This window comes from Heteronotia binoei, chromosome 8, assembly GCF_032191835.1.
Source record: "Heteronotia binoei isolate CCM8104 ecotype False Entrance Well chromosome 8, APGP_CSIRO_Hbin_v1, whole genome shotgun sequence".
Classification (NCBI taxonomy): domain Eukaryota; kingdom Metazoa; phylum Chordata; class Lepidosauria; order Squamata; family Gekkonidae; genus Heteronotia; species Heteronotia binoei.
Window position 1 is genome coordinate 119,934,699 of NC_083230.1, and position 144,179 is coordinate 120,078,877.

The window sequence follows — 144,179 nt, forward strand, 5'->3', positions numbered from 1 at the left end:
GCACCGAGGGTGCGGCGACGTCCCCCCTAGATGGGAGCACCCATGGCAAGTATTTACTGCTCGTTACTGCTTGATGGCCTCTACTGGCCCTTGATGGCCCTTTCAACCCACATCCCCTGACCCGGCACCTCAACAAGGCCAGGCGGCAGGCATCGCCCTCGTGCCGGGCGGGCTGATTGCCCTAAACCTGGCCAGCTCTATCATGGGAGCCATCAAGATACCTCAAATACGCAGCCAGGAGTCTAGGTACCCTGTAGCCACCCAACCCAGCCAAGGGAAAGATCAGGCAAGCTCCCAATCCACCTCCAGGTGAAATGAAAAGCTAGGTCAACCTCAAGCCGGCTACCTGAACACCCTGCCTCAGTCAGGGATCGAACTCAGAGCATGCTAGGTCAACCTCAAGCCGGCTACCTGAACACCCTGCCTCAGTCAGGGATCGAACTCAGAGCATGCTAGGTCAACCTCAAGCCGGCTACCTGAACACCCTGCCTCAGTCAGGGATCGAACTCAGAGCATGCTAGGTCAACCTCAAGCCGGCTACCTGAACACCCTGCCTCAGTCAGGGATCGAACTCAGAGCATGAGCAGAGCAAAGGACTGCAGTACCGGAGCGCTAACACTCTGCGTCGAATAACTCTACTACTCCCAAACCATTAGCTGGTGCAGCGCAGGCGCCAGCTACTGCCCCTAATCCCTGCCGCACCACAAAGATGCTACAACAAGTTAAATGAGCCACACCGCCATCAACCCCAAAGGATGGGTGGGGGGGGTGGGTGGATAAGCCAAGGCCGGGTCCTAATCAGGCACCATAAATGAGGGGGGGAGACCCCCCAAGGGCTCAGGTTGAAACCTAAACCCCACCCCAGGGGTGATTAACATGTGAAAAGCACTGCCACAGAAGGCGGCAGTGGCCGCAAGCATAGCCAGCTGCAAGCCAGCTTCAAGAGGGGATTGGACAAATATAGGAATATATGTGGCTGTCAGCCACAGTGTATTGTTCTAACAGCCAACCTCCCCAGATCAGGGAGAAATTGATAAATACTTAATGCCATGTTCTTTTACTATAATTCCATGATATCACAAATTGTGGAGACTGTTGAACCTCATCTCTAACTCCAAAACAGCTGAATCTCCAACATTTGACTATAATTTAATTATCATAGCTTGGTTTACAAATGAATGGACGAACTACCTCTACTGCAAAATTGCCTCGTTGCAGATTATAACAGAATACAGAATAATCTGAAAGGCGCACAGGGGGTGAGATGAGCTCCTGCTCCCTCCATGTTACAGGTTCTCTTGGCATCTTAAATAACGCATTTTATACTTCAAGATGGCAGCCACGTCCCTGCAGTGGGCATGGGGATGCCATCCGATCGCTCCGCCACCCGGGACCGCAGGGGTCCACCTAAGATGGCCGCCGCATATACTGCAGTCGATCACGGTCGCCTACCATACCAAAAGCCCTATCTGGCACAAAATGGCCCCGCCTGCACCACAGGCCAAGCTCAACCCTACGCCACGGGGTCGTCTCCCCCTTCGGCTGAAATGACCACCGCGTGCGATACATCCAGCCTCCACGACCACCTGAGTAAGGTCCTTTCAAAATGGCTGCCGAGCGCCTTACAGGCCGTGCGCAGTGGCTGCCGTGCCTTTCCGGCCTCGGTTTGCTGCCTTAACGGGGGGGGGGGGTACTTCGCAGCGTAAGAGGCGGCCAGAGCGTACCCCGATCCCCACCCCCAGCTCACCGAAAAAAAATAACCTGGGCCGAACTGGCCAGTCAAGGGGGGGGGGCGGGGAGATGCCGCCCACCCAGGAACCAGTTAAAGACCTCGTCTATCGCAGCAACCCGAAGGGGCGAAGACTGCTGCTCCCGCCCGCGCTGCCTCAGGCCGTTCCCACCTCCGTCGCCGCCCGCGCTGCCGTTCGCTCTTCCCGCCAGCGCTGCCGTTCCCGGCGAAAAGTGGCCTGGGCGAAACGAGCCTGTTGGTGGTGGTGGTGGGGGGGGAGAAATGCCACCCACCCAGCAACCCCACCGACGCCGCACTAACATCCAGTCCCGAAGGGACGAAGAACTAACGCCCTCGCAGGCGCTACCACCGGCCGCCAAGCGCGTCAGCCGCCGCCAGCGCCGCCGTTCCCTCCTTGAATCCCGGACACCGGCCGCTTGCGCTGCCCACGCCTCGACGACGATCCGCGACGCTCCCCAGGCTCCTGAAGGCCAAACAGCGTCGCTCCGCGCACGAGGCTCTCCGTCAGAGAGCCCAAAGACAGCCACACTCAGTCCGGGCGGGGCCAGGGTTTATATAGCCCTGGCGCCACGCCCCGCTCAAGCCCCGGATGGGCTGGGGCTGTCGGAAGCTGCTCTCATTCTTCCGCGAGGGCAAAAACGGCCCCCAGCCTGAACGCCGGCGATGCCGGCTTGGCTGGGAAGGGCCGAGCCGAGTCTTATGATTCGGAGATAAGACTCTCTCCTGTTGACGTCATGCTGGAAACTCTCCTGACTTGATTTCTTCGTGTAACTATATGATTCCATCTGGACATTGGACTCTGCTTGAAGGTAATATCTGGAAGTCTAAGCTGCACTAAGTTAATGAGTTATAATTTACAATGTCTTTATTTTCTATGGCTCACTTTCCATTGTTATGCTTATTCTTTCAAATAAATTTTCTTATAAGTTTATCTTTTGTTGTTTGCTTTTGAAGTCACAGCAACCTTGCCAAAGCTTACCCATTAGCCTTGGGAGTGCCTACTACCATTTCTTAAAAACTCACTTTGGGAACCCCTTGCTGCAGGAAAGTGGCTTGGTTTTCCCTAGTGTGTCTCAATTAGGCAGAAGTTTGATTGGGGGGCCTCTGTGCTAAAGATTTACCCGGTTTGGTGGCAGCCTAACCTCCTGGTGTTTCTAGGGTGAAATGCCAGTTTCTGTTTCTATTTGAGCTATCAGTTAACAGCTCTGCTGGCAAAACTCAGCCTGAAGGTTGGCAGACTCTGTTACAGGGGGCATCAATTCACCTCTGATGTCTGGAAGCACTTCCAGCTGATGCAGAATACCCATTACGCACAGTGCCAGTTGTGTAGGGCCCAGATCAGTTATGGGAGGGATGGACCCTTTCCCATCTCTTCACTGTCGAGATGCAGAACCACCTGAAGAAGCACAACATGGGAGAGCTTCTTCAGGAGGAGAGACATGCTGCCGCTGGGGTGCCCGAGCGGCCACCATCAGTCACAGCAAGGAGGGGAGTGCTCCTGTGACCACCTCCAGAACTCTCCCGGAAAGCTCTGTGGTAAGGAAGATGCAACCAGGCATCTCTAATGAAGTTGCTTGGTGGAGGTAGCACCAGTGGGCCAAGGATGAGGAAGAGGTGTTCTAGTGCAGCGATCAATCGCTACTTAGCCGAGCCGATCACTGAATGGCATCCCTTTCCCGAGGTTGAGAGTCCTGCCTTGTGGGGCCTGCTCCAGTTTTTGGTGCCCTGTTACAAAATTCCTAGCCTCATCCACGATGAGCAGGACCGTAGTACCAAACCTTTACAGGGCACTGAAGACCGTGGTGAGGGAGGCATTTGTCCTGTGCTGCAAGGGAAATTGTTCGCTTCACCTCAGATATTTGGATCCCAAGCAGTTCGCACGAAGGGCATCTGTCCCTGATTGTGCACTGGTGGCAACAGTGAGGTGGGCAGGGGTGGTGATGATGGTAGGCAGGGTCAGGGCTGCTGGGCTGGCTATCGCAAGGCCTTGCTGTGTGCCAAGCTGTTCAACATGCCACACACGGCGGGCAACATCCGTGCCATCATCCAGACGAGCGTAGAGTCTTGGGTAGGCAGTGGGGTCACCAAAGGCTTCATGGTGACAGATGGTGGCACAAACATGATAGCGATGACTGAGTGTGTGGGTATAATCCACACTTCCTGCGTAGCCCACCTGATCCACAATGCGTTGAGGGGCGCCTTGGATCAGTCATCTGCCAGAAGAATAATCGAAGAAGGACTGGTCGACTTCCTGTACATCAGGACTCATTTCAGAAATTTGGATATTTGCTGTCTATGTTTTTCTCATTGTTAATGATATTATAACATAGTTTATTGGTCACCATGAGCTTTGGGGTTGTGTTTTTTACTATTGCACTCAGTTACAGACATGTGTTAGGAAATGTGATGTTTTGTTTCTGAATTTTGGCACGGAAACACTTCTTTTGATCTTTGGGCATGCAGAGACTGCAAAAGCAGATGATGTTGATGTTGACCTTGTGGCCTGGCTAAAACTACTGTGACCCTGCCACCTGGCCCGACAACTGCAGTGACAAGTTGCGACAGCTCATTGTACAACATGGACCATGGCAGGTTGTATCATTCCTTCCTTCCTTCCAGCCTGCCTGCCTGCTCTCAAACATCTGATGTTCATGTCTCGTGGCTTTCAGACATCTGATATTTATACTATGGACATATGAAGCTGCCTTCTACTGAATCAGACCCTGGGTCCATCAAAGTCAGTATTGTCTACTCAGACTGGCAGCAGCTCTCCAGGGTCTCAAGCTGAGGTTTTTCACGCCTACTTGCCTGGACCCTTCTAAGTTGGAGATGCTGGGGATTGAACCTGGGACCTTCTGCTTACCAAACAGATGCTCTACCACTGAGCCACCATCCCTCCCCCGACTGGCACTGGCTCTCCAGGGTCTTAAGCTGAGATTTTTCATACCTACTTGCCTGGACCCTTTTTAGTTGGAGATGTCGGGGATTGAACCTGGGACCTTCTGCTTACCAAGCAGATGCTCTACCACTGAGCCACTGTCCGTCCGTCCCTCCCCTACTATGTGGCCCTTATGTTAAGCAATTTTGGCCACCCCTGCTCTACTTTCATGCAGGGCTTTTTTTGAGCAGGAACATACAGAAACACAGTTCCAGCTGGCTTGGTAACAGGGTTGTGTGGCCTAATATGCAAGTAAGTTCCTGCTGAGCTTTTTCGACAAAAAAAAGGCCATGCGTGAAACAATGGTGATGTCAGGGGGTGTGACCTAATATGCAATTGAGTTCCTGCTGGGCTTTTTCCACAAAAAAAGCCCTGCTTTCATGACAACGAAGTCTGAGATTAGAACTGAAGATCATTGGATGTCTCGCGCTTGCAGTTTAAGTTGGATGGCGTCAAAACAGTGCCATCTTCCCCCCGTCACTTCTGCCAGAAACCAGCCATTCACAAAATAATAGAAACATAGTAGTAGAAATTTTATTTGTTAAAACATTGCCTGCACTCCTTGCCTCAAATGTTAATTACACAGCAATACATTTTAAACAAGGTTTTACTATTTTTGAAGTGCATTTTCTATAAGTTACATTTCCTGAGACATGCATAGTATTTCAGACTTCTGCAAATCAAGCACAGATTGTATATTGTATTATACAACATCAGCGGTGAATATGTCAGTGTTCAGATTATCTGTGTAATTTGATTAACATGCCACAAAATTAAATTAATTGTCCAAGTACAAATTAAATGTTTTAACCAAGAATGCAAACAATTTACTACTATGACTCCAAAACATATTCTAGAAATGTCCAAAGCTTTGCTTAGTTCAAGGCTTACAAACAGCTATAGATCAGAGACCCACAAGATTAAACCCACACATATATACAAGGAAGGATTTTTAGGAATGCTGTCACTTCCAGTCAACTCGTCACTTCATTCCTTGTTTAAAATTGCTGGAGTTTACACAGGATTTTTCAGGGGCTTGTGGGACAAAGTGGACTCCACAGGTATTTATAAAAGCTCCCAGCAAAAATCAGTAGCTTAGAGTTAGAAGAGAATCTTGTGTCTGCACCCAATATAGAGCTCATTGAATTTCACAGTAAGTTTCAGGTAGCTTAAAGGAAGTCTCGGTGGGTTCCAAAACTCTAGTTCAAAAATTGCAGAAAGTTGCTTCAAGAGTTCCCACATGGTTTGATAATTACAGGTGCATTTATTTGCCCGTTTCACATAAACAACAGTAAGCCATATCCAGCCACGGCTTTAGTAAAAACATTCATTTAAAACGGGTCCCTCCAACTCTTTGGCCATGGACCGGTCCTGGTCCGCGGCCTGTTAGCAACTGAGCCATGAGTTGTATGATTATTTCGTTATATATTACAATGTAGTAGTAGTAGCAGTAATAAGGCATTGGATTATGTCCTGTTCTCCACTGCGACTCTCAAGCAGATCACAATCTTCTTTGTCTGCCTCCCCCAACAACAGACACCCTGTGAGGTGGGTGGGGCTGAGAGAGCTCTCCCCAGAAGCTGCCTTGTCAAGGACAACTCTTGGGAGTGCTATGGCTGACCTAATGTCATTCCAGCAGCTGCAAGTGGAGGAGTGGGAAATCAAACCCGGTTCTTCCAGAAAAGAGTCTGCACGCTTAACCACCACACCAAAATAAAGCGCACAATTGTATCATCAAAAACCATTGTGTGCACCCCCCCACACAAGTCCGTGGAAAAATCGCCTTCCACAAAATCGCTCCCTGGTGCCAAAAAGGTTGGGGACCGCTGATTTAAAATACTTGTATTTCATGGTCTCAGAGAAGGATGCTGACAGTTATTTCATTAAAACAGTAACATAGAGAAGATCTTTGTGTGCAGTTGTTAATTTTTGAAGGGGCTCTCAATAGTCTTATCTATGCTGAGGTTAATAGGGCTATCGATTCAAAAGTCATACTGGCAACCAATTCAGCCCAGAATGCCGCTGTTGACAGTGATTACATTTCTGCATTTCAAAATGCTTTCTAGAAAGCATGAAGGTTTCTAATAATATTCTAATTCTGTTTAGTTTCTAGGAATTTAGTCCCAAGCATCAAAGAGAGCCAAGTTTGGTGCAGTGGTTAAGTGCGCAGACTCTTATCTGGGAGAACCAGGTTTGATTCCCCACTCCTCCACTTGCACCTGCTGGAATGGCCTTGAGTCAGCCATGATTCTCACAAGAGTTGTCCTTGACAAGGCAGCTTCTGGGGAGAGCTCTCTCAGCCCCACCCACCTCACAGGGTGTCTGTTGTGGGGGAGGAAGATAAAGGAGATTGTGAGCTGTTCTGAGATTCGGAGTGGAGGGCGGGATATAAATCCAGTATCTTCTTCAAAATAATACTAAGTTATATTGAGATCGCTAATGTTACTGCCTTTCAGGAATTTCTTAGATTAAGTATTTTCTTTCAATGGAGAATGTTTTATAGCCAATACTTTTCTGACTCATTTTTCTCTGAAACTGCATAAAGTAATCTCATTTAGAAGAATATATTGCAATTTTTCAGCCAGATCTGCATTCTTATTAGAAAATCCACAAGAAGAAAATTCCCACCAAACTGTGTAAAAAACCTAAAGCCACAGGTGGTTCTTTTACAGAAAGGAATTAAACTGTGGAAAGACACAACAGAACAGATTTCTTTACAAATATCCAAGGCTAAGGTTTTTAAACATCATATAATCCACCAGTGCCTTAAGCGCTTTTATAAATTCATATATTAACATTAATTCTGTGAAAATAAACTGTCGGTGTTAAAAGCCATTGCCTGGGTTTTATGGCATTTAAAATTTCCTACAAACACATTAAAAGAATATCAATATAAGTATGCTATTAAATAAGACAATAAAGTAGGAAACTCAAATTAAGTTCCATGAACGTTTTTTGAAAAAGGCAGATTCAGTTCACTTTTTGCTGTCAAATGGATGCTTAACATTAAAATATACATGTCACAGCTACTGAATTATGTATGCTATTTCCCATAATGTTAACAATAGCAGGTATCGGCCAGTTTTCCAATGGCAGCTTCTTTGTATGTTGGAGTAAATATCAGATTTCTAACAGCAATGGATGCCCCCCCCCACCCACCATATGAAAATATTCACACAGTGCTAGGGTGTAGTGTTCTGCAAACCCAGGAAAAAAGAAAAACTTGATTGGCAGAAATAAAAATTAAGGAAAAACAAAGAAGGGAAAGAAACTTAACCCAAAAAGTGAAGTAAGAAACCTGAAAGGTTAATATGCAATTAAAGGGCCAAACATTAAAAAAAAACTGTAAAAAAAAATCATAAACCAACATACATGCTAAAACCATGCTAAAACATAAAGCTAAAACCATTTAGGGGCACATCATTAGCGTCTATCCTTTGTACAGTCATAAAACCACAATGGGAACCCACTCAACTTGACCTGACGTGTTTCGACCTAGACTGGTCTTCTTCAGAGGTCAGAAAAGGTAAGTACACATATCGGCTCATAATACAGAGTACAACAGAACAATGCTGGACCACAAGAAAATTTAATGAAGCGACAAAGGCTTCAAGATATTCTTGAGGCCTCTTATTCTACAGTCTTATGTCCTAACTTTAATTTATCTACAAAGCTATTTTTACATGGGGGAATTCCTCCAATCGAACTCTCTGATAAGAAAAGACAAATGAGTCACCTTGGCTATTATTTGTTTTTTAACTATATAGCAGAAAGGAATTTGCAAAACATACCACATTTTCTATTGAAATCATACTGTACAAACTAAGACATTTTAGACACCTTTTGACATTTCAAGTTTTAGAAATCTGATCAAAATAAAACCCAGAATAATAAAGCACTTCTTCAAAAATGATTTAAGCAGCATCAGCATATTTTAACAAATGTTTCACAAAAAAAGAGGCAGTCTTGTCTCCTGCACTATTTAACACTCTTCTCATGAAATCGGCAAAAGAACTTCTTTGTGAAGAGAAAGAATTAATATTATACACAACAGAATTCTATACAAGTTTCATTATCACACACAAAAATGTTATTCCTCTATTATTTCCCAGATTACAGTGGTTATGTCTGTACATACGTTTAAAACCTTTAACATAACTGCAGAAGAGGCCTCCAGCTTTTCTTTCATTTATCAACAGTGCTATGTACATTACAAAAAAAGTCTGTTTGCACAACGTAACTGTGCAGAAAGCTCTTTCTGATAAAGTAAATTACAATAATCTTTCATGTAATACAGACATTTACAACTTTTTTTATCACATAACTGACTGAAACGACTGCCGAGACACCTAGTTCTGACAGAAAAAGGAAGCATGGTTTTGTCAGTAACACATCTATTCATAAAACCAGCATCCCCTGGGTTAAACTGTTAAGATCAAGCACACCACAATATTCTTGTAATATAATATATATTTCTTAGCTCATAGAAAAAAAGTATCAATTTTAAAATAGTGGTGGGTGAGATTAAAGCTCTTAATTTATTAGAACCTTGTACAAGGAAAGACTTACTATGGAAGAAAAAGACAGACTAAGTATTTTATTAAAATAACATAAACTAGGCTCTTGGAACAGCTGCCTTTAAACCGATCAGAAATCTGCAAAGTGATCTAATCAGGGCATAAATCCCCAAAGAACATTAACTGGCTTTATATCAAGGGTTTTCATTCCATGAGGCAGTAAGGCCTTGAGAGTTACTCTTTAAACCTGTGCTTATATAACTTTTGATTGGGTTACCGATATTAACCATAGGGCCCATGGGCTAGATTTTCTGAGAGAAGTTATTGGCGTTTGTTATTCCACCACACAGAAAGACAGTACACTTTGTTCCTACAAACACCGCATGTAGTCATACATACATATGAGGGAAGTCTCAGATTAACACTCCATATTATTTATGTACTGTGTTACACCAGCTCCTAACCTTTATATGATGAATGGGAACTGCAATTACAAACTTATAAATATGTTATAAAACCTTGCGTTGTTATTTTTAATGACCTGCAATATGAAATATTAAATATGCATATATAGAAAGCATTAAATCGACAAGAGATAAATAAAATGTCTAAACAGCAGTGGTGAAGAGGCTTTACGGAATGACTATTTAGAAACCTTTAAATATTTATAAATGAATAGAGATCCTCAAAGTATCCATTACTTTAATTATTGCATTTAAGGGCATACATCATCCTTGAACAAACGGAATTTACTAAAACAATAAAATTAACAAAGTTAATTCAGGCGCTGAGTAGAAAAATACAGGCCGAGTTCCATCCTACTGTGCTATTATTTACCCTTGATTCTTTTGTTACGCCAATAGTGAGTTCTCAAAACCAATTTAAATAGTAATTAATGATAAAATTATGATTTAGCTTGCCTCATATTTTTGTTTTCCGCAACAAATACAGAAAATTAGTATCGCTATCTGGAAAATATTACCCAGGTTAATTCACTCCAATAACTTGTCGGCCACTGTTGCAATATACCAAGTTGCAATTTGCACAACTTACCTAGGGCGTGGCCAAGGCAATCGGATGACCTAACACCAAGCAACTAACCTGGGCCCAGCAGCAGCCTCCGCACAACTTGTATAACTTGGCCACTCCCAGCAGTGACCACCACGCCTTATCAAAGAAACCTGGTATAACATGAACTTTATAATTTAGCCAGAGTTTTCCTAGGGAGAGGCTGCCGGAGGTGGAGGAAGAGGGTGGTATTGTAATCAGGCCTGACACTAGGGGCTCTGGCGCTACTAGGCCGAGGCCTGTTCCCCCCTCCCCCGTCTCTTGCTGCGCATGCGAGCGCTCAGCCCGGCCCTCCCCTAATTCAAAGGGAACCCACCGGCTCCCTTTGAAGCAGGGGCGGGCCAGTAGCCTGAGCGCGGGAAGCATCTTTGGGTGTGGGGAGGCGGAAGGCAGCAGACGCAGGGAGAGGGGACGCCTCATGGTGCTCCTAGGCCAAGTAGAGCCTGAGGCGGTTGCCTACTTGGCCTACTCCCACGCGCTGGCCCTGATTGTGCTCATAGTTTCAAACTAGGATCTGGGAAAGTCAAATTAAAACCCTCCGTCTGCCCTGGAAGCTTGCTTGTCAGTCACTCTCTCTCAGCCTAATCTACCTTCCAGGGTTATTGTAAGAGTAAAAGGAGGGAAGGGGAGAGTGATGTGAGCTGTTTTGGGTCCCTGTTGGGGAGAAAGGTGAATAAATAATACAGCCAGAGATGGGGGGCAGATAAAAGAAAGCACGATTGGTGAGCGGCAAATCAATAACAAAGCAAGAAAAGGGCAGAGATACAGGGACTGCCAGGAGGAGAGAAAGAGGACATTAAATGGGAAGATATGTGGGAAAACGAAGTGAGCCCTGCAGGTTCTTATGGATTCCCTGCTTGTATAATGTCTATTTTTTAATAGTTACATTGGTTTCTTATTTGTTTCTGGTCTCACTTCAAGGGATGGAGTTAATTTGTAAAGCTGCTTGGAGTTTAGTGATGAAGTGGGATAACATTTTTAAATAATAAAACTGGCCAATGGCTCTGGTAATCTTACAAGTATTTTTTAAAGCCTCAAAATAGTCACCTTCTGCAGAATGACTAAATATAGAGGGGCTCTGTAAAGGAAATAAGAACATGAGAGAAGCCATGTTGGATCAGAATGTAATTACATTTACATTTTCAGTGCAGGTGGACAGTGTGGATTGTATTTTATAAGCTCTGCAAACATTTTTAGTGACTGATAAATGAAGGGATTTACAGAACCTATGGGGTGGTAAATATGCAGAATTAAAGACATGAACTAAAGGATGAAGGAATACAAGGGAATGGTATTCAAGTTTCCCAGCTTACATCATGGAAATATCCATATAGTCCCAAGGGAGTCAAATCAGTTCAAGCATATGGCCACAACATAAGATGAAAGCCTCAAAATTAAAACAGCATAACCTTCACCATCCCCTCCACCCCGCCAAAATTTTCTTTCAACCTATGTAGTACACGTCTCAAAACTTCAAAAGCTAGCACGCATAATACACACCACACACACATCAGAACCAGTTTGGTGTAGTGGTTCAGTGTGCAGACTCTTATATGGGAGAACCCGGTTTAATTCCCCACTCCTCCACTTCAAGCCACTGGAATGGCCTTGGGTCAGCCATAGCTCTCTTATCTGAGAGAACCGGGTTTGATTCCCCACTCCTCCACTTGCAGCTGCTGGAATGGCCTTGGGTCTGCTGTAGCCCTGGCAGGAGTTGTCCTTGAAAGGGCAGCTGCTGTGAGAACCCTCTCAGCCCCACCCACCTCACGGGGTGTCTGCTGTGGGGGGAGGATATAGGAGATTGTAAGCCGTGGGGGGAGATATAGGAGATTGTAAGCCGCTCTGAGTCTGATTCAGAGAGCAGGGCGGGGTATAAATCTGCAGTCTTCTTCTTAAGGATCTGCTGTATTAAGATTTGGACAAATGCCAGTGGAGCACAGAAGAGAGGCACTTTTATTTGCATACCTCATAAGGCACTCACTGTGAGCTGTGACCACAATGTCTTGCTACCTATTACTGAGGAAGGATTCAAAGCACAGAAACGCTGGTGGTACAGCCCTCTTTCAGGGTTTTGCCATTTCAAAACTGACCTGATGGACACCATGTTTGAATGGAAAACTATATAAAAGTCTTCTCTATGAGAAAAATGAACATGCTAGGAAGAAGTCTTAAGAACATCACATGAAGAATGATTTTGTTTCCAATTAACTGGGTTTTAAAAAAAAGCTATTTTAGCATAAACCAATCTGATTGAAAACTTTTGACATAAAACAGAACATACACTGAAGAAATGCAATGAACGAATAAGAACTGAACATGAAGAACCTTCCATATAAGTCACTGCCAACACACTCTGAGCCCCTGTGAGAGACTGTACTTTGAGCACGCACAGTGCTATCAGCATTTCTTTGACTTTGCTTCTGTCTCGTGCACATGCATATTCTACTCCCAGTATTTAGCATTTTCTTTTCAGATGGGAATGAACAGGAAGGAAGGACGCTTCTACCTTATTTTTTTAAAAACCTCTGCAGTTCTCTCATGACTGGCAATTCACATTGTTACAAAATAATATTTTTTTCTAAAAGAAAAAGTGAAATCTTATTAAGCATTCTTTTAAAAAATGCAAAGCAATTTTTCTTTTGTGAAGGTTATTTTTATCCTTAAGAGATATTACTCTTTCCCGTTTTGTGATAACTTCGTACAGTCCCAGGGCTAGGGTGGCCACTGCCAGATCGTCCCGCCCACCCGGGAAAGTCCCGCCCCTGCCCCCAAATTCCCGCCTCACGGGTTGGCTAACCCGGGACCAATCAAATCCCGGGTTCGCCAAAATCCCGCTCAGGCGGAGATCCTAGGCTTGCGGGGGAGAAGGCGGCCGGGCGCACCCTCGGAGCCAGGCGGGGATGGCTGGGCGGCTGCCGGCGAGAAGGCCGGCTGATCAAAGGGGGGGGGAGGCGGTGGCTTGACGTCACTGGAAGTGACGTCACTTCCTGTTTGCGGCGGCACGTGCTTCGCGTGCACACACACACATTCATTCCCCCCTCAAGGTGTCCCTGGCTGGCCTGCACATATTATGGCCACCCGGGCCAGGGCTCCATTCGTGCTCACAATAATATTGCTTATTATAACAAGCTGGGTGAGAGGTGAACAATTTATCAGAATACTAAACATTTCTTACTTAATTCATAGCAAAGTATTAACAGCTATGACTAACAATTTCACGTCACTCATCTTTTCTACCGTAAGATAAAGCAAATTATAAAGAAAAAATCTTTCAGCTTCTAGGAAAAATACAAAATATATGTACTTTGGGCAGAAAAGACTGGCCTTGTACAGTTTCCAGGCATTTCAATTATGTTTGAACAGGAAGTCTTAAGAGAGTCTGCAGTTTACCAAACACTGTTTCATGCACAACATATACATTGATCTTTAAGAAATGATGGCTGTAGACAGTTGATCACAGTTGTTCCAAGGCCCCTGACCTAAAGCACTGAAAGACTCATATATGCACAATAATCGGTTTTCATTTGTTTCCAGCTCACATACCGCACTAGGAGTGGCTGTTCTGGAAGTCTGCTTACTTTTTTGAAGAAGCTTCTTGGGGGATGCAGTTTTCTTGTTTTTTCCCCCTCAGAAATGGGGAAATTCTGAACCCCTGTTGCTTTCAGACCTACACAGTTGTTTGGGGGAAAGTCCAAGTTCCACATCGCTCTCCTTGAATTAACAATAAAATATTCTAGACAGGGAACTCGTACTAATCCGGAGTATTAATATAGCATTCAGCGCTTCAAATTTATTCTCAAGATGCTGTGTAAGAATCCAAGGAGCTAATATTGCTTGGCATTGTCACCTTTACTCCTTAAAAGCAAAACAGTTCTTTAATGAAGATACAGAATAGTGGACAAGTAAAAACTTTCATAACGTATGCGACACAGTGCGAAGTGTTCCTTAGGGAAGTGACTCAATTAAGAAAACAAACACAGTAGTATTTCACGTAAGCCACTGTTCTCTTTCCTGGCTGTATTTTTCAGACCACTTGCGAGTAAGCTCCAGATAAATATTTGGTTTATGTGGTTGATAGTCTAGATAAACGGTCTTTCCAGTCTTCTTTGGGACGGCTTTTTCAATCTGAGTCCCTTCGTGCCATTCGTTAAAAGAGGTGATGGAAATTATTTCAGGTCGTACTAGAAGTGCGGCACTGAATGCGGTCTCATAGTATTTCCCATTCACACGGTTCCGGGTGTTGTGATTGTTCCATGGCCGGATGCTGGTATCGATATAACCTGGGCCCACACTTGGAATAAACACTAGATTGTTCTTATCGCAAAAGGTTTTCAGACTGGGCCAGTTATGATGGCTTGAGCCGTAAGAGAAGCCATTTGTTGCAAAGTAGGTATAAATTCCATCAAAGCCGCTTCTGAGGATTTCGTGCTTATGTTTTTCTTCTACGAGAAGGGCAATGAATAAGCTATCATATGGTGTATTGCGTATACTCTGGGATCCTGATACCGTGAGCACGTTTGCCCACATTTCAGGGATGGTGATATAAGAATCATAAACATAAAACATAGGATAGGTTCTACCTGTACTAACTTTATGTCTATAAAAACCTGGATGATCTCCGTATCTATAAAACAAACAGACAAAAAAAAATCATAGTAAGCAATAGTTTTATGATGTCTCGAAAACCAAAAACCCCGAACTGATATACAATTGTCCTTGACAATGGAGGCCCAGAGAGCAGCCACTGCCAAATCTGCCTTTCTCCATCTTAGGCAGGTGAGGCAGATGGTTCCCTTCCTCAAGCACTGTGACATGGCAAACTGTGATCCATGCAATGGTCACCTCAAGTCTGGGCTACTGTAATGCCCTCTACATGGGGCTGCCCCCGTCTCAAACCCGGAAACTGCAGCTAGTGCAGAACGCAGCGGCTAGGCTGTTATTGGGGCTCCCCAAGTCGGAGCTCATACAGCAGAGCTGCGGGAACTGCACTGGCTGCCAATAGTATACCGGATTCGCTACAAGGTGCTACCGTAGTTATCGCCTTTAAAGCCCTATATGGCCGAGGACCTGTTTACCTTCGGGACCGTCTCTCCCCACAAGTTCCCCAGAGGGTACGTAGATCTGGGACGCAAAATCTTTTAGTGATCCCCAAGCCGATAGAGGCAAGATTAAAGTCCCACTAGAGAGCCTTCTCGATTGCTGCCCCCTACTGGTGGCATCAGTTGCTGGAAGAAGTTAGGGCCTTGCGGGACCTCGCCCTGTTCCTCCCTGTAAGACAATATTCCAGCTGGCCTTTAATTGATCTGGAAGGACTGAAATGGTAGTAGGGGAATGACATCTAATATACTGAACGCCATCTGCAATGAAACAACGTTAACTGATACTAGCGCCAGACTGTTTTAACGGTTTTATTTTTAACTTATAAGTAATGTGAATTGTTTTGATTTTACTGGTTATGAGCCACCTTGAGCCTCCTCCAGCGGGGAGGGCGGGATATAAATCCAATACCCCTAAACCTAACTTCAATAGTTTTTTCTGCATATGCGAATATTCAACATCCCAAGTTACATTCAACTCAAACCACGATTTCATCTCTTGCGTCAGATAATTAGCAGACTTCTCAAATCTCTTAAGACAAAACCGAAGCAAATCCATGAGGCTGTATCAATAGGAAATGTAGCTATTTGAGAGTTTCAAGCTTAACTGATAATGGCATAATGACCATCAGGCGTGTTGAAATCTTTCTTCAGAAACTGCTTACTTGTCTATGATGTACTTGACGTTGTTGTACATGCTGCGGTCGTCTCTGTCTTTGTAAGGCTCGATATGGAATGTGACCTGCAAAGTAAAAAAAATTGGACAGGTGGTTTTAAAAAAGTACATTACCAACTTAGTGGCACACAAGCTGAGGTCAGTACAACCTATTTTCTTCTCTTTGGATTAACAAAAATAAGCAAGGAATGCAACAGCACTAAATAACCAAGCGTGAGTTTACAGCTACTGGGAAGGGGGTGTTACTGTATAGTAACCTTGGGGATTTCTTCCAGAGTAAAACCAACACAGCCAGAGATTGCTTTAGACCTCTTTGTGTGGTTTTTTTTTTTTTTGGCTTGAGCCAGCTACTGCTGCCATCCGGGGATTATGCTGCTGGAGTCCCTTCCGGACCGCCTAGTGCGTGACAAGGATATTGCTCGCTGTTCAGCCAGGGACAAAATCCTCTCCAGAGTTTTGAACTGGGTGCGAAGGGGATGGCCCACGGGCCGGGTGGGCTCGAAGTTTGCAGCATTCGCGTCCCGTCGGGACGAAATGTCGGTGCATAAAGGCTGCTCGTTGTGCGGGAGTAGGGTGGTGGTGACCCTGCCCCTGCGGCGGAGTCCTCACCGCACTGCACGACGCCCACCCGGAAATCGTGCGGATGAAGGCCTTAGCCCACAGCTATGTCTGGTGTCCCGGGGTCAACGCCACCATTGAGTCTTGGGTTGCAGAGGGAATCCACGCACAACCCTTGGCTTCATCTGCACCTGGACTTCGCGGGGCCCTTCCAGGGACAGATATTTTTCCTCATAGTGGACTCCCACTCCAAGTGACTCGAGATAGTCCCTGCGGCATCCACCTCCTCCCAGGCCGCCACTGCTGTCCTCTGCAGTGTTTTCGCCACCCACGAGTTGCCGGACATCCTCGTCTCAGACAATGGGATGGCATTCACATTAGGGGAACTCCAGAAAGGATGGTGCGGTCCACCAAAGAGTCATTTCGCCGCATCATCTAAGGGGATTGGGAGGCCCGCCTCGCAGAGTACCTGCTGACCCAGCATACTATCCCCAGCACAGCCACTGGCTGCAGTCTGGCCGAACTCCTCATGGGCCGGCAACTCCTAGACCACATGCACCCAGATCGAGCCCAGACCTGCAAGAGGTGCCTGAAGCAGTCTGTGCCCCCAAGGGGTTTGATACGGGGAATTTTGTGTATGCAAGGGACTTTGGGACTGGTCCAGCATGGATTCCGGCCCCAGTCTCCAGGGTGTTAGGGTCGGTCACATATGAGGTTGTAACTGAGGGCGGGTTCACGATGTGGCATCACATCGACCAGTTGTGGTCATGGGAAGTGGCTGGGGACGAGATTGAGGGCTACGACACCCCACAGGACCTGCCTGCCACCTCAGCCCCTACAGCCGCCGAACCGGCAGCCACAGCAGAGGATCCGACCCCCAGCCTTCCGTCAGAGCTAGACGTCTGTGGGCTCTAAATCATCAGCTGGAATAATCCCCCCATCACCGGCCTCTCCGGCCACCTGAAACTACTGCTGCTGCACCGCTGGCCCGCTCTGGCGCCCAGGCGGTCGACGCGGGAGCACCGCAGGCCTGCTTACTTGAAGGACTATGTGTTGAGGCTTGCGAACTAGGGAGGAGGGATGTTATGTATGTGGACTCAAGTGAGAACTGAATTGGGTGTTCCTGCCTGGCTCATTGGAGCCTTATGAACATTTATATATGAACATATGAAGCTGCCTTATACTGAATCAGACCCTTGGTCCATCAAAGTCAGTATTGTCTACTCAGACTGGCAGCGGCTCTCCAGGGTCTCAGGCTAAGGTTTTTCTCACCTATTTGCCTGGACCCTTTTAGTTGGAGATGCCGGGGATTGAACCTGGGACCTTCTGCTTACCAAGCAGATGCTCTACCCCTGAGCCGCCGTCCCTCCCCTACAGAGCTTGGGGACTGAGGAACAAAGGGCAGGAGGATCCAAATCCCTGCTGCCCTTGCCCTCCTCCAATCACGGGTCCTCACTGGTTTGAATGGTCCAATAGTGTGCTTGCACTGGAACCCTGATGTGTATATATAGTTGACCCTGTTGGCCCCATTGCAGTCTTGGAGTGTAGGCTACCTTATGCTGTTCTTAATCAAGAGCTGATAATCACTTCCACCTTGCTCTTCCATGCACTGAACCCACTATATTATGTACACTAAAATCTACGTATCATCATTAAACTGCAAAACAAATACTGTTTATAGCCTGCCCCCAGTCTAAGTTCAGATACCATACCTTTAGCTTGTACTTGTGTGCAATATCCAAAATAGTAAGCACCAAGCCATCATTAGGTTCTCCATTCTCATCGTTCATACCAGGTGGATACCAAGAAAGAGCCAATACTCCTAATGGACAAAACACATATTTAATCAATAATAAGCTAATAATTAAGTGCCTACCCTCAGCAAAAAAGCCATTTCTGTTCTCGTACTGCAAAAGTGTTCATTGGTCCTTACATAATGTATTGGGCTAGCTTTATTGGCTTTTGGAAACGAGTCTGCAAACTGATGCATCAGGGGTGTCAAACATGCAGACCATGGGCTCGAACAGGCCTCCCGAGGCCTCCCATCACGCCTGCGAGCAAGTCTGCTTCCTTCTCCCTCTCTCTTGCTTCTTTCTGTGCCATAGCTTGCTTTGTGTCTCAATCGCACAGGAGCTGCAGAGCAAAGCCTCTATTTTCTCCACTGGCTGAGGCTCTTCTCTTGGGTGTGGGGGGAGACAGCTTGCTTTGATACTGACCACAATATTGCAAGACTGCTAATACTTTAAGCAAGTTTTGTCTTCGTTTTGAGAGCCAGTTTGGTGTAGCGGTTAAGTGTGCGGACTCTTTTCTGGGAGAATCAGGTTTGATTCCCCGCTCCTCCACTTGCACCTGCTGGAATGGCCTTGGGTTAGCCATAGCTTTCGTAGGAGTTGTCCTTGAAAGGGCAGCTGCTGTGAGAGCCCTCTCAGCCCCACCCACCTCACAGAGTGTCTGTTGTGGGGGGAGAAGATATAGGAGATTGTGAGTCGCTCTGAGACTCTGAGTGGAGGGCGGGATATACATCCAATATAATCTTATTTTTTAAATCTTTACTTGTGTTCGTGTCCTTTATAAAGTTTGTATCTCCACTACCTGGCATTACATTTTATGATACACATGGCCCAGCCTGCAAAGGTCTTAGTTATGTCAGATCCAGCCTCATGAATTACTTTTGACACCCTTGCTTCTACACCATTGATTAATGTATTGCTTGCTTCAGGACACGTCTCATTCTCATAGGTGACCTTTTTGGCCCAGGCATCACAATGTCGTATTTAGCTAGTTACCAGAGGAGAAGAATCTTGCAAGTCCCTTGGACTGCAAGAAGATCAAATCAGCCAGTCCTAAGGGGAATCAACCCAGACTGTTCCCTGGAAGGTCAGATGCTGAAGCTGAAACTCAAATACTTTGGCCACCCAATGAGAAAGGAGCACTCCCTGGAGAAGACTCTTGAGAGTCCCTTGGACTGCAAGAAGATCAAATCAGCCAGTCCTATGGGAAATCAACCCAGACTGTTCCCTGGAAGGTCAGATGCTGAAGCTGAAGCTCAAATCCTTTGGCCACTCAATGAGAAGGGAGCACTCGCTGGAGAAGACCCTGATGCTGGGAAAGACAGAAGGCCAAAGAAGAAGGGGATGGCAAAAGAGGAGATGGCTGGACAGTGTTACTGAAGGAACTAACATGAATTTGAGCAGACTTCGGAGGATGGTGGAAGACAGGAGGGTCTGGCGTGACATGGTTCATGGGGTCTCGGACTTGACTGTGTGACTGAACAACAACAGAGCTGGGAATAAATAAACCAATCATCCCTTAATTCTAATTATCTCTTAATTTTAATGCACAATTAGGGATATGACAGTTCTGGCAAGTAAATTCTAACAATATGAAAATTCAGTCCTTCACCTCCCCCGGATCCCCCACCATCTCCTTCACCTCCCCCGGATCCCCCACCATCTCCTTCACCTCCCCTGGATCTTCACCATCTCTTCAAGTGTTCTAACCTTAGCCTCAACTACCTTCCTTTCCGCATCCACCTCACTCCACTGACACCAATACCACAAAACTCTTGTCCCTGGGCACTAGGAAATGTCTGAAATCTAATAAATTAATGTTATCCTAGTTATAAAACAAAAATGCCGGTTTACCAACAGAAGCTGAGCTTATCTGCTTCATGTGAGATTCTATGACTGAAGGGTCTTTGGAGCTATAAGGCCCAAGTTCTGGATAGAAGCTTGATCCAATGTCTTCTGGAGGGCTGTGTCTTCCTTTTGGATAACCGCTTGCAATTTTGGGATCCCAGTGCGTCAGCAATGGATGATTCCAGTGAATATATTTCCCATCAAACTGTGGATTTCCAAACCAACTATAGTAAAACACGTGGAAATCATAATTAGGAGAAGGAAGGTTCTGTTCCAGTTTTCCTATTGGAACCACAGGAGTTTTCAAATTCATTGTTAAACCGTGCAAATTTTTGGTGTGTGCGATGCTATGTTCTTTGGCTCCGTTCTGCACACTGGACTTTTTTTTAACGTGTGTGGTTTGTTGTTGAAAGTCTGGTAAGAGGCCAAGACCAAACGGATCTCCAAATCCAGCACTTTCAGGTCTCAGAGTCTTTAAAGCCATCATTATGGAGCAAATAAATAAAATAAAAAGCAACAAAACGATGCACGTTCTCCTGCGAAATCTTGCCATGATGTCATGGTAGTTCAAGGCACGCGTAGGAGGCTTCTAGCTGCAGATGACCGGGGGGGGGGGGGGAGAAAGAACTTGTCAGATTTTTAAAATCTCACACACACACAATTAAAAATATGAGAAAATAAAAGCTCATCATTCCACTTGTAACATCCTTGCAATTTCTTGTATATTTTGGTAGCCTTTCAAATCACTTGGGGTTTTTGGCCACTGTGTGACACAGAGTGTTGAACTGGAAGGGCCATTGGCCTGATCCAAAATAGCTTCTCTTATGTTCTTATGGCCCTGCTGGTGGACATCTTGAGGGCACCTGTGTTTTGACCACTGAGTGACACAGAGTGTTGGACTGCATGGGCCATTGGCCTGATCCAAAATGGCTTCTCTTATGTTCTTATGGCCCTGCTGGTGGACATCTTGAGGGCACCTGTATTTTGGCCACTGTGTGACACAGAGTGTTGGACTGGATGGGTCATTGGCCTGATCAGGCCAATGGCCCATGCAGTCCAACACTCTGTGTCACATAAGAACATAAGAAAAGCCATGTTGGATCAGGCTAATGGCCCATCCAGTCCAACACTCTGTGTCACATAAGAACATAAGAGAAGCCATGTTGGATCAGGCCAATGACCCATCCAGTCCAACACTTCGTATCACATAAGAATATAAGAGAAGCCATGTTGGATCAGGCCAATGGCCCATCCAATCCAACACTCTGTGTCACATAAGAACTTAAGAGAAGCCATGTTGGATCAGGCCAATGACCCATCCAGTCCAATACTCTGTGTCACATAAGAACATAAGAGAAGCCATGTTGGATCAGGCCAATAGCCCATCCAGTCCAACACTCTGTGTCACATAAGAACATGAGAAGCCATGTTGGATCAGGCTAATGACCCATCCAGTCCAACACTCTGTGTCACACAGTGGCCAAAAAAACCAAGAGCCATCAGGAGGTCCATCAGTGGGGCCAAGATACTAGAAGCCCTCCCACTGTGCCCCCTCAAGCTCCAAGAATACAGAGCATCACTGCCTTAGACAGAGAGTTCCAACAATACGCTGTGGCTAATAGCCACTAATGGTCCTCTGCTCCATGTGGCTCTTGAGCCACAGTTTGGCCACCCTTGGACTAAGATACCGGAATGACAGTTTTTGTGCATGTCCAGACAATAATTTTACATTTCATTTTGACCAGTTTCACAATAGCCATGTTTATCATTTGGACAACTACAATATGCTAAGAGGCTTACGGGCAACCTAAAAATAATAATGATAAAACCCTGATTGTGGCATAAGCTTCTGGACTACAGCCCACTTGTTAATTCAAAGCTCCACCATGACTTCTAAGTCAATGGCCAGGAAAAAGCAAGGCCACTAAAACAGGGGTGTCAAACATGCAGCCCGAGGGCCGAATAAGCCCCCCCCCCAAGCAACTGACTCTTGTCTGCTTCCTTCTCCCTCTCTCTTGCTTCCTTCTTAGCTTTCTTTACCATGGCTTCCTCAATCTCACAGGAGCTACAGAGCAAAACCTCTGTTTTCTCCATTGGCTGAGGCTCCTCCCCCTCCTGGTCCCCTGGAGAAAGAAGGAAAAAGCCAGAGCTTCCTTGGCCCAGTTCTCTGGATCCCATGGGAGAAATACAAAGAAAGTAACTTTAAGACCAACAAGTGCTAATGTTTTAAGCATGTTTAATATTTTTTTTTAAAAAAATCTTTAGTCGTGTTTGCATCCCTTAAAAAGTTTATATCCCTGATACCTAATATTAAATAGGTACACACACGGCTGGGCCCGTTATGGTGCAGCCCGGCCCAACAAGGCCTCATTTACGTCAGATCCGACCCTCATAACAAATGAGTTTGACACCCCTGCGCTAAAACAATGTGCTTTACTAATAATATCTCTTTTTTTAAAAAGTGAAAAGTTTCTTCTCCTTTGCTTACTTTGACATTCCTTTATGTGTCAAACTGTTAAAGTCACCCATGTTCAACAGGAGAAGTTTGTGCTAGGGTTTTTGGAACCCCAGATGGTATGAGGTTTATCTGCAAAGGACCCTGATGGCGTTAAGAAGATTTAACATCAATGTACAGGAAATAAAAGGACCATCAGAGACTTTTGCACACAAAAACAATGTTTCTCTAACTTATTAACTTATAAGACAGCAAACGTAGCCATCTTAGGAGTGTTAAAAAGGGCTTGCTGGACAGATTACCCATCCGGGGGGCACTGAATGCATGCAGTTACAAATTAACTCTGTAACAACAATAAATTTATTACTGTTATTATTACTATTTGCTTATTATATTCTGCCCAGTCCAGAGAGCCAGTTTGGTGTAGTGGTTAAGTGTGCAGACTCTTATCTGGGAGAACCGGGTTTGATTCCCCACTCCTCCACTTGCACCTGCTGGCATGGCCTTGGGTTAGCCATAGCTCTTGTAGGAGTTGTCCTTGAAAGGGCAGCTGCTGTGAGAGCCCTCTCAGCCCCACCCACCTCACAGGGTGTCTGTTGTGGGGGAGGAAGATAAAGGAGAGTGTGAGCCGCTCTGAGACTCTGAGATTTGGAGTGGAGGGCGGGATATAAATCCAATATCATCTTCTCCCATAGGGGCTCAGAGCAGAGTACAACATAAATAATAAAATCACCATAAAATCACAACAGCATGACAATAAAAACCAATTACAATATTCAGTACAACAGGATGATCCAGCAGGGCAGTATAATAAGATGGTGTAGCAGGACAGTACAGCCAATCACCGCAGTAGGATAGTACAGTAGGGGAGGCCAACCAATCTAATGGATAGATGCCCGCTGCCTCACCTGAAAACCTGGCGGAACAGCTCTGTTTTACTGGCCCTACGAAAGGCAAACAAGTCAGGTAAGGCCCGGATCTCCATAGGGAGCTGATTCCACCAGGTTGGGGGCCAGGACCAAGAAGGATCTGGCCCTGGTAGAGGCAAAACGGACATCTCTTGGGCCGGGGACAGTCAGCCTACCTTGGGAGGCTGAACGAAGCGACCTCCAGGGCATATACAGGAAGAGACGGCCCCCTGCAGGTATCCTGGTCCCAGGCAACGTGAGGCTTTAAAAGTCAAGACTTAACACCTTGAAACAGATCCAGCACTCCATAGGCAGCCAGTGCAGGCCGCGGAGCACCGGCCATATGCTCACCCGTACAAATGACAAAACTAGCAACATGACCAAAGTTCACCAAGGCTGCTGACATTATGCCTGACTTAGCACCTAATAAACACAGTAAAGTTCAAGCCACCTTCCAGGAAACTTCCGTGGTGCAGGTGTTCGAGTGACAAACTAGAACCCAGGCTGAAACCTCCACGTAACAAAAAAAAGGAACAGGTTTTTCAATACAAGTATGAAACCAAGAAAGGGGGCCAAAGTAGATACAAAATCTGTTTGGTGCATGCCTCAGATTCAGTGGGAGTTCACAGGAGCGCAGCTTTTTGAGAGTTCCACCTCCTTGTGCATTGAATACTATGTGCAGCTGCATAACAATCCCTGGATGAACTCCACTACCTGTTTTTCTACAAAACGACCGCTGATTTGGTGAATACCTTACTCAGAAGACATTAAAACACCCATGGTCTATGCTCACTCAAACATGAAGCTTACAGGCTGACCAGATGTCTTCTCTTAGCCTAACCCAGGGGTGGCCAAACTTGCTTAACGTAAGAGCCACATCAATGTCAGATGTTTGAGAGCTGCAAGACAAGAACATCAGAGGTTTGAGAGCCACAAGACAAGAGGGAGGGAGGGAATTAGGAAGAGAAATGGATGTGGGAGGGAGAGGTGGAAAGAAAGCAACTTTTAACTTGAAATGCATTCTCCAAGCCACCACCTGGTTTAGCTTGGAGAAGCGATTTAAAGAGAGAAATGCCTTCTCCAAGCCAGCTGACAGGCAGTGGTTTCAAGAGCATAAGAACGTAAGAGAAGCCATGTTGGATCAGGCCAATGGCCCATCCAGTCCAACACTCTGTGTCACACAGTGGCCAAAAAATTTTATATAATATACACACACACACACTGTGGCTAATAGCCACTGATGGACCTCTGCTCCATATTTTTATCTAAACCCCTCTTGAAGGTGGCTATGCTTGTGGCCGCCACCACCTCCTGTGGCAGTGAATTCCACATGTTAATCACCCTTTGGGTGAAGAAGTACTTCCTTTTATCCGTTTTAACCTGTCTGCTCAGCAATTTCATCGAATGCCCACGAGTTCTCGTATTGTGAGAAAGGGAGAAAAGTACTTCTTTCTCTACTTTCTCCATCCCATGCATTATCTTGTAAACCTCTATCATGTCACTCCGCTGTCGACGTTTCTCCAAGCTAAAGAGTCCCAAGCGTTTCAATCTTTCTTCATAGGGAGAAGAAACATAGGGAGAAGAGCAACACAAAATGTGTGTTGCTAACCACAATTTAGCCATCCCTGGCCTAACCTATGCCATGGGATGGGGCAAAGTGTGGGAGGCGGTGCTTAAACCCCAAGTTCCCTGGAGAATGTGGGAGGAAAACACAACCTATGGCTTAGATGTTAGGGTTGCCAGGTCTGACTCAAGAAATATCTGGGGACTTTGGGGGTGAAGTCTTTGGGGGTAGAGCCAGGAGCAAGGTTGTGACAAACAGGATTGAACTTAAAATGTACTGGGTTCAAAGCATGAGGACGCCCAAGAGATAGTGAATCCAGCTCTTTATTCACTGATTCAGCATAGTGAGATAGGAATAGAACTGTCTGGCGGGACCAATAGCCCTGCTTATATGCATGCAAACCTCCACACCCAAAAACCCATTACCATTGTTGGAATAATTAAGGCCAAAGGTCTGGCTCATTCAGAAAAGCCCCAAATGTATATATATATTACACATATTATTGATATATGTTAGAACTTTTGCTTTATATTGCTAATAGGGAGTTTGGCTCTGATCTGGGAAAAAGTGTAGTTGCCTGGACAACTGCAAAGGTGAAAAGTTTATGCAAGGGAGAGTTTGCTAGGGTGGGAAGCGTTATCTATCTAGCTGGGCAGAAGAGGCCCTAGCAAATTAAGCAAAATGAGGTAATGTGCTCAGTACCTGTCTGTGCTTTCATGTAAGGAAGGGAGGGGGAAATGTTTTCTTTTGCGCTCGGGAGTCAGAATGTGAGTCCTTTTGGCCGGTTTTTGGCCTCAGGAAGAGAAAGGAGGGGGGGTTGTTTTTTTTCTTTGCGTTGGTAATGTTTTAAAAACCAGCAGCTTATGTTAACAAGACGGAGAGAGAGAAAAGGACTCAGCTGAGCCTGAAATCTTTCTCCCCATTTGCAAATGCTGCTTCTTCTTCTTTTTCTTACAACTAAATCTTTGGACTTCTGAGCAAATGTCTCTGACTGGTGATTGTTAAGAGGTCGAGGGCCCCCTGGCCTCCAAAACCGGTTAACAATTTCTGGTGTCAGAAGTGGGATGTAAAAGAAGCCCTATTGGGCCGGGCCCCTGAGTCTGTTGGAATTGGGGTGAGCATGCTGCCTCTGCAATCCCAGAAGGGCGCCCTGGCCATTTTTTTTGGCTGTCTGGCATTGCTGGTTGTAGTATGGCACCCCTTTTCCAAGAACCCACCACTAGAGACGCTCAGTCCAAGGTTGAAGACGGCCCCAGGACATCCTGATACACTGAGTGAGTATTTTTGGAACAGCAACTCTGTTAGATATTGCTTGGGAGGAGATAAGTGTGTTAAAGACTGGATGGTGTGTGTGTGAGAGTCCTTTTGGTAATGGGATGGTAAAATAAGACGTCTAAGGTAAAGAGGAATGAGGATTGGGGTTTTGAGTCCCCTGAAAATAAGACGTCTAAGGATAAAGGAAATGGGAATTCGGTTGGGGACGCCCAGACTTTGGAGAGGCCAGAGTCAGGAATTCCTCGAGATAGTCCATCGGAAAGACTACTCTCCAATTGGGGTTTGAGGCCCCTGAGTGAATGGTTTGATTATGAATTATTGTATGGCTGTATTTTGATATTGGGCCACTTAAGGTGGCCACAAAATAGGGTTCCTGTAAAACAACACAGGCATATGAGATTCATCGTTTATATTTGGAACAGGAGCCTAGCCCCAGGGTGGGAAAGGAAGCTCCGTACATTTTGCTGTGAATAGCCTTCATTAGACGGCTATTGCTCCCCAGCCTCCTTAAGGTGGCCTGGGAGAAACCTGAACAAAAACAATCAGAAAATGTCTTCATTTGACCCTTTAGAAAATATATAAACCCATCTGCTCCCGTGCAAGGAGAGGAGGGAAAGGAAAAAAAGGAGGGGGAGAAGGACGAAGTGGCTGTGGCTGCCCACCCCCCTCTCCTGTAGGCGAGATAGTGGCCACCTTAGGTGGGAAAGCAGAGTCGTCTCCCCTCTTACAAAGAGGCGGAGATTGAAAAGAGTTGAAAATTATTTTTTCTACACAAGGAGAGAGAGAGCCCCGGTGTCATGGGTGCTGGGGACCCTGTAGAGGAAGTTGAGCCTGCAGCAGAAACTGTGCCCCTGCCACCTGCACCAGTGCCCCTGCCTCCTGCTGGAGAAGATCCCAGCCCCCCTGCCTCGCCCTCTCAGGTGGCGCGTGTGCGTGACCGCCTCCGTCAGGACCTCAGGGATCGGAGGAGGGCGGCACGCTCACAAGCAAGACGTTCCCTGAGCCCTGAGTTTTGAGAGGATTCTGGCCCTTCTAAGAGCAAGGATGCTTGAGTTGCAACAGGATCCTGGCTGCCTCTCTGAGCCAGCAATTAGCCCAAATGGGCAACAGCCAGCAGAGGGCTATATAGCTGTAGGCTTTGGGAGGAGGCTTTGTGGAAGCAACTAGTCATCTACCTGATGTCCTAGCATCCACTTCGGCTTTTGACTTTGGAGCTCCTGACCTTGGCTTGACTTCTGGACCCCCTGACTACGGCTTCTGAACCTCTGACCTACGATACCTGGACAACGATTTGGCTTTGGCACCTTGGACACTCTTGCTCACCGGTTACAGACCTTGGACTGCCCCTGGACTTCGCCTGGCCTGGCCCCAGCTCGTGACACCCGGCGAATTATTAAAGCCAGAGAAAAAGAAAAATTAAAGAATGCCCCCCCCTTAGGTAAGTGTCTATGGGAGACCAATTGGGGTAAGGTCCCACTAACCAGCTCAGATTACCTGGCAGGGATCACATACATAAAAGCAAAAGGAAATTTGGAGGAAAGAAAATGGGGCAAGAACAGCAGCGAGCTGCGCTGTTCCAGATGCAATACCGGCTGACTAAGATTTACAAACACCCACAGAAAAGGGGGAAGGTGCAGTTGAATGTCTGGAGGGGAAAGGAATGCAGCCACACTCAAATTACAGTTTAATGCCATAGCCTATCCAGACATTCAAAAGAAGCTGCAAAGATTTGAAGGGCCTTTGGTTAAAATCTCGTAGAGGAACTGGCATGGAGAGAAGTGAGCAGGAGAAAGGAACAGGATTTGGAATAAAGAAAGACTTGTAAGTTTTCACAAGGCTTTTGGGAAATCACAGGGGTGTGCAGTATTGAAGTTCCACCTTCTGGAACAGAGAAACCCAGAAAGAAATTGCAGACTGGATTAATGGTAGAGGCACGGAAAAATTATTGCAAGGAAATGAAGACAGTTATGGTGCAGATTTAGGAAGGAGAGGAGATTTAAAACGCAATGGATTGGACTGCCCTGCAAGATGCAGTGCAATACAGGAGAGAATGGCAGGGGTATGGAAGCCGCCCTTAGTCTGCCCTTGCGGGGAGGGCAGGATACAAATAAAAGTTTGTGGAGAGGACAGCCCTCTTACAGCTTGCAGTTTGTAAATGATGGGTGTGAGGGTGCTATTCTGGGAGAATGCATCCAGGAATGCAAGTGTTATAGGCATAAAAATCTGACTGGAAATAGATTTTAAAAGGCTGCAAGAAACATTACTTTACAATATTTAATTTATGATATAGAGGTAATTTTTCACTGACATTAGTGGTTGCTTAAAAGGATTAGGCAAATTTTGGAGAGGAAAAATTATGGCTTGGTTTCAGAGCAGAATTTCAGTTGCACTAGGTCTCTGTGTCATTATATTGATTACATTGGCTTCCACTGTGTAATATTAGAAAGGGTGAACTTTAAATAAATTGGGGATGCTTAGTAAATTAGATTACTATTCTAAGAAGGATAATTTTTTTTGTTTGTTTGGTTTAGTTAATAGGTAGATTTCTACTGTATTAGAAGCATCTGTTTGTCCAGTCCTGGAGAGCAGATGCCCGGGTAAACCAACTCTTTTGCCATTCTGAAATACAAGAGGACTGTATTAAAAGTCCTCTTAATACATTCTAACCCTATTAGAATGAAATAATGGTATTAAAAACTAGAGCTGACACTCTCAGTGTCTGAAAAAGGTGTTGATATGAGGAAGTTTAAATATGTGTCAGAATTTGGTATGAAGGGCTTTTGAATGTAGTCATGAGACAGGGGTCACAAAACCCAGGTTTGCAGAGACAGGAGAGCAGAGAAGAGGGGGTGAATCGTGAAGAGGGAGCAAGGACGGGGGTTGAAACAGAAGAATTGGTGAGGCAGGCAAGGTGTTATGAGGATTAGGAATGGGGGGTTCAGGGCTGTCTGGTAGTTAGTCCCCCCTTAGCCGAGCCTTTGTTAACTTTAAGGATGGGTGAGTTAGGTATAGATGTGGAATTTTTGGTGGATTCAGGAGCAAGGAGTGAAGAATGTATACAAATGTTGTGTCAGAAGGAATGTTGGAGGCAGGGAAATTTGAAACTCTGGAAAGTTGTGTGGGAAGGCATTGTAAAATTGTGGAAATAGAAAACAGTGAGGCTTCTGTGCCTATTTTGAAACCCCTTCGAGTTCAATGCCCAGGAAGGGCAGGTGTGGAGCTACATGGGTTCCTTTGGATGCCTGATTCAGGCACCTCCCTATTGGGAAGAGATTTAATGTGTAAATTGGGCATGGTGATTGTGTTTCAAAGTAATGGCTGTGCAGTCAGGATGGCTGTGCTGAAAAAAAAGTGCATGAGGGGAAAAAAATTGACCCCAAAATTTGGGCGTGCCCGGGTAACCCAGGATTGTTACAGATCCCCTAATTTTAGAAAAGAGGGGATCACAAACTGTTTAAAAGAATTAAGGAGGTTTTGCTTTCGGCCCCAGCGTTGGGCCTCACTGATCCAGGACTACCAAATCACCTGCTTGTCACCACTGGAAAAGGGGGTGGCTAAGGGGGTGATTGCCCAGAAATGGTCTGGGAGTTACCAAGTGACTGGCTATTTCTCAAAGCATTTGGATGCAGTAGTGCTGGGATGGCCCCAGTGCCTGCAAGCTTGTGCAGCAGTGGCCCTGATCGTTAAAACTGTTAGAAAATTATATCATTGGGAAAATATTATAGTACATTCACCTCACCAGATCCGGGCCATACTGACACACGCAGCCCGAAGGTGGATGACAGATGCCAGACTATTACAAATAGAGGCAACCTTGTTGGAACAGCCTGATTTGCTGGTCACTATCACTGATCATGTGGGGCCAGCGGAAGGTCTTTCCAGCAACGTGCAAAGATAGTTTGAGGGAACCCATGATTGTATAGAGGTTACTGAATTACAAACCAAATACAGGGAAGATCTACAAGAGACCGCTATTGAAGGTGGCTGGAACCTGTATACAGATGGGTCTTCTCGGGTGATAGAGGGCAAGAGATATACTGGGTATGCTGTAGTGGAGGATGGACAGCTGGAAGTGGAATGCGGTGCACTCCCCCCCTCTACGTCTGCACAAACCACAGAATTGTACGCCCTAAAGCGGGTATTGGAAATTGCAGCAGGGCAGTCAGTAAATATCTACACAGATTCTAAATATGCCAGTGGGGTTGTACATGTGTTTGGGAAACTATGGTGTGAAAGAGGTCTGCTAACATCCCAGGGAAAGAACCTTGCCCACCATAATCTAGTTAAAGAGACCTTGCAGGCCCTGTCATTGCCTGCACAGGTTGCTGTTATACATGTACCAGGGCATCAGAAGGGGGGTTCCCCTGAAGCCCAGAGAAACAGAGCAGCAGATAAATTAGCGAAGGCGGCTGCATTGAGAAGTTGTCAGATCCCTCCAGCCCGGCTTGCAGCAATGATTCCCATGGGTATAGGGCCCTCCCCTCCATTCACTTATCAGGAAAAGGAAATGGAAATGGCAACAAAACAGGGGGCAGAGTTGAAACAAGGAGTGTTAATTCTGCCAGATGGCCGGCAATGGTTGCCAGAAGGAGTTGTCAGAGAGGTTTTAAAAGCTCTGCATGAGGGAGGACATTGGGGAACACGAATTTTGGTCCAGATCTTTCTAGAAAAATTTGTGGGACGACGGGTGTGGTCCCAGGCCAACGCTCTGGTGGCCAGATGTACTCCCTGCCAGCGGGCAAACAAAAACAACCCTGGGAAAACTGAGATGGGTGGGAGACCATTGGCAGTGTATCCCTTTGAATGTATCCAGTGTGATTTCATTGATTTGCCTCGGGTGGGAAGGGTTAAACACTGCCTGGTCCTCACTGACCAATTGACTGGGTGAGTAGAAGCTTTCCCCACAACCAGAGCAACTGTTAATATGGTGACTAAAATATTATTGGAACAGATTATCCCATGTTTTGGTCTTTTTCAAAACTTTAAATTCTGATAAGGGCTCTCACTTCTCCCAGAAGGTTCTGCACCAGGTTATGGAGGCTCTGGGACTAAAGTGGAAGCTCCACACCCCCTTGCACCCCCAGAGTTCAGGAAAGACCAAATGTATGAACCAGAGTGTGAAATGTTACCTTTAGTATTATTTGGCTTCCAGACAAGGCCTCATCAGTCTACAGGCCTGTCTCCTTTTGAGTGTCTGTATGGGATAGGAATCTGGGATGTTACATCAGACTCTAGAAATTCCAACTTGCACTTGCTAAAAGATTTGTATGTAAAAGAAAACATGTGCTGGCCCTGTCTTCTCTTCTTAAAGTCTTACAGGGAACGAGGGCTGATTCATCTTACTCCGCCACTAAAGGTCCCGGTGCACAAATATCAGCCAGGAGATTGGGTGCACATCAAACGGTGGAAGGGGGAAGCTCTTCAGCCGGACTGGGAAGGGCCTTTCCAAGTCTTTCTAACTACTGAAACGGCCGTGAAAACTGCTGAGAGAGGTTGGAAGCACCACTCTCGAACAGGGGAGGGGGCAGAACCAAAGAGCTGGAAGAGCCAGACAGTGGATGGAGAACCCCTCCAATTGCGCATAACTAATGTGGAAGCTGACCGATCCAGACAACCCAGAGTGGACCTCAGCACAACGGTTCTCGGCCGTTGCTTCTGCGTGGCCTGACAAACTTATTGCCCAAGAGTTAACTTTCTGGTGGGGGCCATTGTGTCAACATTTGGATTTCTGGCTTGTAGGCCAACCTTCTATTGAACCATTTCTTCCTAAACTTTCCGATTTTATTGCAGGATGACTTTTGGTAAAGGACCCAGTTCTGAATCAATACAGAGAAAAGTATAGATTTGCCAAGGTTGGGGCAGATCCGAGGGCCTGGAAAGAATGGACCGTTTGTGAGTGGGACGAGGAAGGAGACCCTCAGGGTTTGTTGCCACAAGGGCCAAGTACTGGGCAGTTTCAGTGGTGGACAACATTTTATTTTGATCCTGTAATTTGGGGTGAAGAATTGTGTAACACTTGTGGGTCTTCTGGTGTATGGGTGGGTGGAAGAGATCCGGAAGAATGCTGGGACCCTTTTGGGCAGCTTTCCTTTTCCCAGCCGTATTGGGTCTAGAATGTGAACATGTGGCATCAATCAATGAATGAAATAGGAGACACCCAGGAGGTTATATCAGAAATTACCACCAAAATAAGAGAGTGGGCACATTTACCAGCACAAACCTGGGCAGGTATCGTGGATACTAGTGGGTGGCTAGGGGAAATCTTTGCAAACCGGAAACGGGTTATTTTTCTTGGGAATAATCTTTTTGAGCCTTATGATATTGCCATGTATAATTCCCCTAGTATGGAACATGATTAATTCAGCAATAACGGCTGCCTCGCCACCCAACATAATGGCCATATTGCATTCTTATGAAGTGTGCCCAAGTTATGAAATTATTAACCCCCAGGAGTCTTGTGAATGAGCCAGAAAAGTTAAAATAAATAAAAGGGGGGGCTTGTTGGAATAATTAAGGCCAAAGGTCTGGCTCATTCAGAAAAGCCCCAAATGGGGGGGGGGGGGCGGAGCGTCGCGAGGCTATGGCGGACGCAGAGTAGGAGAGCTCCGACTACCTCCCTCCCCTTTCTATAAATTAAACGACGTTACAAACTCAAATGCCAACTAAATCTAAAGGAAAGACGGTGCGGCAAAAGAAGAACCAGATTTCGGCTAAAAAAGCTGTGGTCTCTGACTATTTTTCGCCTGAGAGCTCTGCCAAGGTTGGTGGCCTGATCGCGTGTTCCCCGCTTGCCTGCAATATGGCGCCCAGCCCAACTAACCCTCACCTCGCCCAGCGTAATTCTTCTGAGGATCCCGCTCTTGATGATGGTGGTCCCATCTCTCGTAGGGACCTTGATCTGCTACGCCTAGATATTCATAAATATTTTGCCGAAACCTTTGCAGAATTTATGAAGCCCTTAAAGGCTCAAGTACAAGAATTAACAGAGGACTTAGCCACTACCGCGAAAATAGCGGAGCAATCTGCGGAACTGCGGCTGTCCATCAAAAAAGAGCTTGAGGTTATAAACAGCAATGAAAACAAACTTAAAGATAGGCTTTTAATCTTAGAAAACAAATGGAGGGCTTTGAATCTAAAATTACGCGGGTTTGATGAAGGAGCTGAAGAGAAAAGCGACTTGCTGATGTTTGTAGCGGGCTCGCTCCAAGAAAAATTAGTGCTCCAAGGCAATATGGTGAATAACATAGTTAAAGTCCAACGGCTGGGGTTTAGAAAGTCGTTGCGGAACAACTATAATAGAGACATTTTGGTGCAGTTCTCTAATCCCAGAATTAAAGAAATAATTATGCAAAAGGCAAGGCAGAGCGATGACTTAATGCATAATGGCAAAAGGATTTTATTTTTATTGGATTTGGCTCCTGAGGCGCTGGAGAAAAGACGGAATTTAAAGATTATCACCAATAAGCTACATTCAAGTAACTTGAGGTTCCGGTGGAGTCCAACGTCAGAAATCCTGCTGTACAAAAATGGCGTCATGTACAGAGTTTTTGATGCGCAATCAGGGCTTGAGCTACTGGATGCCTTATCGCTCCAGATTACGCCGGAAGAGAAGGAAGAGTTATGGAAGCTGTTTCCGGTGACGAACAGCCGAGTGCCTGATGAAGACGCAGCCGCGTAATGGAGTTTCTTCTTGGTCCCACAGAGACATTTGAAGTATCTGTTCCTGGCCACCGTTCTTCTCGTTGACTTGAACTTATAATGGTTTGTTTTAGACATCGCTGCCTTTTAGATGAATATAAAACTTGAAGCTGGAAAGGAGCGTCGCGTGCCGAATAATGACTCTAGGAACGGCGTGAGCTGAGCTCCTACCCCTCGTTACATGCCTGTTGTGTAAGCCCCGGTTCTAGCACCAATGACTTTAGACAGTATCTAGCCGTTAAACTACTACTCTGCTTGTTTTTCTTTGCTGGTTAATAATGCTGCCCCTATCTCCCAGAGCTTTGGCTGAGCGCGGTAAAATTGGACCTGGCCGGGAGCTTCTTTGCTTTATACACCTAACTAACACCCTGACGTATATGAGAGTCGGAAGGAGCTTTGACGGCGGGCCACTGACTTATGGTCTGATACTGGCAGGGTTTTTTTTTTCTTTCTTTCTTTTTCTTTTTCCTGCCTCCCCCCCCCCTTTTTATTTTTTATTTTTTTTATTTTTATCTCCTTACCTCTCTTTTTTTGGCTCATTGTTTATGTTCAGTCTCTATTGCTACTGATGGCAGTTATTGTACAGCACTCAAATGGTGGTTTCTAAATCTATGAACTGTTGTGTTTTTTACGTGCTCTTCCTGTTATTTTACATACTCTAATGGCCTGGAGGCTTACCTGGAATATATTTCAAAAGTGGTTTGTGACAGATGTGTGTTTAAAAGAAAAAAAACAAAACAAAACAAAAAAAATCCCCATTTAAGGCCAATCTCTATGGCTCCCAAGGCAAAATGAGCTCTTTAACTGCTCATGGATCTCTATCTCAATCATCTTATTGTCACTGCAACTTCTAAATAATACTCTTTAAGTCATATAGGTATAGTTATTTTTTACCTTTTATTTCACTTTGTACTTAATACATTCACACGCATAAGTCTATATATACACTTACCATTGCAGCAACATCTTGAGGTAAGAGGATAATCATTGCCTACTTGATGAATATGATACAGAGTACCTCAAGTTTTGAACTTCTGTGCTACCACCTGTAGAGAATTTTTTTTAATTTGTTTTAAGATTTATGAGGCCAAACAAATAAATAAAAAATAAAAATATTGTACGAATTGGAAGGATGCGGGAACTGGAAATTTATAACAGCTCTTTAGAAGTAAGAGGTGGCATTATACATGATACCCGAGTTGAACAATGAATCTATATTTGTGTATGCGATGTACACTTACTTATTTGGGCCGTTAAAAGACCCCTATGTTACTATTGTGTAAAGACTGTTAGATACCATTATTGTAGTTAATTTTTGTTGGAGTTTGTTACTTAGTACTTCTAATGGGGAGGGAGATGGAGTTAGAATTTTAATTATTTGTTGAAGGTTATTTGCGCCCTCCTGAAAGGAGTGTAGAAGTTTCAAGACAGGGAAACTAAAAGTGCTTTCCCTGACCTCTTTGTATAAAAGAGGTTCTGAAACGTTACCCGATTTAGGGTTTTTTCTTTATATGTTAGTTTAATAACAGTTTACCTTCCTACAAAGTGTCTAGGAAAGGTAAAGGTTATTTTATTTTACTGAGTGTTGTGTGTATGTGAGTGTGAGAGTTTTCTGTCCCTTTTTCCTTACCCTTGAGGAGATCGTGGTGTTTTTACTTTAATATATATATATATACTTTTATAATTTATTTATTTTAACCTAAACCAGCGTTGAGTTAAATTGTAAACCCCCCTCTCCCCCCCCCCTTTTTTCAAAAGGGCTCGCATTTCAAACCTGCTGGCTAAAGAAAGACCTCAGATAGTCTGTCTCCAAGAGACCCATGCAAAAAAGAAAACCTCCCCCTTATTACGTTCCAGATGGTTTAACCAGACTTTCCAAGCTACAGGTACTTCCAAAGCTAGGGGAGTGGCAATCCTGATTTCCAAGACTGTATCTTTTAATATGCAAGGTATAAAAGCTGATCCTAAAGGCAGATATGTTTTTGTCAAAGGTATTCTAAACGGCACTATACTAACAATTGCATCTATTTATTCACCAAACAGTGGCCAATTGGAGTTCCTGGAGGAAACATTCTCTGACCTGATGGGGTTCAAGCAGGGTGAGCTCATCATCGGAGGTGACCTCAATTGCGTTGTTGATCCAGCACTAGACAAAGCGGGTCGTATGGGGGCCAAGCGCACCTCTCCCAAAAAATCAGGTTTACACGATCTCTTACTTTCTTTTGACTTGGTGGACGTCTGGAGGACACTAAACCAAAAAACGAGAGACTATACCTTCTTTTCTCACGTCCATAATTCTTACTCTAGAATTGATTATATTTTAATGTCCCCTAATCTTTTAAATTATGTTGACAATGCTAACATAGGCTCTAGAACAATCTCCGACCATTCTTGGGTGTCTGGAGTGTTGGCTTTTGCTGATTCAGATAATAAAGGCCCAACGTGGTCCTTAAACAAACTTCTTTTGTCTATGGAGAGTGTTTGTGAGAAAGTTAGAAAGTCAATTCAAGACTACTTTCTTCACAATGCCAACTGCGGAGTATCGCAACATCTGGTATGGGATGCATTTAAAGCGGTGATTAGAGGGAATCTAATTTCAATTGCTGCAGCATGCCATAAAAACAGATGTAAAGCTATTTCAGAGCAACAAAGCAAAATTGCTGAATTGGAAAAGAAACACATGAAATATGGGGGAAAGAAATATTTAAAAAAACTCTCACTTGAAAGAAATAAATTAGAACTGATTGAAACGTCAGACATTCAAAAGAAACTGTTGTATTTGAAACAGAGATATATTACTAAAACTTCAAAATCCCTCAAACTTTTAAAGTTTAGGCTGCATCAACAGAGAGAAACTACAACAATCCATTCTATTTGTTCATCTAAAGGAGAGATCCATGTGACTCCTAAGGAAATCACTAATGTGTTCCAGGAGTACTATTCTTCTCTTTATTCATCTTCTGTTGACAGCAACCTTGATTTTAAAACCTTTTTAAAAAATGCTAATTTTGACAGAAAATTAACTAAAGAAGATGCTGAATTTATGGACAGACCGATTTCGGAATCCGAACTCATGGAGGCACTGTCCTCTATAAAAAACAACAAGGCAACAGGAAAAGACGGGTTCCCAGTGGAATTCTATAAAAAGTTTAGTTCTGACGTTTTACAACCTCTCCTAAAAACTTGTAATCTTGCTATGAATTCTGGTGTACTTCCGGATTCATGGAGAGATTCCAAGATGATTGTGATTTACAAAGAAGGCAAAGACAAACAAGACCCCAAATCATACAGACCGATTTCAATTCTGAATCATGATTTCAAAATTTTTTCAACTATTTTGGCTCGCAGACTAAAATTATCTGCTCTTACGTTCACACTGATCAGGCAGGGTTTATCCCAGGACGTTCCATCTCAGACAACATTAGGAGAACCCTTAATCTGATTCATTTTGGAAAATCGTTTAAAATACCTTCCCTAATTCTTTCTTTGGACGCAGAGAAAGCGTTTGATATGCTAGAAATTAATTATTTAAAAGCGGTTTTAAATTACATGGAATTTGGCCCCAATTTTTTAAATTCCATTTCGGCTATTTATAAAAACCCCAAAACGCAATTAACCATCAACAATCATAGATCAGATGAAATTCATTTATCAAGGGGCACACGTCAAGGTTGTCCGCTGTCTCCAATTTTGTTTGCCATCTCGTTGGAACCTCTAGCCCATTTAATACGATCAGACAAAGATATAGAAGGAATCATGGTGAGAGGTATTTCACACAAAATTAGCCTTTTTGCGGACGACACTGTTTTTTATTTGACCAACCCTTTACAATCGCTAAGCAAATTAATGCAGACTTTAACATTATTTAAGAAGTTCTTGGGCTTTACCATCAACATGTCTAAATCGGAGATTTTTCCAATTCATCTTCCCCCAGACGTCCACCAATGTTTAGAACGTTCTTTTCCTTTTAAATGGGTTACCAAATCATGGCGTCATCTAGGTATTTATATACCTCTGGATCAATCTAAATTCTTCGAAGTAAATTATAAACAACTCTTTATGACCACTAAAACTAACTTGAACAAATGGGCTAAGCTTCAGCTTAGCTTAGTAGAGAAAATAGACCTGTTAAAAACTTTCGTTTTACCTAAATTTCTTTTTTTATTTCAAAATCTCCCTGTTCCTATCAAAAGCAACGACATGAAATCTTGGCAAAAATGCTTCTCCCTTTTTATTTGGAATAATAAGAGAACAAGGATCTCATACCAGGTTTTGTCTAAACCTACGGATAGAGGTGGTTTGGCTGCACCTATCTTAAACAGCTATTATGTGGCAGCCCAACTTCGTAATGTCTAAGGCTTTCTTCCCCCACCCTTTCCCCCTCCAGGGGACAGCATTGCCAGGAGCATAGAGACAGGCCCTATTAGGTAGTGTGCCGAGTTATTTTTTTCTTTAATATGGTTGTTTAACTAAAAAAAAAAAGAAACTGTTGTTGTGAGCAGGAGGAGGAAAACTAACTGGCCGTTTTCCCACTTAGCGTTTGCTCCCCTTATTCCATGGCGCAATTATCTCCGGATCATTTTTCTCGTTTTCCCACTAGTGACTCTTTGCGGAGTCGCCCTCCCTGAAGCGCCGGCTCAAATCGTTTTCCCACCGGCGTTTCCCAAGTGGCATCGACTGGAGTCGATGCCTTGTCAATCATTTTTTTTTTTAAACGCCACCCTAGTTGCGTAATTACGTAACAACGCAACAACGCAATAGAGAATCCCCTTTTTCGCGGGCAAACCATCACGTGACGGCTCTGTTTTAATACTGGCCGCAGCGGCGTCCTCCACACTGCCTCGTATCGTCAGAAGCATTCACAATGGAGAATCCTGATGACGAGACTATGGCGCTGCTTTATTCAGCAGTGCAGCTTCTGATTTTGTGTATCTACGCCGGGCGCCAAGTCCTCCGCAGCGGAGAAAAACTCCTCGCTCATGGACTTGGATCACCGAAACCTCTGGTCGCCTCTAGGAAGTCTGACGCCCGGCTTCGGCTGATTAGAGGTGGCAGTCGCCGCCAGCAACGTAGATGGCACTACCTTGCCGGTATCCGGTTCTCGCCCAGGTATTGGGTGTTCCCCCGTGAACTCGGCTGGTGGGAGAACTTTGTGCTTGTGTACTGGGGCGACGAGCAATGGCTGGATAACTTCCGCATGACCAGAGGGACCTTTATGGAGATTTATGCCGCTTTGAAGGACAAGCTGGAAAGGCAAACCACAAGGATGAGGTCTCCGGTCCACCCTGAGAAGCGGCTCGCGGTAGCGCTATGGTACCTCGCTACCGGAAGCGCCTATCGGGAAGTCGGTACGCAGTTCGGGATCGGCGTTACCACCGTCCATGGGATTGTGATGGAGGTCTGCGAAGCCATCGAGAAACGTTTGTTCTCAAAGGTCGTGTGCCTAGGTGACGACATCGGAACGGTGTGTATATTTTTTTTTCTTTTTTCCTTAGTTTTGCGTTATAACGTAACATCGATATATCGGACCCTGATGTGATTCTCTATTGCTAATACAGTGGAAGTTGAAATATCCCTGATCCATTGTACTCCATTTCTCTACAGATTATGGATGGTTTCGGTAAACTCGGTATGCCGCATACGGTGGCTGCTGTGGATGGATCGCATATCCCGATACGGGCGCCTGGGGGCAGATGGGAGGAGTTCTGCAACCGGAAGATGTTCTGCTCCGTGATCCTCCAAGGCACGGTTGATCACACAGGACGCTTCGTGGATGCAGAGTTTGGCCACAGCGGAAAGACCAACGATGCCTTTGTTTTCGTGAACAGCCATTTCTGCTCTGGCAATGATGCAGGGCTCTGGGTTCCGGGGAACCCCAGGGTGACTTTGGGAAATGTAACCATACCTGCGCTTGTATTGGGCGACGGAGCGTACCCCCTTAGACCGTGGCTGATGTCCCCGTACAGGACACCCGTCGGGCCCGTGCAGAAGCACTTTAACAAGAAACACGCCAGGGCCAGGAACGTGGTGGAGCGTGCTTTCGGGAGGCTTAAGGCTCGCTGGCGTGTCCTGCTAACGCGAATGAACGCACAGTACCGGAGTATTTTCTCCATCATGACCGCATCTGTGACTCTGCACAATATTTGTGAGGGAAAGGGACATGCGGTCCCGCTGGACAGTCCAGATAAGGAGATAACACTCCTCCCAGACCCAGAAGAACCAGACTTCAGGGTTATAAACAGGAGGCAGTTAGAGAGTGGGAGGATTGTGCGGGATGCTGTCGCAGAATATATTTATCAAAGGAGATGATTCTTCGGCTTTCCGTCCCCCATGCCTCTCGCTGCCGCTGCCCTTGAATGAAAGACTGCTTTTTCGGTGCTGCGAAGTTACGCTGTTTCAATCATTCTATGTATAACCGCCTTAACGTTATGCCTGCGTTTGTTTAGACTGCTTCCCGTTTTAGCGAATAAAGTTTTGAGCATTATAAACTGCACTGCGTTCATTTACTTTGGTGGTGGTTGGGGGGGGGGGTAATTTTTTGGTGCACCAGGGGTTCTGACACGTGTTTCTGGCCTGGGTCTGTTTTTGCCTTGTCAATCAGGATATGCCTTCCACATGATTGGATAAATCAAATCAGAAAGGGGAGGCTGCTATTTCGCAACATCGAAAGAGCGTTAGTTCGAAATGGCTGCCAGGGGAAGGAGAGGGACGTTCTGGCAGCGGGAGGAGGTGCTGGCTATGATAGATATTGTCGAGAGGAGCGGGCACGCTCGAGAAGTAATGTCGAGCACCCACCTCAGGAGCAGCCACATTTACGAGGCGATAGCCAGGAGGCTGCAGCGGAGGGGGTTTGACCGGACTGCCGCGCAGTGCCGGTCAAAAATCAAACGCCTCCGCTGCAGCTTCATGGCTAGCCTGCAAGCGTGGGGCGGTATCCCCAGGGCGTCAGGCAGGACGCCGTACCATGACGCCATGGTGCGTCTTTGGGAGTTGGCGGGGCGGCCCCGTTGGGAGGACCGTCATCATGATTGTGAGTAACACCACACACACCCCTCCCTTCTTTATTACTGCCTTATTACTGTAATGGGGGGGGCATGGATGATCACAGGAACCTCATTAATTGGATCCCAGCCCCCAAACCTTCCTATGCTCTGCTGAGCCTTCCTGGTGGAATGGGGGGGGCATGGATGATCACAGGAACCTCATTAATTGGATCCCAGCCCCCAAACCTTCCTATGCTCTGCTGAGCCTTCCTGGTGGAATGGGGGGGGCATGGATGATCACAGGAACCTCATTAATTGGATCCCAGCCCCCAAACCTTCCTATGCTCTGCTGAGCCTTCCTGGTGGAATGGGGGGGGGCATGGATGATCACAGGAACCTCATTAATTGGATCCCAGCCCCCAAACCTTCCTATGCTCTGCTGAGCCTTCCTGGTGGAATGGGGGGGGGGGGGCATGGATGATCACAGGAACCTCATTAATTGGATCCCAGCCCCCAAACCTTCCTATGCTCTGCTGAGCCTTCCTGGTGGAATGGGGGGGGCATGGATGATCACAGGAACCTCATTAATTGGATCCCAGCCCCCAAACCTTCCTATGCTCTGCTGAGCCTTCCTGGTGGAATGGGGGGGGCATGGATGATCACAGAAACCTCATTAATTGGATCCAACACCCAAACCTTCCTATGCTCTGCTGAGTATTCCTGGTGGAATGGGGGGGCCATGGATGATCACAGAAACCTCATTAATTGGATCCAACACCCAAACCTTCCTATGCTCTGCTGAGCATTCCTGGTGGAATGGGGGGGGGCATGGATGATCACAGAAACCTCATTAATTGCATCCAACCCCCAGCCCCCACCCCATTCTATTTCCTGATGTGCCTTCCTGGTCCAGTACATATTACCTGCAGGTTACAGTGCATTTTTCACATATGCTGTGTGCTTTCATTCACACCACTTGCATGTATGAGTTTCATTGTTTGGTTTTTTTCTAGTTGACACCTGTCCACGAGGCACGGCGGAGCGGCCAGGCCCACCCTCGGAGGGAGAGGAGGAGCAGGGTGCGGAGGAGCAAGAAGGTACATTACCTGACAAAGCGGCCGCCTCTTGGTTTCTGCGCAGTAAACGCATTAATAAGCCATGTGCGCAGGGGGTTCAAGATAATAATATAATGATTACTTTTGCAAATCTTAGGCGGTGTGAGCCCAGCAGCCCAGCAGGCCGGAGGCGCTGAGGAGGCGGGAGGCGCTGAGGAGGCGGGAGGCGCTGAGGAGGCAGGAGGCGCTGAGGAGGCAGGTGAGTTCGCTGAGCTGAGCCGCAGATAGAAATCAATAGGCATGGCATGCAAGTTTCTAATAAATATGATGTTGCAGCCCTTGTCAGCCGCCCTGTCAGATGATGACAGGAGTGCACTAACTACCTGCCTCTAGGGCCACGAGGCGAGGCAGAGCGGCCAGGCTCACCCTTGGGGGGAGAGGAGGATGAGCAGCAGGGTACTGAGGAGCAAGAAGGTACATTACCTGACAAAGCAGCCACCTCTGGGTTACTGCACATTACAGGCATTAAAAAGCCATGTGCGCAGGGCGTTCAGAAAAAAAACTTAATGATTACTTTTGCAAATCTTAGGCGGTGGGAGCCCAGAAGTCCCGTGGGAGGAGGGCGGTGATCCGGCCAGAGAGGCAGGTGGGTTTGCTGAGCTGCCTCTCAGGGCACTGCGAACTAATGTTGCTATACAATGGACACATGCCTATACAATGCACACATGCTATGTGTGCATTGTATGTGCTATACAATGCACACATGCCTATAATTTTCTAATGTGCATGCATGGTGTGCTTGCATTTCAGTGGTGGAGGAGCCGGTGCAGCAAGTACAGGACACCATTGCCCGCCTCGAGGCCCTGATGCACCGGATCGAGGCCCTCGAGCGGCGCCCAGCAGCGGCGGAAATGGAGGCCCTCAGCCAACGGATTGAGGCCCTCGAGCGGCGCCCAGCACTGGAGGCACCAATGGAGGCCAATGCCGGGCTGGAGGCCCTCAGCCAAAGAATCGAGGCCCTCGAGCGGCGCCCAGCACCGGAGGCACCGCTGGAGGCCATTGCCCGGCTGGAGGCCCTCTGCCGTTCAGCGTGTGAGTGCTCACTATTTTGCAGGATGGGTGGTTCTTGTGAGTGATTGACTGCTCTGCGTACATTACTGAGGGCGTTGCACTTACTTGCTTCTTTTCTAAATTGCAGTGAGCGCCTTCACACGCCGGATTGACGCCCTGGAGCGGCAGTTCCGGAGGCTGGAGCGGGCCAGGGGTGGGGGGTTGGGGGAATAAAGGTGTAAATATGTTTAAAGGTGTATATATGTTTGTCAGTTGTAATAAATTATTGTTAATGTTGAAACCTGAAGATATCTTTTTTCTTTACCTAAACACCGAACTGGGACCTTTGCAAAACATAACTTTATTAAAAGTGCGTTGACCTGACAAGAGCACAGCATCAGCTGTACACAGCTGCTGCGTAATAATCTCTAAGGTAGGAACAGCCTGCCCGTGCAGGTATAAGCACTGAAATAACATCATCAATAACAACATGCACAACATGTAATCAATGAAATAATATCATCTTGCCCCTACGGGAAGCCGCGACACTGCCACTTGAGCAGGGTGCAGGAGACAGCAGGCTCTGCCAAAACCGGGCAAGCTATATCTGAAGGCAGTGGCCCATGAGTTTCGCTGCAGTCACAGTTTAGGTGAAGCTGCCTATGTGTGACAGATGGTGGAGATGCTGCATATGGTGGAGAGGTTGCAGTGGCTGGTACCTCACCCACCCTTCCCTGGGCCCTAGCTTCACTAAAAATTTGGGCAATGCTGCCTAGCATATCAACAGCTGCCCTCATAACATCCACAGTCTCCCTTGTGGCCTGTTCGAAATTCTTTACCAAGCCTGTGTCACGCTCTCCCTGCAAAGTGAACCTGCGTTCTTCAGAAGCTAGCATTCGGTCAAAGCGCTCCATCGCGTCTTCATGATCCAGACGGCTTTCCAGGTCCTCCCCTCTGGATAAAGCACCCTTCTTCCTCCTCAAAGTCACCTGGAATTGAAATTGACACCACACTCATTCCTCTCCATGGTTAGTGCTGCAAAGCCCATGCTTACCTTAAAATTCTGTACTATAACATGTCTTCAGGAGCAGTTCTGCTCATACATGAAGCAGGAAACGCAGGGTCAATGGCTCAGCAATTGTAAGCTGGGCAATGCATCTAAGTTCCACTGAAAGCTTTCACATTCCACATAAGACTTATCAGAAGCACTGCAGGCCGCACTTACCCCGAAATGACTCCTCGCCTGGATGTCCATCAGTAAAAAACCTGGCTGTGTTCCTGTTCCTGCAACGCATTGCTTGGGTTCACGCCGCTTGAACCTATAGCAATGCAGAGAAATCAACAGTACCATGCTAGCGGGGGGGGGGGGGGAGGGAGGCAGAAGGCGGAGGAGTGCCGCGGGTATAATAAGTGCCAAACATCCACGTCTCCCTTCATCTAGGGGCGGTTTCATTAAGGTTTTCCCCATGGCTCCCTATCACCGGCCAACCCACAGCAACCACTTACGTTTTGTAGTTTCGTTAGTACGAAGTATCGCTATTGCGATAAAAGTTTGAAAAAACTAAGGAACCCTTTACCTGGAACCATAAAAATTACACAGCTTAGGGGCACTGCATCGCCGGGATACTCACCAGGAGGTGATTCAGTGGTGTGCGTCAGGAAATCAGCAGCGTTGTTTGTAGGTCAGCTGAAGAGATGCTATCTGATCCTTGAATCGGGATGCTTTCCTTATTTGCCTTGTAATACCGCGCCGTCAAGCTTCTCTTGAACGTACCTGCTGTGCGGTGGCGGGAGTAAGATGCTCAATGGCGGCCAGCAATATCTGTCCCTTCTTCCTCCCAGTGTTCTGTTCGGCTCCTGCAAATTGTGACGACAGCTGCTTCTCGCCTCATGATTGGCCACTAGCATCGGCAGCATGATGTGGGCGATTCCCTGATTCTAGCTCGGCAGTTGCAATTCTCGCGAGACCCAACACCCTCAACTATAATGTATCGGCCGCAATTCTCGCGAGACCCTCGCCATAGCGCCCATCAGAGTATCGCAAACCTAACACCCTACCAATAATAATGCATATTATCAATAATCATGTGTCCGCCGAAATGTGTTATGTGTAACGCAACTACGAAGTAACGAAACATCACACGGAAAGACCCTTCGGTTTAGTGAAGTAAAACAGAAATAAAAAACATTAATGCATCCACCTTTGAAATGGTGTAACAGCGGAGAGACAGCGTAACATTGCAAAAAAAACTGCAATTGAGGCTATTCCGGGAGGGGATGTTATTTCGAAATATCGCTATTACGCAAAACTGAGATGCTTTAAAAAAAAAAATGGCCGCGGCGGCACTTCGGGGAAGCGCCGCGAAAGGCTGATGATTGGCCAAGAGGGTGGATGGGGTGGGAGGACGGAAAAGGGGGAGGGTGACGCCCACAAAGCAGTCGATCCGGCGTGGATGGATTTCCCACAGCAAACTCCGCTGAGTGGATCCGGAGTGGATCCGGAGGTTTTCGGAAACTCCGGCAACATGCTGGAAAACATACTCCGGCGTAAAATCCCTGTAGCGCCGGAGCAAACCGCAGCGCCGGAGCAACATGTGCGAAATCCAAGAGAAGATCCGGAGGTAAATGGGGCGCTACGACGGAGCAAACGCTAGTGCGAAAACGGCCACTGTTAATGGTTGTGATTTTTTTTAATAAAATTGCAAATGTTTATAAAAAAAAAAAAAAGAAAAGCCCCAAATGTATGTGTGTGTGTGTGTGTGTGTGTGTGTGTGTGTGTGTATATATATATATATATATATATATATATATATATATATATATATATATATATATATATATATATATATATATATATATATATATGTATGTATATTACACATATTATTGATATATGTTAGAACTTTTGCTTTGTATTGCTAATAGGGAGTTTGGCTCTGATCTGGGAAAAAGTGTAGTTGCCTGGACAACTGCAAAGGTGAAAAGTTTATGCAAGGGAGAGTTTGCTAGGGTGGGAAGTGTTATCTATCTAGCTGGGCAGAAGAGGCCCTAGCCAATTAAGCAAAATGAGGTAATGTGCTCAGTACCTGTCTCTGTGCTTTCATGTAAGGAAGGGAGGGGGAAATGTTTTCTTTTGCGCTCGGGAGGAGTCAGAATGTGAGTCCTTTTGGCCGGTTTTTGGCCTCAGGAAGAGAAAGGGGGGAGGGGTTGTTTTTTTTCTTTGCGTCGGTAATGTTTTAAAAACCAGCAGCTTATGTTAACAAGACGGAGAGAGAGAAAAGGACTCAGCTGAGCCTGAAATCTTTCTCCCCATTTGCAAATGCTTCTTCTTCTTTTTCTTAAAATAAATCTTTGGACTTCTGAGCAAATGTCTCTGACTGGTGATTGTTAAGAGGTCGAGGGCCCCCTGGCCCCCAAAACCGGTTAACACCATCACACAACTATAGGTTTATAGCTGGCCTAACGATTCCTGATAGGTCTCCTTCCTGAATCCAGGTGGCTATTGCTTTAGGGCCATGATGGCGAACCTATGACACACGTGTCACTGGTGACACGCGAGGCAATTTTGCTGACACACCAGAAACCAAGGAGCGTGGCGAGCCGCGAGTCCTTCGGAGGCTGCTGAGCCCGTCTCGGAGGAGCAGCAGCTGCTAAGGTGAAGGCGAGAAGAGGCGGCAGCAGCGCAGCAGGCCGCCGCTGCCTCTTTCCCCGGCTCCAGGCCGGGGTTGGGAGGGAAGGTTGGCCGACGCTGCCAGCGCCTCGCCTTGACCTGGGGGTGGGAGGAGACAGCCTCCTGGCGCAACCCGTCCCCCACCCAAAGCAGAGGCAGCCAAACGCGCCTCCTCCTCACAACAGGGCCGAGCTTTGCAACCCCCTTTTCCCGCCCTCCCCGGGGCCTGAGGAAATAGGTGGGTACAGCAAGAAAGAAAAAAAGAGCATTGCAAAAAAAGAGGCAGGGGGGGAAAGAAGTGCCCTCCTCGGCGGGTCGCGCCTTTGCAATGCCGGGGCTTTGCAAATGCAGGAGCAAGGCAGGCGTGTTTTTTTTCCGTTTGTTTGCACGGAGCGGCTGGGGGGAGGGGAGGCAGAGATGGCATTGCAGCAGTGTGTGGGGGGTGCAATGCCTGAGGGGGCGTCGCTCTTGGGCCTGTTGTGGGGTTAAGAACATAAGAGAAGCCATGTTGAATCAGGCCAATGGCCCATCCAGTCCAACACTCTGTGTCACACAGTGGCCAAAATATATATACACTGTGGCTAATAGCCACTGACGGACCTCTGCTCCATATTTTTATCCAATCCCCTCTTGAAACTGGCTATGCTTGCAGCTGCCACCACCTCCTGTGGCAGTGAATTCCACATGTTAATCACCCTTTGGGTGAAGTACTTCCTTTTATCCGTTTTAACCTGTCTGCTCAGCAATTTCATCGAATGCCCACGACTTCTTGTATTGTGAGAAAGGGAGAAAAGTACTTCTTTCTCTACTTTCTCCATTCCATGCATTATCTTGTAAACCTCTATCATGTCACCCCGCAGTCGACGTTTCTCCAAGCTAAAGAGTCCCAAGCGTTTCAACCTTTCTTCATAGGGAAGAAAGGTTTCTTCACCCGGTCCTGGTTTTTTTTTTTTTTTGCAACCAACATGATCTTTCTCACTTTGCTCTCTCGCTCTTTCTCACGGCCGCCTGCCGGAGGCGGGGTTTCAGATTTAAAGGACAAGCTGCCCTTTTCAGCTTGGAAGAGGAGGAAGGGGGTGGGCGATGGGGGCTGTGTGTGGATTGCAAAAGAGCAAGGGGAGGGGAGCATTGGGTCGCCCCCCTTGGCTTCCCTTGGCAAGCGCTGGAGGAGAAAAGGCGGGAAGAAAAAAAGATACACCCTTTCCCGCAGGGTTACCAATCCCCAGGTGGGGGCAGGGGATCCCCCTCTCCCCAAAATACCCCCCCAAGTTTCAAAACGATTGGACCAGGGCTTCCAATTCTATGAGCCCCAAAAGATGGTGCCCCTATCCTTCATTATTTCCTATGGAAGAAAGGCATTTTAAAAGGTGTGCTGTCCCTTTAAATGGCCAGAACTCCCTTGGAGTTCAATTATGCTTGTCACACCCTTGTTCCTGGCTCCACCCCAATGTCTCCTGGCTCCACCCCCAAAGTCTCCTGGCTCCGCCCCCAAAGCCCCCAGATATTTCTTGAAGTGACACGGTGAAGTGACACGCGACCCGAGGAAGACTACACTTTTTCCCGATTTTCGACACACCAAGCTGAAAAGGTTAGCCATCACTCCTTTAGGGTCTCCGGCTCAGCCAGGTCTCTGCTAGCCCTAAGGGCCAAACTCCAGTTCCAATACATAACAGAACTCCAAAGGAAGTTCTGTCTATCACATTTAAAGGAACTGCCTTTTAAATGCCTTCCCTCTATTTGGAAATAATGAAGGATAAGGACACCTTGTTTTGGAATTCATATAATTGGACCCCCTAGTCCAATCTTTTTGAAACTTGGGAGGCGTTTTGAGGAGAGGCAGCAGGTGCTAATGCTGAAAGTTTGGAACCTCTACCTCAAAAATAAGCTCCTTCCACCACCACCCCCGACACTCATAGATCAATTCTCCATTATATCCAATGGGAATTGGTCTCCATGGGGAATATTGCCCAGCAGAAATTCATCAACACCCCCCGCCCCCACTTTCTGACAACAGTTTGGAGCCAGTTTAGTGGTTAAGTGTGCGGGCTCTTATCTGGGAGAACCGGGTTTAATTCCCCACTCCTCCACTTGCACCTGCTGGAATGGCCTTGGGTCACCCATAGCTATCACAGAGGTTGTCCTTGAAAGGGCAGCTGCTGTGAGAGCCCTCTACAGCCCCACCCGCCTCACAGGGTGTCTTTTGTGGGGGAGGAAGGGGAAGTAGATTGTGAGCCGCTCTGAGACTCTTCAGAGTGGAGGGCGGGATATAAATCCAATATCTTCATCTACCTCACAGGGTGTCTGTTATGGGGGAGGAAGGTAAAGGAGATTGTGAGCCGCTCGAGACTCTTCGGAGTGGAGGGCGGGATATAAATCCAATATCTTCATCTACCTCACAGCGTGTCTGTTGTGCAGGGGGAGGGGGAAGGTAAAGGAGATTGTGAGCCACTCTGAGACTCTTCGGAGTGGAGGGCGGGATATAAATCCAATATCTTCATCTACCTCACAGGGTGTCTGTTGTGCAGGGGGAGGGGGAAGGTAAAGGAGATTGTGAGCCGCTCTGAGTCTCTGATTCAGAGAGAAGAGCAGGGTATAAAGCTGCAGCCTTCTTCCTCTTCTCACAGGGTGCCTGTTGTGGGGAGGGGGAAGGGGAAGGAGATTGTGATCGCTCTGAGACTCCATCAGGTAGTGAAGGGCAGGGTATAAATCCAATCCTCCTCCTGCTCATCATCTGTGTCTGAATGCAAGAAGCCATCGGCTACCAAGGGCACAGTTCAGATTTTATAGACTTCTTAGACCAAGTCAAGTTCAAGGTTTTGGTATTGACCTTAAAGGCCTTGAGCAGTCAGGGACGGACATATCTACAGGGCCAGTTTGGTGTAGTGGTTAAGTGAGCGGACTCTTATCTGGGACAACTGGGTTTGATTCCCCCACTCCTCCACTTTCACCTGCTGGAATGGCCTTGGGTCAGCCATAGCTCTGGCAGAGGTTATCCTGGAAAGGGCAGCTGCTGTGAGAGCCCTCTCCAGCCCCACCAACTTCACAAGGTGTCTGTTGTGGGGGAGGAAGGTAAAGGAGATTGTGAGCCACTCTGGAGTGGAGGGGGGGATATAAATCCAATATCTTCATCTACCTCACAGGGTGTCTGTTGGGGGGGAGGAAGGTAAAGGAGATTGTGAGCCGCTCTGAGACTCTTCGGAGTGGAGGGCGGGATATAAATCCAATATCTTCATCTACCTCTCGGGGTGTCTGTTGTGGGGGGAGGGGAGGTAAAGGAGATTGTGAGCCGCTCTGAGACTCTTCAGAGTGGAGGGCGGGATATAAATCCAATATCTTCATCTACCTCACAGGGTGTCTGTTGGGGGGGAGGAAGGTAAAGGAGATTGTGAGCCGCTCTGAGACTCTTCGGAGTGGAGGGCGGGATATAAATCCAGTATCTTCATCTACCTCACGGGGTGTCTGTTGTGGGGGGAGGGGAGGTAAAGGAGATTGTGAGCCGCTCTGAGACTCTTCGGAGTGGAGGGTGGGATATAAATCCAGTATCTTCATCTACCTCACAGGGTGTCTGTTGTGGGGGAGGAAGGGAAAGGAGATTGTGAGCTGCTCTGAGACTCTTCAGAGTGGAAGGCAGGATATAAATCCAATATCTTCATCTACCTCACAGGGTGTCTGTTGTGGGGGAGGAAGGTAAAGGAGATTCTGAGCCACTCTGGAGAGCGGGAATATAATTCCAATATCTTTTCTTCTTCGCTGAAGGGGGGGCTCCAACCTGGGGGGGATCCCTGCCCCCAACTGGTAATTGACAGCCCTGTTAAATGTAAACATGCCTTCTTGACAGGGAAGTTAAATTTTAAATTGAATTTGGGACAAAATTCCACCAACCCTGCAAGCATTTTCTGGCACCTGGAAGAAACCAGCAAGCTCAACCTCTCCAACTTCAGAGAAGTAAATATTCCAGTATGTGCAACATTTATAGCAGCTTGCCAGGTCTGTAACCCAGCTAGCCAAGTGAATGCAAGGCAGTTACAGAACGGAGACCCTTGCAACGCTTAGCAAATGATCATTTAGCATTTCCCTTTCCATACTCCCCTTGCCCCTCCCGCCTTGTCTTGTGCATACTGATTCTGAAGAGAGGTTACTGGGTCTTGTCTTCAAGCAAAGATACATAGCCACAGGCAGTGTTCCCTCTAAGCTGAGTTAGCGTGAGCTAGCTCACAGGTTTTTAGCCTCCGGCTCACACATTTTTGTCTTGGCTCAGGCAGGATGACCCCCCAGAGCACACTAATTGATGCAGTCGCTCACAACTTGAATGCCGGTAGCCAGTGGCGGACTGGTTGCCAGGAGACAAGGGGGGCCCCACCCACAACTATAAGGCTATCGTTTGATTTTTAGAAGTAAAATTTTCAAAAAAAAAAAATACGTAAGTGGAAAAAAGGTGCAATTAAAACTTTTGTGAAATAAATATATCTATGTTTTTAGTAATTACAGTGTACGTATATTGTACATTTTACTGGCAGTCTGCAGTAGATATTAAATGTAAACAGATTGCATTTTCTCCCGGGGCGCCGATTTCCGGCAGCTGGATATCAGTCGTAAAAGCGGGGGCCCCATCCTAAATATAATTGCAAATTTTAGTTGCATTGCAGTAACAGTATTGGAACTTCTATTATATTGAACATATGAAGCTGCCTTATACCGAATCAGACAGACCCTCGGTCCATCAAAGTCAGTATTGTCTTCTCAGACTGGCAGCGGCTCTCCAGGGTCTCAAGCTGAGGTTTTTCACACCTCTTTGCCTGGACCCTTTTTTGGAGATGCCAGGGATTGAACCTGGGACCTTCTGCTTCCCGAGCAGATGCTCTACCACTGAGCCACCGTCCCTCCCCAATTTTCACGCTACTAAAAGGACATTAACATTTTTAACACACTGTCTAATGTTTAAGAGGGCCCACTTCATCAGCGGCCCACTCGCCACAGGGCAAGCTGACACCCTGGCTGGTCGACCACTGCCAGTAGCTCACAAAGAAAAACGTTTGCTCACAAAACTCTGCAGCTGAAGAGGGAAACGTTGGCCACAGCGAACACTGCCCAGCGGAAGCTGGGTTCAGGTAGCCGGCTCCAGGTTGACTCAGCCTTCCGTCCTTCCGAGGTCAGTCAAATGAGTCCCCAGCTTGCTGGGGGGAAAGCGTAGATGACTGGGGAAGGCAAGGGCAAACCACCCCGTAAAAAGCCTGCCGTGAAAACGTTGTGAAAGTCAACGTCACCCCAGAGTCAGAAACGACTGGTGCTTGCACAGGGGGACTACCTTTACCTTTTTAACCTGCCCAAGTGCTCTCTTGGAAGAACACGAAGGTGCAGCCCCCTTTGTGAGTCATATGGGGGAGGGAGGGCTTAACTGCTGCACTGTAGCCTTTTCTTCAGAGCGAGCAGCTCCACCTTCCTTTTGCCCAACGGAGGAAATTTACCATCCAAGACCCTCCCCCACCGCCTCAGCTGCAAGCATTAAAAATAGGTGGGTGGGGGCGCTCTCAAGAGAGCCTCAAGCCTCCCCCCTCCTGCTCTCGCCCATCACTCACCGTCTGCAGAGCTGGAAGCTGTAGGGACGAGAAAGTCAGGGAATCCGAGGCAGGGGGTAATCAGGGGTGGGTGGGAATGGAACTGTGAAGAGAGACGGCGAAAACGAAAGGCGTCAGCAGCCTCTTTTCAGACTTGGCTCTCCCCCTTTGTTATTGAGCTTGCGTTTGCCGTGCCCGGGAAGCCCGTGCGCAGTAGGGACGGCGAAGCCGCTTGCCCACAATTCCGTCTCTGCGTTTACTTCTCTGTGGCGCAACCTAACTATACAGCAGGGGTGGCCAAACTGTGGCTCGGGAGCCACACGGTTGGCTTTTTCCCACATATCGTGTGGCTCTTCAGGCCCCCACTGCCTCATCAGCCAGCTTGGAGAAGGCATTTGTCTCTCTAAATTACTTTTCCAAGCCAAGCCAGCCGATGGCTTGGAGAAGGCATTTAAAAGTTATATTGCTTTCTTCCCACTTCTCCCTCCCCCGTCTTCCTTCCTTCCTTCCTGTTTGGTGTAGTGGCTAAGCGTGCTGCAAGAAGGTTTGATTCCCCACTCCTCCACTTGCAGCTGCTGGAATGGCCTTGGGTGAGCCAGAGCTCTTTGTAGGAGTTGTCCTTGAAAGGGCAGCTACTGTAAGAGTTCTCTCAACCCCACCTACCTCACAGGGTGTCTGTTGTGGAGGAGTGGGGGGAGTAAAGGAGTAAAGCACCAGTTTCTGACTCTGGGGTGATGCTGCTTTCACAACATTTTCATGGCAGACTTTTTATGGGGTGGTTTGCCATTGCCTTCCCCAGTCATCTACGCTTCCCTCCAAGTAAGCTGGGTACTCATTTTACCGACCTCAGAAGGATGGAAGGCTGAGTCAACCTCAAGCCAGCTACCTGAAAACTCAGCTTTCGCCGGGGATTGAACTCAGGTCATGAGCAGAGTTTAGGACTACAGCTTTAACACTCTGCGCCACGGGGCTCTTTCTAAGTATAGGGCAGGATATAAATTCAATATCTTCATCTACTTCTTCTTCTCCTCCCTTCCCTCCGTCTTGTGGCTCTCAAACATTTGACATTCATTTCTTGCGGCTCTCGAACACCTGACACTTATTCTATGTGGCTCTTAAGTTAAGCAAGTTTGGCTACCCCTGCTCTGGAGCATATATACTTTCATTGTTCTTTTCATATGGCAAGTTGAAGGGAAATTATCGGCCCACTGTTGGAAGGATTTCCTGGCAGAGCAAATAAACTCAAATTAGATTATCTTCTGTCAGAGAGGAACCACCAGACAACAAGGCAGGCAAGCTAGGTTCTGTTCCCAGGTTTATAAAGAACGCAAAAATCAAGACAAATAGGCCAAACTGTAAAGCTTTTAACAAATTTTAAAGGGACTTTTTAAAAGGTTAAATAATACTCTTATATTCTTTTTTACTGTTATAACCCTCAAGCCATCAAATCTTAACTGGTAGACTCTTTGTGGGACTTTTTATATGGTACTTTTAAGGTTGTTCTAAATGACTTACACGTTCTAGTCAATGACTGTACTAATAAACTGACTGACAGGAGACCGCCAAGGAAGTCCAGAGTGGCTACACAGAGGCAGGCAATGGCAAACTAATTCTGAATGTCTGTTGTCTTGAAAACCCTGTAAGGCCGCCATATATCTTTTGCAATTTGATGGGGGGGGGGAGTTACAAAACTTCCCAGAGTTAGTTGCAGAAAGCTCTTAACAGGTAGGCGTCTCTTGCAAGAGGAGCTCCTGGAATCCAACTTTTGGTATTTCTTTAATTTACATTGAAACGCACACACTCCAACTACAGAGAAAGAAGCACCGATAAAGTTGTTGTGTCTCGGACTCAAGCGAAGACTGGTACAGGGAGGCCTCGGATTCAGCGGGAGCTCACAGAAGCACAGCTCCTGAACCTTTCTGAGAGTTCCCCCTCCTCCTTCCCACCTTGTCCATTGAAAAGTAGGTGCAGCTGCATAACATCCCTGGATGAGCTCCACCACTTATTTTTGTACAAAACGACTCCTGGGTATGGGTGTTCCTGCCGGGCTCACCGGAGCCATAAGAGCAGAGCTTGGGGACTTGGGAACAATGGGCAGCAGGATCCACATCCCTGCTGCCCTGCTCCAATCACGGGCCCCCTGCTGGTTTGAATGGTCCAATAACGTGTGTGCGCGGGAACCCTAACTTGTATATATAGTTGGCCTAGGCTGTACTTAATAAAAGTGCCGATGATCACTACCACCTCGCCTCTTCAACACATCGAACCCACTATGTATCAGGGGGGGCCAAACTGTGGCTCAGGAGCCACATGTGGCTCTTTCACACATTTTGTGTGGCTCTTGAAGCCCTCCCCTCACCGCCCCGTTGGGCCACTTAGAGAAGGGACTTGTCTCTTTGCGAGTGTTTGGTGCAGTGGTTAAGTGCGCGGACTCTTATCTGGGAGAACCGGGTTTGATTCCCCACTCCTCCACTTGCAGCTGCTGGAACGGCCTTGGGTCAGCCATAGCTCTGACAGAAGTTCTCCTTGAAAGGGCAGCTGCTGTGAGAGCCCGCTCAGCCCCGCCCACCTCACAGGGTGTCTGTTGTGGGGGGAGAAAATATAGGACAGGGGTGGCCAACGGTAGCTCTCAGAATTTTTTTTGCCTACAACTCCTATCAGCCCCAGCCAGCATGGCCAATGGTTGGGGCTGATGGGAGTTGTAGGCAAAAAAAAACATCAGGGGTTGGCCACCCCTGATATAGGAGATTGTAAGCCACTCTGAGTCTTTGATTCAGAGAGAAGGGCGGGGTGCATTCTTCTTTAAATCACTTCTACAAACCAAGCCAACCAGTGTCTTGGTGAATGCATTTAAAGTTAAAAGTTGCTTTCTTTCCACCTCTTCTTTCTTCCCCCCTCTATTTGTTTTCTTTCCACCCACCTACCTTCCTTCCTGTCTTGTGCCTCTCAAACATCTGACATTTATTCTATGTGGCTATGTGGCGCTTGGGGACAATAGGTAGCAGGATCCAAACCTGCTGCCCTACACCAATTACAAGCCCCTGCTGGTTTGAATGATCCAATAACATGCTTGCGCAGAACCCGAGTTGTATGTAGTTGGCCCGTTGGCCCAGTTCCCTAATCTTGCAGTTCAGCCACCTACCATGCTGTATCTAATAAAGAGCTGATTATTGCTACCACCTCGCCCCTTAAAAGGATCGAACTCACTATATCAGGGGTGGGAAACTTGGTGTGGCCCTCGGGGATTGCTGGGCCAAACCGAGCCATGTGGCAGCCTCTCTGGGGCCTGGCTGGCCAGCGAGGATCGTGGGGCCCAGTCGCGCTGTGCAGCAGCCTCCCAAGGGCCAGGCAGGGATCACAGGGCCCAGATGTACTGTGAGGTAGCCTCCCTGGGGCCTGGCTGGCCGGCCAGAATTGCTGCAGGGCCTGGAAAAGTTACTGTCACCATTCAGCAGTTTGCACTTGATTATCCCGCAAGGTGTGGCCTAATATGCTAATGAGCATGTGACCTAATATGCTACTATTAGGGGATCTGGTCCAATACGCTACTAAGTTCCTGCTGGGATTTTTCTACAAAAAAGCCCTGGACCTGTGCATTTGCCTAGGGTGGCGGGCCGGGTGTGTTGTGTGTGTGCGTGTGTGTGCGCGCCAGATTAGGCTCTCCCCACATGACCAAATAGAAAAACAATTATTTGCATTAATTTTGCTGGCCGAAATCATTCTCCCTTGGGCGGAGCACTGTTTTTTAAAAGTTGATAAATTTTTATGGCCCACGAATGATGTTATAAATATCCATATTGCGTTTGGCAGAAAAAAGGTTCCCCACCCCTTCACTATATTATAGTGACAAAGAAGGTGGGATCCTGGAAGGCAAGCCCCAGCAACCAGCACTGCACCTCGCTGCTGCCGCCCAGCTCCGTGCATCGCATTGCCATAGCTAAGAACAGTCACCACCATGACAGGACCTGGAAAATGAGCAATCCAGCATCCAGCAGCACCGCTCCCCACCCACGCCGGGCCCCAACATGGCTGCCGCACCCGAGTCGCATGCGTCCATCCCGGAGTTCAACCCCACGCCCCTGGAGCGGTGGGAGACCTGGGAGAATCAGCTGAACCACTTCATCCGTTACCACAAGATCACGGATGAGGAACAGCAGTAGCAACTCTTGCTCAGCATCTGCAGTATGGACACACTAGAGCTGGCTGAGACCCTCATCTCACCCACAAGGTTGGAAGAGGCCACATACAAGGCCCATTGTGGAGAAGCTGACCAACCACGTCTCGCCCTGGCCGACACGCACGACCCGGAGCATCGAGTTCCACAAGTGGAACCAGAGGCCCGGGGAGACCGTTGCTGTCTTCCTCGTGGAGCTTTGCCACCTTGCCCGCGAGTGGGCCTTCTCCAACCTAGAAGAAGCCTCGCCCAACCGTTTCATAACCAGTCTCTGGGACGAGAAAATGCAGGCAAAGCTGGCAGTCCACAGGACCCTCACCCTGGCAGACGGTGAGTGAAGCTGCTGCTTACGAGAAATCACACAAGGAGCAGCACTCAGCTGGAGCACACCAGGTCACCAGAGGTTCCATCCTAGAAGACTCCAAGGAAGATGACACACTCAAAATGCACAGGCAGCCCCCAAAGAACCCGCCGCCACGTGAAACCAAAGCTGCATCAGCCCAAGGATGTGCACGCTGCGGGGAGCCCCATGAGCGACGCTCCTGCAAGTACAGGGATGCCGTTTGCCACCCGTGCGGGATGACCGGCCATTTGGTGCGTATCTGTCGCTCAAAGTTACCGCGCCAGTCCCAGAGAAGCACAACGCAGAAGAAAGATGGCCACTGGCACGAGGACACATTCACAGAAGACGTCCAGGTACTCACCACAGCGGGGGAGCAGGTATGCCAATTTCCCATGCCTTTCCCTGATAAATTTAAAGTAACTGTGCTTATCGAAAGCAAGCCCTGCAAGGCTTCCGGTCTGAGTTTTCAACAGAGCTGCAGCCCTCTGAATAAGGGGGAAACTTAATCCTTTGTTCAAGGTAGTAAAGGACCTTTTGGGGGTTCTCTGCCCACATCTCTCAGTTAGAGTTTTGACCAAGATGACGCCAGAATACTTGGAGCCGTTGATCTCAGCTTAAAATTGACAGCGAAGGCTGTCTTTTTTAGGCTTTGCAGCGCCGGCAAGGAAAGGGAGCATCGTCCAGCATCTACAAAGGATTAAGAGACATCTAATTGGCTTAAGCTTGTTTGAATCTCATTCTCTTTTAAGACTGATATGCATTTAAAAGAACAGGAAGACCGAAGGTGAAAGAACATAGCCGCTAAGGTACTTTGATCTTTATCTCCACTCCGGGACATTTCTAAGCTAATCTAAATAACAGTAGAAGCTGAAAAAAGCTTACGAAATAAGAGGGAGAGAAGAGACTGTTTAATTTGGACTCTGTTAATTTAAAAGCTTTAATAGAATTTGGAAAAGAAGGAAATTGTTATGAATACCTGTTGTCAGTGACGTAGGCTTCTGTGTTTTCGCTCTGTACTTGCAATCAACACAACAAGCACTCAAAGACTGCGATATATGGAGAACAAGAGGTGAGTACTGTGACCCAGGAAGTGAAAGCTGATGGAGTTTTGATTTATTTATTTATTTTTATTTATATTTAGACTTATATCCCGCCCTTCTCACCGAAGTGTCTCAGGGCGGCTTACAACATAATAATTTACACAGATTCAATTTAAAAGCATTTACATGAGAGCCAATGTAACAAGGATTACAAAGATCGCGATAGTTGGAGAACGTGAACCAGGAAGGAGAGAAGACCAAGACCAAGAAGGAGGTCCTTGCTAGGAATTTTTTAACCATAGAGAAAGTACAATTGCCATTTTGAAAGAGGGGAAATTGCCAAATTTGTTAAAAATCAATATCTCAGCCCAGGAAGGTAGGAGAAAAACGAAATTAGTTTTACTTTAAACAGCAAGCTCTAAGCTATTGGACTTGGTGCTGAATTTAGATTTGGAGACCTTTTGAGTTTTGGGGGGGGTTTATGTCAGAAGGAAGATTAACTCGTGCAAGGTCTCACTTTTTGGATAAAATGCAAAGCCAATTTGATACCATGGAAGCCAGGATTATGAAGGGTGTGGAGAAAATGATAACAGCTTGTAAAAAAGAACTTAAAAAAGATATTGGAGATCTTAAAAAAGAAGTTTAAGATTTTAAAGATGAACTAGGTATTGTCAAAACAGAGTCAAGGAGGTTGAAGAGAAAGTGGATATACATGCTTCCACCTTGCTAAAACTCCAAGAGAAGGTTACAATCCATGACTGCAGATTAATGGAAACCCAAGTGCATCTGAGAGGACTACCTGAAGGAGAGGAGACGGATTTGATGGACTATATGGTGAAAATCATTGCTGACTATTTAGAGGAAGATCCTGAAAAATTTAGAAATATGTTGGATAGTGTCTACAGAGTTAACTCAGCATATGCAAAAGATAAAGGCCTACCAAGAGATATTGTTATAAAACTAAGGTCCAAAGACATGGCAGGAAAAATTTTAAACAAAAGTTTCCAAAAAGCCTGGACAATAGAAGGGAGTAGAGTCAAAATAATGAAAGAGTTACCAAGACAAGTGATTAACGACAAGAAGAAATATAAGAGACTAACAGAGAAGTTGCGTGCAGAGGGCACAAGATACAGATGGATACTACCCGAGGGTGTGGGCTTTGAACAACGTGGAAGAAGGGTTACAATAAGGAATGAGCAAGAGATGCATAGCTTTTTGAAGAGAATAAAGACTCTGCACCATAATGGAGTACAAGTTACTATCTTGGAATATAAACGGACTAAATTCACGACAAAAACGAAAAGCAACATTTCATTGGATTAAAAAACAAAAATGTAATATAATTTGTCTACAGGAAGTTCATATACAACAAAAGGATTATAAATTTTTGTGGAATAAACATTTGGGATCGGAACTTTTTCCTTGGCGGAACAAAAGAAAAGAGGGGTGGTCTTTTATATTAAAGAACAATTAGAACCAAAGTTGATATTTAAAGATAAAGATGGAAGATATATTGCAGTGGAAGTGATCATGGAGGCAAAAAAAACCCGTTGTTACTAGGATTATATGCGCCCAATGGAGCGAAAGACAATTTTTTTAAAGACATTAATCGACAGTGGGACAAAATGTCATATGACCAGATTTTGATGATGGGTGATTTCAATGGAACAATACAAAATAATATAGATAGATCAAGATAGATAATAAAGAAGGAAGATTGCCAAATTCTTTTTTTGAGTTGGTTAAACAAGAAAATTTGGAAGATATTTGGAGAAAATTTAATCCTGAAGTAAGAGACTATACCTTCTTTTCAGCAAGACATAATTCTTTTTCCAGAATAGATATGTTATGGGGTTCCAAAAGTTTGGGCCTCATAACTAAAAAAGTGGAGATTCTACCAAAGGTTTGTGCAGATCATAACCCAATATGTTGGATTACAAAATTGCAAAAGAAAACAAGATGGAGAATTAATGAGGACCTGCTACAAGACAAAGATACTGTGACCTTTCTAGAGAAGGAAACTGCAGCGTTCTTTCAAATAAATGAGACTGACGATATAGAATTCCAGACAGTTTGGGACACTTATAAAGCAGTTATGAGAGGACTACTAATTACATTGAAGAATAAAGATAAGAGGGCCAAAGAAGAGCGGTTGCTAGACTTACAAAATGAAATAAAGAAAAAAGGGGAATTAAAAAAAAGGCAAGAAAAAAAGAAATTAATAAAGGAAATTACAATACTACAAGCCCAAATAAGACATTTGTTGAATAAAGAACTAGAATGGAATTTTAAAAGTGTGCAACAGAAATCGTTTGAAGGCGCGAACAAACCCGGGAAGTACTTAGCCTGGCAATTGAAGAAAAAGAAAGAAAATAAAATTATCAACAAAATTATGGCAAATGAAAAAGAGATAGTTGATCAAGAAGGAATTAAAAGAGAATTCTTTAAATATTATGCAAATTTATTTAAAGGTGTGAAAATTAGAAAAGAAAAAATGGAAGAGTATTTACGAAATATCAAGACAGCACCTCTGACTGAGTATATGAAAAAGACTTTAAATGACCCAATAGAAAAAAATGAAATTGAAGCAGCAATAAAGGTAATGAAAGTAGGCAAGGCTCCCGGGCCAGATGGATATAACTAAATTTTTAAAAACTCTTAAAAGATGAGATAGTACCAAAATTGCAAAAATTGTTGAATACAATAAGAGAAAAAGGGAAAATTCCAAATACTTGGAAAGAAGCTGTAATTTCGTTGATCCCAAAAGAAGATAGAGATGTCACAAATGTAAAGAACTATAGACCAATTTCACTATTAAACAATGATTATAAGTTTTACACAAGAATCCTGGCAGAACGACTTAAACAATATTTGATTAACTTTATAAAGGAAGATCAAACTGGATTTCTCCCTAAAAGGCAAATAAGAGACAATGTAAGAGCTGTTGTAAATATTGTAGAACATTATGAGAACACCCAGAAAAAGAGGCGACTTTATTTTTTGTGGACGCAGAAAAAGCCTTTGATAATCTGAACTGGGACTTCATGTTTGCAGTAATGGAAAAAATAAATTTGGGGGAACATTTTATAAGAATGACAAAAGCAATATATATGGATCAATATGCAAAACTGTGTATAAATGCGGATCTTACAAAAGAAATGAAGGTGAGCAAAGGTACAAGACAAGGATGTCCGCTTTCACCATTGTTGTTTATAATGACTCTTGAAATTTTGTTAAGACAAGTACAAGATGACAAAGAAACAGAAGGATTAAAAATTAGAAGATTTTCTTATAAGTATAAAGCATTTGCAGATGATATTGTTTATAACTGAGAATCCGATTCAAGTGATCCCTTTGTTGATAGCTAAGATAAAAGAATATGGAGAATTGGCAGGTCTATACATAAATAAAGAGAAGTCGAAATTTTTATGTAAAAATATGCAACCAAGTAGACAGAAAGAATTGCAGACTTTGACAGGATGTGAAGTTACTTCTAAAGTTAAATACTTGGGTCTAGAAATAACTATGAAGAATATTGATCTGTTTAAAAGTAACTATGAAAAGTTATGGTGCAAGATGGACAAAGATATAATGAAATGGAACAGATTTAACTTGTCCTTGTTGGGGGGGTCGCTGCAATCAAAATGAATATTTTGCCAAGAATAATGTATTTGTTCCAAACTATTCCGGTTGTGAAAGATAGCAAACAATTCAATAAATGGCAAAGGAAGATTTCCGATTTTGTATGGGCCGGGAAGAAACCAAGGATTAAGATGAAAATTTTAACATGCTAAGGAGAGGGGAGGTTTTCAGCTTCCAGACTTAAGATTGTATCACGATGCAGTTTGCCTGACATGGATAAAGGATTGGATAATGCCGTTGAATAAAAAACTTTTATGGCTAGAAGCTCATGGGAATAAATTCGGCTGGCATGCTTATATGTATTATGGGAAAAATAAGATGGTCTTTTTTCTCACCACTACATTAGAAATAACTTACTAAACACTTGGATAACATATAAGAAATATGGTGATGAGAGAAAGCCGCTCTGGATAGTGCCAGCAGAAGTAATAAAAATAACAGCTGAATCTGATGAAGAGAAAGCGATGTCATATAATCAACTGCTAAAGATTCAAGGTGATAAAGTTGAATTAAAATCTGCAGAAGAGTTAAATAATAAGTATGACTGGTTTCAAATGCAACAAATAAAAAGTTTGATGGAAAATATTAAATCTGTTGGAATTAGATGGGAGCAAACAGAATTGGAAAGGGTTCTGCTTGGAGATAACAAAAAATTAATATCGAAAGTATATAAATTATTATTGAAATGGTCTACAGAAGAAGTAGTAAAATCTCAAATGATTAAATGGGCAATTAATGTGAACAGAGAAATACAAATGGATACATGGGAGTATCTTTGGAAGAACTCGATGAAAATATCAACATGTCAAGAGTATTAAAGAGAACTATTTTATGTTGTACAAGGTGGTATATGACTCCGAAAAAACTGGCAAAGATGAGTAAAAAGATGTCAGATAGATGTTGGAAATGTAAAAAGCATGAAGGTTCTTTCTTTCATATGTGGTGGACTTGTGAAAAAGCGAAAAAGTTTTGACAGATGATACAACAAGAAATTTCTAAAATTTTGGGATACGACTTTTAAAAAGTTGCAGAGACGTTTCTGCTGGGATTACAAATGGAAAAATTTCCAAAAGAAAACAGAACTCTAATTTGGTACTTGCTCTCAGCTGCTAGGACATTGTATGCGCAGTTGTGGAAGCAAGAAAAAATACGAGAGAATTGGGATTGGATTCTTAAAGTTTTATCGTGGAGTGAGATGGACAAATTAACAAGAACCTTAAGAGACTATGATTTGGATGTGTTCAAAAAGGAGTGGAAGAAATTTAGAGGATATATAGAGAAAGAGTGGAATGCAAAAAGGACATTGGACAATTTTTTAACATGAATATGAGAAAAGAAAGATATTGAACTTTGATTGGTTAAGGGTACCTTTAAAACTGAATCTAAGTATATAACCTCAGCGGGAGTCTAGTAACGGAGGGAGGGGGGATTGAAAAATATCATATGGGTTAGAGATAGTAATGATATAATTAGATATTGTTACCCTATGTTATCAATAAAATTGTTTAAACGTTGAAAGCAAGCCCTGCAAAATGGAGGTAGACTCTGGAGTAGGCCAGACAGTCATCTCAGCCTGAAAGTTTCAGAAGCTGTGCCCAGCAGGGGATCCCAGCAACAACCGTCCCCCCATTCATAGTCTACGACTTTCAGAAACAAGAGGTCGCAATATTGGGGAATGGGGCTGTCCACATGAAATACAGTTAGTTTTCGGGCAACCTACCCTTAATAGTGGTGCAAGGGAACTTGCTTTTAAAAAGTTTTATTGATTTAAACTACAAAAAAGAAGCATTGCAGAGGATACATAAAAAGAGGGAAAAGGGGCCTTTACAGAGTGGGAAAAACAGAAACAGAAACCAGTATAAATATATCAATTGTAATTCCACCTCCCAATAAAATGCTCAAATCTTCTTCCTACAAGTATAAAAATCTCCTTTAATATTACCTTCCTTTCTTTCTTTTACCAGAATAAAAAAGAATAATTCTAAAAAGAATAAATCTAAACAATTATTCTTAAAACACAAATTGAATATAACCAGTTAATAAGAAAAAAATTTCCTTTCAAAACTGTCTCAACATCAAATTTATCTAATTTAATTTATGCCTATAATAAACACAAATTAAATTATCGATTTAGCAAAATCCTTATTAAAAGAAGCACATGAACGTTTCTTTGTTCATAGCAAATTACATGATACATCAAATACAATTAAATGCTTTGTCTATCTCCGTCTAAACCATTTCTCCTGCTAACATTAAAAGCAAGTCTGCCAAATTACCAAGTCTACCAAATTTCACAGCAGTTACACTATCATCCCTAATTCTATTCTTACATTATTAGAGGCAGTATCACTAAATAGACAAACTGTCAATACATCTACTATATAAAGAATTATAATAGATAATTATAGTAGATTACACTCATTAACATCCCTTCTTCAAGATCTCTTATTATTTTAAAGTTTATCATCTGTTCATTATTAATATTTACATTTGTTTATTCACCAGGGGAAAAAAAGAACCCAGATTCCAGAGTCCTTCTTTCCAAGAATTAAAAACTTTTAAGTTCCTTTGATTTCTGCACCAAATTGTATCCGAGGCAACCCTTTTATCCAGTTTATCTTTTGGTGTCACCTTTCACTTCTTAGTCAGAGTTCCTTGTTCAGCCATTCACCAAAACAGAAGCAAAAAATCCAAAATCCTTTTTCCAGATGGCCTTCCTAATCCAAATTTGTTGATTTAAGTGCAGCTTTCCTCTTCTCAACATGGCCTGCCCCCTCAACCACAGGAAGAATTCATCACCATTTTCCCTTCTCTACTTGATTTTACTACAGCTTAACTTCCCAAGTAGTTTTGAAAGTGCGTCACAAGAGACCATCTTATTTTTCCTTTGTTTCGCATAGTAAGTTTCCCCTTCTACTTTCACTGCCATCAATTCACTCTCCTTAGTACTGGACCCCTGTAGATTTACCGTTTCATTAGCTGTCGGGTCTTCTTCCCTCAAATCATTAGCTGTCAGCATAAAATAATCTCTAAGAAGCATAAATGAGATAAAATCTTCCTTCAAAGATCTGAGATTTGCAGAAATATGTTTTCCATGTGCCATTTCATTAAACGATGTCATGTCAAAACTCAGTCTTTTAAATCAGACTATACAAAACTCTGTTTCTTGGGTCAGATTGCATTTTCGCTTCTCTCCTGTTAATCCGCGTTCTACAATAGCTTCAAAGAAAGTTTTAGAAGGCATTCATTCAGTCACAATCAGATGATAGAGACAGAGCTCTTTTCTGTATATCTTTGTGTTCAGATCGTATTGCAAATTCTTTATAATCTCTTTGATATATATCCAATTAAAGTCCGGATTTCAGGTAGCCGGCTCCATCCTTCCAAGATCAGTATAATAAGTCCCCAGCTTGCTGGGGGGGAAGTGTAGATGACTGGTGAAGGCAATGGCAAACCTCCCCATAAAAAGCCTTCTGTGAAACCGTTGTGAAAGCAACGTCACCCCAGAGTCGGAAACGACTGGTGCTTGCACAGAGGACCTTTCCTTTCCTCTTTAAGTTGGCATTTAGTTTTGACTGCTAGTAGGGGGAGTAATCATGTCAGAGAGGGGAGCTCACTTTGTATGGTTCATGTGAACAAAATGGTGATAGTCATAATGGAAATTTTGGGGGTCTTGTTGAGCTTCTGAGCAAATACGATTCAGTACTAGCCAAACATGTTGCACCTGTAGGGAAAAGCACAGAAAAACGACACATGGCTTCAAGGACACTATCTTTCAAATACAATAGAAAATGAATTCATTGAAATGTGTGGGTCATTTGTGCAAAAGAGCACTATTTATAAGAGATAAAAGCTGCAACGTATTTTACAATTGTTGTTGATGGGACAGCTGATTGTTCTTGTAAAGAACAGTGGTCATTTATTATCAGGTCTGTGCAGAGAAAGGAAATGTTTTGCAACTAAAGAACACTTTCTTGCGCTCCGTGAGTTTTCAAAGACAGCTAACGAAATCGCCAAGAAAATATTAGATTTCTTATCCAGTCCCTATCTGAACCCTGAGTAAAGCATATGTGCGAATGGCTCCAATATGACAGCAAAGTACAATGGTGTGCAGGCTTTCTTAAAGAATAAAAGCGAGAACTGCGTTTTCTCCAGTTGTGCAAATCATACTCTGAATCTGGTTGGTACAGACTGTGCTGAAGCCTGCATTGAAGCTGTAACATTCTTTGGAGTCATATCTTCAGTATCTTCAGTTCAAATCCCCAGTGGTAGGAGATAATGAAGGAGCATCTTCCTGTCTCACTGCATAATATGTCAAAGAAAAGGCAGTCAGCGACAACTGACTGTGTTAGACCAATTGCACAACATTTGGTTAGAAATGCACTGACAGAGCTGAGTGAAGTTACTAATTTGACAGCAGAGTGCAAGTCTGATCCTTGGGTATCAAAAAATACTTGGGATACCCTTTTCACACCATAGTGACACTAGCCCATATCTGGTCCCAAACACTTAGCTGTACAAATGTAATGGAGGAAGAGAGTAAACTTTACTGCAGAGGATAGGAGTTAATTAATGGGTTGACAATTAAATCAAAAGAGTTTCCAGCTCAACATTAGGAAGAACTTCCTGACCGCTAGAGCGGTTCCTCAGTGGAACAGGCTTCCTCGGGAGGTGGTGGGCTCTCCTTCCTTGGAGGTTTTTCAACAGAGGCTAGATGGCCATCTGAAAGCAATGAAGATCCTATGAATTTAGAGGGAGGTATTTGTGAGTTTCCTGCATTGTGCAGGGGGTTCCTCGGGAGGTGGTGGGCTCTCCTTCCTTGGAGGTTTTTCAACAGAGGCTAGATGGCCATCTGACAGCAATGAGGATCCTGTAAATTTGGGGGAGGTATTTGTGGGTTTCCTGCATTGTGCAGGGGGTTGGACTAGATGACTCTGGAGGTCCCTTCCAGCTCTATGATTCTATGAAAATACAGCTGCTTCTCTTGCCAGCCCAAATTGCAATGATTTTTTGATCTAGTCAGTTTTAGTTATGATGCGGGAGGGTCTGGGGGAATACCCCTGAATGACATAGCATTGGTCAGGAGAGGAGCCTTCCTCTTTTCTCGTCAAAGTACCGTGTTACAGGTGTGTCAATGAATGCTCGTTCTTCAAAATGAACGTTACAAAAACAATGTGAAAATCTGTTCCTGAAGCATGCATGGGGCTTGCTGTTATTTAATTACCATGTTAAAAAAAGTAAAGGTAAAGTCCCCTGTGCAAACACCCGTCATTTTCGACTCCGCGGGGACGTTGCCTTCACGACATTTTCACAGCAGACTTTGTATAGGGTCCCCTTATTTAGTGAACATCTCATTTCGAATTCTCAGAAAGGCATTCACATCTTTGCGTTTCCCGTCAATGCCAATGGTTCTTAAAGGAAGATATCTTCAAATCCCAATGGCTAAGCGTTTTTATATCTGTGGAGCTACAGTTTTAGAGGATTTAATCCATTATATTTTATTTTGTCCCATGTACAGAGGCTAGAGCCAAATTTACTGATAATCTGTTAGCAGGGTGTACATTTTCTTCTGACATCGATAAGTTGGTCTTTTTGTTTTCTAATATGATCCCAAAAACGACTGGTGCTTGCACAGGGGACTACCTCCTTTACCTTTTTTTTTACTGATCCATTTGTCACCTATAGTGTGTCTCTTTTTGCCTTGACTGCTAAAAAAATAAGAGCCAAAACTGCCTCCTTAGATTAGTTGACTTTATTTTAGACGTCTGTAATTTTATAGTATATTGATATTTACCATAAATGGGTTCATTGGATTTACAACATTTTTAACTTAACTGTTTAGATATTGTCTCAGCATTATGGTGTTATTATTATTTATTTCCTTTATTTATTCGGTCATAACCCACCTTTTCCCCAATGGGAATCCAAAGCAGCTGACACCGTTCTCCTCCATTTTATCCTCACAACAACCCTGTGAGGTAGGCTAGGCTGAGTGTGTGTGACCGGCCTTGTATGTTGGTGTATTCTCCTTAAAATAAAATATGCAGGTACAATTTGTGTGTACAAAATACTATGGTATTCCTATCTAACTGTATAGAATAATAGAGGTGGAAGTTGGCTAATGAAGGAAGGTCACGGGGGGAAATGATTGACTTGAACTGTATGTCAAGGCGGAGTTTATCTAGTACCATGGACCACCAAAAATAACAAATAACTGCACTGTAGATCAAATCCCTAGAAGTGAAAATGACCCAAGCTGTTGCAACATAAGATCCACTTAGTATTCCAAGATGAGATGGAGAGGAAAATACGGTACTCCTAACAACAATATTTTGAGAATGCCAATAAACCAGGGAAATGGTTGGCATATAAGATCAGGAAAGAGCGTGAAAAGAAGATTATAAAGGCTTTAAAAGACAAAGATGGAAAACATAGATCCCTACTAGAGGAAATGAAGATAATAGTTAGTGATTTTTATAAGAAACTATATAGCCCGGTGGAATTAGACAGGACATCACAGGAAGAATACTTACAGAATAAATTACAAAACTCACGGAGGAACAAAAATCGATTCTCAATAGCCCAATTTCGGTGTTCGAATTAGAGGAAGCATGGGGCAAGCTAAAAAAGAATAAAGCGCCTGGTCCAGATGGCATATTGGCCGAGTATTATATTGCTTTTAAGGAAGTTCTTATAAATCAATTTAAAAAGCTTATTGATGAGGTATGGCTTTCAGCAAGTATGCCAGACTCCTGGAAATATGCAAATGTTGTTCTCATCCCCAAAACGGAGAAAGATCTAGATGAGGTTAAGCATTATCGACCGATTTCTCTACTTAACGTCGACTATAAAATCTATGCCACGATATTGGCTCAACGGTTAAAGAAGGTTCTCAGTACCATAATACACGCAGATCAAACGGGCTTTCTCCCAAAAAGATACACGAGAACCAATGTTCGTATACTAGCAGATATTTTAGAGTATTATGAGTTACATAGAGATAAGCAAGTGGCGTTATTTTTTCTTGATGCTGAGAAAGCCTTCGATAATCTAAATTGGGAATTTATGTTGTTACTTTTAAGACTTATGGATGTTGGGGATGGCTTCATAAAAAATATCCGAACTATCTATAGTAATCAAGTCGCTAAAATAATTCTCAATGGTGATCTGACAGAGGAGATCAAGCTAGGGAAAGGTACGAGACAAGGCTGTCCTCTATCTCCGCTATTATTTATCCTATCTTTGGAGATATTAAATAAAGCTATTAGAAGCAACAACAAAATAACTGGGTTGAAGATTAAGGGTGAAACATACTAGCCTATGCGGATGATATGGTCACAATTCTCCAGAATCCGTTAGAATCTGTAGATGAGATGTTAAATGAGATAGAGGAATACGGGAGAGTGGCGGGTTTAAAAATGAATAAACAAAAATCAAAAATAATTACCAAAAATATGACACCACAAGATATTGTTGACCTGGAGAGAAAAAACGGAATTCAAAGTGGAGAAAAAAGTTAAATATTTGGGTATAATTATGATGAACAAGTGTAGTGACATATATGACAATAACTTTATACCTTTATTAAGAGAGATCGAACTAGATACGAAAAAGTGGAGCAATCTGAAGCTATCCTTCATGGGAAGAACTGCGCTGGTCAAAATGAATATTCTACCAAAAATGATGTTCTTATCCCAAATGATTGGTTTCGCGGTTAGGAGGTCCCTATTTGCTAAAATTGACTGATTGATCCGTTTATTTGTTTGGCAAGGAAAGAAGCCTAGGATCAAATGGAAGATCTTAACAGATAACCGAGAAAATGGGGGACTTGGTCTCCCTGACTGGGAAACTTATCATTTTGCATGTGTAGTACTTTGGCTGAAAGACTGGATTACGTTGGATAACAAACGAATTCTAGCTGTAGAAGGCTGTGACTTACAGGCAGGGTGGCACGCCAATCTATGGTATATAGGTAAAAACCAAAAATACTTTACTAACCACCTGGTTCGTAGGGCGTTATGTGAGGTTTGGACAAAGATAAAAAGGAAGCTGTATCATAAAACACCAAGGTGGATATCACCAGAAGAGACATCAATACAACCGCAAATATGGAATTTTAATAGACCTATTAGGTATAAGGATTTATTGGATGACAAAGACAACTTGAAGGAGAAGGAAGACCTGGAAGTTGCTGGGTTAAAGATACATTGGTGGGAGATGAATCAGATCAGGGCAAAATACAACAAGGATAAAGTAAGAGGCTTTACCAAAGATAATTTTGACTTCGATAAAATACTATATATGGATAAAGTTATTAAAAAGGAATATAACTATATGATCCAAATAAAATTAGAAGATGAAGTTGTTAAAGAAACTATGATAAGCTGGGCTAAAAATCTAGAAAGAAATATTAATCTAGACCAGTGGTCTCTCTTTTGGAAGATAAATTATAAGATTCTCAAACCAGTTAATTATAGAGAGAATTTTTTAAACTATTTCATCGATGGCATATTACCCCGATACAATTATCTAAATTTAATACAAAAGTGTCACCCATGTGTTGGAAATGTGGAGAAAAGATAGGTACGTATTATCATATTTGGTGGTTGTGTAAAGCTGCAAAAAAATTCTGGGTCAAAATTCACAGATTGTTAAAGGAAATTTTAAATATAAATATACAGATGAAACCGGAGATGATGCTTTTATCGATGGTTAGAAAGGAGGTTCCACAGGAAGATGAGTATCTAACAGTCTATATCTTAACGGCGGCAAGAATGTTTGCCAGTTATTGGAGACAGGAAACTTGCCCATCCCGGGAGGAGATTATTGATAAAATCTTACATGCCACTGAAATGGATGTTTTATCCAATCGGTTGAAAGGGGTGCCGAAATGTGATATTTTTAAAAATTGGGAGAAATTCTATAACTGGATGGAAACACTAATCGGAGGGACAAGAAAGCAACCAGGGTAATAATAACCATGTATAGAAGTTTATAATATGTTCTTCTTTTTTGGCTTTCAATCCCAATTATGAAAATTTACTATATGTTTTCTGGTCTTTGTATGGCCACATCCACACTCCTTCTGTATACATAGTTTGTAATTTGTTTCTTTTTGGACTATTGAATGCTGTAAGTTGCTATTGGTTGAAGAAATAAAAGAATGATAAAGGTGAAAAAAAAAAGAAAAGAAAAAGAAAATGCAATGGCTTTAACTAAACCTATATAAGGCAGAAAGTCCACCAAGTGAGTCTTTGCAAAGCCTGTCCTGCCTATGCAGAGTTGTCTGGAGTCAATAAAACAACCATTGATGAAGTGGATTTGGGGTCATGGTAGATAACTCACTGAAAATGTCGAGACAGTGTGCTATTGCAATAAAAAAGGCTAACGCTGTGCTGGGAATTATTAGGAACGGAATTGAAAACAAATCAGCCAGTATCATAATGCCCCTGTATAAATCGATGGTGCGGCCTCGTTTGAAGTACTGTGTACAGTTCTGATAACCGCACCTCAAAAAATATATAGTATTGGAAAAAGCGCAGAAAAAAGGCAACTAGAATGATTAAAGGGTTGGAACACTTTCCCTATTAAAAAGGTTAAAATGCTTGGGGCTCTTTAGCTTGAAGAAACATTGACTCTGGGGTGACTTGATAGAGGTTTACAAGATTACGCATGGGATAGAGAATGTAGAGAAAGAAGTACTTTTCTCCCTTTCTCGCAATACGAGAACTCGTGGATAAAAGTAAGTCCTTCTTCACCCAAAGAGTGATTAACACATGGAATTCACTGCCACAGGTGGCGGCGGCTACAAGCATAGACGGCTTCAAGAGGGGATTGGATAAGCATATGCAGCAGAGGTCAATCAGTGGCTACTAGCCCAGCATATTGTTGGAACTCTCTGTCCGGGGGAGTGATGCTCTGTATTCTTGGTGCTTGGGAGGGGGTACATAGTGGGAGGATTTCTAGCCCCACTGGTGGACCCCCTGATGGCACTTGGGGTTTTTTGGCCGTGTGACACAGAGTATTGGACTGGATGGGCCATTGGCCTGATCCAACATGGTTTCTCTTACATCCTTATTGTCTGTTTGTGCTCTGTGAACTACTGGGATCTTGACAGAAAGGTCCAATAACGCTAAGACAAGTTGAAGGCAGAGAGAAAAAGAGGACAACCAACTATGAGACTGACTGACTCGATAAAGGAAGCCATGGCCTTCACGGTTTGCAAGACCTGAGGCAAGGCTGTCGATTAGAAGGTGTTTTGGAAGTCATTAACCGAGAGTCACTGTAAACTAGAAGCCACGTGATAGCACATAGCACACACATAAAGGTATCCAAGTCTGTGAATTTGCAAGAATCTCAAAAGAGCTAAGACACCTAACAGAGAAAAATATAACCCCATGCAAAAGATCAAGAATAGCGTAAGTAACCTGGAAGATCTACAGAGATCAGTACTTTGAAATCTAATGCACCATTATATGAACTCAAAGTGGTTACGTATCATTGGGCCACTTTAGCACCTAAAAATGATACTGCAGATGTTATTTAAGTTCCAGAGTGGGGAGAGGGGAGGAATTGCAGAAGAAAACAAGTTAGTGGATATAACTGTGCATGTTGACCAAACCGGCAATTATCAAATGGAACTTTCTAAATTCTTTGAAAAAATTCTATGAAAAGATCAGAACCAGGTTTTTTTTAACGTAAAAATGGGTGCATCTTTTCTGTATTTGTGAAATCTGACTCCACCAACACTATGCAATGGCTTGGTGGTAAAACAGCTTTTTAATACACTACAAAAAAGAAGAACATAGCCACAGAGGCTATGCAACAGGCAAAGATGTATGCATCCCAAGAATATATACAGATTTTCCATTTCAATATTAGAGACCTCAATTTTCTATTCAGCTAAAGTTTTCCAGAGGCAAGAAATGGCAAACCATCTGTTAAAGCCTCCTGCCTTGAAAACTCCACAGGGTTTCTGTCAGTTGTGACTTGATGGAAATTTTTTACTTTTAAAAATAATTAATCACAATCTAAATGCAGATAGATCCAAATAGGCAGCCGTGTTGGTCTGAAGTAGCAGAACAAAACAGGAGTCGATTGCACCTTTAAGACCAACTTAGTTTTATTCAGAACGTAAGCTTTTGTGTGCATGCACACTTCTTCAGACGAGGAAGGAGGTACAGTAAGCAGAGCCACATAGAGCTGGTGGGGTTTGGAATGCAAAGTTGAAAACCGATAACAGAATAGTAAAATTAACAAATTCAGAAATCCTTTGATCTGGGTTGCATTAGCCTGGGAAACCATAAAACAATAATGTCAGAATGTGAGAATGCCTGTTAATTATTCTATTGCTAATAAACCTGGGCCAAAATGAGGGCATTTCTTTCCCATAAGTTTTTCCTGTCCAACTAATTTACTTTTTAACATGTAACACAAATATATACATCATTCTAGTTTGCCATTAGGAAAAATACATTAAAATATAGTGCAGTATTCAAATCCTTACTCTGTCATGGAAGCACACTGGGTAATCCCTGAGCCCAGTCACACCCTCTCAGCCTAACCTACTTCACAGGTATGTTGTGAGGCTAATATGGAACAGAAAACAATGTAAGCCACTGGGTGCACATTGGCAAAAAAAAAAGCAGAGATTTAAATAAGTGTTTACAACCCAAATGCGATGTTTTTTAAATGTGTGTGTTCTGATTGACTTATTTCATCGAAAATTATTTCCTTGTCACTGGAATCCATTTTATATGTACAGGAAGAAAGATAAAGATTCTAAAATGGAGACACCCTTTTAATGCCAACAGCACGGGCTAAAAAAAGAGAGTTGAGAAGCTACTTATTTACAAATTTAAATTAGATATAAAAAATCTTAATCCTAAAAATGGAAATTTTTCAATATCCACAGGGCACATGAAGAACATACAGAAGTATAGGGCTTTACAAAGAGCTCCTTAGCAGCTGCACAGATGGACAGGCTGAATTCAACCCTCCCATCCCCCCCCCAAAAAAAATATCTCTGCTTAAGTGTTCTGGAAGGCTGAAAAAATATTCTTTTAAAGTAAATATTTAATTTACAATGCACAGAAGTGTAAGAAGAGTCTGCTTCAGAAAGGGCTTCAAACCAAGATGTATGGTAATCTAGAACAGGGGAGTCAAATAAGCAGCCCGGGGGCCAAATTAGGCCCCCGAGGGCACCTATCAAGTCCCTGAGCAACTGGCTCTTGTCTGCGTCCTTCTCCCCTCTCTTGCTTCTTTCTGCATCAGTTTCTTTTGCAAGGCTTGCTTAATCACACAGGAACTACTGAGCAAAACCTCGATTTTCACCATTGGCTGAGGCTCCTCCCCCTCTTGGTCCCCTGGGGAGGGAGAGAAAGAGCCAGAGATTGCTTTGCCCAGTTCCCTAGATCCCATGGGAGAAATACAAAGACCAAGCAGTGCTAATGTTTTAAGTAAAAAAAATTTTTTTAGTCATGTTTGCATCTGTCCTTTAAAATGTTTCCATATCTGCTACCTAATCTTAAGATAGGTACACACATGGCCATTCCACAGGCCCGGCCCAGCAAGGTCTCATTTATGTCAGATCCGGCCCTCATAACAAATGAGTTCCACATCGCTCTAGAACAGGGGTCCTCAAACTACGGCCCGCGGGCCAGATGCGGCCCGCTGAGGACGTTTATGCGGCCCGCCGGGTTATGGCAAAATCAGACCGGAAGTGACGTTCGACCTAAACTTGCGTTAGCAATGCACACTTCTGGCACTGGGCTGAGGCGGCAGAGACAAGAGTGTGAGCCGATACCGAGGTGAGGTGAGTTCCCAGGCTGGGGTGTGTGGTGTGGGGAAGGGAGAGAGATGCAGAAGACGGAGAACTGACAGCCCGCGGCCTTGTACAGTAACGGCAGTCCGGCCCTCCAACAGTCTGAGGGACAGTGAACTGGCCCCCTATTTAAAAAGTTTGAGGACCCCTGCTCTAGAATATCCCAGGCGAATGCCAGCAACTTACATTGCAAATAAAAACAAATGAAATTACTAGCCAAATTTTAGCAGCTCAAAAAAAAAAGGTGGGGGGTGCTACATAAAAACTCTATGATCTTCTTGCATTTTCTTCAAGGAAAGTCACCTGCGAAAACTGCTAACATCTCAAAAGAATTTTCCTAGGCTTTCCTCACTAGCCCTAGTACTTTCTCTGCTGCTGCTGGCTCCAATCTTGTGATCTACTAACTATTGGCTGCCTTTTAAAATAATTGCCTATCGTGCATATCGTTTAGCGCCAAGCGAAATCTTGAGGGCTTGCCTACATTTTACTAACGCTTCCCCCTCTACCTCCTATCTCCAGAAGCAAAAACTTCTCGATCTTTTGAGCTAGAAATAGCAACGGAGGGGAAGGGAAAAAACCCCCATAAAAATAAGAGAACTTGTTTTTGCTAGTCTGTGCTAGCAAGCATGCAGAGAAAATTTCTGTGCAAAAACCATAAACCAAACAAGACGGCCATTCCAAATCCTCTGGAATAGTTATTTATAACAAGGCATTCAAAATAAAAGAAGTTCATTTCCTAAAGTGTTTTACAATGCTGAAGTTTGCAAAACTGCCTGAATTCTATTAAAGAAATTAGTTCTCGCAGGCCCGAAGCGCGCAAATGGTCTGATATAGTTAAAAACCATCGCAGCCCCGCTACCCAAGACTCTGTCCCCGAACGTGGCCGAACTAACAAAAAAATGGCTGCTTCCCGCACAGATATCTCCTGAGAACATACCAACTCCACAACCAAGAGGGGTGGAGAGGAACAGCCTCTGCATTCCTTTTAAGAAAGAACCGGACTGAAACGTCTCATTTGCAAAGTTCCCTCTAGGCTTCCCAAACACTGCATCTGCTACACGCGTAGAACACCCTTCCTTCCCTCCCCCGCGGCTGCAGTTTTAAAGCGATTTCTGTTCCCCCCCACAACTGTGTTTGGAACAATCCTCCGCGCCAACGAGACCAGTGTTTGCAAGAAGCACAGAGACGGGGTTTCCCTCACACTTCCAGAGGCTAAGAGTTACATTAACCTTTTTTTTACTGGTCGCAACGTGAAGAGTTTGCATAGGAACCAAGGAAGTTGTTTCCTTGGATAGGGCTGGAAAATTGCATTTCATTCTTGCAACCTTTTTAACCTCAAATTATCAAAATATTATAAAATAGCAAGCAATCTTTCACATTTTGCAGAACATCAGGCGGAGGGGGGGGCGGTGTGTGTGTGGAGAAGATGCATAACATGATTTTGTTGGTCTTAAAGGTGTACTTGACTCTGCTTTGTTCTACTGCTTCAGACCAACAGGTCTGCTCGCCTGGATCTATTTACAGCTAACTGCAGTTTTTGTCCATGACCGTTAAAACTGACTGTTGCTTCAACCAGATTTGCAATGAGGGTTGCCAATCCCCAGGCACAAGAAGCCTCATTCTGAGCTGTAGCCGATGTGAAATTGCTGTTGGAGACACTCTGCGTTCCCTTTTTTAAAAATTATGTAAAGAATCTATATAATTGAATCAATATTGGTCCCAGGTCTGATGAAGATTGGAAAGAAACAAGTACATAAGAACATAAGAGAAGCCATGTTAGATCAGGCCAATGGCCCATCCAGTCCAACATTCTGTGTCACACAGCGGCCAAATATATATATATATATATATATATATATATATATATATATATATATATACACACACACACACACACACATACACACTGTGGCTAATAGCCACTGATGGACCTCTGCTCCATATTTTTATCTAACCCCCTCTTGAAGGTGGCCATGCTTGTGGCCTCCACCACCTCCTGTGGCAGTGAATTCCACATGTTAATCACCCTTTGGGTGAAGAAGTACTTCCTTTTATCCGTTTTAACCTGTCTGCTCAGCAATTTCATTGAATGCCCACGAGTTCTCATATTGTGAGAAAGGGAGAAAAGTACTTCTTTCTCTACTTTCTCCATCCCATGCATTATCTTGTAAACCTCTATCATGTCACCCCTCAGTCGACGTTTCTCCAAGCTAAAGAGCCCTAAGCGTTTCAACCTTTCTTCATAGGGAAGGTGTTCCAGCCCTTTAATCATTCTAGTTGCCCTTTTCTGAACTTTCTCCAATGCTATAATATCCTTTTTGAGGTGCGGCGACCAGAACTGCACACAGTACTCCAAATGAGACCGCACCATCTTAATCGATTGGCTTGTCACCACACTACTTTGGGACTTGAATGTTCATGTTTTGGACATTTGGACTAGTTTCTATATATTTCTTAGTAAATTGGTCACTAGCTTGTATTTTTTGTTGTGTTATCCATTATAGTGACCTCTCTTGGTTTGTATTCTATCCAATCCCCAGGTGGGGGGCAGGGGATCCTAGGGTTGCCAATCCCCAGGTGGAGGCAGGGGATCCCCCGGTTTGGAGGCCCTCCCCCTCCCTGCTTCAGGGTCATTAGAAAGCGAGGCGGGGGGAGGGAAATGTCTGCTGGGCACTCATTCCCTATGGAAATTGATTCCCATAGGGAATAATTGAGAATTTATTGGCGGGTATCTGGGGCTCCGGGGAGGGGCTGTTTTTTGAGGTAGAGGCACCAAATTTGCAGCATAGCATCCGATGCTTCTCCTCAAAAGACCCTCCAAGTGTCCAAAATATTGGACCATGGGGTCCAATTCTATGAGCCCCTAAAGAAGGTGCCCCTATCCTGCATTATTTCCAATGGAGGGAAGATGTGCGGTTCCTTGTGATGGCCAGAATGCCCTTTGGAGTCCAATTGTGCTTGCCACAACCTTGCTCCCGGCCCCACCCCCAAAGTCTTCTGGCTCCACCCCCAAAATCCCCCGATATTTCTTGAATTAGACTTGGCAACCCTAGGGGATCTCCCAGTTTTGAGGCCCTCACCCCACTTCAGGGGCATCAAAAAGGGGGGGAGAAATGTCTGCTGGGCACTCCATTATTCCCTATGGAGACTGATTCTTATTGGGGATAATGGAGAATTGATCTGCAGGTATCTGGGGCTCAGAAGGGGGCTGATTTTTGAGGCACCAAATTTTCAGCATAGCATCCAGTGCCTCTCCCCAAATTACCCTCCAAGTTTCAAAACATTTGGACCAGGGGATCCAATTCTATGAGCCCCCCAAAAAGGTGCCCCTATTCTTCATTCTAGATAGATAGATAGATGATAGATAGATAGATAGATAGATAGATAGATAGATAGATAGATAGATAGATAGATAGATAGATAGATAGATAGATAGATAGATAGATAGAAAAATTTATTGTCATTGTTCTCAACAAAAAGAGAGCAACGAAATGAGGTGCTAATGAAGAGAAGGCATTTAAAAGGTGTATGGTCCCTTTAAATGTTATGGCCAGGACTCCCTTTGGAGTTCAATTATGCTTGTCATAACCTTGCTCCTGGCTCCACCCCCAAAGTCTCCTGGCTCCACCCCCAAAGTCCCCAGATATTTCTTGAATTGGACTTGGCAACCCTATTTGCAATTCATAGCATATCTAAAACTTATTCTGGTCAGTACTGGACTAGAAGGATAACTAGTCTGATCTGGCAGGGTTCTTCTTATGTTCTTAGGATGCTGGACTAGATGGACCACAGGTCTGATCCAGCAGGGCTCTTCTGATATTCTTAGGATGCTGGACTAGATGGACCACTGGTCTGATCCAGCAGGGCTCTTTTGATATTCTTAGGATGCTGGACTAGATGGACCACTGGTCTGATCCAGCAGGGCTCTTCTGATGTTCTTAGGATGGTGGACTAGATGGACCACTGGTCTGACCCAGCAGGGCTCTTATGTTCTTAAGATGCTGGACTAGATGGACCACTGGTCTGATCCAGCAGAATTCTTTTTATATTCTTAGGATGCTGGACTAGATGGACCACTGGTCTGATCCAGCAGGGCTCTTCTTGTGTTCTTAGGATGCTGGACTAGATGGACCCCTGGTCTGATCCAGCAGGGCTCTTCTGATATTCTTAGGATGCTGGACTAGATGGACCACTGGTCTGATCCAGCAGGGCTCTTCTTATATTCTTAGGATGCTGGACTAGATGGACCACTGGTCTGATCCAGCAGGGCTCTTCTGATGTTCTTAGGATGGTGGACTAGATGGACCACTGGTCTGACCCAGCAGGGCTCTTATGTTCTTAAGATGCTGGACTAGATGGACCACTGGTCTGATCCAGCAGAATTCTTTTTATATTCTTAGGATGCTGGACTAGATGGACCACTGGTCTGATCCAGCAGGGCTCTTCTTGTGTTCTTAGGATGCTGGACTAGATGGACCCCTGGTCTGATCCAGCAGGGCTCTTCTTATATTCTTAGGATGCTGGACTAGATGGACCACTGGTCTGATCCAGCAGGGCTCTTTTGATGTTCTTAGGATGGTGGACTAGATGGACCAGTGGACAGCAAGGCTCTTATTTTCCCAGATGTGTTCTTAGGAGCACACTGTTAGTTAGGTTGGGTTGAATTTACAGCTAGTTCTACATTTATTATCCTGGCTTCCACTACTTTCGAAACTGGCACTCAGTATTGCGCAGAATGAGTCATACTTGAAATGAACTTTTGTCCCCCTCCTCCCCTGTCATTGTGATCAATGTGATTGTGGGGGGCCCCCAAAAGAGGAAATGGTTGTAAGCCCAGGCATGGGACATGCAGTGTTTTAAATCTGAGAAAGCCAGAAGTTGATCAGTTCATTTGACTCATGCAAACAGATTATATGTGTGTGGCAATAAGCAAAGGAGCTCGTGTTTGACACTTTTGCCCTGGGGAAATCCTCCGTTCCTTGGACATGGGAAACAGAAACCAAGAAGTCATTTTTTTGTGTGTAAAGACATTTGACTGCCTTGAGAAAAGTCAGCACTTCTTTGTTTCCAGTGTGTTTACGCTTTAGCCAGAAATACAGAATTCACTTTCATTACTGCGCCCCGTCCGTAAGATGGAATGGCAGGCTTGAAATTTATACATGCTCACTTGTGATTCTGAAATGGAATGCAGCTCACTGGTAGAGCATCTGCTTTGCGCGCAGAAGACGCCAGGTTCACCTGAGGTTCATCTTTATAAACGATGTGGATGAGGGAATAGAGGGAATGCTTATTAAATTTGCCGATGATACTAAATTGGGAGGGGTTGCAAATACAGTACAAGACAGAAACAGGATACAGGATGACCTTGACAGGCTGGAAAACAGGCTAAAACCAATAAAATGAATTTTAACAGGGAGAAATGTAAAGTTCTGCATTTAGGTAGGAAGAATCCAATGCATGGTTATAGGATGGGGGAGACTTGTCTTAGCAGTACTCTGTACGAAAAGGATCTAGGGGTCTTAGTGGATCATACGCTGAGCATGAGTTAACAGTGTGATGCGGTGGCTAAAAAGGCAAATGCAATTTTGGGCTGTATCAGCAGAAGTATGGTGTCCAGATCACGTAAAGTGATGGCGTCGCTTTACTCTGCTCTGGTAAGACCTCACCTGGAGTATTGTCTTCAGTTTTGGGCACCACGTTTTAAGAAGGATGTAGACAAGTTGGAACAGGGCCAGAAGAGGGCGACGAAGATGGCAAGGGGTCTGGAGACCAATCCTGACTGTTCCGTGGAAGGTCAGATGCTGAAGCTGATGGTGGAAGACAGGAGGGCCTGGCGTGACTTGGTCCATGGGGTCGCAAAGAGTTGGACTCAACTGTGCGACTGAACAACAACATATACATAATCTCCGGATTTGTGATCTTGTTAATGGACTGTAAAATTGTTGCGTGTTTTAGGGTCGCCAGTCTCCAATTGGAACCTGGAGATCTCCTGCTTTTACAACTGATCTCCAGGCTACTAATTGGCCTTTGGAGAGTTGATTGGCTATGCAGATCTTCACCATGAGACTGAAGGTACGCCGTGGCTGACTATACCTCCTCCAGCGGCCATTTCCAGAAGCCATTTCTGTGGCAGCCGTATTGTGGCTGTGCCCACAAAATGGCCGCTGGAGGAGGCGTAACTAGCTGCAGAATTCCAAAGGTGCCCTCAGGCTCAAAAAAGTTGGGGTCCCCGGGTGTAACCAATGCAGTCAAAAGCCCGAGTTCTCCAACAAATCATGCAATAGGACCAGGATAACAAAATTCAGGAAAGAATGCATCAAGAAAATGTATGAGACACGTTATGTCGTGAATGATGTGTCTCTTCTCCAAAACAATCTGACTTTCATGTGTACATGTTCCTATACTCCCTTTATTCCTCTGATATAGACAGCAAACTTGGAAAAGATCTGGATATGCTCCAGATGCCCCAAGATGGGCAAATAAGAAAAACCTTTGACTAGGGTTGGCAGATTACTTGAATCTCTTTGCATTCTGTTTGCACAGTGGGCTATCTGGAGAAGAAATGTTCTCATCCTGCCTTTAGGGAGTCCCTGCCTCTATAGAGACACTCTGGTAGGAGACAGGGCACAAGAAATTTGAGGGTCCAAGCCTCTTCCAGTCCTGTGTGGTCTTAATCTAAGTGACCACTCCCAGACTATTGAGGCCCACATCCGGGACCTCCAAGACTCAGCCACTCAGTCCAGGGAAGAATAAAGTTTATTTGAAGATTGGTTTGGTTGGATTGGAAATATCTTTGGAGGGTGGGAGCCGGCCTGAAGGCAATTCTCATTTATGTATTTGTGGGAATATTGTTGATTGTCGGGGTATGTAAAGCAATGTGAACCGCAATCTTAACCCATATTTGAGCAATTTCTAACCACTTCTGTTCCATCTTCCTCCAGATTGTCTTTGCATGATGCTTTGAGCAGCACTTTCTGGTCTAATTACTAACCGACATAAAGCAAAGCACTCTCCACTGTGAGGTTTCCCAGGCATTTATGCAAAAGACCTTCACAGAAACCTTGGCCACTTTACCCATAATTTGAGAAACTTATTTTTTTGTCCTACTTCTGAATACTTACCGAAGGGTCTTCCAGCAACTGACTGTCTGGCTTTCCACTGCGACATCTTGGTCTAGGGTTGCCAACAGACCTGGGGGGAAATGTCCAAGATGATGGTCAGTAGATACCGTTTGGACAAAAAGAAATACAACTCAATACAGAGAGTGATTAAAATGTGAAATTCGCTGCCAGAGTGATGGCCGCAGGAATGAACAGCTTTAAGAGGGATTAGACAGATTCATGGAGGACAAGTGACTCTTAGCCAGGGGTGGAATTCTAGCAGGAGCTCTTTTGCATATTAGGCCACACCTCCCTGATGTAGCCAATCCTCCAGGAGCTTGCAAAAAAGAGCCTTGTAAGCTCTTGGAGGATTGGCTACATCAGGGGTGTGTGGCCTAATATGCAAAGGAGCTCCTGCTAGAATTCTACCCCTGCTCTTAGCCATAGTGAATAAAGCAGACCTCCATGTTCGAGGCAGTCGTCTTCTGAATCCCAGTGCCAGGAGGCAACAGTAAAGAAGGTCTCAGTCTCTCTGTCCTCTTGTTGGTTTTCCAGAGGAACTAGTTGGCTACTGAATGAGAAGGGATGCTGGACTAGATGGACCATTGGTCTGATCAGCAGGGCTCTTCTTACATTCTTATCAAGGGAAGGCCTTGGCCTCTGTGCTCTCTTGTTGGCCATCCAGAGGAACTGGTTGGGCATTGTGTGAGACAGGATGCTGGAGTAGATGAACCAGTGGTCCATCTGATCTATCAGGGCTTTTTATTGTTCTTAGGATGATAGACTAGATGGGCCACTGGTCTGATTCAGCAGGGCTCTTCTGATGTTCTTAGGATGCTGGACTAGATGGACCCCTGGTCTGATCCAGCAGGATTCTTCTGATGTTCTTAGGATGCTGGACTAGATGAACCACTGGTCTGATCCAGCAGGGCTCTTCTGATGTTCTTTCGATGCTGGACTAGATGAACCACTGGTCTGATCCAGCAGGGCTTTTCTTATATTCTTAGGATGCCGAACTAGATGGACCTTTGGTCTGATCCAGCAGGGCTCTTCTGATGTTCTTAGGATGCTGGACCAGATGGACCACTAGTCTGATCCAGCAGGGCTCTTCTGATGTTCTTAGGATGCTGGACTAAATGGACCTCTGGTCTGATCCAGCAGGGCACTTCTGATGTTCTTTGGATGCTGGGCTAGATGGACCACTGGTCTGATCCAGCAGGGCTCTTCTGATGTTCTTAGGATGCTGGACCAGATGGACCACTAGTCTGATCCAGCAGGGCTCTTCTGATGTTCTTAGGATGCTGGACTAAATGGACCTCTGGTCTGATCCAGCAGGGCACTTCTGATGTTCTTTGGATGCTGGGCTAGATGGACCACTGGTCTGATCCAGCAGGGCTCTTCTGATGTTCTTAGGATGCTGGACTAAATGGACCACTGGTCAGATCCAGCATGGCTGTTCTTACGCTCTTAGGATGCTGGATCAGATGGGTCTCTGGTCTGATCCAGCAAGGCTCTTCTTATTTATTTTATTTTATTATATCCCGCCCTCCTCTGTCAGGCTCAGGGCAGCTCACAACAGATTAAGATACACACTATTAAAATAAATTACAATAAAATCATTAAAATTCATTATATACATACAATATATTTACAGTTTCAATCCTAAAATACATGGTGGCATCAGTATTATTAATTCATATTTGATGCGCATACGGTAGTGTTGGTCAATGCTGTGGTATAGTGGTCGCATTCCCCGTTAGTTGTTAAAAGCTAATTTAAACAATTCTGTCTTGCAGGCCCTATGGAATTGTTGCAAGTCCCGTAGGGCCCTGGTATTTTCAGGGAGAGCATTCCAGAGGGCAGGAGCTGCTACCGAAAAAGCTCTTGTTCTGGTGGTAGCCAGTCGAGTGTCTTTTGGTCCAGGGATCGCAAGAAGATTTTCAATACTCAATCTTAGTGCTCTCTGGGGCTCATATGGGGAAAGGCAGTCGTGAAGGTAAGCAGGTCCCTGGCCATATAGGGCTTTAAAGGGAATAACCAGCACCTTGAAGTGAACCCAGAATGCTATAGGCAACCAGTGCAGCATCACCAGCACAGGTTGAATGTGCTCTCGTTCGAAGAATGCCGGACTAGATGGACCCCTGGTCTGATCCAGCAGGGCTCTTCTTATGTTCTAAGAATGCTGGACTAGATGGACCGCTGGTCTGACCCAGCAGGGCTCTTCTGATGTTCTATGGATGCTGGACTAGATGGACCACTGGTCTGATCCAGCAGGGCTCTTCTTATGTTCTTTGGATGATGGAATAGATGGGCCCCTCGTCTGATCCAGCAGGGCTCTTCTGATGTTCTCAGGATGCTGGACTAGATGGACCCCTGGTCTGATCCAGCAGGGCTCTTCTTATGTTCTAAGGATGCTGGACTAGATGGGCCACTGGTTTGATCCAGCAGGGCTCTTCTGATGTTCTTAGGATGCTGGACTAGATGAACCACTGGTCTGATCCAGAAGGGCTCTTCTTATGTTCTTAAACTCTCACATCATTTTCAGTTAAGAGTTTGCACTTTTCTTGGCACCATCCCACACTGGGTTGGTTTGTTTCGATAATGAATTATGTAAGCACATATGGATAATGTGTAACATATCACTGTTCACTTTGGGTATAGGATGCCACCCCATCCTTTCCCATTGTCTGCCATACTTTGCCAGTGCATATGGATGCCAATTTTTAAAGCATCATTCTAGCAAATTTATACATGCCTTTAGAATCCATCTAGCGGCCCCGTGGCGCAGAGTGGTAAAGCAGCAGTACTGCAGTACTGTGATCTGAACTCTCTGCTCACGACCTGAGTTCTATCCCAGCGAAAGCTGGCTCAGGTAGCCGGCCCAAGGTTGACTCAGCCTTCCATCCTTCCGAGGTCGGTCAAATGAGTCCCCAGCTTGCTAGGGAGAAAGTGCAAAAGACTGGGGAAGGCAATGACAAACCACCCTGTAAAAAGTCTGCCATGAAAACATTGTGAAAGCAACGTCGCCCCAGAGTTGGAAACGACTGGTGCTTGCACGGGGGACCTTTCCTTTATTTAGAGTCCATCTGTTACAGAATTGGACACCATGATATTATGGACAGCTGGATCTTAGTGGAGTTCAGTTCCACGGAGTCCACCATCTAAAGCAGGGGTGTCAAACATGTGGCCCGGGGACTAAATCAGACCCCCAGAGGGCTCCTATCAGGCCTCTGAACAACTGGCTCTTTCCTGCTTCCTTCTCTCTCTCTCTCTTGCGTCCTTCTGCATCTCAACTTGCTTTGCAAGGCTTGCTCAATTGTACAGGAGCTACAGAATGAAACCTCAATTTTCTCCATTGGTTGAGGCTCCTCCCCCTCCTGGTCCCCTGGGGAGGGAGGGAAAGAGCCAGAGCTTCCTTTGCCCAGTTCGTTCCCTGGATCCCACGGGAGAAATACAAAGAAGCCACCTTTAAGACCAACAAGTGCTAATGTTTTAAGCATGTTTTATTTTTTAAAAAATCTTTAGTCATGTTTGTGTCCTTTAAAAAGATTTCATCTCTGTTACCTAATCTTAAATAGGTACACACATGGCCTGGCCCAACTCGTCAGGGCCCGGCCCAACAAGGTCTCATTTATGTCAGATCCGGCCCTCATAACAAATGAGTTCGACACCCTTGATCTAAAACATCCGTTTTCTCCAGGGGAACTGATTACTGTAGGGTGTTTTTATATTCAGTTTGATCCAGAGTTTTAGAGTCTTCAAATCGCCTGCCATCGTTCCGCTTTAATTATTTTCCTTTTACATTGGTGGATTTGCTCTGCTCATTTTGCGTAGCCAAACTTCTATATTTCCTGCTGAAAACATTTCAGTTGTTTTGGGGGGGGGGGAGGGGGGGTCTCTGATCATAGGGCAGACGGAATACCAGTGCTGAGTTAAACGTATATGATTGCTTGGAAATCCTGCCAACACTGCAAAAACAATACAAATTTAAATTACAAGATGAGGCAGGCAATGATATGTAAAAATTTCAAGTGCTGTCAGTTCTCATGCAAATTACTGCACCTAGTGGCTTTTGGAGGAGTCTTTTAAAACTCATGAAAACTTCTACAATACGAGTTTGAAACGCCTGTAGAGAAATGACTGGATCAAAACTAGTTTGAGAAAAACGTTGCTGCAGCAGCGCCAGAACTCATCTTACCGAAACAAATGTAGATGCTTCGGGCAGCAACGATGCAAAACAGTTGTGAGAACATTAGGTAATGCAAAAGGTGAGTTTGCAATGTGGTGATAGAGCATCACAAACTGACAGTGTAAAAACACCCGTAGTCTGGAGATGAGCTGTAGTTCTGAGGTCCTGCCTGGAGTCTGGCATTACTAATTAACAATTCAGCCATGACATGGCAGTTGAAGGAAAAAGTTACAGCTGAGAATAGATACACACAACTTTGTTCCATTTCCAGGTCAGGGTTAAGATAAAACAGAAGGCTGAAAATAATCAGTTGTCATTATTTATATATTTCAGGGGTGGCCAACGGTAGCTCTCCAGATGTTTTTTGCCTACAACTTTCATCAGCTCCAGCCAGCATGGCCAATGGCTGGGGCTGATGGGAGTTGTGGGCAAAAAACATCTGGAGAGCTACCATTGGCCACCCCTGATATATTTGATTACCAGGTCATCTGTGCAGTTTCCCACCAAAGTGTAATGTACAGATGTTAAATGTACATGTTTCTCCCACAAAACAGGGTCTTTGACAGGAAAAGGGTTCTCACCTTGAAATATCCCTGTGGAAAAGCCACATTCTAATTTGGACCACAGTTCCACCCACTGGGGAACTTTTTTTTCCTCTCTCAAACAGCCAATAGAGGAAGTTCCTTGCCTTCAATAACCTGCTCCCCTGCTGAGACGCTATTTAAGCAGTGCCCGGAGTAAAAAACGTTATACTTTCGTGCTCTCCCTGAAGGCAAAAATCAACCCACCTGGCCTAAACCTTCCAAGAGGTAAAACAGTTTCCTTCTCTTAAAAAACGAAACCAAACTCATTAGAGTCTGGATCTAAAAATCAGAGGCAAAACGAGATTTTTTTTTTTTAGAAAGCGGGCGGTTCAGGGAAGGAAAAAGGGAATTGGTTTTGGAGGACTCACGACGGCTGTTGTTATTCTGTCAACGGGGTATTGTTTTTGAACAAAGCAGGAATCAAGTTGCACCTTTAAGACCAACCAATTTTTATTTCGAATGTAAGCTTTCGTGTGCTCTTAAGCACACTTCATCAGACGAGGAATCCAGCACAGTGTTTTCTTCTGATAAGTCTGGCAAACTGTTCAGATCTCTTTCCAGGACCGAAACTTCAGAAGGGTTAGCTGTGTGATTCTGTTTATTTTGGTTCGCTTATTTTGAGAGCTAGTTTGCTGTAGTGGTTAAATGTGCGGACTCTTATCTGGGAGAACCGGGTTTGATTCCCCCCTCCTCCACTTGCAGCTGCTGGAATGGCCTTGGGTCAGCCAGAGCTCTCTTATCTGAGAGAACCAGGTTTGATGCCCCACTCCTCCACTTGCAGCTGCTGGGATGGCCTTGGGTCAGCCAGAGCTCTCTTATCTGGGAGAACCGGGTTTGATTCCCCACTTCTCCACTTGCAGCTGCTGGAATGGCCTTGGGTCAGCCAGAGCTCTCTTATCTGGGAGAACCAGATTTGATTTCCCACTCCTCCACTTGCAGCTGCTGGAATGCCCTTGGGGCAGCCATAGCTCTTGCAGAGGTTGTCCTTGAAAGGGCAGCTGCTGTGAGGGCTCTCTCAGCCCCACCCAAATCACAAGTGTCTGTTGTAGGGGAAGAAGATAAAGCTGACTTGGAGAAGGCATTTCTCTCTTTAAATCGCTTCTCCAAGCCAAGCCAGCTGGAGACTTGGAGAATGCATTTAAAGTTTCCTTGAAGTCTGAAATCAAAGACTCTGTCTGAAAGAGCTACACTCGAATCTGGCTGTTCTGCTGTATGGCAACACAGCTCCCCTCTGAAACTATCTGCCCGAAAGGGATGGGCTGCCCTCCACAAGCAACCAGCTCTCCCCCCCCCCAAAGGTACTCCCCTGGGCAAGCACCGATGGGGTGATGTCACATCACAATGTTACTGACCCATGGGGTAATGTCACAACACAATGTTTTCACGGCAGTCTTTTTACAGGCTGGTTTGCCATTGCCTTCCCCAGGCAGTAGCAAACCACCCCGTAAAAAGTCTGCCGTGAAAATGTTGTGAAAGCAACGTTACCCCAGAGTTGAAAACGACTGGTGCTTGCACAGAGGACTACCTTTACCCTTTTTTTTTTGCCATTGCCTTCCCCAGTCAGCTGGAAGCGGCCCCGTGGCGCAGAGTGGTAAAGCAGCTGTACTGCAGTACTGTGATCTGAACTCTCTGCTCACGACCTGAATTCGATTCAGGTAGCCGGCCCAAGGTTGACTCAGCCTTCCATCCTTCCGAGGTCGGTCAAATGAGTCCCCAGCTCGCTGGGGGGGAAGTGTAGATGACTGGGGAAGGCAATGGCAAACCACCCCGTAAAAAGTCTGCCGTGAAAACGTTGTGAAGCAGAGTCGTAAACGACTGGTGCTTGCACAGGCGACCTTTCCTTTCCTTTCCCCAGTTGGCTACACTTTACACCCAGCAAGCTGGGTACTCATTTGACTCATTTTTACCAACCTCGGAAGGATGGAAAGGCTGTGTCAACCATGAGCCGGCTACCTGATCGCTGCTTCTGCCAGGATCAAACTCAGGTCTTGAGCAGAGCTTGGACTGCAGTACTGCAGCTTTACCATGCTGCGCCATGGGGCTGCTCTACCTGCCCTACAGCTTTCTAATAAATGTAGCTCTCATAGCACCAGTGATCAAAGACCTCCCGAGTACTTTGCATGCAAATGGCTAAGAACACCTCTGCTCGGATACACATTCCTGAGTGAAGCTTGCTGGAACGTGATGTTCCAAGGGTATCCGCGCAGTACATTTTTTCTCTCTCTAAGGGGAGAGAAGGGAAAGGTTCAGTTAACTGAGAGTGTGGCTGTCGTGGGACGACTGCATGTAGGTATCCGTATTTCTTCGCATACACGGAGCGCTCTTAAAGAGTCCCCGAATTGGCCTTGGAATGCAGGTTACCTTGTTCCATGATAAACCCTCCCCTTCCTCACCTGGCCCTAATCCAATCAAAACACCCCCCCCCCACACACACACACACACACATGGTTGCTCCTTAATGGTCAAAGTACACACTGGGAGAATCAGAGAATTCTTATCTCAGCAGTAATTTAACCCTCAGAGACTGAAGAACCTGGAGAGGAGGTGGCTGAGAGGTGATTTTCAGTCCTGGCCCCTGCCTGGTGGAATGAACTCTCCCTGGAGATCCGGACCCTGCGGGATCTGCTTCAATTCCGCAGGGCCCGTAAAACAGAGCTCTTTCACCAGGCTTTCAGCTGAGGCAGTGGGCGTCACTTGTTACCGGCCTCCCCCCCTCATTCCATCCCAGCGCTATAAGATCTGCTGGCCCTGGACAACAGGTCCCATCTGTGAGGCAGAATCTGCCACCTTAGCCTTTGTAATTTTAGATTTTATATATTTTAAATTGTTGTTGTTTTTTACTGTTGACTGTTTTTATGACGTAAACCCGCCCTGAGCCTGTTCTACGGGAAGGGCTGGCTAAAAATCGAAATAATAAATAAATAAACGATCACCATCTTCAAGTACTTGAAGGGCTGTCCTATAGCACCAGGGACTGGTTTTGTGGAAGACAATTTTTCCATGGATCGGGGACAGGGGGCAGGGGGCAGCGATGGTTTTGGGATGATACGATTGTGCACTTTATTTTGGTGTGGCGGTTAAGTGAGCAGACTCCTATCTGGGAGAACCGGGTTTGATTCCCCCCTCCTCCACTTGTACCTGCTGGAATGGGCTTGGCTCAGCCAGAGCTCTCTTATCTGGGAGAACCGGCTTTGATTCTCCACTCCTCCGCTTGCAGCTGCTGGAATGGCCTTGCGTCAGCCAGAGCTCTCTTATCTGGGAAAACCGGGTTTGATTCCCCACTCCTCCACTTGCACCTGCTGGAATGGCCTTGGGTCAGCCAAAGCTCTCTTATCTGGGAGAACTGGGTTTGATTCCCCACTGCTCCACTTGCAGCTGCTGGAATGGCCTTGGGTCAGCCAGAGCGCTCTTATCTGGGAAAACCGGGTTTGATTCCCCACTCCTCCACTTGCAGCTGCTGGAATGGCCTTGGGTCAGCCAGAGCTCTCTTATCTGGGAGAACCGGGTTTGATTCCCCACTCCTCCACTTGCACCTGCTGGAATGGCCTTGGGTCAGCCAAAGCTCTCTTATCTGGGAGAACCTGGTTTGAGTCCCCCCTCCTCCACTTGCAGCTGCTGGAATGGCCTTGGGTCAGCCAGAGCTCTCTTTTCTGGGACAACTGGGTTTGATTCCTCACTCCTCCACTTGCAGCTGCTGGAATGGCCTTGGGTCTGCCATAGCTCTCGCAGAGCTGTCCTTGAAAGGGCAGCTTCTGGGAGAGCTCTCTCAGTCCCACCCACCTCACAGAATGTCTGTTGTTGGAAAGGGAGATTGTGAGCCACTCTGAGATTCAGAGTGGAGGGCAGGATATAAATCCAGTGTCGTTATCTTCTTCTGATTATTACACTGTAATATATCATGAAATAATTATACAACTCACAGACCGGTTGCTAACAGGCCACGGACCGGGACCGGTCCACGGACCAGGGGTTGAGGACCCCTGCTATAGAAGATGGTGCAGAATTGTTTTCTGTGGCCCTAGAAGGTAGGACCAGAACCAGTGGGTTGAAATTAAATCAGAAGAGTTTTCGGCTAAATGCTAGGAAGAACCTCCTGATGGTTAGAGTTCCTCGGTGGAACCAGGCTTCCTTGGGAGGTGGTGGGCTCTCCTTCCTTGGAGGTTTTGAAACAGAGGCTAGATAGCCGTCTAACAGCAATGCGGATTCAGTGCATTTAAGCAGATTGTGAGAAGGAGGGCAGGAAGGGTCGCATTAGTGCTTAGTTCGAGTGGGCCTTACTTACGTGCCCAGGGAAATGCTGATTGCCAGTCTGGGCTCTGTTAGCAACCTTTTTCTAGGCCAGTTTGGCTAGGGATCCTGGAGCGTGGTTAGCCATCTTCTGGGCCTGCAGCAGGTGCCAGTGGTTGTGTGTGTGGAGGAGGGGGGAGGTATTTTTGAGTGTCCTTCATTGTGCAGGGGGGTTGGACTAGATGACCCTGGAGGTCCCTTCCAACTCTATGATTCTATGCATTTTGCCCGGCCTCTGAATTTTCTGCAGATACTCAGTAAAGCAGTCTACCTCCACAGTGAGAGTGTTGGATATTGTCTTCTTGCACAGCGTCTGCCATACATGAAACATGAAGCTGCCTTACACTGAATCAGACTCTTGGTCCATCAAGGCCAATATTGTCTACTCCAAGGGTGTCAAACTCATTTGTTATGAGGGCCGGATCTGTCATAAGTGAGACTTTGTTGGGCCAAGCCATGTTGGGCTGGGCTGTGTGTGTTCCTTTTTTAGATTAGGTAGCAGAGAGATTTATTTTATAAAGGATGCAGACAAACACAATTAAACTTAAAACATGCTTAAAACATTGGCACTCGGTCTTAAAGGTGCATTCTTTGTATGTCTCCCATGGGATCCAGGGAACTGGGCAAAGGAAGCTCTGGCTCTTTCCTTCCTTCCCCAGGAGACCACAAAGGAAAGGAGCCTCAGCCAACAGAAGGAAGAGAGGCTTGGCTCAGTAGCTCTGCTGTGCAATTGAGAAAGCATGGCAAAGCAAGCTCTGCCTTCTCCCCTCCCTCCCCAAGGAGAATGGAGAAAACAGAGGTTTTGGAGAAACCGGTGGAGAAAACAGAGGTTTTGCTCTGCAGCTCCTGTGCGATTGAGCAAGCCTGGCAAGGCAAGCTGTGATGCAGAAGGAAGCAAGAGAAAGGGAAAAGGAAGCAGATGACAGCCAGTTGCTCGGGGGCCTGATAGGAGCCCTCTGGGGGCCTGATTCGGCCCCCGGGCTGCATGTTTGACACCCCTGGTCTACTCAGATTGGCAGCAGCTCTCCGAGGTCTCAGGCTGATGTCTTTCCCATCACCTAATCCCTGACTTTTTAAAACTGGAGATGCCGGGGATTGACCCTGAGACCTTTGCATGCCACGCAGATGCTCTACGACTGAGCCATGGTCACTCCCTCTTCACACCCAGGCCAGCCAATGACAAGAGAGACTGTTTAACCTCCCCAGGAAACTGATGGAGGAGAGGTCAAGCAGCTGGTGACTTTTCTGGTATTAATCAAGGCTTAGCTTCTGGCTGGTTTGCCGGTCATTATACTGTATCCTTCTTTTCCTCTCAACCACCCCTGAGAAGATATAAGCATCGGGGGGGGGGGAGAGATAGAGAAAAGCCACCAGGTGTTTATGACACCTTTCTTTGCCAGGAATGTCAACATCCAAAGCAATCAAAACCTGGACCTTTCCAGAAATGAGTTTCAAACATGTCACCAGATCGTGTTTTGTATGAGGACAACTGCTTCGTTACCCTTGTCTTTGACATTCTTCCCACCGCCAAATAACCAAAGGCTTTCTGAATACTGCCTCTTCTGCACTACCCCAGCTGTCGATACCGTCTTGCTAGCCTCCAGGTAGACAGTGGCAGGTCTCATTTTGGGCAGGAGTTCACAGGGAAAGAATATAAGAGAAGCCATGTTGGATCAGGCCAACGGCCCATCCAGTCCAACACTCTGTGTCACATAAGGACATAAGAGAAGCCATGTTGGATCAGGCCAGTGGCCCATCCAGTCCAACACTCTGTGTCACAGAAGAACATAAGAGTAGCCATGTTGGTTCAGGCCAATGGCCCATACAGTCCAACACTCTGTGTCACATAAGAGAAGCCATGTTGGATCAGGCCAATGGCCCATCCAGTCCAACATTCTGCGTCTCATAAGAACAGAAGAGAAGCCACGTTGGATCAGGCCAGTGGCCCATCCAGTCCAGCACTCTGTGCCACATAAGAGAAGCCATGTTGGATCAGGCCAATGGCCTATCCAGTCCAACACTCTGTGTCACAAAGAACATAAGAGAAGTCATGTTGGACCAGGCCAGTGGCCCATCCAGTCCAACACTCTGTGTCTCATAAGAACAGAAGAGAAGCCACGTTGGATCAGGCCAGTGGCCCATTCAGTCCAACACTCTGAGTTACATAAGAACATAAGAGAAGTCATGTTGGACCAGGCCAGTGGCCCATCCAGTCCAACACTCTGTGTCACGTAAGAACATAAGAGAAGCCATGTTGGGTCAGGCCAATGGCCCATCCAGTCCAACACTCTGTGTCACGTAAGAACATAAGAGAAGCCATGTTGGGTCAGGCCAGTGGCCCCTCCAGTCCAACACTCTGTGTCACACAGGAACCAAAAAACCCAGGTGCCATCAGGAGGTCCATCAGTGTGAGGACACTAGAAGTCCTCACACTGTTGCCCCTCCCAAGCACCAAAAATACAGAGCATCATTTGCCCCAAACTTTTGGGGCTCTGGAACCTCTACATTGTACACTTTCTCTCTTATTCCTCCCCCTCCCCCCCACAAATACTTGCTTCTGGGCTCCATTGTTCAAATTCCCTGTGAGGATTTTGCTGAACTCTAAGACTGGACAAACTTTCTAATATTGTCCCCCACAAAAAAATGGGAAAAGAACCAAAACATATAAAGCAGACAGATGGAAATCTTCCTCATGCCACTGTGGCCACATAGGAGAAAGTCATTTAAAAAGTATGATAGGAATAAAGTTTTATTATGACAATTATAATTCAAGGAGTGTTTAAAGGTAAATGCTGAACTGATATAATTGAGTACACCTTCGGTTGATGTCAGGGGTGTGTGGCATATGCAAATAGGTCACCTAGTTTTGTCCTTGTTAAAGAGGAAGACAAAAATAATCCTACTGAGGACAAATACTTGCCCTCCTGCCTCTATAAGCTGTATATTGTTGAATTTGTGCTTTCTTGCCTCTCTGTCTAAACTCTAGCAGTCCGGGCCCACAATGTTGCTGGTTTTCCTCTTCGTCTGTGTGGGCTGGCTCACCATGCCTGGGGACACAGAGGTGGTGACTTCTTTCAAAGAAACCTGCCCCGAGTTTTTCTTCAGGGAAACCCCTCCGAGAATCGGACACACACACGCATACATGGTTCCGATCTGCCAACGTTACAGAAACCAGTACCGTTACGCCACCTTGTATGACCAAGCGAACCGCATCCCCATCTACTCGGCCTACATCTACAACCCCGGGACTGCAAAGAGACCCAATAACTGGATGGTGGAACCACAGGTAAGATGGGGGGGGGGGGGAGGAAGCTTGATGCCTTGGGACATATCTAGCTTTTCCTAGGGTTGCCAACCTCCTGGTGGTACCAGGAGGTCTCCTGCTATTACAATCTCCAGACAATCAAGATAAATTCTCATATTATTTAGATATAAATTATATATATCTAATATACAGGTATTGTTTTTTCTGCCCTCCTAGGAAGGCGAAAAAGCACCAGGCTATTGTACAGTACCTGATCCCCTCGACTGATGAAGTGTGCTTAGAGAGCACACGAAAGCTTACGTTCTGAATAAAACTTGAAGACATTGGATTTAAATCCCGCCCTCCACTCCGAAGAGTCTCTGAGCGGCTCACAATCTCCTTTACCTTCCCCCCCGCCCCACAACAGACACCCTGTGAGGTAGATGAAGATATTGGATTTATATCCCGCCCTCCACTCCGAAGAGTCTCAGAGCAGCTCACAATCTCCTTTGCCTTCCTCCCCCACAACAGACACCCTGTGAGGTGGGTGGGGCTGAGAGAGCTCTCCCAGAAGCTGCCCTTTCAAGGACAACCTCTGCCAGAGCTATGGCTGACCCAAGGCCATTCCAGCAGGTGCAAGTGGAGGAGTGGGGAATCAAACCCGGTTCTCCCAGATAAGAGAGCTCTGGCTGACCCAAGGCCATTCCGGCAGCTGCAAGTGGAGGAGTGGGGAATCAAACCCGGTTCTCCCAGATAAGAGAGCTCTGGCTGACCCAAGGCCATTCCGGCAGCTGCAAGTGGAGGAGTGGGGAATCCAACCCGGTTCTCCCAGATAAGAGAGCTCTGGCTGACCCAAGGCCATTCCAGCAGGAGCAAGTGGAGGAGTGGGGAATCAAACCCGGTTCTCCCAGATAAGAGTCCTCATACTTAATCACTACACCAAACTTGATTGGTCTTAGAGGAGCAACTAACTCACCCCACACTCTGTGGAAAACAACAAGTTAAATTTTACCAGAGAACTATTTTATAGAGTGATAACTAATGTCCTGCATGGTACGGCATAAAACAGAAGAAGAGAAGCGGTTCGCTCACAACTGAAAAAGAATGCTCAGAGATGCAAATTAGTATCCTCAAACCAAACAATGAGCAACATTACCTCATCTTCACATTACCTGATATGCTGTCAACTTAGGGTTGCCAAGTCCAATTCAAGAAATTTCTGGGGACTTTGGGGGTAGAGCCAGGAGACATTGGGGTGGAGCCAGGAGCAAGGGTGTGATAAGCACGATTTAACTCCAAAGAGAGTTCTGGCCATCACATTTAAAGGGACCACACACCTTTTAAATGCTTTCCCTCCACTGGAAATAATGAAGAATAGGGCACCTTCTTTGGGGGCTCACAGAATTGGACCTTTGGTCCAATCACTTTGAAACTTGCAGGGTCTTTTGGAGAGAGGCATTGGATGCTATGCTGCAAATTTGGTGCCTCTACCTCAAAAAACAGCTCCCCCACAGCCCCAGATACCCATGGATCAATTCTCTATTCTCTATGGGAATTGGTCTCCATAGGGAATAATGGAGTGTCCAGCAGACATTTCCCTTCCCCCGTCCCCCGCACTTTCTGATGACCCTGAAGTGGGGGAGGCCCTCGAAACTGGGAGATCCCCTGCCCCCACCTGGGCATTGTCAACCCTATGTCAACTTGTGAATCCTAACAGTTCCCCCTGGAGAAAATGGCTGATTTGGAAGGTGGACTCTATTATACTCCACCCCCAATCTCTGTCATCATCATTCAGTCTCCACCCCCAAACTTTCTGGGTGTTTCTCAACCTGGAGCTGGCAACATTAGAAGATGGGTGGAAGCACTGCTGCAAACGGTCACTTTTCTCTACCCTCCCAGGAAGGCGAAAAAGTACCAGGCTTTTGTACAGTACATGTTCTCTGCCCCAAGCCGCTTAGAGTTGGGGTTGCCAACAGGGCTTTTTTTTTTTTTTAGGGGAACGCAGTGAAACTGAGTTCCAGAACCTCTTCAAGGAAACAAAATTCTTTTAAAAAATTTAAAATGTGTGGCCAAACCTGCTTAATGTAAGAGCCACATCGAATAAATTTCAGATATTGGAGAGCCACAAGACATGAATGTCAGATGTTTGAGAGCTGCAAGACAGGAAGGAAGGAAGGAAGGAAGGAAGGAAGGAAGGAAGGAAGGAAGGAAGGAAGGAAGGAAGGAAGGAAGGAAGGAAGGAAGGAAGGAAGGAAGATTGCTTAACCTTAAATGCTTAACCTTAAACCCGGAAGATTGCTTAACCTTAAACCCGGTTCTCCCAGATAAGAGAGCTCTCCCAGATAAGAGAGCGCTGGCTGACCCAAGGCCATTCCAACAGGTACAAGTGGAGGAGTGGGGAATCAAGCCCAATTCTCCCAGATAAGAGAGCTATGGCTGAACCAAGGCCATTCCAGCACATGCAAGTGGAGGAGGGGGGAATCAAACCCGGTTCTCCAAGATAAGAGAGCTATGGCTGACCCAAGACCATTCCAGCAGGTGCAAGTGGAGGAGTGGGGAATCAAACCCGGTTCTCCCAGATAAGAGAGCTCTGGCTGACCCAGGGCCATTCCAGCAGGTGCAAGTGGAGGAGTGGGGAATCAAACCCGGTTCTCCCAGAGAAGAGAGCTCTGGCTGACCCAGAGCCATTCCAGCAGGTACAAGTGGAGGAGTGGGGTATCAAGCCCAGTTCTCCCAGATAAGAGAACTATTCCAGCAGGTGCAAGTGGAGGAGGGGGGAATCAAACTCGGTTCTCCCAGATAAGAGAGCTCTGGCTGACCCAGGGCCATTCCAGCAGGTACAAGTGGAGGAGTGGGGTATCAAGCCCAGTTCTCCCAGATAAGAGAACTATGGCTGACCCAAGGCCATTCTAGCAGGTGCAAGCGGAGGAGTGGGGAATCAAACCCGGTTCTCCCAGATAAGAGAGCTCTGGCTGACCCAAGGCCATTCCAGCAGGTGCAAGTGGAGGAGTGGGGAATCAAGCCCGGTTCTCCCAGATAAGAGAACTATGGCTGACCCAAGGCCATTCCAGCAGGTGCAAGTGGAGGAGTGGGGAATCAAACTCGGTTCTCCCAGATAAGAGTCCGCCCACTTCACCACTACACCAAACCGATGGGCAGCGGGGGGTTCGAGAGCCAGAAAATATGTGCAAAAGAGCCACATGTGGCTCCCGAGCTGCAGTTTGGCCAGCCCTGGTTTAAAAGTTCATGTGTTGCTCCTTCATTTCTCTCTTGAGAGTTCCGGCACCTCTTTTTCCAGAAAAAAGCCTGGTTGCCAGCTTCCAGGTGGAAGCTGGAAATATCCTAGAATTGCAGCTGGTCTCCAGGTTATAGGGATCATTTCCCCTGGAGAAAACTGGTGAGCGGGTGACAATGTGGCAAATGTTCAATGTTGGTAAGTGTGTGATGCAGCCTGAATGCAGCATGGCTTCTCTCATGTTCTTAAGTGACACACGTTCTTAAGCTAATGGGATCTGAACTTGATGAGGCTGACAGCGGAAGAGATCTTGGGTCATAGTGGACAGCTCAATGAATGGGTCAACCCAGGGTGCTTCAATGGTAAAAATGGGAGGGACGGTGGCTCAGTGGTAGAGCATCTGCTTGGGAAGCAGAAGGTCCCAGGTTCAATCCCCGGCATCTCCAACTAAAAGGGTCCAGGCAAATAGGTGTGAAAAACCTCAGCTTGAGACCCTGGAGAGCCGCTGCCAGTCTGAGTAGGCAATACTGACTTTGATGGACCCAGGGTCTGGTTCAGTGTAAGGCAGCTTCATATGTTCATATATATGTTCATATGTTCAAACAAAAAGGGCAAACTCCATGGTAGGGGTTATTAGGGAAGGGATGGGGTCGTTTTGTATAAAAATAAGTGGTGGAGCTCATTAGCATAACTCAATAACATATGCTGCCCCCCCACCACCAAGTCTACTTACGTCCAAAAAGCACGCAAAGTGGTGCACGAGGATTATTTTCTGATAAGGACTTGTTTAAATGATTAAGAGTTGGACCACTTTCCCTATGAAGAAAATTTAAAACGCTTGGGACTCTTCAGCTTGGGTAAGCATCGATTGAGGGGTGACATTGTAAAGTTTTACAAGATTACGCTTAGGTTAGAGAAGGTAGAGAAAGTAGTACTTTTCTCCCTTTCTCACAATACAAGAACTCGTGGGCACTCCATGAAATTGCTGAGCAGTCGGGTTAGAACTGATAAAAGGAAGAACTTCTTCACCCAAAGGGTGATTAACATGTGGAATTCACTGCCGCAGGAGGTGGCGGCGGCTACAAGCACAGACAGCTTCAAGAGGGGATTGGATAAACATATGGAGCAGAGGTCCATCAGTGGCTCTTAGCCCCACATGTTGATGAAACTCTGTGTCTGGGGCAGTGATGCTCTGTATTCTTGGTGCTTGCGGGAGTACAGTGGGAGGGCTTCTAGTGTCCTGGCCCCACTGGTGGACCTCCTGATGGCACCTGTTATTTTTTCAGACACTGAGTGACACAGTATTGGGCTGGATGGGCCATTGGCCTGATCCAGCGTGGCTTCTCTTATGTTCTTATGCTTAACATTGCGTTCTGTTCACATGTGCTTATGAGATATCTTCATTTGATTTCATGAAGTCGATTTTCGCTTTGCCCAATCTTCCTATTTATGAATTTTCAAGGAATTTCTATATATGAATCAATAATTACATCCTTACTAGTTTCACACAATTGTGTTTCTTGGTCTTTACAGTTTGATATTTTATTTATCAGACACAGGGGTGAAATTCTAGCAGGAGCTCCTTTGCATATTACGCCACACACCCCTAATGTAGCCAATCCACCAAGAGCTTATAAGACTCTTTTTTTGTAAGCTCTTGGAGGATTGGCTACATCAGGTGGGTGTGGCCTAATACGCAAAAGAATCTCCTGCTGGAATCCCGCCCCTGATCATACATAGCCATTTTGCTTTTCTCCTTTGACACTGTGTAGCTTTTGTTGTGCTATAAGGGAAATTAGAACGCAGGCAGAGCTGGCTCTGCCACTAGGCAGACTAGGCCATTACCTAGGGCGCCAGACTTCTGGAGGGGCCTGAATTGGGTGCTCCCTCATGTGACTCGGTGATGCTATCAGTGCAGGAGGGGGCACCATAAGTTAGCCTTGCCTAGAGCCCCAGACGATCTAGGGCCAGAGCCGAATGCAGGAAAACTCTCACTCTCCGTTGTCATTTGAAGTTTGGCTTTCGGCAACTCTCCCACTAGGCAGCTTCAAGAGAGGAATGGATAAGCATATGGAGCAGAGGTCCATCAGTAGCTATTAGCCACAGCTTATTGTTGGAACTCTCTGTCTGGGGCAGCGATGCTCTGTATTCTTGTGCTTGGGGGGGGGGGCACAGTGGAAGGGCTTCTAGCCCCACTGGTGGACCTCTTGATGGCACTTGGCTTTCTTGGCCACTGTGTGACACAGAGTATTGGACTGGATGAGCCATTGGCCTGATAAAACATGGCTTCTCTCATGTTCTTAAGTGACACAGAGTGTTCGACTGGATGGGCCATTGGCCTGATCCAGCATGGCTTCTCTCATGTTCTTATGTGACACAGAGTGTTGGACTGGATGGGCCACTGGCCTGATCCAACATGGCTTCTCTTGTGTTCTTATGTGACACAGAGTGTTGGGCTGGATGGGCCACTGGCCTGACCCAACATCGCTTCTCTCATGTTCTTAAGTGACACAGAGTGTTGGACTGGATGGGCCATTGGCCTGATCCAACATCGCTTCTGTCATGTTCTTAAGTGACACAGAGTGTTGGACTGGATGGGCCATTGGCCTGATCCAAAATGGCTTCTCTCATGTTCTTAAGTGACACAGAGTGTTGGACTGGATGAGCCTTTGGCCTGATCCAGCATGGCTTCTCTTGTGTTCTTATGTGACACAGAGTGTTGGACTGGATGGGCCATTGGCCTGATCCAACATCGCTTCTCTCATGTTCTTAAGTGACACAGAGTGTTGGACTGGATGGGCCATTGGCCTGATCCAACATCGCTTCTGTCATGTTCTTAAGTGACACAGAGTGTTGGACTGGATGGGCCATTGGCCTGATCCAAAATGGCTTCTCTCATGTTCTTAAGTGACACAGAGTGTTGGACTGGATGAGCCTTTGGCCTGTTCCAACATGGTTTCTCTCATGTTCTTAAGTGACGCAGAGTGTTGGACTGGATGGGCCATTGGCCTGATCCAACATGGCTTCTCTCATGTTCTTAAGTGACACAGAGTGTTGGACTGGATGGGCCATTGGCCTGATCCAACATGGCTTCTCTCATGTTCTTAAGTGACACAGAGTGTTGAACTGAATGGGCCATTGGCCGCATTCAACATGGCTTCTCTTATGTTCTTATGGCCCTGCTGGTGGACCACCTGATGGCACCTGGGCTTTGGCCACTGTGTGACACAAGAGTGTTGGACTGGATGGGCCACTCCAACATGGCTTCTCTTATGTTCTCATGTTTAGGGCAGAGATGCTCTGTATTCTTGGTGCTTGGGGGAGGCAACAGTGGAAAGGCTTCTGGAGTGCTGGCACCTGATGGCACCTGAGTTTTGACCACTATGTGATACAGAGTGTTAGACTTGATGGGCCACTGGCCTGATCCAACATGGCTTCTCTTATGTTCTTATGTGACACAGAGTGTTGGACTGGAGGGGCCACTGGCCTGATCCAACATGGCTTCTCTTATGTTCTTATGTGACACAGAGTGTTGGACTGGAGGGGCCACTGGCCTGATCCAACATGGCTTCTCTTCTGTTCTTATGTGACTCAGAGTGTTGTACTGGATGGGGCATTGGCCTGATCCAACATGGCTTCTCTTATGTTCTTATGTGACACAGAGTGTTGGACTTGATGGGCCACTGGCCTGATCCAACATGGCTTCTCTTATGTTCTTATTTGTGACACAGAGTGTTGGACTGGATGGGCCACTGGCCTGATCCAACATGGCTTCTCTTATGTTCTTATTTGTGACACAGAGTGTTGGACTGGATGGGCCACTGGCCTGATCCAACATGGCTTCTCTTATGTTCTTATGTGACACAGAGTGTTGGACTGGATGGGCCACTGGCCTGATCCAACATGGCTTCTCTTATGTTCTTATGTTTTTTTCAAAGCTGGTTGATTTATCATTGCAACCCGAAATGGCTTCGGAAGGGTCCCTCCTGAAAAGATTCCGTGCCACGCAAGCAGAGCTTCGGTACAGCCAGGCCGTCCTGCAAGATTACAAGAACTTGACCGGCTACAACCGGGGCCACCTTAACCCCAACAGCCACCAACCCGACCTGGACGCCAAAAAGGCCACCTTCACCTTGACCAACATCGTCCCTCAATACATCAAGCTCAACGGCGGCTCCTGGAACAACTACGAGCAGCAGACGATGCAGAGCAACACCCAAGGGTGCCGGGAAACCTTCGCTGTAGTGGGCGCGGTGCCTGGGAACAACTATATCGCTGGGGGGAGGGTGAACAAACCCAGCTACCTCTGGTCCGCGGCCTGCTGTTACGTCAACAACAACCACTTGAGGTCATGGGCCATCATCGCCGCCAACGATAAGGACAGGGTAGAAGAGCTCACACTGGGGCAGCTTGAGGAGGAACTGGCAGAGCTGTATCAGGAGGACAGCATCTCCCTGTTTCACGGTGACTGCCCCCGGTAATAAGGCAGTGGCTGCATCTCTCAAGTGGTCACAGGTGACAACCCGGAGATCTCCCGCTATTACAGTTGATCTCCAGACGACCAAGATCGGTTCTCCTGGAGCAGGGCTTTTTTTTTTTGTAGCAGGGACTCCTTTGCGTATTAGGCCACACCCCACTGATGTAGCCAATCCTTCGAGAGCTTACAAGGCTCTTTGTACAGGGCCTGCTGTGAGCTCTTGGCGGATTGGCTACATCGCGGGGTGTGACCTAATAGGCAAAGCAGTCCCTGCTACAAAGAAAAAAAGCCCTGCCTTGGAGTGGTGGACTCTATGGGGTTATATCCAGCCCCCTCCATCCAGTTCCCTCCTCTCCCCATACCCTGCCCTCCCGAAGTACCACTCAAAAAATCTCTAGGTATTTCCTAATCCAGAGCTGGGAAACCCTAGATCCGTCCCAGAGAGTACATTAAACTGATACGGCAGGGTTGCCAACTTCCAGCATGGCCAATGGTAGCTCTCCGGATGTTTTTTTGCCTACAACTCCGATCAGCCCCAGCCATTGGCCATGCTGGCTGGGGCTGATGGGAGTTGTAGGCTAAAAAAACATCCGGAGAGCTACCGTTGGCCACCCCTGTGATACGGCAATCTCCTCTTTCCAAAACCGCTTGCTTCGAATATTTCAATCTGAAGTCAGAAATCAAATCTAGGCTGGTTAAGGTCCCTGCTCTGGACCTAGGGTTGCCAACTCTGGGTTGGGAAATTCCTGGAGATTTTGGAGGTGGAGTCTGGGATGGGCAAAGTTTGGGGAGGGGAGGGGCCTCAGCTGGGTATAATACCATAGACACCACCAGGGTTTTTTTTTTCCCCTTGAGCAGGAACGCACAGGAACACAGTTCTGGCTGGCTTGGTGCCAGAGGGTGTGGCCTAATATGCAAATGAGTCCCTGCTGGGCTTTTTCTACAAAAAAAACCAAAGGTCAAGATAGTCCCCTGTGCAAGCACCAGTCGTTTTCGACTCTGGTGTGACGTTGCTTTCACGGCGTTTTCACGACAGACTTTTTACGGGGTGGTTTGCCCTTGCCTTCCCCAGTCATTGACGCTTTCCTCCCAGCAAGCTGGGGACTCATTTGGCCGACCTCGGAAGGATGGAAGGCTGAGTCGACCTCGAGCCGGCTACCTGAAAACCCAGCTTCTGCTGGGATCGAACTCAGGTCGTGAGCAGAGGGCTCCAACTGCAGTACTTCAGCTTTACCACCCTGCTCCACGGGGCAAAACAATGGTGACACCAGGATGTGTGGCCTAATATGCAAATGTGTTCCTGCTCGGCTCTTTCTACCAAAAAAAGCCCTGGGCACCACCTTCCAAAGCAGCCCTTTTCTCCAAGGGAACTGACGTCTCATAGGGATGCCAGCCTTGAGCAGGCACCGGGGGATCCCCTGGAATTACAGCTTATCTCCAGACTACTGTCGTGTGGTGGTCAGTTGCTGCCCTGGAGATCTCCAGACTGCACGTGGAAGTTGGCAACCCTATCTTGATCCATTATGGAACATTTTTGGGGCTCATGAAGCAACAGATCAGCATTCCTCCCCCCCCCCCACACACACAGTATTCTTCCAGCAATTTCTTGCAGGGGTGGAATTCTAGCAGGAGCTCCTTTGCATATTAGGCCATACTCCCTGAGGCAGCCAATCCTCCAAGAGCTTACAAGGCTTTTTGTAAGCTCGTGGAGGATTGGCTACATCAGGGGTGTGTGGCCTAATATGCAAAGGAGTTCCTGCTAAAATTCCACCCCTGATAGCATAAACGCTCTGGTGGACATGGAGAGTCCCCCTGCTCTCCCAACTTCCCTGCTTACACCAACAGAGGGCCTGTTTGTATTGGAGGGGGTGTGCCCTGAATAACGCATGTGCAGGAGATTAGATGTAAGGGGACCAGTCTCCAGGTGGAGACGCCCAGAATTGCAACGGATCTCCAGATGACAAAGACCTGTTCCCCTGGAGGAAATAGCTGATTCGGAGGGTGGACTCTATGGCATTACATCCCTACTGAAGTCCCTCCCCTTCCTCAGGCTCCACCCCCAAATCTCTAGAAATTTCCAGGGCTTTTTTTGTAGCAGGAACTCCTTTGCCTATTAGGCCACACACCCCTGATGGAGCCAATCCTCCTGGAGCTTCCAGCAAGCACTGTACGAAGAGCCCTGTAAGGAATTCTAACAGGACCTCCTTTGCCTATTAGGCCACACACCCCTGAGGCAGCCAATCATCCTGGAGCTTACAGCAGGCCCTGTATGAAGAGCCCTGTAAGGAATTCTAGCAGGACCTCCTTTGCATATTAGGCCACACCCCACTGATGTAGCCAATCCTCCTGGAGCTTACAGCAGGCCCTGTATGAAGAGCCCTGTAAGGAATTCTAGCAGGACCTCCTTTGCCTATTAGGCCACACACCCCTGATGCAGCCAATCCTCCTGGAGCTCTCAGTAGGCCCTGTATGAAGAGCCCTGTAAGGAATTCTAGCAGGACCTCCTTTGCATATTAGGCCACACCCTCCTGATGTAGCCAATCCTCCTGGAGCTTACAGCAGGCCCTGTATGAAGAGCCCTGTAAGCTCTGGGAGCAGGGGTGGCCAACCTGTGGCTTGGGAGGCACATTTGGCTCTTTCATACATACATGAAGCCCCCACTGGCCTGTTGGCTGGCTTGGAGGATGCATTTAAAATTAATGTTGCTTTCTTTCCACCATTCCCTCCCTCCTCCTTCCCCCATCTTCCTCCCTTCCTGTCTTGCAGCTCTTAAACATCTGACGTTTATTCAGTGGAGCTCTTACGTTAAGCAAGTTTGGCCACCCCTGTCTTGGAGGATTGGCTGCATCGGAGGGGTGTGGCCTAATATGCAAAAGAGTTCCTGCTACAAAAAAAGCCCTGGAAATTTCCAAACCCAGAGCCGGTAATCCTCCTTAGATGAGTTCGCAGGACAGAATTTCCAACTCTGCCTTGGGAAATTCTTGGAGATTTTAGGGATAGAACTTGGGGAGGGTGGGGTTTGGAAAGAGGAAGGGCATCAGTGAAGCGGAATGCCACAGAATCCACCTCCAAAGCAGCCCTTTTCTCCAGGAGAACTCATCTCTGTCGTCTGGAAATCAGTTGTAATTCCAAATCTCCAGGTTCCACCTGGAGGTTGGCAACCCTCACCCTGGAACACTCAGAAAACTCTCTGGATCAGAGTAGGGCATGGGAGCGGGGTGGTCTGCTACGTCCTCACTTTTCTTTTGTTGTCTGTCCAATGGGAAGGCTTACCAACCTACCTCACAGGGTTGTTGTGAGCACAAGCAAAATAAAGACTGTAAAGCACCTGGCTGATCTGCATATGCCTCCCATGAACTGGAGCCAGGGCTTTTTTTTTGTAGCGCTCCTTTGCATTTTAGGCCACAGGCCAGTCAGGGTTTTTAGGCCAGTCATGCCTTTTTTTTTTTGTAGCAGGAACTCCTTTGCATTTTAGGCCGAGAGCTTACAGGGCTCTTCGTACAGGGCCTACGGAGAGCTCCAGGAGGATTGGCTACATCAGGGGGGGTGTGGCCTAATAGGCAAAGGAGGTCCTGCTAGAATTCCTTACAAGGCTCTTCGTACAGGGCCTGCTGTAAGCTCCAGGAGGATTGGCTACATCAGGAGGGTGTGGCCTAATATGCAAAGGAGGTCCTGCTAGAATTCCTTACAGGGCTCTTCGTACAGGGCCTACGGAGAGCTCCAGGAGGATTGGCTACATCAGGGGGGTGTGGCCTAATAGGCAAAGGAGGTCCTGCTAGAATTCCTTACAAGGCTCTTCGTACAGGGCCTGCTGTAAGCTCCAGGAGGATTGGCTACATCAGGAGGGTGTGGCCTAATATGCAAAGGAGGTCCTGCTAGTATTCCTTACAGGGCTCTTCGTACAGGGCCTACTGTGAGCTCCAGGAGGATTGGCTACATCAGGGGGTGTGGCCTAATAGGCAAAGGAGGTCCTGCTAGAATTCCTTACAGGGCGCTTTTTACAGGGCCTGCTGTAAGCTCCAGGAGGATTGGCTACATCAGGAGGGTGTGGCCTAATATGCAAAGGAGGTCCTGCTAGTATTCCTTACAGGGCTCTTCGTACAGGGCCTACGGAGAGCTCCAGGAGGATTGGCTACATCAGGGGGTGTGGCCTAATAGGCAAAGGAGGTCCTGCTAGAATTCCTTACAGGGCGCTTTTTACAGGGCCTGCTGTAAGCTCCAGGAGGATTGGCTACATCAGGAGGGTGTGGCCTAATAGGCAAAGGAGGTCCTGCTATAATTCCTTACAGGGCTCTTCGTACAGGGCCTACTGTAAGCTCCAAGAGGATTGGCTACATTGGGTGTGTGCCCTAATATGCAAAGGAGTTCCTGCTACAAAAAAAGCCCTGAGTGGACCTCAGTATGATGAACTGCGGGCTGAATAGTGGTAAGCAGGGGTGGAATTCTGGCAGGAGCTCCTTTGCATATTAGGCCACACACCCCTGATGTAGCCAATCCTCCAAGAGCTTACAAGGCCCTTTTTTGTAAGCTCTCGGGAGATTGGCTACATCAGGCGGGTGAGGCCTAATATGCAAAGGAGCTCCTGCTAGAATTCCACCCCTGGTGGTAAGAGGAGGCCATCCTAGAAACCACCTCTGTTCCCCTCATGAATATGGTCATGTGTTCCCCTCATGAATATGGATCCACAGCCCTCCCCTCTTAGAGTATCCTGCCCTCCAAGAGTATCAGAAGGATGCCTCTCCTTGTGAACAGTTTTGTTTCTTTTCTTTTTGTCCCGCTTTTCCCTTCCAAGGAACTCAAAGTAATGTACCTAGTTCTCCTTTCTATCATTCAGTCTTCACTACAACCTTGCAGGGCAGGTTGAGTTGAGAGGATGTGACTGGCCCTACCAAGCTCCAGGTAGAATGGCTGCAGGCGTAGACGGCTTTAAAAAGAGATTCATAGAAGTCTACCAGGGGTTACTAGCCATGGGTACTGAAGGGAGCGTCTATACCCAGAGGCCCTAATCCACTGAATCCCAGAGCTAGGAGGCAATATCAGGAGATATTGGCCTCTATGGCCTGTTGTTGGTCGTCCAGAAGAACTGATTGGCCGCTGTGTGAGACAGGATGGTGGATTAGACGGACCACTGCTCTGATCCAGCAGGGCTCTGCTTATGTTCTTAGGATAGTGAACTAGATGGACCACTGGCCTGACCCAGCAAGGCTGTTCTTATCAGTGGAAGGCCTTGGCCTCTATGCCCCATTGTTGGCCCTTCACAGCGACTGGTTGGCCACTGTGTGAGTCAGGATGCTGGACTAGATGGACCACTGAGGTAATCCAGCAAGGCTCTTCTTATTTTCTTATGAAGGCCTTGGCCACTCTGCCCTGTTGTTGGCCCTCCAGAAGGACTGATTTGCCATTGTGTAAGACAAGATGCTGGACCACTGGGCTGATCCAGCAGGGCTCTTCTGATGTTCTTAGGATGCTGGACTAGATGGACCACTGGGCTGATCCAGCAGGGCTCTTCTGAAGTTCTTATGAAGGCCTCAGCCTCTCTGGCCTGTTGTTGCCCTTCCAGAGGAACTGGTTGGCCTCTGTGTGAGACCAGATGTTGGACTTAGGCTTGCCAATCCCCAGGTCCCAGCGGGGGTTCTTCCGCATTCCCAGGCTCCTTCCCGCTCCCAGTCAGCTGGGAGGCTTCAGTCTCCAATTGAAAGGCTTCTTCTTGGGATGGTGTGTCTGTGTTACTTTGGAGAAGATGGCAGTAACTCATGAGTAGAGAGGCCAATCCCTCACTTCAGAGTCGCCAGAAATGGGGGCGAGAGGGGAGGGAAACGTCTGCTAAGCACTTCATTATTCCCTATGTGGAGATCGATTCTCATAGGGTATAATGGGGAATTGATCTGGAAGTTTCGGGGGTTCTGAGGGAGCTGTTTTTTGAGGTGGAGGCATCAAATTTTCAGTATAGCATTTAGTGCTTTTCCCCAAAGTACCCCCAAGTTTCAAAACAATTGGATCAGGGGGTCCAATTCTATGAGCCCCAAAAGAAGGTGCCCCTATTCTTCATTATTTCCTATGGAAGGAAGACATTTTAAAAGGTGTGCTGTCCCTTTAAATGTGATGGCCAGACCTCCCTTGGAGTTCAATTATGCTCGTCACACCCTTGTTCCTGGCTCCGCCCCCAATGTCTCCTGGCTCCACCCCAAAGTCCCCAGATATTTCTTGAATTGGACTTGGCAACCCAGCTAGACTACATGGACCACTGGTCTGGTCCAGCAGGGCTCTTCTGATATTCTTTTGAGCTTCATGGCTAAGTGGGGATTTGAACATGGGTCTCCTCAGTCCTAGGCTACCCCTCTGACCATTGCACAACTACTGCTTGAGCGTAGGGATGCCAGCTTTCAGGCTGGACCTGGGATCCCCTGGAATTACAGCTTATGTCCAGGTTCTCAAGATCAGCTCCCCTTGAGAAGACGAATGCTTTGGAAGGAGGACTCGTATGTCACCGAATTCCCACTATCACAACTGATCTCCACACGACAAAGACCAGTGCACCTGGAGAAAGTGGCTGCTTTGGGGGTGGTCTCTATGGCATTAGACCCTGCTGGCATTCCTCCCCTCTCCAAATACTACTCTTCCCGGGCTCCACCCCTCCAAAGCTCCAGGTATTTTCCCACCCAGAGATGGCAACCCAATGCAGCAGCGAGGTAGCATGAATGAGAGATGAGGTCAGGCCTGTCTGTCCTGATCTTTTTCACTGGATCATCAATTCTCTCTCTCCCCCCGCCCCTCAAAAAAGGGGGGGGGGCTTCAAGTGCCTAGAAGGCATGAGTGGAAACTTTTCTGACCCCAAAGTGTCTCAAGGGAGACCACCAGGGCCTTTTTTGAGCAGGAATGCATAGGAACGCAGTTTTGACAGGCTCAGTGTCAGGGGGTGTGGCCTAATATGCAAATGAGTTCTTGCTGGATTCCCCCCCCCCCTTATTAAAAAAGCTCAGGAGACCACAAAACATGCACTTCACTTCTTTATGTAAAAGGATCAGAGCCTGCGTAGTGACACAGTTTTGTTATTTTTTAATATCTTATCATAAAAAGCACATGATAAAACTAGCATCAAACGCATCTACGTAAACGAATAAGATTATAAATTGCACAGCAGCAAAGGGACAATAATCCAGTGCTATTTTAGAGCATGACCCAAAAGAAAAAAGAAAAGAAAATTTCAACCAGAGTTTGATACTAACCCAGGAAAATATTGACCAGTTTAACCACCGTTTCCGATTCTCTCATTATCACAGGATTCCAAATTCTCGTTTCCCTCTCAGAATCTTGCAGGTTTTGCAATAAGATTAACTTTAATAACTTATATATTTATTTATTTATTTAGCCAGTCTTCCTTTAGCAATCTCTAAGCTTCCACTGCAAGACTTGCGGCTGTCGATAAGTACAAAGCAACAGTCAGATATTATTTTGGAATAAATTCGATATAGTTTAAGCAAAGTGAGTTCAGCCATTTTGTCACATTCACAAACACTCCAGCCCCTTGGACTAGGGTTGCCGGGTCCAGGGCTTTTTTTGTAGCAGGACCTCCTTTGCATATTAGGCCACACCCCCATGATGTAGCCAATCCTCCTGGAGCTTACAGTAGGCCCTGTAAGGAGAGCCCTGTAAGGAATTCTAGCAGGACCTCCTTTGCATATTAGGCCACACACCCCTGATGTAGCCAATCCTCCTGGAGCTTACAGTAGGCCCTGTAAGGAGAGCCCTGTAAGCTCCTGGAGGATTGGCTACATCAGGGGGGTGTAGCCTAATATACAAAGGAGCTCCTGCTTCAAAAAAAGGCCGAGTTCCTCCTGACAACCAATGGGGGATGGGGCGGCGGGACTTACCAGGAGCTTCAGGGAGGCCCCATCCACCATACAGCGATGTGTTTACATCACTGCCCACATAAAATTGAGAGACTGCTTAAATGATTCTTGTTATCTGCTGGAATAGCACCAAGATGTTAATTTTATTGTTTTATTGTTTTTAGAATTTTAATAATTATTAGCTATTGTTTAAATCATTGTATAATCTGTTGTATCGACTATGTTGTTAGCTGCCCTGAGCCTGCCTCGGCGGGGAGGGCGGGATATAAATAAAATGTATTATTATTATTATTATTATTATTATTATAACCTGGAAGTGGCATCATCATGTTCAGGATGTCAGGCAGTGCTCTGATATTTGAGCAAAAACTCTATGGTAAATTTGGCTTTTACCATAGAGTATTTGCTCAAATACCAGAGCATCACCCTGACATCCCAGATGTGATGACATCACTTCTGCATCACATGGGCAGTGATGTAGACATGTCAGATGGATCTCCCTCCATGGGGGGAGGGTGGTCTGATACCCCTACCTTAGATGGCATACGTTAAGAGGAAGCATAAAATTATCAGGGTAAAAAACACCAAGAACTAGCAACAGAGAAGAAAACTGACATATCCTATACTTTATGAAGTTAATCAGTTATACAGAATGGATTTAAAAAACTTCCACATGCCAATGTAACCAAAACTACAAAGTTGACCTTTGACTCAAAAGGACAGTAAGATAAGAAAAAACAAAATGAAGAGTAAAAAAAAAAAAAGCCTGAAAGAAGACAATTATCTTCACCTGCAGTCAATTTATTTACTAGGCAGCAGGGAAACAGCTGTAGGGGGTTCTGGAGTCAATTTGGTGTGGTGGTTAAGTGTGCGGACTCTTATCTGGGAGAATCCGGTTTGATTCCCCCACTCCTCCACTTGCACCTGCTGGAATGGCCTTGGGTCAGCCATAGCTCTGGCAGAGGTTGTCCTTGAAAGGGCTGCTGCTGTGAGAGGCCTCTCCAGCCCCACCCACCTCACAGGGTGTCTTTTGTGGGGGAAGAAGATAATAATAATAATAATAATAATAATAATAATAATAATAATAATAATAATAATAATAATAATAATAATACTTTTTAATTTATATCCCGCCCTCCCCACCAAAGCAGGCTCAGATAAAGGAGATAGTAAACCACTCTGAGACTCTGGTTTGGAGAGGAAGGCGGGGTATAAATCTGTGAGACTCTGGTTTGGAGAGGAAGGCGGGGTATAAATCTGTGGTCTTCTTCTTCAAGGTGCCACCCTAAAAAAGGCCCTGGTCTTTGTGGTTAGCTTCCTTGCCTCTGAAGATGTAGGTACACACAGTAAGAGAGCTGGCAGCCACATATCTGTGGAAGTTAGAGATCCTTTTGATCATCTAACATACAAAAACTTGAACCATCATTATATCTAATAATAAGCTGGCTGGCCCCTTGGTAGGCAATGGAAGCTGTAATGCAGACTTGGAGGCCTTCCCAAATAAACGTTACAAATCAATCAGAAGGAAATTTTAAAAACCCTGGTAAGGCTGAATATTCTCCAAGAGGCAACTGAGATTAAAAAGAAGTGGGAGGAGGTAGGGACCTTTCTCAAACCCCTGATGGTTTGGAGAGTCCTAGAGAGGGAGGCTTTTTTGGGGGGGGATAGGATTAGATTTCTAAATGTCCCCCCATACTCATGCTTTCTTGCAGGTCTCGGATTGTTCTTGCGGCTATTCAACAGGTGCCACACTTGTTGAATAGATAGGGTTGCCAAGTCCCCTGCCTCCTCCAGCGGGGGGCATCACCCGGAAGTGACATCATCGTGCCGGCGATGCCTCACGCGACCGCTCTAGGCGTTTCCGGGAAAACTCTATGGTTTTTCCGGACGGTCTGGCCATTTGGGAGGGAAAAACTCTATGGTACCTATTGTACCATAGACTTTTCCCTCCCAAATGGCTAGAGCGTCCAGGAGAACCATAGAGTTTTCCCAGAAACGCTTAGAGGGGCCGGCACACAATGTGGCCTGGAGGGTTGGAAACAGGCCCGGCGTTGATGTTTCCAGCGCCGCAAGCCAAAATTTGCCCCCCACCCCTCCCTCTTTTTAAAAAAAGTTTTGGGAATCCCCGCCCAGACCGGAGTCTTGGCAACCCTACGAACAGAGGACTGCCACCTCAGGATTGATTCCAGGATATACAGTGCCACCTGCGTCTACCAGCAAGCGGGATATAAAGACAGCAGGATTTGGTACCTATTATTTGCAGCATCCAGTGGATCTTACTTGCAATAGAGCCTTTCTTTGAGGACTGTGGACTCTTTCCGTTTCAGTTATCGGGTCAAGAGCATTTGAATGTGAGCCGTAATAAGTGAGGCGTGAGTAAAGAATGTAAAGCATTTATCTGAAGCGCGTGATTTACACAGCGTTTTGTTGTTTTCTTATCAATCTGTACACTGGGGATTGTGCGCGGCTTCTAAGCGTTTGAAGATCCCATGAGAGGAGAGTTCGCTCCCCCTCACTTCCGGTTCCCACCTGGGGGTTGGCAACCCTACGCCCACCCCAGTCTCCAGTGCCAAATTTCCCAACCCAGAATTGAGAATCCCAGAATTCTGTGTAAAATCAACGACGTTTTTGCACTGCCGCAGCCATTCCAGGCAGAGAGCTGCAGCATCAACCCCTCGGGTATTGTGTAAAATTATATTGTTTCCGTCTTCCTCTATAAGGATGCAGGCTTCCAAGTTTTGTTTTGTTATGTATTGTTACGTTTTCCTGGAGTGGGATCATTGCGATGCATCGTGTAGCTTTTCCTCCGTCACGGATCTCTTCTTGACTCTATAGTAATACATGAAATTATTAGGATGTGTTGGTAGGGTTACCAGGTCCGATTCAAGAAATATCTGGGGACTTCAGGGGTGGGGCCAGGAGACATTAGGGGTCCCAACCCTCCCGCCCTGGCGGGGGACCCCAGGATTTCCCCCCTCTTCCCCCGCTCCCCCAAAAAATGGCAGCGGGGGGAGAGGGGGGAAATGGCAAGCCACCCCGTCCCGGAGCGTGCGAGGCCGCGCCGCTGCCGCCCCCTTCCCGCCCAGTGAGGCCGTAGGCGGCGGGCCCGCCGGCGCCCAGCAGCAGGAGGAGGCGGCGGAGGAGGAGGAGCTGTCGGCCGAGGGCCTCGCTGGCTGGTGGTACGTTCCGAATTATGATTACAAAAAGTGGCGGCAGCGATTGGTCCCGGGACGCGGGGAGGCGGAGGGATGCGAAGCCGGGTGGCCAATGGGAGGCGTGCCAAGGGCGGCTCAAAGGACTGCAGCGGGGCCAGGGCGCGATGCTTTTAAAGGGGCCGCGCGTAACGGTGAAGGGCAGTTCAGGTGCCTGGAGGAGAAATCCCGGGGAGAAAGCGGGAGAGAGACTGGGAGAAGCCCAGCCAGAGCCGGCCGCGCACGCCCTGCAAACGTCACCGACTGCTGCATGGGAAGAGAGAGCAACCTTGACCTACAGCCAGCCTAGAGCTGACATGGAAACGCAGCGCCGCTCTCCATGCCCGCGCCTGCCCTGCTTCACCCAGGCCTCCAGCCTCAGGCGGCAGCCGAGGAGCAGGGAGGACGAGCGGGAGGAGGAGGAAGGGACAGCTGCCAGTGCGGCTGCGGCGCGGGAACCTGCGGCGCTTGTCACAGCCTTGATCTTGGCTCCACCCCTAACATCTCCTGGCTCCACCCCCAAAGTCTCCTGGCTCCACCCCCAAAGTTCCCAGGTATTTCTTCAATTGGACTTGGCAACCCTAGGAGACATTGGGGGTGGAGCCAGGAGCACGGTTGTGACAGGCATAATTGAACTCCAAAGGGAGTTCTGGCCATCACATTTAAAGGGACCGCACACCTTTTAACTGCCTTCCCTCCATGAGAAATAATGAAGGATAGGGGTACCTTCTTGGGCGGCTCCTAGAATCGGACCCTCTAGTCCAATCCTTTTGAAACTTGGAGAGGGTTTTGAGGAGAGGCATCAGATGCTATGCTGAAAATATGGTGCCTCTACCTCGAAATACAGCCCGCCCCCCCCCCAGAGTCCCAGATGCCTGCAGATAAATTCTCGATTATACCCTTTAGGAACTGGTCTCCATAGAGTAGAACGGAGTGCCCAGCAGACATTTCCCTTTCCCACCCTGCTTTCTGATGACCCTGAAGCGGGGGGAGGGCCTCCAAACCGGGGGATCCCCTGCCCCCACCTGGGGATTGGCAGTCCTATGTGTGGGTGCGAGATAACGCACAACATTTTTTTTCCAAATAGCAAACTGTAACCTATATGTTCTTTCCTTCTTTTCCTTATTCTCCTGCGTTGTGAGGCTGAGAGCAGTTTATGCGTTGTAAGAGAATTCCCTTTTTAATATTTATCAGGAGAACTCACCTCTTAAAATCCTTTAGCTGGAACCAACCAAAATGACACAAAACAGTGCAAATGTCTGAGTGCAACAGAATTATTAATCAGCCTGGACATTACAAAAATTAAAAGAGGCAGCCAAGGGGAAAGAAGATGTCTTGGGTCATGATTCCAACCTGGTCATGCCCTTCAGGTTGCAGGTAGTAAATCTTGAGTTTAATCTAATTGAATTTGAACATCTATTAGCCACATTTCGTCCTTAACAGGGCTCAAGGAGGCTTAGAGGTCAAGGTAGCCCCCTGTGCAAGCACCAGTCGTTTCCAACTCTGGGGTGACGTCGCATCACAACGTTTTCATGGCGGACTTTTTACGGGGTGGTTTGCCCTTGCCTTCCCCAGTCATCTGCGCTTTCCGCCCAGCAAGCTGGGTCCTCATTTTACTGACCTCGGAAGGATGAAAGGCTGAATCAACCTCGAGCTGGCTACCTGAAAACCCAGCTTCCGCCGGGGATCGAACTCAGATCGTGAGCAGAGCTTAGGACTGCAGTACTGCAGCTTTACCACTCTGCGCCACGGGGCATTCTCAAAGAAGCTTACGAACATAGAAAAAGCATGTCAAATAAAATAGATTTAAAAGCATACAGCCAAAATTTAAAAGCAGTACCCGAGTTCATGACTGCTGGTAAACTTAACCAAATGTGGCCCTAAGGAAAACTGTCTTCAGCTGCCTCCTAAAGGCTGAAAGGGAGGGCGCCAGGCACACTTGCCTGGGGAGATTGTTCCATACATCATGGGGCTACCACTGAAAAGGCCCTCTCTCCTGTATCCACCAAATGAGCTTATTTGATTGTATTGTAAATCATCTCCCGTGGTACAGTCTGTTCTACCACCTCAGGGCTCCACCACGTAATTCCCCTGCATGTGTTGGGCCCAGCCTATCTTGCTTTTGGCATCAACAGCTTAAGGATTTCTACAGAAATCATGGGATTCTTTTAACCACGAGAGTCACTCTTGTTAGACACTTACCACAGATTTCTCAAGGCTCTTCTTCATCAGATGACAACCAGAGCCATCATGGCGATTGCAAAAAGAGCTGCTAAAATATAAACATAGACCAGATTATATAAGTGGCTAGATCAGGGGTGGCCAAACCTGCTTAACATAAGAGCCACATAGAATAAACATCAGATGTTTGAGAGCCGCAAGACAGGAAGGGGAGGAGGGAAGAGAGCAACTTTAAATGCATTCTCCCAACTGCGGGCTGGCTTGGCTTGGGAAAGTGATTTTAAAGATACAGCTACCTTCTCCAAGCCAGCCAATGGGGCAGTGGAGGTTTCAAGAGCCGCACAATATGTGTAAAAGAGCCAAATGTGACTCCTGAGCCACAGTTTGGCTACCCCTGGGCTAGAGCATTGGACTATGAAGGCAACTCTATGGTTACCAGGTCCTTCCAAGGAACTGGCAGGTGATGATGGACATAAGAACAGAAGAGAAGCCATGTTGGATCAGGCCAATGGCCCATCCAATCCAACACTCTGTGTCACATAAGAACATAAGAGAAGCCATGTTGGATCAGGCCAATGGCCCATCCAGTCCAACACTGTGTCACATAAGAACATAAGAGAAGCCATATTGGATCAGGCCAGTGGCCCTTCCAGTCCAACACTCTGTATCACACAGTGGCCAAATAAACCAGGTGCCATCAGGAGGTCCACCAGTGGGGCCAGAACACTACAAGCCCTTCCACTGTGCCCACCTCAAGCACAAGAATACAGAGCACCACTGTCCCAGACAGAGAGTTCCAACAATATACTGTGGCTAATAGCCACTGATGGACCTCTGCTCCATATGCTTATCCATTCCCCTCTTGAAGCTGGCTATCCTTGTAGCCACCACCACCTCCTGTGGGGGGCTTACAGGGAGGGAGGCCCAGTCAATATGCACTAACGTCATTGCCCATGTGACACAGAAGTGACACCATCATGTCAGTCTGGTATTTGGACAAAATCTGGTAGATTGGGCTTTTACCATAGAGTTTTTTTCCAAATACCAGATCATTACCCTGACATGATGACATCACTTCCGGGGCACGTGGGCAGTGACATTGACCCATCGCTGCATGTCAGCTGGGTCTTCCTCTTCTTCAGGGCAAGTTCCCCCGGCTGGTCAGCTGATGGGCGGTGGGGCCTGACAGTGGGGAACCCCTGCCTCTATTGGGGGGGTCTGGCAGGTCTAGAAGAGACCCCCGGTGTCAAATCCAAGCTCTGTCCTGAAGCTAAGTGGATAAACTCAGCCCAGTCAATATCTCTCCACCTAATTTACCTCCCAGGATTATAGCATGTTCTTTGGAACTGGTGTGGTGTAGTGGTTAGAGCAGGGGTGTCAAATATGCAACCCGGGGACCAAATCAGGCCCTCAGAGGGTTCCCATCAGGCCCCCGAGCAACTGGCTGTCATCTGCTTCCTTCTCCTTCTCTCTTGCTTCCTTCTGCATAACAGCTTGCTTTGCAAGGCTTGCTCAATTGCACAGGAGCTATGGAGGAAAACCTCTATTTTCTCCATTGGCTGAGGTTCCTCCCTTGGGGAGGAAGGGAGGAGGAATAGCTTCCTTTACCAGGCTCTCTCAGTCACACAGCAGAGCTACTGAGCCAAGCCCCTCTTCCTTCTATTGGCTGAGGCTCCCCACTCAGTCCCCTGGGGAAGGAAGGAAAGAGCCAGAGCTTTCTTTGCCCAGTTCCCTGGATCCCATGGGAGAAATACAAAGAACATAAGAACATAAGAGAAGCCATGTTGGATCAGGCCAATGGCCCATCCAGTCTAACACTCTGTGTCACACAGTGGCCAAAAAAATATTGTATACACACACACACACATGCACATATATATATACACACTGTGGCTAATAGCCACTGATGGACCTCTGCTCCATATTTTTATCTAACCCTCTCTTGAAGCTGGCTATGCTTGTAGCCACCACCACCTGTGGCAGTGAATTCCACATGTTAATCACCCTTTGGGTGAGGAAGTACTTCCTTTTATCCGTTTTAACCTGACTGCTCAGCAATTTCATTGAATGCCCACAAGTTTTGTATTGTGAAAAAGGGAGAAAAGTACTTCTTTCTCTACTTTCTCCATCCCCTGCATTATAAACCTCTATCATGTCACCCCGCAGTCGACGTTTCTCCAAGCTAAAGAGCCCCAAGTGTTTTAACCTTACTTCATAGGGAAAGTGTTCCAACCCTTTAATCATTCTAGTTGCCCTTTTCTGGACTTTTTCCAATGCTATAATATCCTTTTTGAGGTGCGGTGACCAAAATTGTACACAGTATTCCAAATGAGACTGCACCATCTATTTATACAGGGGCATTATGATACTGGCTGTTTTTTTTTCAATTCCCTTCCTAATAATTCCCAGCATGGCGTTGGCCTTTTTTTATTGCAATCGCACACCGTCTTGACATTTTCAGTGAGTTATCTACCACGACCCCAAGATCTCTCTCTTGGTCAGTCTCTGCCTGTTCACACCCCAAGGAAGAAAGCATCTTTAAGACCAAGGAGTGCTAACATTTTAAGTTTTTTAAAATATATATTTGTGTTTGTCTGTGTTCTTTATAAAATTTATATCTCTACTGCCTAATCTTAAATAGGTGCACACATGGCCCACCCCAACATGGCCTGGCTCAACGTGGTTTCATTTATGTCAGATCTGGCCCTCATAACACATGTGTTCGACACCCCTGGGTTAGAGTGTTGGGCTGGGATCTGGAAGACCCCAGTTTGATCCATTAAACTTGTAGACAAGCTGGAATGTGTCCAGAGGAGGACAATGAGATGGTGAGGGGACTGGAGACCAAGTCCTATGAAGAAATGTTGGGGGAGCTGGGCATGTTTAGCCTGGAGAGGAGGCTGAGAGGTGATATGATCACCATCTTCAAGTACTTGAAAGGCTGTCATTAGGGTTGCCAAGTCCAATTCAAGAAATATCTGGGGGCTTTGGGGGTGGAGCCAGGAGACATTGGAGGTGGAGCTTGGAGCAAGGTTGTGACAAGCACGATTGAACTCCAAAGGGAGTTCTGGCCATCACACTGAAAGGGACCGCACACCATTCCCTCCACTGGAAATAATGGAGGATAGGGGCACCTTCTTTGGGAGCTCATAGCATTGGACTCCCCGGAGCAATCTTTTTGAAACTTGGATGGTCTTTTGGGGAGATACACCGGATGCTATCCTGCAAATTTGGTGCCTCTACCTCCAAAAACAGCCTCCCCCCCAGCCCCAGATACCCAAAGATCAATTCTCCATTATGTTCTGGGAATTGGTCTCCATAAGGAAGAATGGAGTGCCCAGCAGACGTTTCCCTCCCCCCCGCTTTCTGATGACCCTGAAGCGGGGGGGAGGGCCTCCAAACCGGGGGATCCCCCGCCCCCACCGGGGATTGGCAACCCTAGCTGTCATATAGAGGGTGCTTCAGAGTTGTTTTTCGGTGGCCTCAGAAGGTAGGACCAGAACCAACGGGTTGAAATGAAATCAAAAGAGTTTCAGGCTCAGCATTAGGAAGAACTTCCTGACCGTTAGAGCCGTTCCTCAATGGAATGACCTTCCTTGGGAGGTGGCGGGCTCTTCTTCCTTGGAGGTTGTTCAAGAGAGGCTAGATGTCCATCTGACAGCAATACTTATTCTGTGAACTTAGGCAGATCATGAGAAGAAGGCAGGAAGGGCTGCATCCAAGCGTGGGGCTAGGGGTGCCTGCGCCCCTAGGCCGAACCCCGCTCATCTGCCACCAATGACATCACAATGACATTGTCCATCCCACTCCCCCAACTTTGCCAAGGCCTCCCAAGCCTCGAGAAACCTTGGCAGAGTCCAGGAGAGCAGCGGCGAGGGCGCAGGGCGTGGGGAGAGGCCCTAAGCAGCCGCCTACTTGGCCTACTCCCACATGCCAACCCCAGCTGCAGAGTTCCCATAGCCCTTTCTTACACGGCCAGGGAAATGCTGATTGCTGCTTTTGGGTCAGTCAGCCATTTTGTTTAGGGCAGCCTGGCCAGGGATCCGAGAGGTTTTTTTGGCCATCTTCTGGTGGGGGAGGGAGGTATCTGTGAGTTTCCTGCATTGTAAAAAGGGTTGAACTAGATGACCCTGAAGGTCCCTTCCAATTCTATGATTCTATGAAAGGGGGCTCTCCTTCCTTGGAGGTTTTTCAACAGAGGCTAGATGGCCATCTGACAGCAATGAAGATCCTGTGAATTTAGGGGGAGGTATTTGTGAGTTTCCTGCATTGTGCAGGGGGGTTGGACTAGATGACCCTGAAGGTCCCTTTCAAGTCTATAATTCTATGAAAGAGGGCTCTCCTTCCTTGGAGGTTTTTCAGCAGAGGCTAGATGGCCATCTGACAGCAATGAAGATCCTGTGAATTTAGGGGGAGGCATCTGTGAATTTCCTGCATTGTGCAAAGGGTTGAACCTGGATCATGTGCCTCTCCCCCAGGTTCACTCAGACAGCTCTTATCTGTGCCTAGAGAAGTGTGAGAAAGGGAGATGTTTTTAATAGCCTGAATTCCTTAGCAATAAAAGAGGTAGTATTTAGTAACCTTTGAACCCGTGACTCAAGCTTGCATCTGTATGACACCCTTTGAAACTATCTTATATAGCAACTGTGTAACCTTGTGTACCTCATTACTTCCAAGGCTTGTGTCCTTGGTAAAGCTTCTGAGTTCCTACAATAAAGCAACTTTTGATTCAATAACAAAAGACTCATTATTGAGATATATCGATGCTTGACAGGGACTAGTACTGTGAAGGAGTGAAAATGGGAGAAGTACCCCCAACTGCGTGTGTACCTAAGGCGGGGTAGATCACACCTGCAGCGCTGTAGTCATATGAGAATACGTCAGGCATATTTTCATAATCTTTGCAATCTTCGTAACTGGGGATATCTGTTGTGCCTAAAGAGAGAAAGGAACAAGTAGCAAGATTCCAGATACTGAGCAAAACCAGGGCAGCAGCTTAAAATAGAGCATATCTGGAACCAGCTGGATGGGGTGGGACGGTTTGTTTGTGTGCACGAGGACTACCAAACTGTCTATTCAACATCTATAGCCAAGGGAGTTGTCATTTACTAGATCAGACCAACTGGCTCTCTTGTCCAATGCTACCTATAATGAGTTGTTCCAGCAACTTCCTTGGGAAAGTCATCCCTCATCCGTGTTACCCAAGATTGGAGATGTTGAGGGGGCAGGCCTGTGGAGCAGACCAATGGTCCATCTAGTCCACCATCCTGTCTCACACAGTGGCCAACCAGTTCCTCTGGAGGGCCAACAACAGGGCATAAAGGCCGAGGCCTTCACAAGAACATCAGAAGAGCCCTGCTGGATCAGACCAGTGGTCCATCTAGTCCAGCATCCTGTCTCACAGAGTGGCCAACCAGTTCCTCTGGAGGTTCAGCAACAGGGCATAGAGACTGAGGCCTTCCCGTGAAAAAAACTTAAGAAAAGTCCTGCTGGATCAGACCAGTGGTCCGTCTAGTCCAGCATTCTGTCTCACAGAGCAGCCAACCACTTCTTCTAGAAAACCAACAACAGGGCACAGAGGCCAAGGCCTTCACAAGAACATCAGAAGAGCCCTGCTGGATCAGACCAGTGGTCCATCTAGTCCAGCATCCTGTCTCACAGAGTGGCCAACCTTCCCCTGATGTTGTCTCCTGGCTCTGGGATTCAGAGGTCTAGTGCCTCTGAATGTGGAGTTTCCCCTCAGTCACCGTGGCTAGTAGCCACTGATAGACATCTCCTCCATGAATCTGTCTGATGCCCTTTTAAGGCCATCTGCTTCGGTGGCCTTCACTACATCCTTTGTCAGAGAATTTCACATTTTAATCATTCATGTAAAGAAGTAGTTCCCCTTAGCTGTCCTGATCCTGAATCTTGTATCCTGAGCAGGGCTTTTTTTTTTTTTTTGTAGAAAAAGCCCAGCAGGAACTCATTTGTGGAGTAGGCCACACCCCCTGTCACCAAGCCAGCTGGAACTGCGTTCTTGTGCATTCCTGCTCAAAAAAAGCCCTTATCCTGAGCCTCCAGGTGCTCTCCAGAATCTCAGACCACACATATGCTCTTTGATGCCTAAATTAAGGCTCGCTGTAATCTCCATTTTACCTGTTTCTGGGTCGATGTCCTCTTCTATGGACGTGGTGTTGTTTGTGCACCGCAGATACAATTTGCTCCACACAGTTCTTCCATTGGCATTCCGACACCTGCTCTTTCCAGAAACAAGCCTCCCGGCCTGGTATCCATCCATGCACCGGTACCGTAGCTCCTGCCCAACCACGTAGGTCGTGGACACAGCCTTGCTATGCTTTGGGAGTTTGAGGGCACCGCAGAAATCTAGTAGGGAACGTGGTAAAAGGGGAAAACGTGTTATGTTTCATTCCGTCATGAGCTGCCTTCCTGAATCATCTTGATTGTTACACCCACAAATCTTGGGCCTGGACTTTTTTGGTAGAAAAAGCCCAGCAGGAACTGATTTGCATATTAGGCCGCACCCCCTGACGTCACCATTGTTTTGCAGAGGGTTTTTTGTAGCGGAAAAAACCCAGCAGGAACTCATTTGCATATTAGGCCACATCCCTGAAACCAAGCCAGCCGGAACTGCATTCCTGTGTGTTCCTGCTTAAAAAAACAACAACAAAAAAAACCCCGCCCTGTCTTTGGCTTTTGCACTATCAAAGCACAATAGCAATATTTCTCAACTGGATCATCTAATTTGAACAGGGGCCATAGCTCAGTGGTAGAGCATCTGCTTAGCATGGAGAAGGTCCCAATGCTCAGCATCTCCAGTTAAGAAGAACTGCAGATTTATACCCTGCCCTTCTCAAAAGAAGAAGAATTGCAGATTTATACCCCGCCCTTCTCTCTGAATCAGACTCAGAGCGGCTTACAATCTCTTCCCCCACCTTCCTCCCCCAAAACAGACACCTTGTAAGGTGGGTGGAGCTGAGAGAGCTTTCACAGAAGCTGCCCTTTCAAGGACAACCTCTGCCAGAGCTCTGGCTGACCCAAGGCCATGCCAGCAGGTGCAAGTGGAGGAGGGGGGAATCAAACCCGGTTCTCCCAGATAAGAGAGCTCTGGCTGACCCAAGGCCATCCCAGCAGGTGCAAGTGGAGGAGGGGGGAATCATCCTGGTTCTTCCAGATAAGAGAGCTCTGGCTGACCCAAGGCCATTCCAGCAGGTGCAAGTGGAGGAGTGGGGAATCAAACCCGGTTCTCCCAGATAAGAGAGCTCTGGCTGACCCAAGGCCATCCCAGCAGGTGCAAGTGGAGGAGTGGGGAATCATCCTGGTTCTTCCAGATAAGAGAGCTCTGGCTGATCCAAGGCCATTCCAGCAGCTGCAAGTGGAGGAGTGGGGAATCCAACCCGGTTCTCCCAGATAAGAGAGTTCTGGATGACCCAAGGCCATTCCAGCAGCTGCAAGTGGAGGAGGGGGGAATCATCCTGGTTCTCCCAGATAAGAAAGCTCTGGCTGATCCAAGGCCATTCCAGCAGCTGCAAGTGAAGGAGTGGGGAATCAAACCCGGTTCTCCCAGATAAGAGAGCTCTGGCTGACCCAAGGCCATTCCAGCAGCTGCAAGTGAAGGAGTGGGGAATCAAACCCGGTTCTCCCAGATAAGAGAGCTCTGGCTGACCCAAGGCCATTGCAGCAGCTGGAAGTGGAGGAGTGGGGAATCAAACCCGGTTCTCCCAGATAAGAGAGCTCTGGCTGACCCAAGGCCATTCCAGCAGCTGCAAGTGGAGGAGTGGGGAATCAAACCCAGTTCTCCCAGATAAGAGAGCTCTGGCTGACCCAAGGCCATTCCAGCAGGTGCAAGTGGAGGAGGAGGGAATCAAACCCGGTTCTCCCAGATAAGAGAGCTATGTCTGACTCAAGGCCATCCCAGCAGCTGCAAGTGGAGGAGTGGGGAATCAAACCCGGTTCCCCCAGATAAGAGAGCTATGTCTGACTCAAGGCCATCCCAGCAGCTGCAAGTGGAGGAGTGGGGAATCAAACCCGGTTCTCCCAGATAAGAGAGCTCTGGCTGACCCAAGGCCATTCCAGCAGGTGCAAGTGGAGGAGTGGGGAATCAAACCCGGTTCTCCCAGATAAGAGAGCTCTGGCTGACCCAAGGCCATTCCAGCAGGTGCAAGTGGAGGAGTGGGGAATCAAACCCGGTTCTCCCAGATAACAGAGCTCTGGCTGACCCAAGGCCATTCCAGCAGCTGCAAGTGGAGGAGTGGGGAATCAAACCCGGTTCTCCCAGATAACAGAGCTCTGGCTGACCCAAGGCCATTCCAGCAGGTGCAAGTGGAGGAGTGGGGAATCAAACCCGGTTCTCCCAGATAAGAGAGCTATGGCTGACCCAAGGCCATTCCAGCAGGTGCAAGTGGAGGAGTGGGGAATCAAACCCGGTTCTCCCAGATAACAGAGCTCTGGCTGACCCAATGCCATTCCAGCAGCTGCAAGTGGAGGAGTGGGGAATCAAACCCGGTTCTCCCAGATAACAGAGCTCTGGCTGACCCAAGGCCATTCCAGCAGCTGCAAGTGGAGGAGTGGGGAATCAAACCCGGTTCTCCCAGATAACAGAGCTCTGGCTGACCCAAGGCCATTCCAGCAGGTGCAAGTGGAGGAGTGGGGAATCAAACCCGGTTCTCCCAGATAAGAGAGCTATGGCTGACCCAAGGCCATTCCAGCAGGTGCAAGTGGAGGAGTGGGGAATCAAACCCGGTTCTCCCAGATAACAGAGCTCTGGCTGACCCAAGGCCATTCCAGCAGGTGCAAGTGGAGGAGTGGGGAATCAAACCCGGTTCTCCCAGATAAGAGAGCTCTGGCTGACCCAAGGCCATTCCAGCAGGTGCAAGTGGAGGAGGAGGGAATCAAACCCGGTTCTCCCAGATAAGAGAGCTATGGCTGACCCAAGGCCATTCCAGCAGGTGCAAGTGGAGGAGTGGGGAATCAAACCCGGTTCTCCCAGATAAGAGTCCACCCACTTAACCATGACACCAAACTGGCTCTCTTAAAAGGACCAGGCAGTAGGTGATGTGAAAGCGCCAAATGATGACGTTGTTTTGCCATTCTGAAGCCACAGTCTGTCTCCGTCCACTCCCGCCCCCGCCCCCCCCACCAAGCAGTCTCCTTTTTCCTCCCCTGCACTAGTTGCACCCAGGCCAGGCTTTTTTTTGTAGCAGGACCTCCTTTGCATATTAGACCTCTTATGTAGCCAATCCTTCAAGAACTCTTAGTACAGGGCTTGCTGTAAGCTCCAGGAGGATTGGCCATGCTGGCTGGGGCTGATGGGAGTTGTAGGCAAAAAACATCTGGAGAGCTATCGTTGGCCACCCCTGGAATAGTTAGGATGCCTGTAGGGTTTGTTAGGGCACAAGTTCGAACAGCCGGTCCGCTAAACATGTTGACATCCCTCCACAGTCAGCACAGCAAAGACAAACGACAAGGACATGGTCTCACCTTTCCTAGGAGGCTGAGGTGTGGTTAGGGGGCCATCCGTCTTCCCACTTACCTCCCCAGTTTGTGTCGTGGGCTGCGCTGAAGGAGGAAGAGGCAGGTTGGGATCCACTGTGAAGAATAAAGGAGCAAAAGCATTTCTGTCAGCAGGGTGGGTACCCTGGCCTGGTTATGGTTGCCAATCCCCAGGTGGGGGCAGGGGATCCCCTGGTTTGGAAGCCCTCCCCCCGCTTCAGGGTCATCAAAAAGAGGGGGGGAGGGAAATGTCTGCCAGGAACTCTATTATTCCCTATGGAGACTTATTTCCGTAGGAAATAATGGAGAATTGATCCGAGGGTATCTGGGGCTGTGGGGGAGCTGTTGTTTGAGGTAGAGGCACCAAACATTCGGTATAGCATCCAGTGCCTCTCCCCAAAACCCTCTCCAGGTTTCAAAAGGATTGGACCAGGGGGTTGAATTCTATGAACCCCAAAAGAAGGTACCCCTATCCTTCGTTATTTCCTGTGGAGGGAAGGCATTTAAAAGGTGTGCGGTTCTTTTAAATGTGATGGCCAGGACTCCCTTTGGAGTTCAGTTATGCTTGTCACACCCTTGCTCCTGGCTCCACCCCAATGTCTCCTGGTTCCACCCCCAAAGTTTCCTGGCTCCACCCCCAAAGTCCTCAGATATTTCTTGAATTGGACTTGGCAACTCTAGGCCTGGTGAATGCATCCAAAGTCAGCAGTGCCTTTCCACTCTCTTCGTTGCACAAAGAGGTCTGTCCCTACTCATATGCATAAATGGACATAAATTTGCAGGGGTTGTTTTTTAGACAAATAGATGGCGAAGCTCATTAGCATAACTCATTAGCATATGCTGCTCCCCCCCCCCCAGCCAAAAGTAACCCAATGCAAGAAAGGAGAGCCCTGGGCAAGTGCGGCCTGCTTGGGCTGTTTAGAGATCCAGCCAGCCCAAGCAGGCCTCAATCGCCTGGGGCTCTCCTGGGCCTCCCCCCCCACAGTCAAAAGGCCAACAAGCCCCCCACCACCCAAAATCACATAAGAAGTGGAGAAAGGGTGGTGTGGGCTTCTCCAGGGGTTAATGAGGGCTGCTGGGGGTGTGGCAAAGCCCCTGGCGGCTGGCTGGCTGCCCACTCTCCTAATCCAGGGACTGTTATGCAGCTGCACCTCCTATTCAATGGACAAGGTAGGTGGGGAGGAAGAGGTGGAACCCTCAGAAAGGTTCAGGAGCTGCGTGCCTGTGAGCTCCTGTTGAATCTGAGGCCTGTAAATCTGACATTGAAAATCACAACACTCAATGGCCAGTTGGAAAACATTTTAATCTTCTGGGTCATTACATTGCTGACCTAAGAGTGGCAGGCCACAAACGAAGAAAGGTTCTTGAACTTTGGCAGGTCAAAGAGCAATTTGGAGAAACATCTGGAGCAGAGGTCCCTCAGTGGCTATTAGCCGCAGAGTATTGATGGAACTCCCTGTCTTGGGCAGTGATGCTCTAAATTCTTGGTGCTTGGTGGGGGGCAGTGGGAGGGCCTCTAGTGTCCTGGCCCCACTGATGGACCTCCTGATGGCACCTGGGTATTTTGGCCACTGTGTGACACAGAGTGCTGGACTGGATGGGCCATTGGCCTGATCCAACATGGCTTCTCTTATGTTCTTATGTGACACAGAGTGCTGGACTGGATGAGCCATTGGCCTGATCCAACATGGCTTCTCTTATGTTCTTCTGTGACACAGTGTTGGACTGGAGGGGCCAATGGCCTGATCCAGCATGGCTTCTGTTATGTTCTTATGTGAAACAGAGTGCTGGACTGGATGAGCCATTGGCCTGATCCAACATGGCTTCTCTTATGTTCTTCTGTGACACAGAGTGTCAGACTGGATGGGCCATTGGCCTGATCCAACATGGCTTCTCTTATGTTCTTCTGTGACACAGAGTGCTGGACTGGATGGGCCATTGGCCTGATCCAACATGGCTTATCTTATGTTCTTATGTGACACAGAGTGCTGGACTGGAAGAGCCATTGGCCTGATCCATCATGGCTTCTCTTATGTTCTTCTGTGACACAGAGTGTCGGCCTGGATGGGCCATTGGCCTGATCCAACAGGACTTATCTTATATTCTTATGTGACACAGAGTGTCGGACTGGATGGGCCATTGGCCTGATCCAGCATGGCTTCTCTTATGTTCTTATGTGACACAGAGTGCTGGACTGGATGAGCCATTGGCCTGATCCAACATGGCTTCTTTTATGTTCTTCTGTGACACAGAGTGTCAGACTGGATGGGCCATTGGCCTGATCCAACATGGCTTCTCATATGTTCTTCTGTGACACAGAGTGCTGGACTGGATGGGCCATTGGCCTGATCCAACATGGCTTATCTTATGTACTTCTGTGACACAGAGTGTTGGACTGGATGGGCCATTGGCCTGATCCAACAGGACTTCTTTTATATTCTTATGTGATACAGAGTGTCGGACTGGATGGGCCATTGGCCTGATCCAGCATGGCTTCTCTTATGTTCTTATGTGACACAGAGTGCTGGACTGGATGAGCCATTGGCCTGATCCATCATGGCTTCTCTTATGTTCTTCTGTGACACAGAGTGTTGGACTGGAGGGGCCATTGGGCTGATCCAACAGGGCTTCTCTTATATTCTTATGTGACACAGAGTGTCGGACTGGATGGGCCATTGGCCTGATCCAGCATGGTTTCTCTTATGTTCTTATGTGACACAGAGTGTTGGACTGGATGGGCCATTGGCCTGATCCAGCATGGCCTCTCTTATGTTCTTACGTGACACAGAATGTTGGACTGGATGGGCCATTTGCCTGATCCAACATGGCTTCTCTTATGTTCTTATGTGACACAGAGTGTTGGACTGGATGGGCCATTGGCCTGATCCAACATGGCTTCTATTCTGTTCTTATGTGACACAGAGTGTTGGACTGGATGGGCCATTGGCCTGATCCAACATGGCTTCTCTTATGTTCTTATGTGACACAGAGTGTTGGACTGGATGGGCCATTGGCTGATCCAACATGGCTTCTCTTATGTTCTTATGTGACACAGAGTGCTGGACTGGATGGGCCATTGGCCTGATCCAACATGGCTTCTGTTAAGTTCTTCTCATGAGAGGGAGGGCAGGAAGGGTTGCATCAGTGCTTAGTTCTCGTGGCCCTTTCTTACACACCCAGGGAAATGTTGATTGCTACTCTGGGGTCAGGGAATTTCCCCCCAGGCCAGTTTGGACAGGGATCCTGGAGGGTTGGTTTGTTTGGTTTTTTGGCCATCTTCTGGGCATGGAGCAGAGGTCATTGGGTGTTGTTGCAGGGGGAGATATTTGAGAATTTCCTGCATTGTGCAAAGGGTTAGATAACCCTAGAGGTCCGATAATTCTATGAAACTTCAAAGGGAAACCGCAACTTGAGATTGTTGAGCCTGAGTTCATTCACCAGTTCAGAACTGTGGACCCCTCCCCCTGCTCCCGGACTGAAGAGGGACCCAGGATTCTTATCTAACCACAGATACTGATTTTCTGCCAGTAAGCATTTCCTCCCTGCTGAATGCACTGCACCTCTGAATCTCTTACAAGCATCCTTTACAACACTCCCTCCCACCTTTTGACTGGGATACAAAGATTCAGAAATCTTCATTCCTACTTGTATCTGATGAAAGGAGCTTTGATCCTTGAACATTTATACATGAAAACTCTTGTTGGTCTTTAACGTGCTACGGGACTTGACTCTAACCCTTGAAAAGTAGTGGGTCAGACGTTATAGTGATTCCAGCATAGCTCTTTTATTAGCGAAAGCTCAACTGAAAACACACACAGCTAGCTGCAACTATATACACAGAAACTCCACTCAAAACACACCTCCAGCAATAAACAATCCAATTGAAAAACAGGTGCTTGGAACCCTTATTTGCATGGGCTTCATTCAGATGGATATTACTTAATTGGCTGGCTCAGCAAGGGCGGCCACTCTGAGTGTAGTTGCAAGAAGCCTCTGAAGCCATGGGCTTCATTCAAATGGATATTACCTGACTGGCTGGTTCAGCAAGGGTGGCCACTCTGAGTGTATCTGCAAGGAGCCGCTCAAACAATGGGCTTCATTCAAATGGATATTACCTGATTGTCTGTATCAGCAAGGGCGGCCACTCTGAGAGTAGCTGCAAGGAGCCTCTCAAACACTGGGTTTCATTCAAATGGATATTACCTGACTGGCTGGCTCAGCAAGGGTGGCCACTCTGAATGTAGCTGCAAGGAGCCTCTCAAACCATGGGCTTCACTCAAATGGATATTACCTGATCGGCTGGCTCAGTGAGGATGGCCAATCTGAATGCAGCTGCAAGGAGCCTCTCCAACAAAGGGTCTTCATTTGAAGCTTCTAGTACACTACACTCTTCTCCTGCATAGCAATGTGGCTACCCTCTGAAACTAGTGACAGTTAGGGACAAGACAGTGACCACAACAGAAAGGACATCTCTTTGGCGCCCCCTTTAACACACCTGCCTGTGGTCTCCAAAGGGGAGAATGGAGCCCCCAAAATGCACTTTGACTTGCAGTTCCTCACCTATGCATGCCACAGTGGTCCACTGGCCGAAACCATCCTGATCGGAGTTGCATTTAATGTTCCAGCCCTGCCCGCTGGGCCTTTTGTACCCCTTGTCGCATTTGTACTTCACCTGTGTGCCAACCTTATACGACTCAGCAAAGAACTCAGCAAACTCAATGGCGAGAGGAGAGGGACATTTGTCTGCAAAGGAAGAAAAAGGCATGCAAGTGGAAACACAACAGAGAGCATCTGAAACGGAACCTGGAGGAGAGCCCTTCTCACCACGCCCCGTCAATGAGCATGGGGCACCTGTGTGGCAAACGTGCATGCCGGCCAACAGATGTCCCATTTGAGTGATGGTTGCCAACTTCCAGGTGGCACCTGGAGATACTCCATTATTAGAACTGATCTCCAGATCAGCGTTTCCCATTTGCAGGGTCGCGACCCGGTACCAGGTCACGCAAGCCTCAATACTGGGTCACCAAGGATGGCTGAACATCCCCCACCCCCTCCCCTCTCTGTTTCTCTTCGGCAGTGCACGTGGTGCTGTGCTCCAGCCCCTGCCCCCCACGCTGCCACTGCTGACTGTAGCACTCTCTGAGCGTCCTCCCGGCATAGGACACTAAGAGAGTGCTACAGAGACTGAGAAAAGGTCGAAGGAGTCCTATGAGGAAAGGTTGAAGGAGCTGGGGATGTTTAGCCTGGAGGGGAGGCAGCTGAGAGGTAATACGATCACCATCTTCAAGTACTTGAAGGGCTGTCCTAGAGAGGATGGTGTGGAATTGTTTTCTGTGGCCCCAGAAGGTAGGACCAGAACCAATGGGTTGAAATTAAATCAAAAGAGTTTCTGGCTCAACATTAGGAAGAACTTCCTGACCGTTAGAGCGATTCCTCAGGAGGTGGTGGGCTCTCCTTCCTTGGAGGTTTTTAAACAGAGGCTAGATGGCCATCTGACAGCAATGAAGATCCTGTGAATTTAGGGGGAGGTGTTTGTGAGTTTCCTGCATTGTGTAGGGGGTTGGACTAGCTGACCCTGGAGGTCCCTTCCAACTCTATGGTTCTATGATTCTATGACTGTGCACTGGCCAGAAGCACTCCCCCGTCCCTCCCTGATGTTTGGAAACATCAGAGAGGGCAGGGAAAGCTCCTGGACGGCATGCAGTCCCTGTATCACTCCCTGAACATCCTCCGCCCAGACCATGGGGAAAAGAACCAGGCCGGGGGGGAGGGGGGGCGGAGTTTGGAAAACGCTGCTCCAGATGATAAAGAGCCACTCCCCTAGAGAAAATGGCTGCTGTAGAAGGTGGACTCTATGTCATTGTACCGTACTGAGGTCCCCACTCCAGGCTGCACCACCTGGATCTCCAGGGATTTCCCATCCCAGAGCTGGCAACCCTAACTGTTGCTAAGGCACAGCGCTCAGTGGCTTAAGAAGTAGATATTGAATTTATATCCCGCCCTCCACTCCGAAGAGTCTCAGAGCTGCTCACAATCTCCTTTATCTTCCTCCCCCCAACAGACACCCTGTGAGATAGATGACGATATTGGATTTATATCCCACCCTCCACTCTAAAGAGTCTCAGAGCGGCTCACAATCTCCTTTATCTTCCTCCCCCCAACAGACACCCTGTGAGGTAGATGAAGATATTGGATTTATGTCCCGCCCTCCACTCTAAAGAGTCTCAGAGCGGATCACAATCTCCTTTACCTCCCCCCCACCACAACAGACACCCTGTGAGGTAGATGAAGATATTGGATTTGTATCCCGCCCTCCACTCCGAAGAGTCTAAGAGCGGCTCACAATCTCCTTTACCTTCCCTCCCCCCCTCACAACAGACACCCTGTGAGGTAGATGAAGATATTGGATTTATATCCCACCCTCCACTCCGAAGAGTCTCAGAGCGGCTCACAATCTCCTTTACCTTCCTCCCCCACAATAGACACCCTGTGAGGTAGATGAAGATATTGGATTTATATCCCGCCCTCCACTCCAGAGTTTCAGAGTGGCTCACAATCTCCTTTACCTTCCTTCCCCACAACAGACACCCTGTGAGGTAGATGAAGACATTGGATTTATATCCCACCCTCCACTCCGAAGAGTCAGAGCGGCTAACAATCTCCTTTACCTTCCTCCCCCACAACAGACACCGTGAGGTGGGTGGGGCTGGACAAGCTCTGCCAGAGCTCTGGCTAACCCAAGGCCATTCCAGCAGGTGCAAGTGGAGGAGTGGGGAATCAAACCCACTTCTCCCAGATAAGAGTCTGCACACTTAACCACTACACCAAACTGGTTCTCCAGATAAATCTTACAGATTTATGCATGCATGGTTCTTTCCATGGACTTTTAAAAATTATTTTTTAATTATATTTATTTCCCGCCCTCTCCTGACAGGCTCAGGGCGGCTAACACCAATTAAAACAACATTAAATTACGTTATCATGGTAAAATCACAATAAATTATTAAAACATCTCAAACATATGCAATTTTAATCCCTAGATGGCGCTGTTGTTCATTCTTAATTAGCGCTGTTTACTGTGATGTTATCAGGGGTTATTGAGCGCATTGCGTTTCTATTTGGGTCGGATTAGGATATTAATGCTGTGGGGTGGTGAAGTGCTGGATGCCTCCATTAGATGTTGAAAGCCTGTTTAAACAGTTTAAACTTGCATGGGCAAATACCGCAGGGCCCTGATGTTTTCAGGGAGAGCATTCCCGAGGATAGGGGCTGCCACCAAAAAGGCCCTTGACCTGGTGGCGGACAGCCGTGCATCCTTTGGCCCGGGGAATCACTAAAAGGTTTTGTGAGCTTGATCGTAGCGCACTCTGGGGCTCATGTGGGGAAAGGCGATCCCGGAGGTAGACAGGTCCCAGACTTGGACAAACCCTGCTCTTTCGTAAGATCGATGCCCACCTACCATTTTCCCTTCTCTCAAACATCTGACATTTATTCTATGTGGGTCTTACATTAATCAAGTTTGGCCACCCCTGTTCTAAACGAGTTTCCATAAATGCTTTTAGCCTTTCCCTCATAGGAATGACAGCGGCCCCATGGCGCAGAGTGGTAAAGCAGCAGTACTGCAGTACTGTGATCTGAACTCTCTGCTCACGACCTGAGTTCTATCCCAGCGGAAGCTGGTTCAGGTAGCCAGCCCAAGGTTGACTCAGCCTTCCATCCTTCCGAGGTTGGTCAAATGAGTACCCAGCTTGCTGGGGGGGAAATGTAAAAGACTGGGGAAGGCAATGGCAAACCACCCCATAAAAAGTCTGCTGTGAAAACGTTGTGAAAGCAACATCACCCCAGAGTCAGAAATAACTGGTGCTTGCACAAGGGACCTTTCCTTTCCTTTCCATAGGAATGACACTCCATATCAGGGCAGCTTTTCAGGTATTGAGGGTTCACAGTTGAACCACAGTTTTGCAATAAGAAAGGCCAACGCCATGCTGGAATTATTAGGAAGGAAATTGAGAACAAATCAGCCAGTATCATAATGCCCCTGTATAAATCGATGGTGCGGCCTCACTTGGAATACTGTTTAAAATTCTGGTCACCGCACCTCAAAAAAGATATTATAGATTGGTAAAAGTGCAGAAAAGGGCAACTAGAATCATTAAAGGGTTGGAACACTTTCCCTAATGTTCTAGTTTGGTGTAGTGGTTAAGTGCACGGACTCTTATCTGGGAGAACCGGGTTTGATTCCCCATTCCTCCACTTGCAGCTGCTGGAATGGCCTTGGGTCAGCCATAGCTCTCGTAGGAGTTGTCCTTGAAAGGGCAGATGCTGTAAGAGCCGCACCCACCTCACAGGGTGTCTGTTGTGGAGGAGGAAGATGAAGGCGATTGTGACCCACTCTGAGTGGAGGGCGAAATATAAATTCAATGTCATCTTCTTCTTCTATGAAGAAAAGTTAAAACGCCTGGGGCTCTTTAGCTTGGAGAAATGTCAAATATGGGGTGACATGATAGAGGTTTACAAGATTATGCATGGGATAGAGAAGGTAGAAAAAGAAGTACTTTTCTCCCTTTCTCACAATACAAGAACTAGTGGGCATTCGATGAAATTGCTGAGCAGCCGGGTTAGAACTGATAAAAAGAAGTCCTTCTTCACCCAAAGCGTCATTAACATGTGGAATTTACTGCCACAGGAGGTGGTTGTGGCTACAAGCATAGCCAGTTTCAAAAGGGGAGTGGATAAGCATATGGAGCAGAGGTCCATCAGTGGCTGTTAGCCACAGCTTATTGTTGGAACTCTCTGTCTGGAGCAGTGATGCTCTGTATTCTTGTGCTTGGGGGGTGGGGGTGGGCATAGTGGAAGGGCTTCTGGCCCCACTGGTGGACCTCTTGATGGCACTTGGGAGGGTGGTGGTTTTGGATGGGCCATTGGCCTGATCCAATATGGCTTCTCTTCTGTTCTTATGTGACACAGTGTTGGACTGGATAGGCCATTGGCCTGATCCAACATGGCTTCTCTTCTGTTCTTATGTGACACAGAGTGTTGGGACTGGATGGCCTATTGGCCTGATCCAACATGGCTTCCCTTATGTTCTTATGTGACACAGAGTGTTGGACTGGATGGGCCATTGGCCCTGATCCAACATGGCTTCTCTTCTGTTCTTATGTGACACAGAGTGTTGGACTGGATGGGCCATTGGCCTGATCCAACATGGCTTCTCTTCTGTTCTTATGTGACGCAGAGTGTTGGACTGGATGGGCCATTGGCCTGATCCAACATGGCTTCTCTTCTGTACTTCTGTGACACAGAGTGTTGGACTGGATGGGCCATTGGCCTGATCCAACATGGCTTCTATTCTGTTCTTATGTGACACAGAGTGTTGGACTGGAGGGGCCACTAGCCTGATCCAACACGGCTTCTCTTCTGTTCTTATGTGACACAGAGTGTTGGACCTGGATTGGCCATTGGCCTGATCCAACATGGCTTCTCTTATGTTCTTATGTGACCCAGAGTGTTGGACTGGATGGGCCATTGGCTTGATGCAACATGGCTTCCCTTATGTTCTTATGTGACACAGAGTGTTGGCCTGGATGGACAATTGGCCTAATCCAACATGGCTTCCCTTATGTTCTTATGTGACACAGAGTATTGGACTGGATGGGCCATTGGCCTGATCCAACATGGCTTCTCTTCTGGTTCTTATGTGACACAGAGTGTTGGACTGGATGGGCCATTGGCCTGATCCAACATGGCTTCTCTTATGTTCTTATGTGACACAGAGTGTTGGACTGGAGGGGCCACTAGCCTGATCCAACACGGCTTCTCTTCTGTTCTTATGTGACACAGAGTGTTGGACTGGATTGGCCATTGGCCTGATCCAACATGGCTTCTCTTATGTTCTTATGTGACCCAGAGTGTTGGACTGGATGGGCCATTGGCCTGATGCAACATGGCTTCCTTATGTTCTTATGTGACACAGAGTGTTGGACTGGATGGACAATTGGCCTAATCCAACATGGCTTCTCTTATGTTCTTATGTTGGGACCCCATGTATGAGCATAGATGGAAGCTGCCTTCTGCTGAACCAGACCACTGGCCCTTCAAGCTGGAAAAAGTGCAGAGGAAGGCAACCAAAATGATGACGGGGTTGTAGCACCTTCCCTTCCCTGTGAGGAAAGGCTGAAGAGTCTGGGACTCCTCAGTTTCGAAAAGAAATGGCTCAGGGGGAGGGACATGACAGAGGTTTATAAAATGAGGCAAGAGGTGGAGAGACTTGACCAAGAGAACTTTTTCTCCCTCTCCCAAAAGACTAGAACTCAAGGGTATCCAATGAAGCTGACGGGCAGTAGGTTCAGGATGGACAAAAAGAAATACAACTTTACACAGAGAATAATTAAAATGTAATATTCACTGCCAGATGGTGTAGTGATGGCCACAGAATAAACAGCTTTAATGGGAATTAGACAGATTCATGGAGGAGAAGTCTATCAGTGGCTACTAGCCATGGTGACTGAGGGGAACTTCCACATTCAGAAGCACAGATCCTCTGAATCCCAGAGGCCACATCAGAGGAGGGCCTCGACCTCTCTGCTCCGTTGTTGCACTCCAGAGGAACTGATTGGCACTGTGTGAGACAGGATGCTGGACTAGATGAACCATTGGTCTGAGCCAGCAGGACTCTCTGATGTTCTTATGAAGGCCTCGGCCTCTCTGCCCCGTTGTTGCACTCCAGAGAAACTGATTGGCCACTGTGTGAGACAGGATGCTGGACTAGATGAACCATTGGTCTGAGCCAGCAGGACTCCTCTGATGTTCTATGAAGGCCTCGGCCTCTCTGCTCCGTTGTTGCACTCCAGAGAAACTGATTGGCCACTGTGTGAGACAGGATGCTGGACTAGATGAACCATTGGTCTGAGCCAGCAGGACTCCTCTGATGTTCTTATGAAGGCTTCGGCCTCTGTGCCCTGTTTGGCCACTGTGTGAGACAGGGAAGCTGGAGTAGATGGACCATTGGTCTGATCCAGCAGGGCTCTTCCTATGTTCTTATGAAGCCCGCAGCCTCTCTGTCCTGTCTTTGGCCCTCCAGAGGAACTGGCTGGCTACTGTGTGAGACAGAATGCTGGACAAGATATACCACTAGTCTGAGCCAGTAGAGTTCTTCTTTTTCGGTGTATGTGTGTGTGCAGGGCTAGCGCGTGGGAGTAGGCCAAGTAGGCGCCCGCTTAGGGCACCACTTGTCTAGGGGCGTTATGAGGCACCCCTTCTCCCCACGCCTGCACTGCTGACATCCTTTCCCAAGGTCTCTTGTGGCTCGGGAGGGCCGTGGCAAAGTGGGGGGGGGGACAGCGAGCACACTGCAAGCGTGCCCGCTGCCCTTCTGCACTTTGCTGGGGTCTCCCGAGGCTCGGGAGGCCGCAGCACAGTGGGGGAGCAGCAAACACGCTGTAAGCACGCCTACTGCCCTGCCGGACTTTGCTGAGGTCTCCTGAGGCTGGGAAGCCTCGGCAAAGTTGGGGGGTGACAGTGACGTCATTGTGACATCATCAGTGCGCACGTGCGCAACACTGGGTGCGAAAATAACAATGGGGGGGCGGAGAAGCGGGGTTTAGCCTAGGGTCACGGGCACCCCTAACCCTGACCTGTGTGTGTACGTGCATGTGAGTGGAAGTCATGGTTAACTTCAGGCAGCACCTACTGGGGCTTGGACATTCAGAGAGGTGGCGTGCTATTGCCTGCCTCGGTGTCCTTGCCTGGTATTCCTCGGAGCTTTCCCTTCCCAAGTACTTGCCAACGTTGGCCCTGCTTAGCTTCCAAGATATGATGAAACCGGGCTTGCCTTGGCCTATCTAAGCCGGGACTGCCCTTCTTATGTTCTTATGCCCCTCATCGGTTCTCAAGGACTGGGGGATTTTTTATTTCCTTCCCCCCCTCCCTCTGTTCTGTTGAACCTCTCCTGAGTCATTTAATTCAGTTTCCCTCCACAGTTGGTTGCGGTTTTGAAGAGCTAGGGGGAGGGGAAAGACGGGACGACCCCGAGTTTTAAAAGCTCGCGGGTTTCAAAAACCAGAGAAAAAGGAGATTCCTTTTTCCCACCCGCTCGAAAGAAATGTTTGAAGTCTGAACAAAAAAACACACACACACATCTGTGGTTCCAGAGGACATTGCTCACCGAGCACTTTTACATTTGGTAAATACTTTCGATTTCTCCTCTGCGGTGAAGGTGTGTGGTTAACTATTTCGAGTAAAGTGTCGCTGCAGAAGCCACAGCCTGCTGACGGGCTGCAGAAAAGAAAATGGGGGGGAAGAACCGGACCGTTCAGGTGATACGCCCACAGCTTGTGATGCCCGGGCCCATTCCTTCTTTGGCTCCTTGCGGAAAGTAGTCCAACAGAGCTGATCAGGATTTCACTGCGAGCTAATGGGGCAAACCCAAGGGAGCATGTAATCGTGCAGGTGGCACGCGTACGCTGACCAATATCGGGGTGTGTGTGCACTGGTTCTACTGCTGAGATTTGAGGACCATCGTGCCCAGAATTTAAAAATCCATATGTTTCAAAGTCATAGTCATCCATTTTTCATCAGAAAATATGTCACATTTCAGTTTCCAGGAATCCAGAATCCTGGCATTTCAGCTTTTATATTTCTAACTTGGAAAAACGTGGCCAACCTATCAGAGGAAGTTATGTTCTTTGGAGCTCATTCCCAGAATTAAAATCCAGATGCTTCAGAATCTTCCTTTTTTGGACTCTGAAATATGGCATGTTTCAGTTTCTTAGCCTATTAGGAATCCTGGTATTTCAGCTTTCAGATTTCTAACTTGGAAAAACTGGGACAACGTATAAGTAAGGAGATTTTGTTCTTTGGAACTCATCCCCAGAATTAAAAATCCAGATGCTTCAGAGTCTTCCCTGAAGACCGGAGTTTTCCCTGAAGACCGGAGAGCTGGTTTGGTGTAGTGGTTAAGTGTGCGGACTCTTATCTGGGAGAACGCGGTTTGATTCCCACTCCTCCACTTGCACCTGCTGGAATGGCCTTGGGTCAGCCATAGCTCTGGCAGAGGTTGTCCTTGAAAGGGCAGCTGCTGTGAGAGCCCTCTCCAGCCCCCACCCACCTCACAGGGTGTATATTGTGGGGAGGAAGGTAAAGGAGATTGTGAGCCGCTCTGAGACTCTTCGGAGTGGAGGGCGGGATATAAATCCAATATCTTCTTCTTCTTCTTTTTGAACTCTGAAAATATGTCATGTTTTGGTATCTTATGCTATCAGGAATCCTGGTATTTCAGCTTTCCCTTTTCTAAGTTGGAAAAACGCGGCCAATCTATCGGGAAGGAGGTTATGTTCTTCAGAGCTCATTCCCAGAATTAAAAATCCAGATGCTCCAGAATCTTCCTTTTTTTGAACTTTGAAAATATGTCATGTTTCAGCTTCCTAGCCTATTAGGGATCCTGGTATTTCAGCGTTCCCATTTCCAACTTGGAAAACCAGGGACAACCTATCAGGAAGATGGCTCAAATGCAGGTATGCAAACTGAGAGCTATGGGGATTTCACATGGGAAAGATGGGAGATTGAGTCCAGAAGAAGGGAACCTTCTTTGGGACTCATTTCCTCCAAAGCTTTTTTTTTTTGGGGGGGGGGGGTGAAGAGGTTGTCTGTTGTGGGGGAGGAAGATAAAGGAGATTGTGAGCCACTCTTGAGTGAAGGGCGGCATATAAATCCAATGCCTCCTTCTTCTTCACGTGATCTGGACACTACTTCTGTTAATACAGCCCAAAATTGCATTTATCTTTTTAGCCAAATCATATTCAGTCATGAAGCTCACTGGATGAGCTTGGGGCAGTCACTTTCCACTGGGGAAGGGCTTTGGCTCAGTGGAAGAGCACCGGCTTTGACTGTAGAAGGTCCCAGGTTCAATCCCCACCCTGACTGGAAGGGAAGCAAGCACAATATCCAAGAGAACTGCTGTCATTCGCTGCAGACGACTTGTTTTCCATTTCACTCACCTGTCAAGAGTGTTCGGAAGGTAAGATGGAAGAGGGAGAAACACTGTACTGGCAAAAGTACAGAGGAGAGCAACCAAGGCAATCAGGGGCTTTTCCCTGTAAGAATGGCTAAAGAGCCTGGGACTGTTCCATTTAGAAAAGAGATGACTAAGCGGGGGACATGAGAGAGATTTATAAAATTATGCACGGCATAGAGAGAACTGAGAAAATGAACTTTCTCTCTCTCTCTTCCCCCAAAGACTAGAACTCGAGGGCACCCAATGAAACTGATGGGCAGGAGGTTCAGGATGGACAAAAGGAAATACTGCTTCCAGGCCTCGGATTCAGTGGGGAGCTCAAAAGTACAGAAAAGGGGCAACTACAATTATTAAAGGGTTGGAACACTTTCCCCTATGAAGAAAGGGTTAAAATGCTTGGGGCTCTTTAGATTGGAGAAGCGTCGACTGTGGGGGTGACAGGATAGAGGCATACAAGATTATGCATGGGATGGAGAAAATAGAGAAAGAAGTCCTTTCTCCCTTTCTCACAATACAAGAACTTGTGGGCATTCAATGAAATTGTTGAGCAGTTGGGTTAGAACGGATCAAAGGAAGTCCTTCTTCACTCAAAGGATGATTAACATGTGGAATTCACTGCCACAGGAGGTGGTGGCAGCTACAAGCATAGCCAGTTCAAGAGGGGATTGGATAAACATATGGAGCAGAGGTCCATCAGTGGCTATTAGCCACAGCATGTTATTGGAACTGTCTGGGGCAGTGATGCTCTGTATTCTTGGTGCTTGGGGGGGAGGCAAATTGGAAGGGCTTCTAGCCCCACTTGTGAACCTCCTGATGGCACTTGGGGGTTTTTTTTTGCCACTGTGTGACACAGTGTTGGACTGGATGGGCCATTGGCCTGATCCAACATGGTTTCTCTTATGTTCTTATGTGACACGGAGTGTTGGACTGGATGGGCCATTGGCCTGATCCAACAAGTCTTCTCTTATGTTCTTCTGTGACACAGAGTGTTGGACTGGATGGGCCATTGGCCTGATCCAACATGGTTTCTCTTGTGTTCTTATGTGACACAGAGTGTTGGACTGGATGGGCCATTGGCCTGATCCAATGTGGCTTCTCTTCTGTTCTTATGTGACACAGAGGGTTGGACTGGATGGGCCATTGGCCTGATCCAACGTGGCTTCTCTTATGTTCTTATGTGACACAGAGTGTTGGACTGATGGGCCTTGGCCTGATGCAACATGGCTTCTCTTATGTCCTTATGTGACACAGAGTGTTGGAATGGATGGGCCATTGGCCTGATCCAACACGGCTTCTCTTATGTTCGTAGCTCCTGAATCTTTCTGAGAGTTCCACCTCCTTGTCCATTGAATAATATGTGCAGCTGCCTAACAATCCCTTGGATGAGCTCCACCACCTATTTTTCTACAAAATGACCCCTGACTACTTCACGCAGTACGTGATTAAAATGTGAACTTCGCTGCCAGAGGATGTAATGACGGCCACAGGAATAAACAGTTTCAAAGGGATTCAGTAGATTCATGAAGGATTGGCTACAGTCATGGTGTTTGAGGGGAACCTCTGTGTTCAGAGGCACTAATCCTCAGAATCCCAGAGGCAGGAGGCAACTTCAGGGAAAGGGGTCGACCTTCTGCCCTGTTGGTGGGGGGGGCGGGGGGGGGGGGCCCTTTAGAGGTATTGGTTGGCCACTGTGTGAGACAGGATGCTGGACTAGCCGGACCAATGATCTGATCCAGCAGGGCTCCTACATTCTTATGAATTCCTTGGATAGAGGGTAAGAATTTGGTAGACCAATATTTATTCGTAATGCTGATACACCACTGCCTGTTATAAAGCGTTCCAGTCTGGTTGACGTTAAAGAGTTAAAAGAAGTATCTGAAAACACAGAAGAACTCTTAGGAAGCTGGGGCTGCAGCCGACAAAAAGTAAAAGGCTCAGTTGAAAGATAACAGAACCGTCAGTAGTCCTTCAGACTTCATCAAAGGGGACACTTCCACCAAGAAGTACCAATCCCTTTGACAAACGCGCCAGTGCCGTGAGCAGCTATGTGGCATGGACAGGGCGTTTTTTGTAGCAGGAACTCCTTTGCATATTTGGCCACGCACTCCTGATGTAGCCAATCCTCCTGGAGCTTCCAAAAAAGAGCCTTGTAAGCTCTTGGAGCTCCTGGTAGAATTCCACCCCTGGATATAGCCATTCCACCAAGACCTTACGGGGCTCGTAGTACAGGGTCTACTGGAAACTCCAGGAGGATTGGCTTTATTAGGGCTGTGTGGCGTATTATGCAAAGGAGTTCCTGCTACAAAAATTCCTGGGCCTGGAGAAATGCCACAAAGATAGTTTACCTTGTTCTCGAGCTACAACGATGGAGAAAGTTGTCAATTCTTTTGCACACCTTTTAAAAAAAATCAGATTTCTGGAAGCCATATTCTTTTTGCCTTACTCTACAGTCCAGTTTTCCGTCCCCCATCTGCTCCAAGGAGCTTGGTGCAGTGCACCTCATCCTCCCCTTTCCCATTTTTAACTTCACAATGTCCCTGTAGGACAGACTGAGAGAGAGAATGCCTAATCCAAGGTCACCCAGAATTCTCCCAGGCAGAATTTGAAACCCAGACTGTAACCACAATTAATGGCACTGGAACAACATCTGAACACTCCACCTATATTTTAACCGCTAGATGCCAACAACAATCTCGTTGGTTCTTACCTTTGGCCCCTCCAACGGATTGGAAAGTTCTCCACGTCAGAATGAGCAATCCCAACCAAAAGCGATTCATGGCTTTTTCCGAACCCCCTCTCCAATGGATTTGAGAGGACAGGAGTTTACTCTCCTTCACAGAAAGCCCTCAGTCTGACTAACAGCAGATGAAAAAAAAAAAAGGCTTTCGATAACCATCTGAGAGTTGTCATCAGTTCAGTCAGACTATCTAATCCCCCCCCTCCCCCCTGCTGGCCACCTTTTGAGTCTGCAAAAGGCTGAAACCGTTCTCCTCCGTTGCAGGAAGTCATGTTTCTGCCCAAAAGTTATTAGCAGTCATTTGCAGGAAGTGGCACGAACCTGTGGTGAACACCCTGTGGGTAAGCTTAGCCCCGAGTGGACACTGCCAACGGTTTCTGGACCACTAAAAAGACAAATGAGTGGTGACTTTGATCAAGTTCGTTCATCTCATAGTGTTCCGAGAGCCAGTTTGGTGTAGTGGTGAAGTGTGTGGACTCTTCTCTGGGAGAACCGGGTTTCATTCCCCCACTCCTCCACTCGCGGCTGCTGGAATGGCCTTGGGTCAGTCATAGCTCACGCAGAGGTTGTCCTTGAAAGGGCAGCTGCTGGGAGAGCCCTCTCAGCCCCACCCACCTCACAGGGTGTCTGTTGCAGGGGAGGAAAATAAAGGAGATTGAGAGCTGCTCTGAGACTCTGAGATTCGGAGCGGAGGGCAGGATATAAATCCAATATCTTCTTCTTCTTCCCCATTATTACAGACGGATGTGATGGTGATGATGATTTTGGATTTAAATCCTGCCCTATACTCTGAATCTCAGAGGCTCAGAGCGGTCACAATCTCCTATACCGTCTCCCGCCACCCACAACAGACACCCTGTGAGGTAGGTGGGGCTGAGAGAGCTTTTTTACAGCAGCTGCCCTTTCAAGGACAACTCCTGCGAAAGCTAACGGCTGACCCAAGGCCATTCCAGCAGCTTCAAGTGGAGGAGCGGGGAATCAAACCCGGTTCTCCCGGATAAGAGTCCGCGCACTTAACCAGTATACCAGACTGTGGAATAGGGTTGCCAATCCCCAGGCAGGGGATCCCCCGGTTTGGAGGCCCTCCCCCCACTTCAGGGTTATCAGAAAGTGGGGGGGAGGGGAGGGAAATGTCTGCACTCCATTATTCCCTATGGAGATTTATTCCCATAGAAAATAATGGAGAATTGATCCGCGGGTATCTGGGGCTCTGGGGGAGCTGTTTTTTGAGGTAGAGGCACCAGATTTTCAGTTTAGCATCTAGTGCCTCTCCCCAAAGTACCTTCCAAGTTTCAAAAAGATTGGACCAATTCTATGAGCCCCCAAAGAAGGTGCCCTTATCCTTCATGATTTCTTATGGAAGGAAGGCATTTCAAAGGTACGCAGTCTCTTTAAATGTGATGGCCAGAACTCCCTTTGAAGTTCAATTGTGCTTGTCTCAACCTTGCTCCTGGCTCCACCCCCAAAGTCCCCAGATATCTCTTGAATTGGACTTAGCAACCCTACTGTGGAAGCCGGACAATGAAGAAAGCTGAGAGGACGAAAGTCGATTCCTTTGAAATGAGGTGTTGGAGGACAGTTTTACGGGTACTGGGAGCTGCCAAAAAAAGACAAGTCAGTGAGTTCTAGATCATATCAAGCCCAGAGCTTCATATCTCCAGGGTTAAAAGTGGGAGATCTCCAGGGTTACCAATGTGAAGACTGGCAGCCCTAGGACACTGTCAGACAGGACAGTGCAGACCCAGGCCGACAGGCTCAAATCGATGGGAATATTATTCTCCAGGATGGATGAAGGGCAGCCTGTAATTCTTCCATGCAGCCCACATTTCAGTGGACTGTGTCGGTTGAATTCCACCGTCTCATCTGTGACTGATTGGCTAAAAAGAAGATTAGACACACCAATGAAGCCAGTGTTTAATCCACCCTTCCACCAAGGACGCAGCTCAGGGTAGCAGTCGTAGCTCTCTTTTCCCTGTTTCTGGCAGAAGAAGAAGAAGAAGAAGAAGAAGAAGAAGAAGAAGAAGAAGAAGAAGAAGAAGAAGAAGAAGAAGAAGAAGAAGAAGAAGAAGAAGAAGAAGAAATTGGATTTATATCCCGCCCTATACTCAGAGTCTCTGAGTGGTGATACGAACCCCAGTGTGTCAGATCTGAACCAGACAATCTAACCACTACCTCATGCATAGTTTCAGGATTCGGGGAACATACCAGTCATGCTTTTAATTATATGTAAATAAGAAGATGAACAAACAGGGAGGTTTTTTTTAAGTTTTTAGTTCAATGTTTCATCTTCTGTTTTAGTCATAGTCTTTAAGTGAATGACTTGACTTAAAGCACTAGGGCTCAGTTCCTCAACCATTCTGAGCCTGGAATTCTGACACAAAATGGCCGTCGCAGGAGATGGAGCCATCCACAAAATGGTTGCTGTAGGTAGGGATGCCAGCCTCCAGGCATGACCTGGGGATCTTCCAGAATTACAGCTCACCTCCACTCCAGAGACTGGTTCCTCAGGAGAAAATAGATGCTTTGAAGGGTGGACTCTATGGTATTGTATCCCACTGTTGTTCCTATCCTCCCCAGGCTCCATTCCCCAAATCTCCAAGAATTTCCCAAGACCAGAGAGGACCCCACAACCTGAAAGCAGAGCCACTCACAAAATGCTAACAGCATAAAATAGACAGCAAACAAAAACAATATTAAAACAATAAAACAATCAGATAAATGACAATGGTGCCACTTCAGGCGGGGCATGTAATATTTTCGTTCTCACGTGCACAGATCCTAGGCATTTAGCAATAAAAGCACTGAGGTGGTGGCAGCCCTCTCCCATTAGATGTCATATGCCACCCGAAACAGTTCAGTCTTGCAAACCCTGCGGAATTGCGATAAAACCCGCAGGGCCCTGATGGCTTCTGAGAGGGTGTTCCAAAGTATTGGGGCCGCAACCGCGAAGGCTCTTGCTCTGGTGGAGTTGAGCCTAGCCTCCTTTAGCCCAGAGACAGCAAGAAGATTTTGAGAGCTTGATCGCAGTGCCCTCTGGGGAACATGTGGGGCAAGGCGGTCCCGCAGATAGGTCAGTCCTAGGCCATAGGGCTTTGAAGGTTAATTCCGGGACCTTGAAACGGATT

At 46.7% G+C, this 144,179-nt stretch overlaps 2 protein-coding genes across 3 annotated transcripts; one reads left to right on the top strand and one right to left on the bottom strand.

Moving 5' to 3' along the window:
* Positions 1 to 13,403: 13,403 nt before the first annotated feature.
* Positions 13,404 to 52,604, bottom strand: LOC132575928 (glycoprotein endo-alpha-1,2-mannosidase-like). Of its 2 annotated transcripts, none has more exons than XM_060244615.1 (5): positions 52,476 to 52,604; positions 20,248 to 20,834; positions 18,316 to 18,425; positions 16,035 to 16,111; positions 13,404 to 14,897 (listed from the first exon to the last, which is right to left on the bottom strand). In XM_060244615.1, the coding sequence occupies exons 2-5, from the start codon at positions 20,792 to 20,794 to the stop codon at positions 14,261 to 14,263; spliced, it is 1,371 nt and encodes a 456-aa protein (XP_060100598.1). In that variant the 5' UTR covers positions 20,795 to 20,834; positions 52,476 to 52,604; the 3' UTR covers positions 13,404 to 14,260. The 2 variants fall into 2 exon arrangements, with proteins under 2 accessions (XP_060100598.1, XP_060100597.1); XM_060244614.1 differs by having other exon boundaries at positions 14,104 to 14,897; positions 20,248 to 20,830; positions 52,476 to 52,546.
* Positions 52,605 to 86,516: 33,912 nt separating this feature from the next.
* On the top strand, positions 86,517 to 101,623 carry LOC132576639 (endonuclease domain-containing 1 protein-like). Its single transcript, XM_060246005.1, has 3 exons — positions 86,517 to 86,574; positions 93,623 to 93,922; positions 101,054 to 101,623. Exons 2-3 carry the CDS (start codon positions 93,638 to 93,640, stop codon positions 101,594 to 101,596), a joined length of 828 nt encoding a protein of 275 aa, XP_060101988.1. The 5' UTR covers positions 86,517 to 86,574; positions 93,623 to 93,637; the 3' UTR covers positions 101,597 to 101,623.
* Positions 101,624 to 144,179: the final 42,556 nt, after the last annotated feature.

Excerpts from the sequence above, each read along its gene's own strand:
- LOC132575928 (XM_060244615.1), bottom strand. The coding sequence starts at position 20,794 with ATGGCAAGATTTCGCAGGAGAACGTGCATCGTTTTGTTGCTTTTTATT. Across the intron at positions 18,426-20,247 it reads GATAAGCTCAGCTTCTGTTG|GAGTATTGGCTCTTTCTTGG; the intron begins GTAAACCGGCAT and ends TTTGTCCATTAG. Across the intron at positions 14,898-16,034 it reads GTCAAGTACATCATAGACAA|ATACGGAGATCATCCAGGTT; the intron begins GTAAGCAGTTTC and ends TTTGTTTTATAG.
- LOC132576639 (XM_060246005.1), top strand. The coding sequence starts at position 93,638 with ATGTTGCTGGTTTTCCTCTTCGTCTGTGTGGGCTGGCTCACCATGCCT. Across the intron at positions 93,923-101,053 it reads ACTGGATGGTGGAACCACAG|CTGGTTGATTTATCATTGCA; the intron begins GTAAGATGGGGG and ends TTTTTTTCAAAG.